The sequence below is a fragment of the Pecten maximus genome, chromosome 15 (genome assembly GCF_902652985.1).
Source record: "Pecten maximus chromosome 15, xPecMax1.1, whole genome shotgun sequence".
NCBI lineage: Eukaryota > Metazoa > Mollusca > Bivalvia > Pectinida > Pectinidae > Pecten > Pecten maximus.
In genome coordinates this window covers 19,776,863-19,920,614 of record NC_047029.1, presented here as the reverse complement: position 1 = coordinate 19,920,614, position 143,752 = coordinate 19,776,863, and the positions used below count along the sequence as shown (strand labels likewise).

The 143,752-nt window shown below is 35.0% G+C and overlaps 6 protein-coding genes and 1 long non-coding RNA gene across 8 annotated transcripts in view; 3 read left to right on the top strand and 4 right to left on the bottom strand.

The window, feature by feature from the left end:
• The window catches only part of LOC117343987, a 10,117-nt gene extending 4,930 nt beyond the window's left edge, over positions 1 to 5,187 (bottom strand). The window contains exon 1 of the long non-coding RNA XR_004536106.1: positions 5,047 to 5,187. This is a non-coding gene — a long non-coding RNA (uncharacterized LOC117343987). The remainder of the gene's footprint in view (positions 1 to 5,046) is intronic.
• Positions 5,188 to 32,807: 27,620 nt separating this feature from the next.
• LOC117344319 (solute carrier family 28 member 3-like) lies at positions 32,808 to 49,171 on the top strand. The gene is given in 12 exon segments (XM_033907041.1): positions 32,808 to 32,913; positions 42,021 to 42,394; positions 42,766 to 42,919; positions 43,575 to 43,766; positions 44,236 to 44,397; positions 45,336 to 45,461; positions 45,650 to 45,780; positions 46,114 to 46,294; positions 46,781 to 46,864; positions 46,866 to 47,072; positions 47,632 to 47,812; positions 49,000 to 49,171. Coding segments are annotated over 11 exon segments (1,611 nt in total). The 5' UTR covers positions 32,808 to 32,913; positions 42,021 to 42,227; the 3' UTR covers positions 49,026 to 49,171.
• Positions 49,172 to 49,886: 715 nt separating this feature from the next.
• LOC117344320 lies at positions 49,887 to 56,394 on the bottom strand. The gene is made up of 5 exons (XM_033907042.1): positions 56,239 to 56,394; positions 55,111 to 55,228; positions 54,581 to 54,644; positions 52,476 to 52,715; positions 49,887 to 50,395 (listed from the first exon to the last, which is right to left on the bottom strand). Exons 1-5 carry the CDS (start codon positions 56,289 to 56,291, stop codon positions 50,160 to 50,162), a joined length of 711 nt encoding a protein of 236 aa, XP_033762933.1. The 5' UTR covers positions 56,292 to 56,394; the 3' UTR covers positions 49,887 to 50,159.
• A 1,054-nt stretch (positions 56,395 to 57,448) lies between these two features.
• Positions 57,449 to 76,316, top strand: LOC117343481 (asparagine synthetase [glutamine-hydrolyzing]-like). Its single transcript, XM_033905851.1, has 9 exons — positions 57,449 to 57,697; positions 67,384 to 67,624; positions 68,457 to 68,627; positions 69,308 to 69,400; positions 72,408 to 72,535; positions 73,662 to 73,788; positions 74,331 to 74,538; positions 75,625 to 75,862; positions 76,033 to 76,316. Exons 1-9 carry the CDS (start codon positions 57,449 to 57,451, stop codon positions 76,201 to 76,203), a joined length of 1,626 nt encoding a protein of 541 aa, XP_033761742.1. The 3' UTR covers positions 76,204 to 76,316.
• Positions 76,317 to 82,720: 6,404 nt separating this feature from the next.
• On the bottom strand, positions 82,721 to 94,985 carry LOC117343305 (asparagine synthetase [glutamine-hydrolyzing]-like). Its single transcript, XM_033905648.1, has 9 exons — positions 94,737 to 94,985; positions 93,421 to 93,658; positions 90,334 to 90,501; positions 89,990 to 90,082; positions 89,325 to 89,452; positions 88,397 to 88,523; positions 87,780 to 87,987; positions 83,621 to 83,858; positions 82,721 to 82,994 (listed from the first exon to the last, which is right to left on the bottom strand). Exons 1-9 carry the CDS (start codon positions 94,983 to 94,985, stop codon positions 82,797 to 82,799), a joined length of 1,647 nt encoding a protein of 548 aa, XP_033761539.1. The 3' UTR covers positions 82,721 to 82,796.
• Positions 94,986 to 108,201: 13,216 nt separating this feature from the next.
• Positions 108,202 to 121,935, bottom strand: LOC117343831 (asparagine synthetase [glutamine-hydrolyzing]-like). The gene is made up of 10 exons (XM_033906353.1): positions 121,678 to 121,935; positions 115,995 to 116,265; positions 115,137 to 115,374; positions 114,392 to 114,562; positions 112,352 to 112,444; positions 111,824 to 111,951; positions 110,877 to 111,003; positions 110,067 to 110,274; positions 109,341 to 109,578; positions 108,202 to 108,797 (listed from the first exon to the last, which is right to left on the bottom strand). The coding sequence occupies exons 2-10, from the start codon at positions 116,241 to 116,243 to the stop codon at positions 108,600 to 108,602; spliced, it is 1,650 nt and encodes a 549-aa protein (XP_033762244.1). The 5' UTR covers positions 116,244 to 116,265; positions 121,678 to 121,935; the 3' UTR covers positions 108,202 to 108,599.
• Positions 121,936 to 122,640: 705 nt separating this feature from the next.
• Positions 122,641 to 143,611, top strand: LOC117343838 (lysosomal acid phosphatase-like). Of its 2 annotated transcripts, none has more exons than XM_033906370.1 (11): positions 122,641 to 122,750; positions 130,967 to 131,062; positions 131,608 to 131,694; positions 134,085 to 134,237; positions 134,878 to 134,973; positions 135,995 to 136,084; positions 136,442 to 136,583; positions 137,114 to 137,196; positions 138,838 to 139,021; positions 139,737 to 139,865; positions 141,609 to 143,611. In XM_033906370.1, the coding sequence occupies exons 2-11, from the start codon at positions 131,045 to 131,047 to the stop codon at positions 141,731 to 141,733; spliced, it is 1,107 nt and encodes a 368-aa protein (XP_033762261.1). In that variant the 5' UTR covers positions 122,641 to 122,750; positions 130,967 to 131,044; the 3' UTR covers positions 141,734 to 143,611. The 2 variants fall into 2 exon arrangements, with proteins under 2 accessions (XP_033762261.1, XP_033762260.1); XM_033906369.1 differs by lacking the exon at positions 122,641 to 122,750 and adding an exon at positions 126,332 to 126,514.
• The last annotated feature ends 141 nt before the right edge of the window (positions 143,612 to 143,752 follow it).

The following is a 143,752-nucleotide window of genomic DNA, read 5'->3' as shown; positions in this document are numbered from 1 at the left end:
CTTATGATGGTCAAGTTAAAAGTACTAAATGGAAAGTATGCATAAAGATTGGCACATACATAGGCTTAATTGATATTTATTTGTTTGTAAAGTTTGTATACCACTGCTGTTAGTTGCAGGACTGACTCTGCTTTAAAAAAAAGGGGACACTAAATAAAGATAAAGAGAAACCGAGATTTTTACAAAATCGTTGTTATTCCAGCCTTAAATAAATAAAACGAATGAAAAGACCATGAAATAGAAATCTAGATATATGTGTTTCGTCCTCACAACGAGAACGGGACAGTGACCAAGGAGCTTCCAGGCTATAGATACATTATCCTGGAAAATCTCTTACTTCACACCACATCATTCAAATGTTCTTCAGCAACCTTTCCCATAGGAAAACCCAGAAATGCCACTCGCATAAATCGTGATATCTGGATCAGAGTAAATGGAAACCGAGGACTCGTCAGTGAGGCTAGAAAATGAAATAATAAAATTGGCCTAAAACAGTGTGTCACAATACAGAAAGGGGTTCAGTGATCAAATTCACCTATACATTGACGAAACAACGTCAGGGATGAAAAATGACAAGTAGCAGATTAATTTCATATCCAAACCTGGATATCATATCGTTTCCAAGTAGCTATGTAACATCTGGCCTTATTCGTCTTGTTCACTTTTCCATGACCCCAATGTTATAACGGTTTAGTTTACTCACTGGTCTTTCATTTTATATGTTACATTACACCTCCAGGATATGGCACCGGGAGGTATGCGGATATCTCCCGGAAAAACCGTGAGACAAGCGTAGAACATATGTAATATAGAAATGCCACCTCGGCAGTATACAGCCACGCATGAGCTGGTGATGTGTATATAATATATACATCTTCCACCATTAGTACACGTGTAACAGTAAGAAACAACAGAGAAAACACAGCCATACGAAACCGTCATTTTAACTCAAAATTGATAAACCGAGATCAGAATATGATAAAGATATGCATGGTGACACTTGAACAAAATTACAAGGATATTAAGACCAGGTATTTCAAAAGATTAAGCGTCTTCTGATTCACCAACGACACACGCCATACACATCTAGGTCACGACACACATCATACAAATCTAGGTAACGACACACGCCATACAAATCTAGGTCACGACAAACGCTATAGAAAAATCTAGGTCACGACACACACCATACAAATCTTGGTCACGACACATGCCATACCAATCTAGGTCACGACACACGCCATACAAATCTAGGTCAAATGTGGGTTAAATCACATTCTCAAAAAGGTAACTAGGACGCTGACACTATAGACGAGTATTTCTGAACAGCTATGCATCTGTCCATGTGTATCATATCACCGTACTTGATGATGTTTAAAAAAATAAAGTCAACCGGAAAAATCACTTATGTGGGACACAAGGTCATCCGATTGGAAAATATTGAGGTCATAAACTATACTGCATGTACTTAACATTTCTTAATTCTTTTACTGTTCCCTTTTATATTTCATGATGCATACTAATGTTCTAAAGAAGGATTTAACTCGTATAACCCGTATAACAGAACATGATTGTATATATCTGAGTTTATTTCCATATCAAATGTCAGTAATAACAACCTCAACTTAATTAGATAAAGTGTTGATTGATAACAAAAGTACACAATGTGGCTTTTGTTTCAAAAATAACGCTTAAATATAAACTTTGCATAGTAGATGCAGAAAGTCTAGAGGATAACATGTTCCGGAATAGAATAAAGACAATTTAAATTTAAGCGAGTTCCTATATATCGATACTAAACTTTGCGGAGAGGTGACAGAACCATAATCAGTTAGTGATGGAAAGGATAATTTGTTGAAAGGTAAATCTACAATACAATTCTTATTACTTCCTCATTAAGGAGATATTCCTTTGTTGATTCCTAAAAAATCGGTAAATAACAAAAAGACACAACCGGATAATTTTTGTGAAAGACAAACATTACGCGTCCTTTAGGTTCTGATTTTGTTTTGACTATTTATGTGTACAGCTACTACACAGGCAGTTTACTTAATACTTCCTTTCATTATCTTACAAATTTACTTGTTCTGAAATTATATCCATTAAATATATATAATTTTTTGATAATTACATCAATATATTTCCAATACAATGTATACACCTGTTTCGATATTGACGGACATGGTAAATCGAAGAAGGAGAAACTCATGATTTCCCGTAACATTTTCTGAAATTTGTATTTCTGTAATTGTCCAATTACCATACCCTGGAATGACGTCACGTTTAGCTTATATACAATTACTATCGGGCTGGTGTAATAGATATCCTATCAGACTTATTTATACAATAAGGTATGTTGATTATATATGTTATATGTATAACGTACTTTACCATGAGTACAGGAGTTCAGACTTAATTGTGTTGTACTTATAGTACATTTGTAGCTGTGATGTCAATTTGTTACCAAGGACGCAGACATAGTACACGCAGGTTATATTAGCTCTATCTACACTGCACAAAAACTTACAGAATATCGCTGTATAAAAAAAACCTTACTTCTAACTCAAGTTAATTAAACCGTTGGTAGATATTGATATCTGAAAAGGAACGTAGTGTAACAAAACGTTTAACACCATCTACTTCAGTCCCTCAGCGAGAGAACTGGCACGGTGACAATGGAACGATCGGGCATATGAGCGAACGTGTCATAATATGTCATAACATGTCGCATCGCATACGAGCACGGAGTATTTTCGCATCAGACTGTGATTCAGACAAATCTATCAAAAGTTTCTCAACCCTGTAAGTTAATATTTTCAACTTTGATATATAAACGATGCAGTTAGAGAAACATTCAGAGGATAAGTACAATTTATAAAAAGTATCGCTCATTAAAATACAATTTAAATCATTATGCAGTTACTACGCTATACAGATTAGACAGTGGCTGATACGGATACCATTCCATTAAAATACAGATGATCTGGCGATGGCCGGGAAAGATTCCACTCTGATTAAAATATTCCACTCTGATTAAAATACAGATCTAGCGATGGCCGGGAAGGATACCATTCTGATTAAAATACAGATCTGGTGGTGGCCGGTAAGGATACCATTCTGATTAAAATACAGATCTGGCGATGGCCGGGAAGGATACCATTCTGATTAAAATACAGATCTGGTGGTGGCCGGTAAGGATACCATTCTGATTAAAATACAGATCTGGCGATGGCCGGGAAGGATACCATTCTGATTAAAATACAGATCTGGCGATGGCCGGTAAGGATACCATTCTGATTAAAATACAGATCTGGCGATGGCCGGTAAGGATACCATTCTGATTAAAATACAGATCTGGTGGTGGCCGGTAAGGATACCATTCTGATTAAAATACAGATCTGGCGATGGCCGGTAAGGATACCATTCTGATTGAAATACAGATCTGGCGATGGCCGGTAAAGATTCCACTCTGATTAAAATATTCCACTCTGATTAAAATCCAGATCTGGCGATGGCCGGGAAGGATACCATTCTGATTAAAATACAGATCTGGTGGTGGCTGGTAAGGATACTATTCTGATTAAGCTACCAGGCTATTGATAATAATCCTCGAACATCTCTTACTTCACATCACATCATTCTAATGTTCTTCAACAACCCTTCCCTCTAGAAAACTCAGAAAAGTCACTCACATAAATCGCAATATTTGGACCAGAGTAAAAGAAAATCGAGGACTCATCAGTGAGGATAGGAAGTGAAAAGTGTGGAAACCTTGCTGTGAAGTCTTGGGGAAAATAATGAAATTGGTCTAAAATAGTGTGTCACAATACAGAAAGGGATTTAGTGATCAAATTCACCTATACAGTGACGAAACAGCGTCTTCTCTAGACAGGGGCAGAGACGAAGAATACCAAAATTCCAAGCATTCTTTGTGATAAGTAGCAGATTAATTTCACCGAACCCTGGATATCATCCATATCAACATCAATTTGCACATAAACTCCACTAACGAATAGTCACAAAATTTGAACAACAGGTTACATCAGAAAATTTAATTTTCCCCGAACATTTATTTCCTCTTTCATCGAATACTAAACAAAAGTGAAAGTCTGTGAAGTGAAATATGCCAGGCCCCGATTTCATTAAAATTCTTTAACTCTTTAACTCAAAATTTATATGGAAAAGCATTACGAGAATAAAGGAACTATTTAGAAATTCTGTATTATTTTCATATGAATTTTTATTAAGCTACGCAAATCCCTGGTAAGAGAATATCGATGAAAGTATGGTTTAATATGAACCATTGTTTGGAATATTCGCATGAAATTTGAATATGTGATATATATATTTTTACGACAATGGATATCTTTATAGATGCAGATGTATACATGTTTGACAGAACACCTCTTCCAATAGTTTGACGAACTCTGTTCATGTAATAACGTTGTAACTTTTATCTAGTTCATATAGACATCGAATCCATCATGATTAAGATACATACATTTAAACGTCACATGTTTTGTTGTTAATGAATATACATGACACAACAATATGAGTAAATGCTATACTTAAACCATAACTTTACAGTGTATTAAAGCCTCCATGTTACAGTATATAAAGTATTTTTAACTTACAACTTTCATTTCGTTTTTCATTAAATCGCGACACCATGTATTTTAAAAAGTATCTAATCAACCACGTATAAGAAACATATATTTGGTACATTAAGTATTTCAAACCAGAGTCGTAAGAATAAACATCAGTGTAAACGGAACACTCCTTTAGCTAAAAAAACCCCAAAATGATGTCCGGCGAAAACCAGGCAGTTACGACAGGCACTTTAACAAGAGCTCTGACAAGAACGACTTTACAACCCATCATTAATAAACTAATAGAGCATATATGTATACTCTTAACTGCTAATGGTCCCGTGTACGCCCAATCAAGATGTGTCGACACTCAGGGAAAGTAATCGACATCATACAGCAATCAGGCGACACGTTATGTGAATAACTCCCTAAGTAATTGACTTAATTAGTGGCTTACCTGCAGCTTGTAATTTCACATCGACGTTTGACAGGAGACCTTTGAGATAATAAGTCAAATTGACCCATACGATATTATCCGCAATATTACATTTATCAGATCTACGTGATGCCCGTGAGGGGGCACCATACAGGGTTCCTGTGCTATCGAGAAATAAAATTGCGCTATATTTATATACGTGTTACGGAGCTGTAGAGTAAAAATAGTCTCCCGGCACCCGTGACACATCAGCTTTATTGAAACCAGATTGCAGAAAATATTCTCAAGGTAAAAGCGAGAAGAAAAAGGCTGCTGCGGAGTGATATGTATTATTATGTGTGAATCTATGAATGCAAGAGCTTGGTGCATTGTCATACACTGGTAAAAAATTGTCAGCTTAGTGACAATAACATAGATAATACCATTGTATGATCTGATCGTTGTAATAATCATTTTTTAGCGCACGATAAATTGATATGATAATCATTGGCATGTATATATTAATAATTGACTGTAATTTTTAGATAAGAGTTTTTTGTGATAAAACTTGGAATATGTATGATGACAAAACTTGGGTTAAGAACACTCTGGGCGGGCAGACATATATGCCGGTGTGTTGTATCATCGCGTGGAAGATCACGTCTCGTTAGCGTTCGCGCTTAGGTCAACGTCACTGTAAATATCACGTGCATACACGCGCACACATTATCGTGCCAACAATATATACAGTTATCGAGACATTTTTATTATATTGACAAAATGTGGTTATTGTCACAAATTTGCGTTGTTTATACGATAAATAACGACTGTATTTATGGATTACGGAATAAAAAAGATGTGTTTAACGGCTCAAAAGTCGTCATAGTTATATATCTATTAAAGATTTAAATTTAATTTTAAATATTGATACAGTTAATGATATAATTAATGAAGTCTAGATTTTCATCCTCGTACCATCCATGGTAATGTGCAACAATATAACATTCCACAAATTCTATGCAGTACACAGTGATCGATTTTTTATGTAACTTAAGGCTAACATTTTATCAAACCCTTGTTTTACCTACCATTATCAAGTTTAAAATTACATTTTAATCATTTTTTTATTCATTTATTTCTTTCTTTCTGTGGCCTGGTTAATTTCGATTCCGGATATGTTCTGCTATATATTTCACTGATATTTATTGGTTAAGTTTGGTTGTGTATTGTTTAACGCCTAACAACTAAGGTCATTTAAGAGTATATTAACTCATTGAATCTGATAATTTCCACAAAGAACATGCGTCTGGGTGATTATGTCATTTTCATCAATGGTCAATTAAAACTTGTACTCATGCAAATGAAACAGGATGACAGCATCAAATGGAAAAACGCATGAAACAACCAATCGAATACGCCGCTTTTCGGTCAATACGATATCGCGGTAAAGTGATGATATCTCCACGGGCTGATTCCCCAATAACGAATAACGAATCCGCTGCTAACTTCAGCCCGCTTGATATTTCATCAGCAATATCTATGTCCTTTTTGGCCGAGATGTAAAAAAGAAATAAAGATAAATTAAATTCCAAATATGAGTCATTCGTATGACAATAATGTTAACTTTTTAACTCTATTTTGCTTTTCCTTCGTGGATAATGATATTCCCTGGACGATCAGTAAGTACAGGCGCGTAGCTTCCTATACGCAAATACGCAGTTCCTTACATATCAGTTTTCAGAATGAAAAGCAGAAAAAAAAGACAAAAAAAAAAAAGACAAAAAAAGACAAAAAAAAAAAAAAAGAAATAAAAAGCTCTGTTATGCATATGAGTATATAGACAAAATATGAATGCTGTCCCTAGGTGATGGTTATAATCAAACCCACTAATTGATATAACTAGTCATTACGTGGCAGGGAACGCAATCGATCGGTCGGTTAAAATACGTTAAAGAAAAATCCGAAGACCTGTTTCTTTGGAAGAAATTGCAGCTCGCCCCGCAAGAACCATCAGCATAAGAAACAAGTCAAAATGATGCAACTGATTGAATTTAGGTCAATGGTGGTTGTCAGAATTTGCAAAATGCTAACGCTAACATTTTAGAACATCCAGGACATAAAAGATCATGCATTTTATATACAAAATTTGCAACATACCTGTAAATATAAAAAGTTAAAACAAATTCAAAATAACACAAAAATCAGCTTTGATATCCAATGGTTTAAAATCAGCTTTGATGCAAAAATGTTAAGTCATAAACATAGGAAAAATTAAAAGAAAAAATGTAATCAATCATTTTGTTGTAAGTTTACTCTACTAAATGATTATTAACTTGGTTTCGGTTTAGCGTCCACCACCTGCAGGCATACCAATGTGAACGCTCACTTATTCAGCTAGTTCGACAGCTGAAATTTTTTTTATCAATATTTCTTAGAAATTCTTCTAAATTGTGGCCACCAAAATCCCTATGTCATCCCTTTGTCTTGATCAATCAGTCTATTGGGTATTGGTTTACCTTCAAAATAAAGCAAATTATTTTCTAAGTTCTCCTAATTTTCTTCTGTTTATCCCTGCTACAATGTACCATTCCCTTTTACAATACAGATTTGCCTTATACAATACAGTTTCTATTTTAAAATATGTCTCAAGTTCACGTATTTGCTTTGTTGCATTTAGACGTACATTTCAGGTAAAAGCAGATTTCAATTGATTTCATGAGGTTAAACTACAATCTATTAAACATTGTCAAAAGTTTGTCCGTGAACAGTCTGAAGCCATGTGGAGGTATTTTACAATGTATTTGCTGTCCATGGTATTTCGTGAGTTTTTTTACATTCGAAAATAACTTTCCTCATAATTTTTATAAATGTATTTTGAACTGCATAATAAATATTAACATGATTTCTCATATGGTAATTTTGAGGTGTAAACCACTACATATGTTTATTTGAAGTTGCTGTTGACTGTAACAAAGACACCACGTGTCGTCAGAATATTTTCCAATCAGTAGACTTCGGTCGCGTTTTCCTTCATGTTTCTAACAAGTTTTTAGAAACCTGCTCTAGGGATGTTGTGTTTAAAATTGTTCATGATTTTTTACTGGTTAACTACCTGATGCATAATTTTTAATTGATTCATCAAAAAAAAAGTTTTGTGATGGTACTGAAACCATTCCACACCTATTTTATGAATGTTTAGTGAACTCCTGGATACACAATATCTCAGATAAACGCTCCCTACTGATTCGAAACTTTGACGTTTCCATGCTCCTGTTAGTCTTACTCTAAAAGTAAAGTCCTTTGTCCTGTATTTGGTGGCAGAATCCCTATCGTCTATTTGGTATACCCGTTGCTCCAGGAACTTATACAAAGAGTCTCTTACTTATTCACTTGTCTGCCACTTTCTTAAGAATGTAACTATTCGTATGCAATCTGATTTTACCCGTTTCCCTTAGATCATTTTTTCCGAGTATTGGTGTACTGCAAGTGTTTTATGCTCTATCCAATAGAATAAACTGGTAACTAAACTTCCTTTGTAATGTCATGTCTAATCTTGTAATATTGTACTTTTTGTAATACATTTCTTACTTAAGCATTTACTACCTTTGATGTTATATTAAGTTAAACAGGTTTTCTGTTTGTGTTTTGATTTTGCTTTGCCTGTGTTATCACATGAACACAGCTCCCTACTATTTAAGCTCCTGAACTCTGACCCCTATCTGAGTATAATGATAAACATTATTATTCCAACTTTTAACTTAAATCTAGAACATATGTCGTGCTATGTTATGACCACCGGTACAGCTGAAAGCATAATTTATATCAAATTCAACTTTACTTTACTGGAACTTTTATAAGTACAACTCTACTTTTATATATAAATAATTTACCTACACATGCCGTCATGAAAGCATCGCCCCTTGTCGCAATGATCATCCCAAAACGTCGTGTTACGGTAACGTGACTTAAATACAAGGTAAATCTCAGGTTTTTGGTTTGATTTCTTTCTTTTACAGCCCTTCCCACAGAAAAGGTATTGCTTTGACAAAAGGACTAGGGTTATGTACGTATGGTTATTGAACACATATTGACCTTAAGTAAACGTGTTCCAAGCCTGCCAAATAAGATAAAGTCAACACAAATTATCATTCTAAATGATTTTCAAGGTCCGGCGTTTAAAACAGGACAACTTAACTACCCAGACATCGTTAAATGACGGACTTAAATTGTCCATACACTTAACTGTTTATCATAATACGGTACTCATCCATCCCTCTGCATACACATACAAACTACCTTGGCTACGCGCATGAAATAAAATCATTTTATTGGTAGAGGTGTACACAACTAAGATCAAAACAGATGAACATGCATTCTGGTAACAAGGGTATCATTTTCAATGACCTCAAGTTCCATTAGTCCATACCACTTGGGAATCTGAATTTGACGCCATACAAAGTTGATCCCAATGGAAACAAAAAAGTATCCATTAACATATGAAAGCATAGACTTTTAATAGGTAGATTTGTCTTACTGTTGTGTTGTGACTATGAACTCATTGTTAGTCTTTGAAGCTGTAATTGTTCTAACCCTGATCAGTGTTTTTTTTTATATCTTGGTGTCTGGATTGAGATCCTTACCTTTGGTATATATATCAATATCATATTTATATTGTTTATCTCCAGTTATAACTATTGTTTGGCCCGCCCCTTACTATTCTTGGAAATTGTTTATTTGAAAACAATGTTTTTTTGTACTTATCTTCAGTTGTTTATTTGAGAACAATGTGCTTATGTACTTATCTTCAGTTGTTTATTTGTTTTATGTACTTATCTTCAGTTGTTTATTTGAGAACAATGTGTTTATGTACTTATCTTCAGTTGTTTATTTGTTTTATGTACTTATCTTCAGTTGTTTATTTGAGAACAATGTGTTTATGTACTTATCTTCAGTTGTTTGTTTGTTTAATGTACTTATCTTCGGTTGTTTATTTGAGAACAATGTGTTTATGTACTTATCTTCAGTTGTTTATTTGTTTTATGTACTTATCTTCAATTGTTTATTTGAGAACAATGTGTTTATGTACTTATCTTCAGTTGTTTATTTGTTTTATGTACTTATCTTCAGTTGTTTATTTGAGAACAATGTGTTTATGTACTTATCTTCAGTTGTTTATTTGTTTTATGTACTTATCTTCAGTTGTTTATTTGTTTTATGTACTGATCTTCAGTTGTTTATTTGTTTTATGTACTTATCTTCAGTTGTTTATTTGTTGTATGTACTGATCTTCCGTTGTTTATTTGTTTTATGTACTTATCTTCAGTTGTTTATTTGAGAACAATGTGTTTATGTACTTATCTTCAGTTGTTTATTTGTTTTATGTACTTATCTTCAGTTGTTTATTTGAGAACAATGTGTTGATGTACTTATCTTCAGTTGTTAATTTGTTTTATGTACTTATCTTCAGTTGTTTATTTGAGAACAATGTGTTTATGTACTTATCTTCAGTTGTTTATTTGTTTTATGTACTGATCTTCAGTTGTTTATTTGTTTTATGTACTTATCTTCAGTTGTTTATTTGTTGTATGTACTGATCTTCAGTTGTTTATTTGTTTTATGTACTTATCTTCAGTTTATTTGTTTTATGTACTTATCTTCAGTTGTTTATTTGTTTTATGTACTTATCTTCAGTTGTTTATTTGAGAACAATGTTTTTATGTACTGATCTTCAGTTGTTTATTTGAGAACAATGTTTTTATGTACTTATCTTCAGTTGTTTATTTGAGAACAATGTTTTTATGTACTTATCTTCAGTTGTTTATTTGAGAACAATATTTGTATGTACTTATCTTTAGTTATACCTATTCCTTTGTACATCCCTTGACTACTCTTATAACTTATATACATGTACATCTTTAGTATAGTACCTGGTGAAATCAATGTTTCTACACTCCTTTCACCAGATATGCCTATTGCTGTCCATCTCCTGACTTACATAAATAATATATGTTGTTGAAATTGATTTTTCTATGTACATACTTACGAGTGGTAAGACTTCAAACCGAATAAACTATTAAACTGTAATACTTTGATACACGTTTTATCTTAAGTTTCGTTTTATATTTCTGATTTTAACAGCCCATTTTGAAATAGACGACTATTCAATCTACATGTAGGTATATTATTTCGTAATTAACATCATCGATTAGCAATTATTGATTAATCATACCTCTATTACGACAGCAAGTCTATTGAACTGTATCACGCTTCGTGATTGCGTCATATGACGTCATTATCGGAAGATACTGATGTAGTGACTTTTCGCTGTATCCTGTTGTTGAGATCAAACTTGGAATTTTTCACTTACTTACTTAAGACGTTTTTACAATGTATATCCGGTTTCTCATTGAGAATGACGACGGTGACTGAGATAAGATGGTACAGTACATACTACAATTTAACATGATTAAGTGATACGGCCTTCGAAGTGGTCGCTGTCATGTGAAGATCATAAGACTTAAGCTTTTCATATGACTTTCTCATGAACATGTGAAAACCAAAACAAACAGAATCAATTTTTATGATACCTGTTTTGTTTCATTCGTTATTTTCCTCTTGTCGAATTTCATTTACAAAGTAATTATTTTTTTCTGACAGGTGCGCAACTTTAAGGTGTGTAGCGAAAATAAAAGTTCTGATATTTCCCAATGAAACGTTTTCTTATAAATTCGTGTGTGTTAAACAGTGAGTTGTTTAGCCTCCATTTCCTATACACTTAGGTACTTGTTGATAACGTAAGAAATTAATCTAACATTCAGCGAAAGTTTTCTGTCTGTTGTCCACTATCAACACTAAGTTAAAACTTCCTAGCTCCTTACTACTATATCAAAGGTTGTTTCCTATCTGTTGACCACTATGATACTGAACTAAGATGTCCTACCTGTTGACCACTATGCTACTGAACTAAGATCTCCTACCTGTTGACCACTATGATACTGAACTAAGATATCCTACCTGTTGACCACTATGCTACTGAACTAAGATGTCCTACCTGTTGACCACTATGATAATGAACTAAGATGTCCTACCTGTTGACCACTATGATAATGAACTAAGATATCCTACCTGTTGACCACTATGATACTCAGCTAAGATGTCCTATCTGTTGACCACTATGATACTGAACTAAGATGTCCTACCTGTTGACCACTATGATACTGAACTAAGATGTCCTACCTGTTGACCACTATGATACTCAGCTAAGATCTCCTCCCTATTGACCACTATGATACTGAACTAAGATCTCCTACCTGTTGACCACTATGATACTCAGCTAAGATGTCCAACCTGTTGACCACTATGATACTGAACTAAGATGTCCTACCTGTTGACCACTATGGTACTGAACTAAGATGTCCTACCTGTTGACCACTATGATACTCAGCTAAGATGTCCTGTCTGTTGACCGCTATGATACTGTATATATATGTCTGTTATTTTGTATATAAGCTCGATTTTGTCTTCTTCGTGGCCACTAAGTTGAAAAGATTAGAGTTTCTGGAATTGTTTTTTAATGTTAATGAGAGAAGTTTTTAGACATCTACATGCTTTGTACATCCGGGGACTCCTCTGCCATACATCTTTTCCAACCACTACATTACTTCCGGACATGTCTAAAACATTAAACTTATTGACATTTTGTTAGGGCTATCTCCGATTTTGTTATTTTTGTGCAACAATCAATTTTCCGCTCAATGATCTTTTTAATAGAAATATCAAGCTAAAGACTAAGTCATACATTTCTAGAAATTGAAGTTAATTATTCTAATAATTCATTATTTACAATTAAATTTCAAAACATGCTGCGTAATTTGTTCTACAGTTGCAAGCCCTTGTAGCACAACAAGGAAAAATAACAAAAAAAAAAATAATAATAAAATAAAATAAATGACATGATAAATAGAAATGTTCGTAATCAGTTTCGTCAGATTCAGTGTATACAAATTGAAATGTGACATATTCTCGATTCCAACTTATACGAACATTTGTTTTTAAAACCAATTAAAAAAGAAATAAAATAATTCACTCATTTAATATTTAGCTAAACAATGTTTATCAATTGATCTATATGTAATTCGACATGGTAATGAACACATATTAGGTGGGTTTATCAAAGAAAATGGCACGGATACAAATATAGACTTGCACTAGTCCTCACATACGACACTGTTAAATGTAGCAACCTGTATGATATCTATAGTAATATCCACTATCTTCTGTAATCCATAAATACCACATAATTATAACGAAAACAAGTGCCGAGCGAGACTACCTGCGTTTGAGGATTAATTACAGTAATGCATACTCTCCTCGGGTTACTCAGTACAAATAAATTTATACATATGATTCGAATTATATGTGATATATGGCATTACTTTGCATTATAAAATATGACCTTCTAAAAATACACACATAAACATACACAATTATTCTTTCACACTAGGGAATGACAAATCTACAGATCTCGGTCAAGTTTAAACTTAATAAAACGGTATTTGCAATTATAAGCCAACATTCCAGACAGATGACTTCACATATAGAGCACGAGACACTCTGGTTAGACTCCAGAATCTTCTTCAGGAATTGAGGTTCTTCTAAATAAAAATCTACTACATGCATAGATAAAGTCTTTACCTCTCTATGACGTCATACACCAACGTCAGACGCCCGGATAACGCTGTCCATCAAGGTCGTTGAAAACTTTTCCAGAACAATTTTTTACGCAATAGATATGTTTTGAGGTTTTAAGACAATATCCCGTGTTGGCCTCAACGACATCGCTAGCTAGTCATAAAGAATAATGTATGTGTATACATGCCCGTCATAATGGATGTATCAGCGATGGGAGGGGGGAGAAGGAGAGCGAGAAAGAATGTGTGAAAAGATATGAAGACGATATGTAGGAGGAGGGACAGGCACGGGTTGTAAGTGAAGACGAAATAATGAGGTAGTGAAAATCAGAACGCGATAGAAAGGACTCGAGGAGTGATTCAAACATATATTTTAGTCAAAACGAAGGGATTGGGCACAAGCTTTTGCAACTTATCAACGCCCTTTCCCAAAACAAATACAAAATTACAATATTTGACAAAATAAAGAGTAAAGGTCACCAATTCAATATTTCTGTAACGTCTGTGTGACATTGTTCTCCAATTTGTCAAAAGGCATGAAGTACAGAACAAACAAGTATCATGCATTTTAGAATCTATTGCTTGCTTTTATAAACTTTTGCATATTTCTGAATATGATTAAATTTTTCAATTTTTTAATCATGTGTGCTTTTCGAGGATGGTGAAAGTAAAGGAACGGGCTATTAAAGAAAGAAATCCAAGCCAAAAACCTGAGATCTACCCTGTATTTTAAGCCGCGTTACCGTAACACGACGTTTTGGGATGTTCATTGTAGATCATTTATTTATATACATGTATTTAGACATCAAAGTACAGTTGCAGTTATAAAAGTTCAAGAAAAGTTGAATTGCATTTAATATATATGATGCTTTCAACTGTACCGGTGGTCATAATATAGCAGGGGATGTTTTCTAGAGTTAAGGTAACAGTTGGCATTATAACGATTATCATTATACATACTCAGATAGGGGTCAGAGTTCAGTAGCTTAAATATAAGGAAGCTTTGTTCCAGTGACAACCCAGGCAAGCCAGGAAAATCACACTTGGTCTCGTTTGGAGACGTTAGTTGACCACCGTTTAGCAGCCTTGATATATAAAGGAAAGGTTTCGTGACAGCGTTGGTGGTGCAAATCTATCGATTTAGAAATACGTTAATTTACTAATTCCATCGAAGATCAGACAGTGGGTACATATGTTATATTAAAATTTGTAGATTTCTGTGTCTATCTGCGTTCAGAAAGCTATGTTTCATTATATTCAATGACAGTCCTTAGCATACGTATAGTAACGTTCACTTTACGTTTGAAAGCAAAACAATTTCCTTGAAAATATTCATTCAATTCGGCATCTTACCAACTGTCTGGTAGTGAGGAAAATTCCAATAGTGAATTTTGTACTCTATGCGCCTATATAACTCTGGACCAGTTGCTTTGGTTAATGTTTTATAATTTATTATAAGATAACAATAAGAAATATGTAAATCAGATTCACCCAGCTGTTCGGTTGTAAGTAGTCCTTTATAGGAATGGCACTAAAGGAAGGATGGTGGGCTAGATCAGACCCCAGGAAAAATTTGAATGTTACTATGCCCAAATTTTACATCATATTCAAATGAGCAATTTACATATGCAAATAAGATATTATCTCTAATTTTCACTATTCGCTCATTCACTACATGTACGTATAACAGTAGATGATATAGGCGATTATTTTTTTCTGCCAGTTAGATGCAATTTGTGTCTCGTAAAATACGCACATACATATGTGGAAAAAAAAGAGTTTTCGTTGTGTATAATTATTATAATGGAATGAGTAGATTTATGATTTTATGTTGAATTGTGTTTTGCCATATTATCATGATAACATATCTTATATAACATAATACATGTTTAAGGGATAGCAGATCTAACAATGCTATATAGTTTAAATTCAGCATGGATCAGAATATAGTAGCTAGATTGTCTGACATGTGTAAAGAGCTTTTCAGATATCCCTTTTCCTCATGCAATCAATTGAAAATCGCTGCAACAAAGCAAATACGTGTACTTGAGACATATTTGATTTGATATGAATCATTTATTTTTCCCGGTTAATATTACACATCAACCCATTGTATACATTTTTGACGTATTGTGTCTTATAAATATGACTTATCCTTCTAGATATCGATACATCACAAATATTTCTGTTTTTGCGTTAAGACTATGTATACATGTATTTTAGACGGCTTCCTCTCTATACAGCTGTAGGTACCGATACAAACATTTGTGTGTCGTGTTTAGGGACTGACACCATCAGGTCTCCACACAGATGTCTACATAAGTGTAGTAACCAGTGCAACTGTTAACAGCTGGTAATTGCCATTGGTATCATAAGTATGCAAATCATGTAGCTGTTCTTCATAGTTTATTACGTCACAGCAGATAGCATTGTCAGAACTCTGTCGATTTCAATATAAATGATTTGCGTTAGTCGCGGAAAGGGATAGCGACTAATTCGATCACTGTCGTTAAATTGAAGGAATAGTGACTTCCTCCCTGGCGTCAGAGTGAAGGAATATTGACGTCCTCTCTGTCGTCAGGGTGAAGGAATAGTGACTTCCTCCCTGGCGTCAGAGTGAAAGGAATATTGACGTCCTCTCTGTCGTCAGGGTGAAGGAATAGTGACTTCCTCCCCTGGCGTCAGAGTGAAGGAATATTGACGTCCTCTCTGTCGTCAGGGTGAAGGAATAGTGACTCCCCCCCTGGCGTCAGAGTGAAGGAATATTGACGTCCTCTCTGTCGTCAGGGTGAAGGAATAGTGACTTCCTCCCTGGCGTCAGAGTGAAGGAATATTGACGTCCTCTCTGTCGTCAGGGTGAAGGAACAGTGACTTCCCCCCTGGCGTCAGAGTGAAGGAATATTGACGTCCTCTCTGTCGTCAGGGTGAAGGAATAGTGACTTCCTCTCTGTCGTCAGAGTGAAGGAATAGTGACGTCCTCTCTGTCGTCAGGGTGAAGGAATAGCGACTTCCTCTCTGTCGTCAGGGTGAAGGAATAGTGACTTCCTCTCTGTCGTCAGGGTGAAGGAATAGCGACTTCCTCTCTGTCGTCAGGGTGAAGGAATAGTGACTTCCTCTCTGTCGGCAAGGTGAAGGTGTATATCAATATCAGTGAAAGCCAGTATGTCGATGTAATTTTTATTTTCAATAATGTTTTGTGCGAGTGTATGGATACGTGTTTAATTTATGTGAGCGTATTAATGCGTATTTAATCTGTGTGACCGTGTGGATACGTGTTTAATTTGTGTGAGTGTATGGATACGCGTTCAATTTGTGTTAGCGTATGGATACGTGTTTAATTTGTGTGAGTGAATGGATACGTGTTCAATTTGTGTGAGTGTATGGATACTTGTTTTATTTGTGTGGGTGTATGGATACGTTTTTAATTTGAGTGAGCGTATGCATACGTGTTTAATTTGTGTGAGTGTATGTATACTTGTTTAATTTGTGTGAGCGTATGGTTACGTGTTTAATTTGTGTGAGTGTATGGATACGTGTTTAATTTGTGTGAGTGTATGTATACTTGTTTAATTTGTGTGAGTGTATGGATACGTGTTTAATTTGTGTTAGCGTATGGATACGTGTTTAATGTGTGTGAGTGTATAGATACTTGTTTAATATGTGTGAGTGTATGGATACGTTTTTAATTTGTGTGAATGTATGGACACGTGTTTAATTTGTGTGAGCGTATTGATACATGTTTAATTTGTGTGGAGTGTATGGACACGTGTTTAATTTGTGTGAGCGTATGGATACGTGTTTAATTTGTGTGAGTGTATGGATACGTATTTAATTTGTGTGAGTGTATGTATACATGTTTAATTTGTGTGAGCGTATGGATACGTGTTTAATTTGTGTGAGTGTATGTATACGTGTTTAATTTGTGTGAGTGTATGGATACGTGTTTAATTTGTGTGAGTGTATGGACACGTGTTTAATTTGTGTGAGTGACTTTAAACATATTTTATTTACACATATTTGCAAATAGGATTTGGCACAAGTTATTACAACTTATGAAGCCATTTCCTTTACAATAGTTACATAGAAAACAGATGATATTACAGACTGATCAACTGCAGTACGAAAGAGATATAGGCCTACATAACATTAGGCACTCGCACAAAATAATATAACAAAGTCAATACAATTTTCAAACATGTTAAATATTGTTAAAATCTTGTTAAAATCTTCCGCTGGATTTTATAAAATTTTGTACTTTGTTAAATACAACACAATTTAAATCCAAAGACATATTTTCATTTCCAAAAAGTTATAATCTTAAAGATATATTTATATCTAAATCACTTAAATGATTTAAAAGCACAACTCGAGCATTTGTGTAAGATTGACATTCAAAGAAGAAGTGATAGGCATTCTCACAATAATAGCCACAATTTACACAATTTGAGTTTTTGACCAGATTTGAACGGTAAAGATCATGATTAAGGGAACTGCATTCATGTCTTAATTTAGTGTGAATAATATTAAGTTTTCTATCACCAATTAAGTAGTAAGGGGGTGCTGAGCATGGTAAGTTAGGGGCTAAAGCTGACTTGAAAGCAGAAAAAGGCATAGATCTAATATCAGAATGTATAGAGTTCCACATCGTCAAAGAGGAAGGTAGAAAAGATTGGTTTGTAATAGACAGTCTGAAATTTGGGATTCTATATTTTTCATTATTTCTTAGACCCTGTCTGTTTTCACCGACTGTAGAGGGAAGTAAATTTGTAACGTAGTTTGGAGTTTGATGTCTATCGATTTTGTAAACTAATTGTAATTTCCGTCTTTTCCTTCTAACTGAAAGTAATTCTAGACCTGTTTCTGAATACAATGACTCGTTTCTAGCAAATAATGGTAACCCTGTTATTATCCTAGCTGCCTCCCGCTGAACCTTCTCTAACTGTTCTGAATCACTTGAAGTGCACCCATCCCAAACTTCACACGCATATTCTAAAACTGGTAAAATATAAGTTTTATAAATTCGTAAAAGAGCATCACGCTTTAATGTATAATTAAGTTTTCGCAATATATTTACTTTTCCCATAGCCGACTTATAAATTTCATTTATATGATCTACCCATTTAGCATATGAATTTAATGTAACTCCAAGATGTCTATGCTTACTACTAAAATTTAAAAAATGGCCATCAAAAATCAGTTCCAGATCTTCATCAACGTTATCCGAATTAGAAATAAAAATAACTTCCGTCTTATTTGGATTAAAAGTAACTAGCCAAGTACTTGCCCATCTGTTTAAAGCATCCAGGTCTCTATTGAAAACTGTTTGTATTTCTAGACATGAAGATGAAGAGACTTTCAAAGAGGTGTCGTCAGCGAAAAGACGTGCAGTAGATTGAAGAATTTCTGAGATATCATTGATAAATATTAAGAAAAATAGAGGCCCAAGAATGGAACCTTGCGGGACGCCAGCATGTATCAAACCAAAATCCGAATAACAATTATTTATAAAAACTTTTTGTCGTCTGTTGGTTAAGTAGTTTTCAATCCACGATAGAAAATGTGTGAGTGTATGGATACGTATTTAATTTGTGTGAGTGTATGTATACGTGTTTAATTTGTGTGAGGGTATGGATAGTTGTTTAATTTGTGTGAGCGTATGGATACGTGTTTAATTTGTGTGAGTGTATCGATACATGTTTAATTTGTGTGAGTGTATGGACACGTGTTTAATTTGTGTGAGTGTATGTATACGTGTTTAATTTGTGTGAGTGTATGGATACGTGTTTAATTTGTGTGAGTGTATGGACACGTGTTTAATTTGTGTGGGTGTATGGATACGTGTTTAATTTGTGTGAGTGTATGGATACTTGTTTAATTTGTTCGAGTGTATGGATACTTGTTTAATTTGTGTGAGTGTATCGATACATGTTTAATTTGTGTGAGCGTATGTATACTTGTTTAACTTGTGTGAGTGTATGGATAGGTGTTTAATTTGTGTGAGTGTATGGATAGGTGTTTAATTTGTGTGAGCGTATGGATATGTGTTCAATATGTGTGAGTGTATGGATATGTGTTCAATTTGTGTGAGTGTATGGATACGTATTTAATTTGTGTGAGTGTATCGATACATGTTTAATTTATATGAGCGTATGTATACATGTTTAATTGATATGAGCGTATTTATACTTGTTTAACTTGTGTGAGGGTATCGATACGTATTAATTTGTTGTGAGCGTATTGATACGTGTTTAATTTGTCATCCTTTTTTACTGTATATGTTTCACCAAACATCACGCTAGACAAAACAAGATATGAGGCTACTTCACTGTGTAAGGCAGTCTACGAAAATATTTACACACACCGACGTACAGGGAAGTTTAAAACAAGATGACTTATAACTGCCGGGTTGACCCGACTTTATAAGATATAGGCATTAGATGTGAGGATGGACTTTGGACATTAATTGGTCTATGTACATGACCGATTTTTCGTGATAGTAAGTGGCTAGTACTATAAAAAGTTTTCTTCCAACATACTAAGATTTTGTTTAAGAAATAATTAACGATGATTCGTGTATTGTTGCAGGATATACAACGAGGACGAGGATATTTTGCAATTAAATTAATAACGAAGGCCGCCGGCCTGATCGAGTTATTAATTAAAATTGCAAAATATCCGAGTCCGAGTTGTAGCTCCGTAGGATTCGAACTCGCGTCGTGATACAAATTATTGAAAGACTAACCCATTAGCCCACTCAGCTATAGTAACCTTTTACAAAACTGGTGAATATAAGATATATAAAATTGTAACAGCCGTGACTCGCGATCGTGTATTATTGGCACGAGCGTGGGTTATTGGAAAATAATACATGGTTTTAAACCAATCAAAACTGGCGTTGCATAGCAAACATGGTAGAATTACTTTTTGTGTATATAAAATTGATGACAGTTATCTTGATAATCAGCGATATTTCCAGTCCGTATCTGACATTCTTGCATTAACTGTCTGTCCAAATGTAAAACGAAATGCTTTGTTTTTTGTTTAACAAGTGCATTATTATAAAAAAACATTTGATTTTAAATATGTGTACTTCGTTGCTATTTTCTATTTTCATGGTATGTTTTGTTGATTTCACTTTATGCTGTATTGATTTCACTGTATTTTGTTTTGATTTCACTGTATTTTGTTTTGATTTCACTGTATGTTGTATTGATTTAACTGTATGTTGTATTGATTTCACTGTATGTTATATTGATTTCACTGTATGATGTATTGATTTCACTGTATGTTGTATCGATTTCACTGTATGTTATATTGATTTCACTGTATGTTATATTGATTTCACTGTATGTTATATTGATTTCACTGTATGTTGTTTTAATTTCACTGTATGTTGTTTTAATTTCACTGTATGATGAATCGATTTCACTGTATGTTGTATTGATTTAACTGTGTGTTGTAAGGATTCCACTGTATTTTATATTGATTACACTGAATGTTGTATTGATTTCATTGTATGTTGTATTGATTTCAATGTATGTTGTATTGATTTCACTGTATGTTATATTGATTTCACTTTATATGTTGTATTGATTTCACTGTATGTTGGTTTAATTTCACTGTATGATGTATCGATTTCACTGTATGTTGTATTGATTTCACTTTATATGTTGTATTGATTTCACTGTATGTTGTATTGATTTAACTGTGTGTTGTAAGGATTCCACTGTATTTTATATTGATTACACTGTATGTTGTATTAATTTCACTGTATGTTGTATTGATTTCATTGTATGTTGTATTAATTTCACTATATAATTATGCTGGAAGAGTGTATTTCATAAGTGATAACATGTGACCGATTTTTTTGTTTCCATTGATGTACTTTAGTGCTCGTTATATATCAGTTATCATTAGACGTAAGTCACATGTACTGCTTAATCTCTCGGGGATTCTATGATAAACTTAACGACCTTAACGGATCGTAAACATGACTCAGTAGTTTGCTTGTTTAGTGTGATTTGTATTGGGCGTTTGACGTGCTCGTGTCATGTGAGGACGGGTGTTAAGGACACATCAACATGAAAAAAAAAAAGAATAAAAAAGTGACCAGAAGAAAAATATACAGGAAAAGAACGGCGTTCTTCCATAGTGCAGTAGATATGTAAACAGAATGAGCTAACGGGTCTCTCTTGATTTGAATGTCCTATAACAAGGATTTTATGGGACTCATCCAATCGTACACAGTGTTTTCTACAGGAGGTGGATCAATTCACGCTGTGTATATAAGCAATATGTGATATGTATGTAGATAACATATTTTGAGGTTTGGTACCAAATAGAGTGCCAGATATTACCATTATAGACCCTCGATGTTTATCCCTGCTGTTTTCTCTGTGCTATTTCACCACTTCCTGTTTAGCCGTTTAGACTCATTCAGTATATTTCTACTGATTTAAATACTACCTTAAACGTTCTGAGTGGTTAAAATTGACTGAGTACTGTATTCTGTTTTGCAAATACCAAGTAAAATTGTTACCTGCAATGTTTAAGGACGTTTTTCTTTCTTTCTCTCTTTTATCTACCTGCGTAGAAGTGTATTAACACTGGGGTTACTACACTATGTATTTTACTTCCTACGCGTTTAAATCAAATGTAAATACACTTCGATGCAGGTACAGAAAATAAATAAAGAGAAATATTTATATTTACACTAGGTAACCAAGGCATTTCATAAAGTATTTAAAAACTTGTACAAAATATTTGAACAGCGATGATTTCAGTAGAACAACCAAAATATACCGGAAACACTAGATGGCGCTGCTGGGTTTGAACAGTAGATTAAATAGCTGTAATAGAGAACAATTCAAGAAATATTTTTTTTTTTATTTATTAAGTTTTGGATAGTAAATCGATGTAAGTTCATCATAACCGCATATTGTACGATAATACCGTGTACTGCATGGCATTGCGCAGTCACATCGTCTATAGTAACGAGTAACAAGTGGTGACGAGACTGGTCGTTGAAGTGTCGGGAAGTCGTATGTCCAGGTCATTGGACTCTTGCACTTTCCGGATTTAATTCAGTGACAATCTCAATATATCCACTATTATGTCCCCGGTCAACCAAGTTGATACAAAAATCTGAAGGAATCGACTGCAGCCAGATTCAGGTCAATATAGGTTGTATCCGTCAAAATCCTACTTCGTGTCTTCTCGATGTTTTCTTTATAAGTGTAATTTTTATTCACATTACTCCAAAATTGTTTATCATTATTTGCTGAAATATTGGTAATAATGGTATATCTTATAATTCAGTTTTCAAGAACTGGTGATTTTTAGACCAGTAGTTCTGTTTCCATTGTGTTTTGTATTCTTACACCGATAGATACATACATTGGATTTGTTTAACTTCATCTAGAGATAATTACAACACGAGTGTGAATTTGTTTCTATGGACATGGGGCCCGTACAGAAGAATAGCACTAGTTCATATCTGATGATCGAATGGTAGATATAAACGATATGTAATCAAAAATTTGAACTAACGAACTTGTTTTGACAACGCAATGTCTAGGTTACGATATCAGTTGTGTATAAGATATTTGGACGGAGGTGACCAACGAAATGATAATCCTCGTGTTACGATTGGTCTTCATCTGTCCTATTAGGTTACAGAACGTCATTTAACAACATTTGGTCAACAGGAAGTATTTAACCTACATACGCAGGCTGATTGATACGTTGTGAGCCTCGTATTGAAGGAGGTACTTAAGGATGTTCTTTTTCAGTCCTACTATTCTCTCACTATATAGGGCCGTGTACCCAAGGACTGGTCTTATTTGGTTAGTTTGGACTGACAAGGTAGTACTCTAACGTAAACATGACAAGCGGCTTTTGCAAAATGGACAAAATCGGTGAAAGAGCAGTGATCTAGTATTTGCATAAAAAAGGTTTAACCAGGTATATCCACAGTGATATGGTAGCAACACTAGGGAAAGATGTCCTTTCATATGATACAGTGAAAAGGTGGGTGTCAGAATTTCAGCGTCAGTCATTTTACCCCAGAGGCCTAACAACAATCGAAACAATGGGGGCACTCTAGTTCCTCCCCGCCAAAGAAGGCAAAAACTGGTCCGTCCTCTAGGAAGCTTATGGCCTCGGTTTTCTGGGATGCAGATGGTATTCTGCTGATAGATTATCTCCAAAAGGGACTAACAATCAATGATGCATTCTATGCTTCACTTCTGAGACAGTTACGGGAAAATATTAAACTTAAGCGCCGCGTAAAGCTCACTAAAGGTTATTCCATCAGGACAATGCTCCTGTTCTTAAGTCTGTCATTACCATGACTATCATTCACGATTGTTGCTTGAAATTGATTTAGCCTTATTCACCTGATCTCGTTCCATCCGTCTTTCATCTTTTCCCAAAACTGGAACTTCAGGCACCCACTTTCAGTCCGATGTCATACATGCAGTGGATGACTTTCTGAACAGTCAAGAAAAGGAGTTCTATAAAAGTGGCATTGAGGCCCTTATCCACAGCTTGCAAAAGTATATATATATACTGAATGGTAATTATGCTGAAAGATAATTCAATATGTCCGGCAAAATTCAAATGAAGCTCACAATATACCAATCAGCCCTCGTATGACCCCATTGCTTTATATGCCCGCTCACGACCTCTGACAAGTACATTCTAAATGACATAAAACTTTATATTTACACATAATGAAATAACAAAAGGCCCAATGGACGTGTTTTGGATACACAGTATTTAATGTTTTGATGATTCTATAACTTAGAATTAATCAAAAGAAGTTGTTTGGAAGTTTTAGTATTGGCTCATGGAAACTCAATGTCATTTTTTAACGGAAAAAAGTGTTTAAATTAACAATTGACCCATGTGAACTTGAATATGGGTAAAGGTAATTTTTTTTCTTTGAATGTCATCCCAAAAACCAACCAGTCAACTATCTTAATTTGATTTGATTTGATTTTTTATCGTTTAAAGGACACGTTTGACGCTGGGCGTACCTCGGACTCCACACCACAGCATAACAGTTCATTCAAGGTCTTCTGAACTCATGGATTGAGTTGCTGGATTTGTTTCTAGGAATTCTCGGCTCATTAAACTTTGATAAACGAATTATTTAGCACAAAATACAGGAATGAAGTTAATAACCCTTCCAAAAACCGACAGTTACAATTGGCAGGCATAAGTAAATTTTATATTTTTTTTAATTGATTGACATTTGTTTACCCTTCCAGTACACCTGATAATAATTCTTGTAACATTTCCATTTTCCTTTTTGTTAATGACTTTTAACACCACAGTTTTATTCAAATCAGGCTACCCTTTTGTTCATGTTGTTTAGTCTTCGTATGACACTCATTTTGTGAAATATATACATATGTTTAAACATATGCGACTTCACAAAACATCTATCATTAACTTAAAAAAGAACACGTAAACTTTGCGGCTTAAAAGACCGAAAAATTAATATAATCAGACTGTGTATAACAGTAATTTTTAAAGATTAGCATCCTGGAACAAAGGCCACTACAGATGCATCCGGTTAAGAATGCAGTTTGCCAAATCCCTTTCTTCACTTCATAGGTCTGACGATATAATCTTTCATTCCTATTTTAAAGAGTTAAAATGAACTAGCCTTTTTTCTACAGCTATTTCTATGATTGGCAATCTAAGTTTGCAAGCACCTTTAATCCTTTCGTGTCAGCTGATAACATGCCGGCAATGATTTAGCAGCATCATATTGAATTGATTTCAGCAATACGCTTACGACATTCTTCGATAACTGACAGGCTTTTAACAGCAAAAATGCTTGAGACAGGCAAAAAATAGTATCTGTAAATGAGCGATGCCAATTTGTGTGTGATTGTTACTTAAGTCCAGTGTTATGGTGGGTCGGCATCTTGCTAAATATAGTTTATGATACCTGTGTGGAGGTTTTTTTGGGATAGTTATTAAAAGTTTTTGGTCCTTCGATAGTAAACTACAACATACGTAAAGCTAGGTCATTGTGACATTTTTTTCAGTTTTTGACATTTTCTTCGGATGTATTCTTAAAATATAATACTTCTCTGATCATCAAAGAATACAAAATACTATTAATTTTACTCAGATACTGATTTTTTTATGAACTTTAACGCTTAAATTTTCACCCATTCACAACGCAATGACCACACAAAAATATATTGCTTTAAAAACATACCATATGCAGCTGACCTTAAATTATTTTTCTGCAGTACAATATGCTTTCAAAATAGGGCAACAGAATCAGCACCTTTGAATTTAATTGTAAATACCACATAATCATGGCCGGTAATGATTATAAACAACTTCATACATATCAAATATGCTTGAAAAAGGTAGAAATTGATGAATAATATGCACCCCTGCCCATTGACATACTGTTGGATGTTAAAGTGAAAATTAAGACTAAGATTGCGAGGTGTGGCTGTAGTAACAAGAAACCTAGAACCGCGAAGTTTTGCTCTACAATTAAAGCAAGAAGCATTTGTTAAAAGATGTAACATCATTGGAAATTTGAAATATTGAGTAAAAAGTTAATGAAGTCAACATTGATTGATCTTTGTGACCAATGCGGATGTTGAAGACTAATAGTGCATACGTGAAAATAACATGAAAAAACTGAATGTAGTTCAAAGTAGAAAGTAGCAAACCATTATTGTACATAAACCCTTCAAGAATAAATATTCATTAGATCAAAATTGCATATGCGTTCACTCACTGCATTGGTTGCCCCACGATTTGCAATTGTGACTTCATACAAGTACATGGCTAATGCAGTCACCTTAAACGTCGTAAATTTTAATCAATCAAGATTTTGTATGAGTTAGATATGCATGCTGTTTTCACAAATGATTACAACATATCTCAGTTATGCGATCTTCAAAATATTACTCTCTTTGTCTTTTCAGAAGAGAAATTGAGAAGAATGCATATTTTGAATAAAAAGTTTACACACTGTCCAATTATTCGTTATAACAGCCCCTTGGATACAGTTCGTAACGACAGTAAACGAACATGACTCATTTCTTAAACAGGCCAAGAACATTTTATTTTTTGAAAAGAAAACTTTTTTTTCTAGAACGCCGTTCTTAAATAACGATATGAGGGCAGCTGAGCGGCTGTGTGTAAATCAAGTTTGATATCGTAGCAACTACTTCAAGTAACATGTGTACAGTGATCGACGTGGAGTTTATCTTTTACTACAGTTCTTTACTCAGTCAACACAACTTATGATATGTCCTCAACTGCTTTGAAATATATATTGAGGAGAAAAGGTAAATTGAAATGAAATGCAGCCTTACAGCTGGTAAGTGGGTATTGGGTAGGGTCGGGACAGGGTTGTGTGTGTGCGTGTGTGTATGTAGGAACCAAAATAATATACCTCACAGTATCAGAGTAAATATCAATGATATACTTTACAGTCTCAGAGTAGATATCAATGATATACCTCACAGTATCAAAGTAAATATCAATAATATACCCCACAGTCTCAGAGTAAATATCAATGATATACCTCACAGTCTCAGAGTAAATATCAATAATATACCCCACAGTCTCAGAGTAAATATCAATGATATACCTCACAGTCTCAGAGTAAATATCAATAATATACCTCACAGTCTCAGAGTAAATATCAATGATATACCTCACAGTCTCAGAGTAAATATCAATGATATACCTCACAGTATCACAGTAAATATCAATGATATACCTCACAGTCTCAGAGTAAATATCAATAATATACCTCACAGTCTCAGAATAAATATCAATAATATACCTCACAGTCTCAGAGTAAATATCAATGATATACCTCACAGTCTCAGAGTAAATATCAATGATATACCTCACAGTATCATGATATACCTCACAGTCTCAGAGTAAATATCAATGATATACCTCACAGTCTCAAAGTAAATATCAATGATATACCTCACAGTCTCAGAGTAAATATCAATGATATACCTCACAGTCTCAGAGTAAATATCAATGATATACCTCACAGTCTCAGAGTAAATATCAATGATATACCTCACAGTCTCAGAGTAAATATCAATAATATACCTCACAGTCTCAGAGTAAATATCAATGATATACCTCACAGTCTCAGAGTAAATATCAATAATATACCTCACAGTCTCAGAGTAAATATCAATAATATACCTCACAGTCTCAGAGTAAATATCAATGATATACCTCACAGTCTCAGAGTAAATATCAATGATATACCTCACAGTCTCAGAGTAAATATCAATGATATACCTCACAGTCTCAGAGTAAATATCAATGATATACCTCACAGTCTCAGAGTAAATATCAATAATATACCTCACAGTCTCAGAGTAAATATCAATAATATACCTCACAGTCTCAGAGTAAATATCAATGATATACCTCACAGTCTCAGAGTAAATATCAATGATATACCTCACAGTCTCAAATATCAATGATATACCTCACAGTCTCAGAGTAAATATCAATAATATACCTCACAGTCTCACAGTAGATATCAATGATATACCTCACAGTCTCAGAGTAAATATCAATGATATACCTCACAGTCTCAAATATCAATGATATACCTCACAGTCTGAAAGTAAATATCAATGATATACCTCACTGTCTCAGAGTAAATATCAATAATATACCTCACAGTCTCAGAGTAAATATCAATAATATACCTCACAGTCTCAGAGTAAATATCAATGATATACCTCACAGTCTCAGAGTAGATATCAATGATATACCTCACAGTCTCAGAGTAAATATCAATGATATACCTCACAGTCTCAGAGTAAATATCAATGATATACCTCACAGTCTCAGAGTAAATATCAATGATATACCTCACAGTCTCAGAGTAAATATCAATGATATACCTCACAGTAACACAGTAAATATCAATGATATACCTCACAGTCTCAGAGTAAATATCAATGATATACCTCACAGTAACACAGTAAATATCAATGATATACCTCACAGTCTCAGAGTAAATATCAATGATATACCTCACAGTCTCAGAGTAGATATCAATGATATACCTCACAGTCTCAGAGTAAATATCAATGATATACCTCACAGTCTCAGAGTAAATATCAATGATATACCTCACAGTCTCAGAGTAAATATCAATGATATACCTCACAGTCTCAGAGTAAATATCAATGATATACCTCACAGTAACACAGTAAATATCAATGATATACCTCACAGTATCACAGTAAATATCAATAAGATACCTCACAGTATCAGAGTAGATATCAATGATATACCTCAAAGTCTCAAAGTAAATATCAATAATATACCTCACAGTCTCAGAGTAAATATCAATGATATACTTCAAAGTAACATAGTAAATATCAATGATATACCTCACAGTCTCAGAGTAGATATCAATGATATACCTCACAGTCTCAGAGGAAATATCAATGATATACCTCACAGTCTCAGAGTAAATATCAATAATATACCTCACTGTCTCAGAGTAAATATCAATGATATACCTCATAGTCTCAGAGTAAATATCAATAATATACCTCACTGTCTCAGAGTAAATATCAATGATATACCTCACAGTCTCAGAGTAAATATCAATAATATACCTCACAGTCTCAGAGTAAATATCAATGATATACCTTACAGTCTCAGAGTAAATATCAATGATATACTTTACAGTCTCTGAGTAAATATCAGTGATATGCTTTACAGTCTCTGAGTAAATATCAATGATATACCCGAGATTGAATAACAGTTCTTAAAATCTGTCTTTTTATTTTAGATATCAAATTTAGCTTGCTATGTTGAAGTCTGTTTGTTTTTGTAAACGATAATGATAATCTACGTAAACTATTATTTACATAAAACAGCGGGAGAGTGTAATCGTTCAACTTAGAATATTTGACCACATAACTGGCATATTCTGCCATTTGATACGGCTATGTTATGAATATCGTCAGACACTTGTCTATTAACACTATTGTGACCTCATAAATTACGTCGTAATAACTGATGAATTAACAAAAATTAATGACGTCGCACGATTGTTATTGAAACACATACCGTCGGAGTCGAAATGTGCCTGCCTTGTATATAAACTGATTTTGAAATATTTCACTGATATTCTCATAAATTTAAGTTGTGAGAAATAGGATCTTTCCCTCTCGACTATGTCATATGGAATTAATTAATCTCGTTCAACGATTGTATTTCCTTCTACCTGAATGCTCGTGGTATATCAAATCACTGAACTCGATCAATAAATTCCATATGGCATAGACATTGATGTAAAGTTATTTTAACTCTATTTTACAAAGGCACACATATAAAAAAGGTGCTGGAAGCCATAAAACTATAATTTGAAACGCACAATTACCTTATATATGGTTCAAACTCAGAGGCAGACTTAGGGGTCCCTTATATCCAAGTCTTTCACATGGTGTGAATAATCATAAAATAGAAGAATTGATGTCAAGTTAATTAAAGGAAAAAGGTAACGATGTAAGTACCTTTTCTAACAATATAAATACCTTTCTTTACAATATAAATACGTTTCCTTACAATATAAATACATTTCCTAACAATGTAAGTACGTTTCCTTACAATAGAAATACATTTCCTAATAATAGAAATACCTTTCCTAACAATATATGTACATTTTCCACCTATATAAATACCTTTCCTAACAATATAAATACCTTTCCTTACAATGTAGATACTTTTCCTAAGAATAGCAATACCTTTCATAACAATATAAGTACATTTTCCTAACAATAGAAATACATTTCATAAATACCTTTCCTAACAATATAGATACCTTTCCTTACAATATAAATACCGTTCCTTACAATATAAATACATTTTCCTACTATATAAATACCTTTTCCTATTTTATGTTTTTTGAGTTTTTTAAGTTAATATTTTTACAATGATATGATTCATTAAAAATAATTGATAGAGATCATATCCCGAAATTACGTCGTTGAAATGCACCGAGGTAACGACTTGGGAAGGGCCAATACATTCTAAGATAAACACCAGGTACAGTTGACGCATGTGCCCTATACGACCAGTGCTGTGCGTTAATAGAGGTTTACCCGGACAAGGTGTGATATGAATATACCACTTGCAGGTAAGTACATTTATAAATTAGTCATAGTTTCAAAGTTTTTAAAATAATCGTACTAAAATAACCTAAACGTGATGTTGCCAAAAATTCATTGCCATAACGTGAGGCAAAAAAATCAAATTTTGTTGCCAGTTGAATTGAAAATCACATTATCTTAGCTATAAAAGAAAAAAAAAGAAAAAAATATATAAAAAAGTTGATGTGTTGCAGATAGAAAGAACCGAATGAATTTATTGCAAAGAGTTTGTGATATTATTGTATAAATTACATTGAAATAAGGTTTTATCTGAACACTTTGGCCAACAATATTGATTATTTTCACCAAGGTATACATAAAACGACGCTTGATTGTCACGTAGTCAAATTATAAATTTGCAATTGGATTTTCTTCTCCTTTATATTTGCACCTCGTTTTGTTTGAATAAAATCGAGTTGAAGCTTTTTTTTTACTTAATACGCTCAAGGCTAAAAGTGACGAGAGAGTCATCATTACAATCATAACTGAAAAATATTGGAAAAAAAATCGAGGTTTTTTAATGAATCATTTTCCTTGTTTTATCCTAGTATTATCAAACGATTTACTTAATGAAGTATGCTAAAATGTATATAACTTTCTACACAAAAAGCTATTTTATTTGCTTTGTATTAAGTGTTTTCATTTGCTAATGAATATGTGCGCTTATTTTGTACAGAGTTCAGTTGTTACGCGCTCTACAATTTATATAGATTATATGTTTCATTTTTATTAAATGTACTGTTATAGTTTATTATTACTAGTGACTATTTCATTTGACATCAACTCTAATTCGCTATCTTATCTACTGTATACTTAACTATTCATGACCCTTGCTTCACGAATATCGCTCCATAAAAAAATAAGGAATTTGCACACGATTGATAATTCTTGCGAACTGCGGCCTTCGGCCTCTGTTAATGTATTAAGTCATCCTAAACATATTAGATTATTACGTATGTAGTTCCGTATGTTGATTTGCATTTATTCCAAAATTTAAACATTTCAAATAGTATTAATATCAACATTAAATTGTTTCCTTTCTAATGAGACATGACGTACTACAGCACCACCTGATCTTGTTGCCGTAGATTGGCAGTATCAAACAATTGATGCTATAGACACAACTGTGTCACATGAATAACCAAGTCACACACATCGTTCATTCTGTAATTGAAAACTCAATATTTTACATAATCTAATTACTTGTTGATGGATAATATTCATAGTCACGACTCCGTCCTGTAGTTTTAGTCTTTGATGTTGGAGTTAATATATATGTTATTGTGACACGCATCTCGGACAATAGAGAAACACTTTTGAAATTTAAAAAAAAAAAAATCTAAACTAGTTAAGGTTCCCTTTCATTGTTTGTTACTTACATGTATTTGAAAATTGTTTATTTCGAATCTAACTTTCATATGGTAAAATAAAATTGATTTTCATAGTAATTTAAATACTCACAAAAATATTATGACATCTTACCCATTTGATATTTTTTAGACCACTGAAAAAATAAAGTAAAACTACCTTAATTGATTATAACAAAGTCTAACCTCACATAGACTACAGTTTTCAGTGGAGACGATAAATAGGATAGTTAAACTCAATGGTTAACATAGAAAGCACGAAAAAACCCACATTTTACTTGGCTATGTTATGTTCAGAACAAACAGGTTTATTAGCCTCAATTCAAGATGGAATAACAAGACTTAATTCATGTACATTGTACATTGTATATACAAAAGCATAGACGCTCTTCAAACTCAAAATTCTACAAATGTGACTGCAGTATATGTTACGAAAAAATCAGCACTTAAAAATATAATGAAATGTACAATTATATTAAAACAAATATTAGTATGCATACTTTAATTGGCTTATTTTACAGGATAATGGAGGTCCAACTCACAAATATCAAAATCAAGGACGGTGACGTCAATGACCACGTGATTGAAAATGGCGGCAATAATAGCGGGTCGAATGGCGCATTCGATAACCAAACATTCGTACCAGATAAGGTTGGTACATTACTTACGTTACTGAAAATTGTATAAATACATTAAATGCATAACAAATACAATGCATAAAGTATTTAAACAAAGTTGTATTGAAAATAAACAAATGGAGCATTAGACGACCCAGTCAAGATAGTATTAAAATAACAAATATGGATCTTAATTAAAGTCATATTGATAAATATATTCCATACTAAAAAAACAGTGAACATAAAAGATAAAATACAAAATGAATATATATTCTTCTTCAGCCCCGTAGCTATTTCATCAAGATATTATTTTACTTTCTTCACACATTTCAAAACCTGACGCTGTGTATTTACCCTTGAACGGAAATTTGTTCCGGCTAGATATTCTCGAGTATTGTTTTCAGGAGGTTCAACGCTCGCCCCTTGAATCAAACGTAAGGTTATGTTTTCCAACGAATGTTTACTGAGGACGTGGTAAAAGTACATTCAACATAGTGTTTGCATTCAAACAGACGCGTTTGCTAAGGGAAAGTCAAGTATAATGTTAACAGCTAGCTATATCAAACATTCGTATTGTTCTGGTAAATCTTGCAAGTCTTAAAATAACCTAAACTGAAAAACCAATGGCAACAACTGAAATGTTTATTCCTGTTGTTTTCTAAATTGACTATTGTGAAGATAACCACGCTAAAATGTGGATCTGTTCTAGATAACCAAGTTAAAAAATGGTTGTAGATAACGAAATAACAAGGGGGATCTGTTGTAACCACGTTAAAAAATTGGATCTGTTGTAAATAACCACGATACAAAGAGGATCTGTTGTAGATAGCCACGGTACAAAGTGGATCTGTTGTAGATAACCAAGTTACAAACTTGATATGTTGTAGATAGCCACGGTACAAAGTGGATATGTTGTAGATAACCAAGTTACAAAGTGAATACGATGCATTTTTAACTATCAATTATAAATGAACAGGTATTTTTAAAAATAATTTTACATTAATGAGGTACAGCAATTGTGATACATTATTACTACTTGTTATTATGATGATTATAATCTCAATTTACCTTGAAATTAGGACACAAAGAACCACAAACGGAAGTAATTGCTTAAATGTATTACCCCTATGAAACTCTGTAACAAAACAATAAGGTACACAATCAAAGATTGTTGGGATAGTAACCTGTAAGATATAAGGGACATATAACCCGACCAATGTGATATCACATTTCTGATAACAGCCTTGTCGATATATACTTTCTATACATGCATGCTATACATCAAAGGGATTGGGCACAAGTTCTCGTAACCTAACAGGCCCCCTCCCAACATTACAACAAGTGATGGCTCAGTTTTGAACAAGCACTAGTATACATTAAAAGTTGATATTTTAAGTGTAAAAGAAAGGAAAGAAGGCGAGGGAAGAGGAGGAAGAAGGGAAATTTATATATCTAGGTTACCAGATTATTTGGGCAGCGACAAGAGACGACAGTCATTAAAAGGCCCAATGTACATGTGATTGTTGAAATAGATAAAAATGCACGATGCTAGTTGATGATAGTTTACGACTACATATACACGACGTCTGTGACAGTTGTCGACTACTGATACACGATGTCTGTGACAGTTTTCGACTACTGATACACGACGTCTGTGACAGTTGTCGACTACTGATACACGATGTCTGTGACAGTTGTACACTACTGATACACGACGTCAGTGACAATTGTCGACTTCTGATACACGATGTCTGTGACAGTTGTCGACTACTGATACACGACGTCTGTGACAGTTGTCGACTACTGATACACGACGTCTGTGACAGTTGTCGACTACTGATACACGACGTCTGTGACAGTTGTCGACTTCTGATACACGACGTCTGTGACAGTTGTACACTACTGATACACGACGTCCGTGACAGTTGTCGACTACCGATACACGATGTCCGTGACAGTTGTCGACTACTGATACACGATGTCTGTGACAGTTGTCGACTACTGATACACGATGTCTGTGACAGTTGTCGACTACTGATACATGACGTCCCTGGCAGTTGTCGACTACTGATACACGACGTCTGTGACAGTTGTCGACTACTGATACACGACGTCTGTGACAGTTGTCGACTACTGATACACGACGTCTGTGACAGTTGTCGACTACTGATACACGATGTTCCTGACAGTTGTCGACTACTGATACACGACGTCTGTGACAGTTGTCGACTACTGATACACGACGGCTGTGACAGTTGGCGGAGAAATTAACAACAAAATGTTTCGAGGGATGAAGATCTAAGAAATTTGTGACAGTGAGGTACTATTTAGGGAGCAATTTACCTTTTTAGTTTGTTTAGTTGGTGATATTTTAAATTCTATACAGTAGAGCACGAGGTAAATTACTAAAGCCTTTGCGAACAATTAAAAATTAAATACTAGTTTGACAATAATTGTGTTTGTGTGTTTTGATAATAAAACAATTGTTTTGATGCCAAAAATTATTCAAAGATGACACCGCGAAGTCGAACGTCACAGCGGAATATTGGACTAATCACTGTCCGATTTGATTATCGGTCCTTTCCTGGATTTCGTAGGTATGCTATCACTGATTACGGTGATGTTAGATATCCATTCTGAGGTTTATTAATGAGCTGAGGAGCTGAGAAATGTGTGTATTTCACGTTTGTCAGTATGTTTACACTAAATATCTTTATCAGTTTACGGACACGAGACAAGCGTTCGAGTTTTATTTTTTGTGTGTTTGGGGTATAAATTCTCAGCAAAGGTAAGTGGAAAGATAAAAAAAAATTTATTTGGTTTTCATATATTTAAAATTGTCTTTTTTGCTGGCGACAGTATTCGGAGCACAGGGCCACGTCACTATCGTATCGTTAAAACTTGATATATCTGTGTACCTTCAGGCTGTTAACCTGTGACGAGGGAAGACACAAGTTGCTGGGGCGGTCGAGTACCGCCAATTTTCAAATGAATGTTTCTCTATTAACTTTAATCAGAATTTGCATCCCAAAATGCCAATATCACCTTTAATTTCGAAGGGTTGTCAAGGAAATCGCCTTTCCTGGAATTTACCTGATTTGTTTAGGTTAAAACTTTGAATTGTAAATACGATAAAGGTGAGAACTGTTTAGTTATATGAAATGATACCTTAATGCATTGCCTTTATTTCGAAACTCATCACTAAAAAATATCTGCGTTTGCGTTGATGCGAAGAACTGAAGGATTAATTTTAATTTTGATTGTGTGCCCAAATGATTAATAATGACAATACGATGTATAGTATATGAAAGCTTGTTGGTTTTAATACTGTTCTACAGTAATACATGACTCGGAATTGTGTTATTTCCGTTAGAAATGAGATCTTGGCCAAGCCACGCTAAATACATCGAGATTATCGAAACTATTTTACCGGATTGCAAGTTAGATTATGGCTGTCAATGTGATCCCATGGTCGAAAGGTATATATCAATTTGAAGAGTAACGCTTTCTGCGCATGTCTATACCTGTATTACATGAATGTATATGGTATATTTTATTTATGAGTTTCGAAATGAAGGCCTTGCTGGCCAAAGGAAGATCTAGTTGTGACTCTATCAGTGTTTACACATGCATCGATACCCTGCCTCTGCACAAAATATTATAGTCGAGAAGCAAAAAAATAATACAGACAAGATCTAAACAAATAAAAGGTCCATAACACATTTTCGTGGCTTTTATCCAATCATTGTTCTTTAGCAGATAGGCACATGGATACAAATATGGAATGTTTTCTCCACGAATATGCGATGATTTTTTTTCCTGGAAAATTTCAACATTGACAAAATTTACATATCCTTGAGTATGCAATATGGAAACTTCATCAAACAAGATTAATAAATTATCTTTTAAACTACAGTTGTAATATTCTCAAACAAAGAGGAATTTAAGTCTAGTCCATCTCTACTTTTACAAATTATTGTCTACATACACCTACATACATACTTTTTCATTCTATGTTTCTGTTGTTATATGTATATTGAGGCAACTTCACAAGTTAAATTGTATAATTAATACATAATGCAGTTTTATAACAAAAGACCATTTATCAATCTAACATTTCTCCAATGACAATAATTAAACAATGTGGTGACATATTTTAAGTTTATACTAAGAAAAATGAGAAATTCTAGTAAATGCGTCTATTTTTTTTTTTTATCTTTCTACATTTTCCGGATATTCATAAACAGAGTTGACCTAAACTTATACATCGTCATACCAACAATCCACGCTATGTAAGATAAATACATTGACCCATGTCACTGATACAGAGTTGTATGAAATGTATGTCAGAATTTTACGTTATCATAACACATCATATACCTATAACATATGTTAAATCATACATCTCCCTGAAGGAATGTACTGTATTTAGCAATGGTGTCGGTTAAACCCGACAACGAGGACCTACTTTATCTAACAGAACAAGATGACAAGAATGATTCCATAGACCGACCGTTATATACAGTTAAAAAGCGGACGTACGGTGGAATAACCCGCCATATCGAAACCTGGACGAATAAATCTGAAAGTGGAACCGACAACAGGAGCTTCACTGAATACGGGGTGACGCACAGGAACGAGGTATAATTTACAACCTTTTATCTGGGTACGTTTTTATTTTTTTGTTATCAAGATATTTTTTTTGTTCTGTTATCAAAATATTATATCATCATGTGTACCTGCAGTACCTAACAACGGGGCGACAGAAGAATTGTTTGTATGAAATGTGGCAGGAAAGTTAAAAAAATACACAAAAAACAACAACATGTTATTGATTGTGAAGATCCAGTTTTACACCAGGTAGATTTGTCGCTATAGTGAAGACCGAAACATATCATGTGATATCGCTGGTGAATACAGCCTGATAACACATGGACAACCTTTACGAACTAGTAGTAAGCTACCGAACGACAGAAAGAGTAGCCGGGTTGTACAGTGGTAACACACTTACCTTTTACCAAGGTAGCCGGGGTTCGAATCCCCAAACAGACATGAAAACGTACACGGGACACGTGCCCGACGATGTGGGGATTCCCCGGGTACCACAGTAAGACCCCTCGCGCGCTTCTATCCAGACCAACAAGAGTGATAATTATTGGTTAATATACAAAATGTAGCTGATTTTGCAATGAATTATGTTATAATAGCCATTACGACTACAAAACTTAGCGCATTTTTTTTTCTTACGAGTTTACACATTTATGGTGATAACAACATGATCCATTATGATGCAGCTTTGACCGACTGTGGGTGATGGTCACTTATAGCTTTATCATGAATACAATACCCCCTAGATTTAGTCACCTAAAGGTTTATGGTACCTGTATATGTATCAAGGTATGACATATACTTTATGATAGGTATGACATTGGATCGTGGCCATACATAATGATGACCTAATTCAGTACTAACACGTATGTGGTATACATGTAGAGTTCATGGTACACATCAAACAGCTGTCCCCGACAGTACCTAATTAAAGCCGTTTGATAAAATATTAAAGAAATAAGAACTACATGTAAAAAAGCAATTCCGGTTAACGTTAAAAAAACAGATGTTATTAATTTCATTACAATCAACAGACATTTGGACTATTACTAATTTGTCGTATAAGTACTTATCAAAATAGGCCAAAAAACGAAAATGAAATCACGAACTAACAACTAATTATATGGTACATCGTGAAGAGGGCAAGTTTCTGTTTATTCTAGGGAGGAACTGGTGTTTCTTATTCAACAGAATGTAATATTTAACAAACAAATTTAAAACAAAATATATTTGCAACCTTAGATTGTACCTATAGTTGCATGGCGTGTGTCGTTGATGACTCAGAAGATGCTTATCCTCCCGAACACCTAGTCTGATTCTTTTTCAAGGGTCTCCATTCGAATGCCTTTTGTTCTAATTTTTTCGATAATGACTTAGAATGATCGTTTAATGTCGGTGCTCTATCTTGTTTACATTACATCTACACGATAACTGGATGTTTTTGTTATTGATATGATCTTCTACATGTTAACTGTACTTCACAATTTCATATTTTGTTATTGCCTTGCAATAGCATCAATATTAGCAATCTAAAAATAGACCAATCTGCTATTACTCTTTTATTCACTCATACAATTCGTGTGTAAAGTCTGATATTTAAATTTGGGTGGCAAAGCCACGATCTAAAATAACTACAGTAGATAAATTTGTAGTCGGGAGCATAACCGACACCCAGATCGTGACATCATGCCATGAGTATGAATATATTTTTTATTTGCGTGCAACACAGTCAGTAAGTGTTTGAATTATCGAAATTTCGTATGAATTTTATATCAAAACACACACAAAATAATAATTAAAAAAGATATTCTCTTAGGTAGATTCTCTATCTATCGCTTTGCAGACAACTCAAGCGAATGGGAAATCTAAGATAGTGACATGCTCCATTGTTTCACACCCGTTATAAACGTTTAGGACAACCTCGATCATCCGGACTGCGTTCCTGGCATATTGTATAAAAATCGACATGTTGTAGTAACTTCTGTAATTTACCATCATATTCTTCAATAAACAAAATAATATATGATATGATTTTATTGATGATAAATAATGAAAAAAACCTAGCATGTTATATTACATGTATATGCATCACTTTTTACTAATCTAAACTACAGGCCGTTCCAGTTATTGAACCCAAATGCTAGAGCTGTCGGCAAGGCGTGGACTTTTAACCATGAATTTTATTTACATATGTCTTAAAAAGAGACTCTGCAAATGTAAATATGGGTGGCGTACTTGGACGTTTGTCAGCATAGCTCTAGCATTCAAATCGATCATAGATACCATATCATGACTGTTTAACCCTTAAGTACAGTATTTTACTATTTTATCTTCTCGACTTCCCTTCTGAATTTCTGTACTTTCTCCTAATATTTTCTGATCAGTTTTAAAAGGTGTATGTTGCAATTCTAATATTCATTTGCTCTCATATCAGTTTGTTCCATTCACTTGTGTGAGGTATGTACAACAAGTCCATTTTTATTCCAACGAAATGGATTGTATATACTCTCTATAAATATCAACACGTGAGACTGATATTCAGTTGTAGGGTTTAGGGTTACGTTCATGACGAAACTTCAAAGTTGTTTTCTAGAATTATATGTAAAACCTTTGTTGGCATATCGAAAACCACCTTTATACAATGATGTGCGTACCGTTCTCAATTTATTCTTAATAATGATATGCCAGAAGTTGCCATTGGTCTGATGAAGGTGACAGTGTAGTCATCGAAACGTCACACTCTTAAATATTATATTGGCTTGTGTTATATAACTTCTATCATATTGTACATCACCAACCTGAAGAACATGTTTTAGAATAATTCTTGATAATTTCTGAATATTTATCATATTCTTTCTTTTAGATTAAACATCAAACAGATTCAGCATAAGAATGAGAGTAGGGATTCCGTTACAAGCAAACAAATTGATTATATGAAGTTAACCATGTTTCATTTAATCAACCCTTGCTTTCAACAATGTCTTTCTCTTTTGTTTATTTGTTTGCGTATCTTTGTATCTCTCTGAATGTCTATTTGATTCCTACTAATCTATATGTATAATTTATAATTCAAAATTTCATATTGTGTTTCAATATATCTGATACTTTCTAAATTCAAACAACTCATTTCTTTCAAAATATTTGATACTATCCAAATCCCAAAAACCCATTTTATTTTAATCATACGAAAATGATATGTATAACATATGAAAGCACGTTTCTGAATGTTATTCTCATATTTAAATGACTATACTGAATAGGGTATTAAACATTTAACTGTTGGTTACTAAAAGGTACCCTTTTTATACCGAATGCTCCAAATGACGTCCAGTTTGGTCAGCGACAAGATCAATTCTACGTCTAAAACTCTTAATTACTTATGCACATGTTTGAGTAGAAATAGCACGGATATCTCTTCGGTTAGCCTGCTTGAGGTCTGGTATACAGTGTTCTCAGGAGTTGGATTGCACACTCTATCCATAAGATAACCCAACAGAAAAAAGTCTAAAGGGTTGAGGTAAGGTGAATGTGGCGGCCACTCTGTATGGGTCTTCAACGAGAAATCTTCCTTCCAAAAAATGACTCCAACCACTCAAGAACATTTCTTGCTGTATGTGGTATTGCACCAATCTGTTGAAACCACACTGATCCTCATGTTATGAGATTTTTTTCGCAAGGCCGGTAAGAATTTTCTTCTAAGAAGCTGGAGGTAACGATCATAATTAACTGTAATGGCGTTGTCATTTGTGTCCTCGTAGAAAAATGGGCCAACAATTCCAGTTCAATTAAGAGCCGCCCAAACGGCTACTTTAACACTATGTAGGGGTTTCTCTGTATAGAACTGTGGTTGTTCAACTGATAATGTAGGTACAAATAAGCCTCATCTAAAAACCAAACAGTATTCTGCGGCTGCTCTATATCATCCACTTCGCAAATGCCAACCTAGAATGAATATCAGTGTCTTTCAGGTGCTGCATAATTGAAATGCGATAGTGAGTCAAGTTCAGATTAAATTTAAGTTTCCTGTAAACACTAGATATACTGGTACTGTCACTGTATGTGTCCTTTAAAACGTCTGGAGGAGTTTCCTTTTACTAAACGAGCACATTTAGGCCTTCAATTGTTTGCGTGCCTTCCATCGGCAACTGATCCACTTTGTTGATACCTCTTTACAATGCGCTTAATCTGTCATAATTGACATTCTAGGCATATGTGGATACTTTTTTACGCATAAATCTGACCACTTCTATAGGTAAATTCAGCCGATACATAACAGTTTATTGCTTCTTCCAGATGTTTATTAGACATCTCAGTCTTAAAGAATATCTGCTTTATGTGTCTTAAATGGAATCATAGAGGCCGTCATATTTCCGAACTTTCTGTTAAACAACACTTTACACCATTACCTATCATACGGTGTATACAGCATCTTAAGGTGACAAGTTTTGAGTGGGAAAAGATAATTTAGAATGTATCCGATATTTTGAAACACCATGTATATGTATCTTTTCACCTTACTCTCCTTCGTATTAGGACGTCGACACATTCCAAGATGAAAAACGTGAAGATCTTAAGGATGATCCCAATGAAAGCGAAGATGAAGAAGCGACAGGATATTCACGTTTCGTGGAGTCCATTCAGAAATCTCTGCATGACTTCAGCACGAGCCATAATACAGGCATACATCGAGTCTTCTACACCATATTGGTGCTGCTCTACCTGGCTTATTTCGCCTACGCGATGTACTTTAGATTTGGTGACGAGGGATCGGTACGGCTGCTGGTCGTCACCATCCTTGTGGTAGCGGGATTATCTGTTAATCGTCTGCTGGGGATCTATGGAAATAAAATCTCCATATTTTGGCATCAGCTCTTCAACACGAAATTAGGGGCAAAGATTTCAAAAAAGTAAGCATTGTTTATTTTATCATATCTTATCATATTTAGAAGATAGCTTTCTAAGAATACCTTCCAGTATGTCTTTTCTATTTGTATAATTGCATGTTTATATTGATATGTTACTATATTGTTTCTAGGTATGATTTTTAAAACAGACACATGTCAGTTAATGTTGTAGAATTAGGAAGTATAAACTCTGACAGAATCAGTTCTTTTTGCATGACGTAAATAAGGAGTAAAATGAGGAGTGATTAAGATGGCTAATAGAGCTAAAGCAAGAAACATGGGTAAGGGAAACACCTACGTCCGTTTGCAGCTCGATTGTTACATCGCGGTTGTGTATTGGGCGGTACTTCATCATTGTTTACACTTTATTTCAGCATCAACGTTGTCCTAGCAATTGGACTTTCCATTTTTGTCCTAGTTTACGTCATTGTCGAGATAGCACTGAAAACCCCCCGTAATTTGATATCTGCTGGGGGTCTTGCGGCTCTCATTCTGCTTTTCTATATCACCTCCGTCAACCCAGCTAAGGTAGGTATCGAAGAGTAAACTCCCTTAGTATCTTAAATATCAAGTTGTTTTTTAATATAAAATTGATTAAATATGGCATGCCATCATTATCAAAAACATTGCTGTCACATAATAAGATTTTTTTTCTGTCAATATCGAACGAAATAAACATGATACACAAAAACATTGGTATTTCGAATTGATTGATATTACCAGAAAATTGATTCCATTTCGCAGGCGAGTTTGTTAAAATCCATTCTCCGTTGTTTCTGTAATGTGTTATAACCACAGACTTAGCCTAGACTGAATCGCATCTGCTTGTGATATATCTTACAGGTTCTTATTTCCCGTCGAGTGTTTCGAAATTTTACGGGATTTGATTAAAAGCAACGTTTGGTCAAATAAGAGAATAACATGGTAAAGTGAATCCCTCTTATATAAGTGAATGGCTTTAACAAAGAATATACATGATGGTTGTACGCTGAGAAATGTCACAATTCTTGCGAACAATTTTGATCAGCTGTGCCTGTTAATGACAACATCTATTTTGATTTAGTTAAAGCTAGTGTCAGCTCAAAGCTTGATTAATATAAATTCATGACCTTAGCTGAGATTTAAACAGTGCGGCGGTGTGTATTTTTGATTTTAATACTGTAGTAGCTGTTTTTTTATTTAGGTAAAATGGCGACCGGTGTTTTGGGGTCTCATGCTTCAGTTCCTCTTTGCCCTTATCATTCTGAGGTCACAGGGTGGATATGATATGTTTGAATGGATAGGAAACAGGTTCCAGGAGTTCATAAAGTACTCTGACAAAGGAGCAGAATTTGTCTTCGGGGCAAATTACACCGATCACTTCTTCGCTTTCGCGGTGAGTTTCATATTCACGAGGAAGGAATAAATTTAAAGTTTAATGTTGAGAACACAATAATTATGTCATATGTCATAGAGTTTTAACTGTTTTGCAAATAATTCATGTGGTGAACGAATAAATATATATTTTGTCCAAATTATTGTGAGTAAGAACAAGACATTTCACATTGCTTTTTCATATTCAATGAGCCATGCATGGGGTGGTTTCAAGTAAAGTTTTACAAACTTGAGGGAAAACTCAAACTGTATCATGGAAGATATACTAAAGACGTCTAATAACGAAACATACAATTATTAGATTATTTTCTTCTCTTATCAGAATTGACAGCGTATATCGATTTTCGGTGTGGTATAAATCTTAAACAAATTGTCATTCCAAATCATTTGATTGGTAAACAGTCTATTCATTCATTGTGGTTATACAATCTGAATAAAAAATTACAATGTAATCCGGATTTTTTCCACAGGTTTTACCAGTCATCGTTTTCTTTAGTACGTCTGTTTATGTTCTGTATTACCTCGGGGTCATGCAATACATCATTCGAAACATAGCACGTTTTCTGGCATATGCACTCGGAACCTCTCCAACTGAATCCTTGAACGCTGCAGGGAACATCTTCCTCGGTCAGGTAATGAAGTGGCTACGTCTTCTGTGAATGTATGTATAAATTTAGAACCCAATACTAGGGACTTCAAGTATAGTAAAAAAGATCTTACTCTCACTTTCGTATCATGTCAACATATCATAGTGAGCCCTTCGTATTCTGTTTGGTTCAAAGGCAGAATTGGCAATGGGGAAATTGAGTTCGTCATTTAACGTACAAGCAATATACAATGTTAAATACAAACATCAAATATCGAATTCTTTATATGCATAACCCCCCTCCACCCCCCCACACAAAAAAAACCACAACAAAAACACAAATAAAAGGGAAATTAATAAACCATTCCAGAGAATGGAATATCTGATTTGATTTTTGAAAAAAAAATATAAAAACAGATTATTTAGAGGTTAATAACTAAGTTTAAAAAAAAAGGATTTTTTGGGAATAAACTATTTGTCCGGATTCAACAAAGTCTGGTGTAAATAGAGTCCGTTTTATCGTTTTCCTTTAATGGGTAATTTTTTAAAGTCGTACCAGCCATATTTTTGGAATTGCACGTGGATATAATAAGTCTGTCTGCGTTGATTGGCTCGCTAGCATTATTTACACACATTAAATACCTGCTGTCACCATTCGTACGTCGTACCATTGGGGAATATATTTGCCAGCAAATTGTGATTGATGAAATCAGAGAGATCCTTATGTTCAAACACGACTGTTGGACAGTGTTGGCTAAGGTTTGAAATCGATAAAATGAAAGAGACATGCGTATTAGAGCTAACAATTTTCACGCTCCTAACACCAAATTATTTCTGTCATAGATAAATTCTCAGCATAACTATGCAAGCATCAACAAGCCCATCTAAATCAAAATGCTATCGCTGCTTACTAGTAAATCATGCTCTTTGTAGCCATTTTTAGTGTTTTGAGAAGCTGATATCTGTAACCGTTTTACTCTTCAGAGTGAGGCGCCATTACTGATTCGACCTTTCCTGTCCAGGTTGACGAAGTCTGAGCTACACGCTGTATGCACGGGAGGATTTGCAACTATTGCAGGAAGTGTCATGGCAGCCTACATTCTTTACGGTGTTAGTGCGCATGTCTGTCTCAATGCATATACAGTTATTTCCGCATCGTTTTTAATTTACTTTAAAACTAAAATTAGAAGCATTATTTTGATTAAAAACTTAACAAAAGGGAATAAAAATCAGATGAATTTACCCTAGTGATTAAATATTGATGAATACTTAAATTTATATTTCAATGGTAATCCTAGATACCAGCCAATCACTTACTGTCTGCCTCCGTCATGTCGGCCCCAGCGGCACTGGCCATGTCCAAGCTCTTCTATCCCGAGACGGAACAGACTAAAATCACACCTAGTGACGTATACAAAATGTCAAAAGGGTAAGACACTAATTTTGTCTTTATGATCGTGCATAAAATATCAGGCACTACAAAATAGTTGAATCATTATTTTCTTGTAGAAATTTAAAAATATAGTATTGAGGACATACAAAATTGATGAAATACAACAAAATATCGTATTTGAAGTTCATAAATGATGGAATGCGTACAGTTCATATTACACTTAATTTACATACGTACATGTAAACATTTTAAAGCGTAAGTATACATGGTATTTTGCTTGTATAAAGTCTGTTTTAAGATTTTATAATGAAATTAATTGAATAAACAGGGCAAAATGCAAATTGTAATGCTTGTTTACCTTTACTGTAGACCGGAGCGGAATATCATTGAAGCTGCCTCCTCGGGGGCATCACAATCCATCAAACTTGTTGCAAACGTCGCTGTGAACCTGATCGCATTTGTCTCACTTTTGGAATTTGTAAATGCTACGCTTAAATGGTTCGGGACTCGAGTGGGGATGGAAAAGCCGGACGACGAGCTTACATTTCAGGTACATGCGAACACAAAATATAAGGCTATATCTGTTGGAGGGTTTTACAGCGATATTTTATATTCATTTTTTTATATGGACTTGTTTCTTCGTCTTAATATTTTGCGTGTAATTTGTTTTCACATCTGTTTTGTTTTTTTGTTTATCTTTGTTTCTGTTTTCCAGAAGAAATGGTTTATATATAAGTTGCTTTTGATAAACAGAGTAAAAAATATGTACTGATATCACAGGATTTGTTTGTGCATTGAATATCATCCTACATTGTATTCAATCGTAGAATAGGAAATCGAATGTGAACACAAAACAAAATTGGGAATTCAACACAGCTGTTTACCGCAATGATATCAAAGTAAATAATTGACATAAAAAAACCTTAAATGTTGTTAGAAAGGAGGATAGCAAGTATGTTATCTTAAAATGATACATAGTTTCCTTTCTATGGATTGACATTTATTTTATTGCCCTCTATGTATTGATTTTATCCAGTTCATATGCTCCTACGTCTTTTGGCCGCTTGCTTTCCTGATGGGTGTGGACACCATCGACTGTCGGAAAGTGGCAGAACTGGTAGGGAATTAAAACGTTTATTAACGAGTTCGTGGCCTACACCGCACTTTCCACATATATCAAGAATGCTCAGAATCTCAGTTGGTACGAGGGCCTGGCTCATAACAGTACAAACGACACTTCCGGTGTGTTTAATGCCACCTGGCGGTACGTTAATGGTGACATCGTTTATGATGATCTAAACATAACACTAATTGGCGGAGTTCTCTCTGTAAGTATATAAACTTTCTTTTATTGGAACTTATTCTTCGTTGTACTATGCTTGTAGAATCTCCATGTAGTATTGCGTAGGACTGTAAAGGGTTATTTCATTTTGAAGCTTTGGTTCATGGGTTTTAACAACTTGAGAACCTACTATGACGTCATTATTTTATATTGTATATAAAAGTTCTTCTGAAGATTTTATGTACTCTGTCACTTATTTCAAAATTAATTACTTATTTATATAGCTAGGAATTGTAAATTAGCTTATTTCAAAATAAATTAAAAGTTAGATACACTAGGGTCAATATCAATTAAACTGCCTCATACCTCTGTTCCGTCTTTTAAGGATTCGTCGGTTATGCTAAGGGTAAAAATTCTAAATAGGTAAAAAAGAAATGTCAAAATATCGATGAGTAGAACAAATTATTCAATATTTTTTACTGTTATTTTCAATATTGGATATCAAAACAGTAACGGCTATGATTAGGAACTTAAAGGCGGTTAGAAAGTTAACTATTTTTCCAAATCACGTGCATGTGGTTGACTCGTTACTTAATAACATACAGGAGAGAACTGTCGTAATATCAACGTACGCTCTGTGTGGTTTCTCCAACATCTCATCCATTGGTATCATGCTGGGCGCTCTTGGCGCCATGGCACCGTCTCGGAAGAGTGACCTGTCATTGGTTGTCGTTAGGGCCATGATCGCCGGCAACGTAGCATGCTTCATGACCGCCTGTATTGCAGGTAAGGCTAACTATGAGGAATTAGAAATAGAACGTCCAAAAACTAAGTTTCATACTGATTTACAATGGTAAATGGTAAAATAGATTTCTTTACATTCAACGTCATCGGTTTTAAATATATTTACAATTAATAAAAGTCCTTAATTTTCATTAACCAATATTAACATTTGGCACTCCAATCACCTTTTGCCTCAGTGTTAAACTGGGTTGCACCAATTAGCGTATAGATGCAGTCAAGATCACATGGCGGGATTGTGACGTCATTTTGATAAACACCATGGAAATGTTTCACTTTGCGCTACAAACGAATCAAACGCAGCGGGGACAATGATTGAGAACAATTGCGTTACCATGATATCATTTTGGCGCTATGTTGATCATCTTCACGACAAGGCTTTGTAAGTGTACATGTGTTAGATTGGTTGCAATTCAATCACAGAAAGTAAATTGATTTAAAAATGATATTCTTTCAAATGAACATAAGAACAATGAAATGGATGAAAATAAAGAACACATTTAAGTAAATCTTAATATAACAATTAAACGCTTGTTAGACTATATTTAATGTCAATATAAATGCAATCTGGGTGACAGATAAATATTCATATTTCCCCAACAGGCGCCATTTTATTTATCTGTCACCCAGATTGCATTTACATTGTCAATTTATACAATCTAACAAGCGTTTAAAGATTAATTACAATGATATAATTAATTTTTCTTTGTTTTCATGGTAAATACTCAAATTTGATTGGTCGAAAAATTCTTTTCATTCTTTTATGGAAGAAATTCCGAGAATGGCGCGAAAAATGTGACGTCACAATACGACAATTGACGTTGCGTATTTATTTGAGAAAAAGAATCCCATTTAAAACCAGAAAAATTGTACATAAAACATGTTTTAAATTAGAAAATCATTTTCAAAAATTAATTAAAAGCGTTGATGTCAATTTTTTTTTAGTTTCATCGGGGTATGAAACAAATTTTGTTTGCAAACTTCTGTAAGAATCCGCTATGCGGATTCATACAGTTTGCAAACAAAATTTGTTTCATACCCCGATGCAACTAAAAAAAAAATGACATCAATGCTTAAATGAAGAATAAGTTTGAAATAAGCTTTTTATATCTTTGCCTTTGTTGATTTTTTGTTCTTATGGCTTTGACATGCGTCCTTACAAACTATTGCAGGTTTACTGTATGAAGGAGAGCTCTGATTGCTTGGATTCGGACATGAACTACGGTAACTTCATTGTGATAACTCGGAACCTCACAGGAATTGTTATATGTTGTACATTCATTGTGATTGTTCGGAACCTCCCGGGAGTGGTTATATGGTACATTCATTGTGATAACTCGGAACCTTCCGGGAGTGGTTATGTGGTACATTCATTGTGATAACTCGGAACCTCCCGGAAATGGTTTTGTACATATATTAACAGGTTGATTGGATTTATCCAGGGCTCGGAACCTGATTATATTATACTGCAAATTTTTTCAGACTCCAGGAATTTTGGGAAGGTATAACCAAATGGCATAGCATTATCCAATCAAAATGGCAGGGTCGATAACCCTGATATAGCGATGTATTTTCGAACGACGCCAAAGAAAACGCAGAACAATTACAGAAGGGAATATAGTCTTAAAGGATGTGATATACATTTACAGCTCAGAACCTCCCGGGAATGGTTGATGTACCTTAAATGATGTAGAATTTATCGGCGAAACTTTCATGTTGACAATTGCAAGGGCATTGGCATTAGAAATGATTGTGTAACACGAAAAGGAACTGTTTAAATTAATCAAAGTCTAGATTGATCTCGGTGTAACTAATATCAGGACGTCTCGACAGTATTATTGGTGTGTAACAGAGAAAATGTGTAGAAGAAAAAAGAGGCTATATTTGTGTGATATTTTTTGTATATCTTATATCATACAGTTTTAATTGCATATATAGGATGATATTACAGAAAATGGCACGTGCTGTATCTTAAATTTTAAGAAATTCAACAGATTTTGTAGATATTCGTACTTGCTAATCATGCTGTATACAGATAATGGTTCACAATATTGATCACAGCAATTTGTTTATTTCATTTGAATTATATACCAATGCATTGTTATATTTATTTACTTATCGACCAAAGTTGTTCATTACCGAAACCAAACGGCATGATTAAAATATCTTAAAGTAAATCCAAACTTGTATATTACTTGTCCTTCATCTCGTTTCAATATTGTGTGGTCTTAATAAATCATCCACTATCATGGCTAGCAGTTAGTTGAACGTGTGTTCGTCCCAACCTTTATTGGCAGTTATATTCCAGCTCGTTCAGTAAATATGTCCAGATTTAATGATAGTTGGTGTAGTTCCGGCCAGTCACGAGAGGATTACCTATCTGGTTGTGGAGTTTATTGAATCTTGACCTGAGTTCCTGATGACGCTCTCGTTCTTCCTGGAGTTGTTTATCAATCGCCTCCTTTTCGTCCACCAGGGAGGACTTCTCCTTAAGGAGCTGGGGAACCTTGAGCTGGAGATTAGACAGACGTGCATCAGTTTCTTTCACCAGGTCCCGGGCCTTTGATACTTGAAAGAGAACATGGCATGTTCATGAGAGTTTTATTCGGTATCTCCTGGAAGCTGGTTCAAATTGTAATCGAAATTATCTAAATAATTTCACAAAAGATGCAAAATTGTTTTGGCACCTTGCAATATAAACTGAGAGTTGGATACAGTGGAGTCAAAATGAAATAAACAGTAGTCTCGTTCAGTCAGGCTCTTGTTGAGAGTTGGATACAGTGGAGTCAAAATGAAATAAACAGTAGTCTCGTTCAGTCAGACTCTTGTTGATTGCGCAAGTTAGCCATATAGAGAATGTGTAATAATCCAATGTCTGCTTAAACGAGAGTATTTAGACAGCACCCTTCAAAACAAATTTTAAGTTAGATACAGTAGAACCAAATTAATTAAACAGCATCATAGAGCTATTTCGCCATTTTAAGTCTCGTCAGTGGTGCGGAGGGTCTAAAGTGTTATAACAGATACTATACTATAATTATAGTATCTATTATGACGGAAATCACAAACCTGTCAACGGAATAACTCATATACGTTGGACCATTTAACTGATATACAATTCAGAATAAAGAAGTGCATGAACGAAAGTAATTATCATATACAAACACATTAGCTCCTAACCATGAATATTTTTGACAACTTTAGATACATATAACAGTGGCGTAGGAAGTCGTGAAAAAGTGGGGGGGCAAAATTTTTTTTAACCTTAAATTTTACGCACTAAACAAATCGTATGCCATCTCCGCAAAATTAGGCAATAATTATCATTTCAACATCCCATGATAATTTTGATAATTTATGTAGTACAAATTAAGTTATTAACGCAAATCAGGATATATTATTTATGGCAAAACATGAATCACCAGGCCCGGCCAGGATTTTCGAAAGGGCGGGTGGACCAGTAATTTAGTAATAATGCGAGCGCCGTCGGCGCGAGCCGATTTTTTTTGCCTTTTTTTTTTTTTTTTTTACGAGGGGTCTGAGGGGCCGCCCAGCGGGTCCAGGGCAGCGCCCTGATAGGGGGTTCAATGGGGTCTTAGCCCTCCGCGAAAAATGAATATAGCACATTCTAATAATTCGGGATCAGGTGCGGATCCAGGAGTTTTCGAAAGGGGGGTCCAGTAATTAAGTGATCATGCGAGCGCCGTAGGCGCGAGCCGATTTTTTTTTTCCTTTTTGCGAGAGGTCTGGGGGCCGCCCAGCGGGTCCCAGGGTGGCGAAGCCCCCCTGTGGATCTGCAATCGAAAGGGGGGCAGTAATTTAGTGATAAAGCGAGCGCCGTAGGCGCGAGCTGAATTTTTTTTTGTATTTCCTCGTACCTGTCGGTAATTAGTATCACTCTATTCACGTTAAAACCGCGCATTCCTATTCATGTTGTGTTTCTGTCTTGTTCTCATTATGAACTCAATTAACTTCACAAATTATCATCAACTTATTGAATCTATGTGATGAAGTTAAGCAAAATTTCGTATTAAGATATAAATATTGACTTACCAGGCTATTGCAGACGACCGACACACAGGTCTGAGGATCAATCGGAACACCTCGCCTCCGTCTGCGAACGTAGGAAAATGACGAGGGGTTCCGATTGGTCTGAGGATTGATATACTAGTATAAAAGTCGGAATGTTCCGGATGTACAAGATACAGTTTTTATCGTTGCCTTCAAGAAAACATTATCGGTTCGAAAATATACAGATATTTATCGAAATGAATATATAAATTCGTGTTTTTTCCCCTTTTTTAGATTTTGGATGTCAAAAAGTGGGGGGGGCAAAAAGATATGTTTGCCCCCCCACTGAAAAAAGTGGGGGGGCAATTGCCCCCCCTGCCCCCCCCGCTTCCTACGCCACTGTATAATACAAAATAGCACGAGTCCTTTCATCTACATATTTTTAGAATGAAGCTACACAACCATTCCTAACTTTTCGAAACGTCTTGTAATGATTGTAATTTCTGATTACACAAATAATTCTGAGGCTCAAATGTGAACATTCTTGAAAATTAACAAGGCAAAATACATAAGGAGAATAGCTCTACATATGATTCGCAGGAGATGCATTAGACACACCCATATAGAACTTCTCTACCTTTTTCCGAGTATCGTCTGCGCATCATTCGGATCTCTCTATTGATAGTTCGAATTTCTTTACTGTGTCGTTTCTTTATAATATCCAACTCCTCCGAGTAGTTTCGCGTATCAGTTTGGCATGCGACCGCAGTTTTCACTTCCGGTTCAACACCACAATCATCTGTCAGCGGAGACTCTTCCTCAATTAGTACTTCCGGTGTTGGTATGGTCGTTAGTTTGTACTTCCGCAGGTACCACACTACAACCAACGGGAAGAGTAAGTGATTTCTTAGAATAGGCCAATATGATAATCACTTTGTTTTAGTTTTTCATGTCACAGCCGAAACAGAAAAAATACTGGTAAGATACTTGTATTTATAAAAACTGTATCAAAATTAAAATATTAACAAAACTGTGAGATTCGATTTATCACATCAAGCATATTATTATTTCTTGAGAAAATAAACGAAAACGTTCAATCCAATATCTTAAAAACTGTTCTGCGTTATCGTGTCATATTATACATGACAAATTCCATACATGACATTATCACACCTCGGATAGAATCGTTGCATTTGATTGGTTAAAATCCGCTCTTGTGGTGACCCATTTGAGACTAAAGAGGGTCATTAAAATTTCTTAAGGGACAATATGGCGACTCGTTTGTCGCTTAAAAATTAAATCAAATCAGGTCTAAAATACACATTCTCAAATATCCCCGGGGCGAGCACCTTCCTATGTATCGTCCTGAAATGGTAAGAAACTTTGACATCTGGTTGATTGGTACTATTTGAAGGCGTCTCGGCGACTCAGCAGGCTGACATTATCAGTAAAGTCGGCCGCGCTATCGTAAGGAGACAATCATGAATATACCTCGTCCTTCCAAAACACACGTATTCACCTCACACACGGATCTCTAACACTGGGGAGGTCGTCCTCCAAAAAAACAAACCATCAAATGACGTCATTAATTTCAGGAATCCGAAAAGCGTTATCATTTGTTCAGTGTCCTTATGAAAACCATCCAGTCTTGTGATACGAGAAATAGTTTTATACATCGAAGGGAATGTTTGTTAATAATTGAAAAGATTCCTAATAAATGCGTTTCTTAAGTACCTTTGTCCCATTTTGGAAAATGTTTTACTATTTGTTGGTAACGAACTTTGTATTTAAACGTGACTGAGTAATATTTGAGTATTTACTAAGCCATAATTTATGATAGAACGTCCCGGTACTGAAATAACTCAAACGGTCGGGAATCGAACGCCGATCGTCTTGCAACTGAAAAGAGACACTATGAAAGTACACTATATATCATAGATTTTCAATAGAAATGCTGTTGTACAGGCAGGATGGGTTTACCATGACAATGATTTCCCTGTTCAGTCGTTGTAGTTGACACTGACCTTGGTCAAGCTCTGACTGACCTCGGTATATAATCTTTTTTTTTTTGTAACTTATATGTTTTTATTCAATACAGTGATACATGTACATGTTAAACAGAGGACTTTGTACACTGTAACATCTTCACACAACATCTATGTACTTACACATATCTACATGTGTACATAGTCTGACTGACCTCGATACAAACTTTAACTGACCTCGGTACAAACTCAGACTGACCTCGGTACAAACTCTGACTGACCTCGGTACAAACTCTGACTGACCTCGGTACAAACTCTAACTGACCTCGGTACAAACTCTGACAGACCTCGGTACAAACTCTGACTGACCTCGGTACAAACTTTAACTGACCTCGGTACAAACTCTGACTGACCTCGGTACAAACTCTGACTGACCTCGGTACAAACTCTGACAGACCTCGGTACAAACTCTAACTGACCTCGGTACAAACTCTAACTGATCTCGGTACAAACTTTAACTGACCTCGGTACAAAGTCTGACTGACCTCGGTACAAACTCTGACATACCTCGGTACAAACCTTGACTGACCTCGGTACAAACTTTGACTGACCTCGGTACAAACTCTGACTGACCTCGGTACAAACTCTGACTGATCTCGGTACAAACCTTGACTGACTTCGGAGCGGACTCTAAATTGAAAAGGATGACTGAGGTCGGGTCATTCGTTGTCTGACCTTGAGACGAACTCTGACTAACCTTGTGAAATCTTGTAAAGTGTGTAGCACAGCGTCACAATGAGTCCGAACTCGACAGCGTATCCCTGTAACATACATTATCATCTTCAACAGGTTAATGAGCAAAAACATGTTAAAACATTTTAAATTTATGTGACGCTACCTGATCCCGCATGTATTTTGCATAATAGACGACGTCAGTTTAATTTAATACTATTAATATCAATATTTTAGCTGTTATGACACAAGACCCCTTTAGGTGTCATTTTGTGCATTTCGCGGATAATAGTCCCTTGAATATCAAGACCGGCGTCTTGATTTTTTTTGCTACAGATCGAAATGGTAAGTAATAACTAACAACATTTATAAATTTTTCGTTTAATTTTTTTCCTACTTTCGTATTAATTAAGTGACTAATCCTTTGTTATCGAGAACGAGAAAATATTTCGATACACAGAGATGAGAACCCTTGTGTTTTGAGTGTAGTTTTAATAGCGTAGCGGAAGAAATATAAACTAAATATTAAACTAGGAAACCGATATGGATACATACCATCACCCGGTAATCCTGTAGATTCCGAGCATCGTCCTCAAACAGCGAACTCTTGAGTGTGGCCAGCAGTAGGACGAGGGGACCGATTACTGTCCATGTCTGGAGGCTGATACCTACACTGTACATATGGTATATTTTGAGAAAAAAAACAAAAACAAAAACAAAAAAACAAACAAAACAAAAAATAATAATAATAATAAAAAAAAAAACCCGAAAAAAACACACACAACCTATTGATACATGAACTTAGACAGATGTAGCGTGCGCCTTTGCGCCTTTGTGAAATAAGTCGCCATTTTATTCCGTAACTGCCACCGCATCCTATTTTTGCTGTATACGGCAGTGACGGAAAACAGTTGTATTTAGGAATCTAAAATAGCACGTGCTTCGATCCGATTAGCCTACTTCCAAGTAATTAAAAGGCGAACATATTTGGATTATTATTGATACCGTTTCACTTCAAAATGATTATTTTTTTTTATGACTGTTGCCAGAGACATATAAACATATGTCTCTGCTGTTGCAGGATAAATAGAGTTTTAAAATATAAGCTGTATTTTTGGCTCGGGACAGAAAGACAAAAGTGGCTCGCCAAGGCTCGTCAAGGCTCCCCACTTTTGTCTTTCTTTACCCTCGCCAAAATACAGCTTATATTTTAAGACACTGACCATGTATTCTCTATATATATCCGTCCCTGATAGACATGTTCGGGATTCGAACACAGACCACAGAAGTCCAGCTAACTGTAACACAACCCGTAATGTTCTACTCTCCGCTAGACTTTGATTCGAAAAACCTGCCATTTTGATACAGGCCAGAGGATAACCTCTTTCAAAATGGCGCCTCGGGAATATAGTACTCTTGGGCGGAGCCTAGTGGAGAAAAATGGTACTGTAAAGTACAGCGATACTTCATGTAATCATTTTTTTTTTCAAAATTAGAATGAAATCTGCGGTGATCTACTAACATGTGAATGATATAATTGAAAAAGAGGAGACATAAAACGTTAGGGATTGAGGAAATCATTCAAAATACCAGAATTAATGATAAGATATATTTTGGAAAGGTCGCGCATCTACACGTGCCCGGGCGCACGAGACATTACCCAGTAGTGAAAGATGTACTTACAATTGTGCCTCTGGTTTTTCCCTTTCAACAAAGAAAGTGTTCGTCGTTCTCATAGTCAGCGTCAATGTCCATAAAAGGGAGTTACTTTTACAAAACTTTCAAATAATTTTTACAGAATGCAACTTACTCAACTTCATATTGTGACGTCTTTTTTCTATTGTGAGTGACGTCACAATATGCCTGTGTTCAATTTGGCGCCATATTGACCAGGATTCTGAAACGAGTTCCGATTCGCCGATTGACCCCCAATGGTCGAGATGTACACGTCTTAAACGTGTAAAATATACATCACCATATTTCGATGTTAACAATTGAAAAAATAAACATAGCTGCCACTACCGGTCCTTCGTGGGGAAGCGCAGCCCAGACTTAGACTAGAAAACAAAGGTGGTAACCAGCTAACCCTATGGAGTAGGAGAGCAGTCATCTCCAGTTCGTGCCCAGCAACGTATTAAATATGGTTTACTTCCTAAGAAACTCATTATGTAGTCACACAATAAAAGAAATGATGCTACAATGTTACACCAAGTTTACACTGAATTTAGTGTAAGATTACACGATAATTTTGGGGTATATGTAGAATGATTTTTTGTTTGCTTTATTTTTTGCTGTTCTATACGTCACTGTACATGTGACGTACATTGTACATGTAGCATAGGGAAATCGCCCCGGAAGCCGTTTTACGTAGCGACATACTTCCAGCCAAGATGACGTATACTGACATTAACAGTACATGTACGTATTCCTTCGCCATAAGGTAAAATAATAATGATATAGAAATCAATATAGAAAAAAATATTAATATAACATGTCTTATCGATCACCACAGTGTAATATATATATATACACTGTACATTCTAATCAAATTCAGCATGCATACTACTTTCACAATAAACAATGTTTTACATAAATTTCACCAACGATCCAATCTGTAAAAGGAATACAAATTAAAGTATATTCAAATACGGTCAAAATTAGTTCTTCATGCTGTATTAAAATCAGATTTAGTAGCTTATAAATAGTATTTCATTAGCATTTGTTCGATAACAAATACGTGATACTATCATTTAAACTTAGTATTCATCGGGTACCTTGTCCAGCTCAGACCAGCACACATTCTACACATGCGTTAGGTAAATTGAGGATCTATTTCTAAAAGTATTGCTTTTCTTCATAAGTGGCATTTTTACAACAATTAACTGCGGACAACATGTGTGGTATATTTGCTGTTTTTGGTAGTATAACCGATTTAGTCACGCTATGCAAATCGGCATACAAAATAGTTCATCGTGGACCCGATGCCTTTCGGTTAGAAACTGTCTACCAGTTCCCGTCGTGCTGTCTGGGGTTCCATCGCCTTGCTATCCTGGACGCTGAACATGGAATGCAGCCGATGAGAGTCATCCAACATCCTAATGTTTGGCTGATTTACAACGGGGAGATATACAATCACATTCAAGTAAGTGTATATTTGAGAGAGAGAGAGAGAGAGAGAGAGAGAGAGAGAGAGAGAGAGAGAGAGAGAGAGAGAGAGAGAGAGAGAGAGAGAGAGAGAGAGCACTCGCAATACCATGCCTATGGGGAATATAGTTAGACATTTGACCAACAAGCACTATTTGAAAAGAATCCGGATACGAAAATGTGTAAGTTGCCGCTAAAAGTTGAAAATGTGCTATTTTTAGAATAACTAGCAAATTCCATTCTCTCACGCTGCCGTAGAAGTGGGCTTGAAGTATTGTGGGTAATATTCCCCACAAGACGACTTTATAGAGAGATAATAGCGACTTCCTCACAAACCTAAGAGCAGTGATAGTTATTCCCCATAAATAGGCATATTAAGAGAGAAACATAAGTCTACATTCATATTCAAGCAAAGAATGAGAATATTTAAATATACCATCCTCCCCAACCATCCCCCCTCACCCCCCCCCCCCCCCCCCCCCCCCCCCCCCCCCCCACCCCACCCCCAACATACACACTCACAGGAATGTGAATATGCCGGGCTGCGAGAGGGAGGGGATCGTTCTCTTCCTTCGAGCAGTGATTTGACCTGAACAGTGGGCTGGGAAACCCCAGATGGGGAATCCCTTCCTGTTTGCACCTCGCGCATTAATTACTATACACATTCTATTTTGTAATAGGAACGTATGTATTTGTTTTCCGAATCTTTAGCTATAACTCTTCATTCTGGTATCAATGAAGTACCTAATTCAAACGTTATTTCCTCAAATAAATACACACAAACACCACCAGATTATAACTTTAAGGAACTTGGTTCACGTGAAACACCACCTCATTGGCCGATAAGTTTATTCTTTTCCCGCCAAAATTTAAGATTATAAAAAAAAATTGAAATTGAAATGTCTTTTGTTCAATTCTCTGACACATACTGACTGGATAATTAGCACACACACAGTACCTCATTTATTGGCAGCTACTTAGGAAATGTGTTGAGTGAAACCGTCCAATCTAGCGCATGGAATTAGTAATGTGTGTGAAGGTATGTGTAATGTGTAAAGGGAGGATGTTTTGATAAGTGTGAACACGTGCGGAGGGTGTGAATTCGTTTGTTTTATTACACATTAGTTACTCACCAGTCGTTACTAAACATTCTCTATAGTATCAGTGATAATTCATTAAAACCTCAATACGATGACCTTTATGACCGTTTCATTGGCGACATTCTAGAATATGCGTCCGACAAATGGCCACAGTGACTTATGATCTGTCTTATTTGCGGTACCCTTTATTTTTTCTATTTCAATGTTTTCTGCATCTTTTCTCTAACTATTCTCAGCTTTCGGCAGGTATATGGCACTTATGAAATTTATACTACATGTAGTTGTTTCTGATCGATTTTTTCATGCACCAAAAACGCTATTATTTGACATATCTACCAATGATGAGATGTTTTGTTGATGAGTGGAGGTGATGAGATGTTTTGTTGATGAGTGGAGATGATGAGATGTTTTGTTGATGAGTGGAGATGATGAGATGTTTTGTTGATGAGTGGAGGTGATGAGATGTTTTGTTGATGAGTGGAGGTGATGAGATGTTTTGTTGATGAGTGGAGGTGATGAGTGTTGATGAGTGGAGGTGATGAGATGTTCTGTTGATGAGTGGAGGTGATGAGTGTTGATGAGTGGAGGTGATGAGTGTTGATGAGTAGAGGTGATGAGATGTTGTGTTCATGAGTGGAGGTGATGGGATGTTTTGTTGATGAGTGGAGGTGATGGGATGTTTTGTTGATGAGTGGAGGTGATGGGATGTTTTGTTGATGAGTGGAGATGATGAGATGTTTTGTTGATGAGTGGAGGTGATGAGATGTTTTGTTGATGAGTGGAGATGATGGGATGTTTTGTTGATGAGTGGAGATGATGGGATGTTTTGTTGATGAGTGGAGATGATGAGATGTTTTGTTGATGAGTGGGGATGATGAGATGTTGTGTTGATGAGTGGGATGATGAGTGTTTTGTTGACTGGTGGAGGTGATGAGATGTTTTGTTGATGACTGGGTGATGGGATGTTTTGTTGATGAAGTGGACGGTGATGAGATTTTTTGTTGATGAGTGGAGGTGATGAGATGTTTTTGTTGATGAGTGGAGATGATGAGATGTTTTGTTGATGAGTGGAGATGATGGGATGTTTTGTTGATGAGTGGAGATGATGAGATGTTTTGTTGATGAGTGGGGATGATGAGATGTTGTGTTGATGAGTGGAGATGATGAGATGTTTTGATGATGAGTGGAGGTGATGAGATGTTTTGTTGATGACTGGAGATGATGGGATGTTTTGTTGATGAGTGGAGGTGATGAGATGTTTTGTTGATGAGTGGAGGTGATGGGATGTTTTGTTGATGAGTGTAGGTGATGAGATGTTTCGTTGATGACTGGAGGTGATGGGATGTTTTGTTGATGAGTGTAGGTGATGAGATGTTTCGTTGATGACTGGAGGTGATGAGATGTTTTGTTGATGAGTTGTAGATTTTTATTTTGATATTTTTTACTGCGTTTACAAAACTGTAAAAAGGGGTCTGTGACTTTTTGTATACCATTTTTGTTATATTTCAAAATCAAAATTTTAATTGATTTAATTTAAGTTGATACAAAGTGTGAAAAGTCCAGCCTCTATCACATAAGCACGTTATTGAAAATGTTAATATGAGGTAGATCGTAAGGGGTAATTTGAAATAGATCGTAAGGGTGATATATGCTAATTAGGCCAAGATGTAGTAACATCTATAGTCACGTGACATAACTGACCAAGGGTCAGCAGTAAGCATCCAGTCAGCCATCTTTGTGATGCGAGGATAAGCCAGGCTTTAGAGATAGTTCAACCGCGCGCTAGATCGTCAACAAGTCTCGACACTTGGATTCCTGCCACGATCTTTTTCCATTACTTCTGTTCGGGATACTTTCATTCATCTTTATATATCGTGTGTGCTCGGAACTATTGCGATATCGGAACTTTTACGGTAAACTGTTTTTAGCTTTGAGACCCTACGGCTATATCCTGTCTCAAACAAAGGCTCACGATGAGACCGTCACGAAGTAACTCGAGATATGCGCCGTACGACCTTTCTATGCCCGATAATTGGACAGCAAAGAAACAACGGGATGAGTTAACTTCACTTGGTGTGGTTGTTCCTTCCAATTACCGTGACTCACGTTTATTGACTATGTACAAAGAGAAAACCCAACTCTCCAACGGTGTTCATTCAACCATGACATCTGACCCGACCCCTGTTTAGACACTTGGGCGGATGGAGTTTACGGATTCCCAGAATGCATCGCGCAATACACACCATGAAGGCGCAGTCACGGAGGTGCTTTCACAACTGACAGATACGCTACCGTCCACGCGACAAAATATGTCATCCATTAGACAGAGGATGTCGTTTCTGGAAGAACGGCAGGTTCCGGCAGCAGTAGCAGGCAGTGTGTCTCAAACGGCATCAGATTCTGGCGTACTCGTTCAGGGACCTTCGGGTGGCGAGTCTTTCAACCTGCAGTCGGCTATGACAGATTTTCAAACGTCTTCCGCCACAACTAGTACGTCGGGGATGACCCTAATTGGATTTCCATCGGAATTTTTACCATCCGTGGAGACTATCTCACCTGCCATTTGGAAATATATAGTGGAAGGGAAGGATATCAGCCTGGCGTGTTTGTTGATCCCTTATTTCAACGGCCAAGCATCCGGTCATAACCCAGACGAACCAAACCCGAGATTAATGAGGAACTTGTCCATTGGGGAATTTGTTCAAGCGTTTAGCATTTACAAGCATGTGATGTGTCAGGCCTTCCCTAATAGACGGTACGTGTAAGATATGTACAAGAGAGACGTGGTCGACATGGCGTCGCGTTACGGTGGCCAGGGTTTCTATGAGTACCATAAACATTTCAGTTGTAAGGCGGCAGCTTATTTACGCTTTCAAAACGTAATGGTTGACTGGTCCATAAGGAACAATATTATGTTTTGCAACATATTCACAAATCTCCCCCGGTGGCATGTTCAAAGTGTGATAGTACCAGTCACACTGCTGGTTTTTGCCACTCTAATGACCCTTAACACCTTGGATAAGAAACTACCTACAAATACCCAAAACAAATAATCTCCTAATGCAGACAACTATGGAAGACTCAAAGTGTTGTACAAAGGCAGTGAGATCTGTAATAACTTCAATGACAGAGGATGTCATCGCGCAAGATGTAATAATCTTCATGTGTGTTTGGCATGTAAGACGGACCATTCAAAACGTGTGTGTCCCCTACACTCTTCAACAAAAAACGACTCGACCCCCTACCACAAACCGCACCAGGGAAAGAAGTAGGGAGTGTGCCGGTTGCTTATACACCTATTAACATTCTAGAGCTGGAACAAGATCTATCGTTACATCCAGGCCGAGACTTTGTATCTTACCTATTTACTGGTTTAAGGTCGGGTTTCCATACCAGAATTACTTCTCTCCCTAAAACTCCATGAGTGCGCCAATTTTCTTTCTTCAAGGACTCAGCCTGAGGTTGTGAAGAGACTCATAGGGCCAGAGCTTGACAAAGGTTTTCTCATAGGACCTTACCACGAGTGTCCTTTCGACACTTACAGGATTAATCCTATTGGTAAAGCAGAGAATAAATATTCAAGGAAAAAACGTTTAATCGTTGATTTGTCTTCTCCACACAACAATGATGATAATCCTAGTTTAAAAGACGATTTTTCACTACAATATGTGACGGTCGATGATGCTATCAATATCATCAAGGGATTTGGTAAAGGCAGCTGGTTATGTAAGACAGATATCTCCGACGCCTTTAAGCTTATACCCATTCACCCATCTTTGTGGCCTTTCCGTGGTATCAAATGGGATGGAATGTATTATTTCTACACTCGACTTGTGTTTGGTATTAGATCGAGTCCCAACAGTTTTGACTGTTTATCACAAGCTGTGTGTTGGAAAGCAGTTCACCGGTATAACATGCCAAATATCCTGCCCCTGCTAGATTATTTATTAACTGTTGATGCACCAAACTTCCACCAAGCCTCCAGTACGATGGAGAAATTTATGTACTTATTCAAATCTTTAGGTATTCTCATTGCTCAACATAAGACGGTGTTTAGAATACTTGGGAGTTACTCTGGCTTGAGCTCTCACGCAGGCAAGACTGCCCAGAGAAAAAAAATCCAGAATTTGTGAGATATTAACTGAATTTGAAAACAAAAAAAATGTTGTACTAAACGTGAATTCCTCAGCTTACTTGGACATTTCAATTTTGCACACGGTCGTTCATTTGTGTCATATCTCATCAGCTTATCTACCAAAGTCAGAGAACTACATCATCATGTCATGCTATGGAGAGGACATTGTACACTTGAAATTAATCTCGAATCAAACTTTAACGCAGTATCATAGATGAATTATTTTATATCATGCATTCTGGTAAAAATAGTAGACCACATTAAAAAATATTTAGTACCTCTACTATATAATGATAATGTAGTATATTTCGTTAATCTATTGTATTTAGTTAGAAATATGAGCGTTAGTTGTTTTAGTAGTTATTTATAGTGTCTCTGTCTACCTTACCTATGGTCATCATATACTTATCCTTAATTACCATCTAACTGTTTACGTGTATGTGTATCCACATATCTACTGCTCAGACAGTTTGCCCAACTGCTCCGACTGGATTTGGTCAAGTTATGTCATAAGGTCAGTTCAGGACACGTTTGCTCGATAGGGCAAAACGTTGCCCGACAGACGTTAGTATATAAGGAAGAGTGAGAAAGAGCTCGAGGAGTTCGAATTCGAGGTGCCTAGGTGTTACTATGTTGGATTGTGATGGATCTGTTAGAGAGGGATTTACCTCAAACTGTGTAACTGTGATCCTGAATACAAGAGTCTAAAACCGGGAGACGGTGTTGTTTTATAAAGTTGTCAATGGCCCATGTATACTAAACTATTCAAAACTCGCACATTGTAGCGAGTGCCCGACCCTACCACAGAGGGCATTACCGGGTGACAGCAACTGTAACACGGTTCTCGTGTTCGTCGGGGTTTTTTCGGGCTACAATTGGTGGCAGCGGTGGGATTTAAGTTGAGACTTACTATGGAACAACACAAAGAAGCTCTCCATCAACAATCTTTGATTGATTCTGGACTTGATGTATCGCCGATAAATCAAAGATTTACTAGCACAACTAGAAGACGAAAGTCCATGGCGGCTAGAATTCCCCTTGAAAGGAGCCGCCTGGATGACGTTTAGCGCACACACGTCCGGTCGAGATGGATCGACACAGGAGGGACGCAGTTCGCTATTTGTGTGCGTGTTCTCCATAGTAACTTTAAAATTAGGACTAACAGCTCTACTGGTGTATTGGAGTTATGAGTACATGTACGTCTCCAGTGACATCTTTGTCGATGCCAGTGTCCTGCAGCGATATTCTAAACGGGGAGGATTTATTGGACTGCTATGTATGATGGTGTGCATAGCGGTCCTAAATGTAATCAAGTTAATATGGATTATAAGGAAATTGCTGGATAATTGTCCTTATAGATGCGAGGAAAAATTATGCCATCGATGCAGAAACTTTCCGTTCCAGAGAGACTGGCATCCTGAATACCAAATACGGCGATTTTTTTAGTGGAAAACGTACAGATATATGGCTAGAATTCCTTGATTGTTTTGAAAATCTGGTCCCACTGAATATGAAATGAGGAACGGAAAAGGCGTGTGTTATTGAACACGTTACGTGGCAAGGCTGCATCTTATGTATACGATCTTCAACCGTCATGCAAACGTAGCTATGATCGTTTGTTGAAAAAAATGGACAAAAGATATAGATTTATAGCCATGAAAGAAAATTATGTGGCTGAAGCCAAATTACGACACAGGAACAAAGGAGATTTTGGTTAAGCCTTCGAGGATTTGTACCGGCTTGCCTATCAAGACAAACCTGGCTTAGAAGACGAATATACCCTGCATTCATTTCTAGATAAATGTGACGAGTCTGCAGAATTTCGCTTCGCAGTTAAGAGAACGTAACCGAGAAATATATTTGAAGCAGTTTAAAACACAATGTGCGAGGAATGATAACGTATAGGAGAGAGACTATGGAGAGAAAATAAGTCATATGTACGAACTGGTACTTGTGTCTATTCCGAAACGGAGCTGTAGGAACAAAACTCGCGTTTTCCTAGAAATAAGTGGAATACAAGAAATAGGCGGAGGATAAACCATGTGCATAATGGCGGTGCACGTCGAGACACATCTGATCGTAGTTTAGACAATCAACCGATCGGTTATGTGGATTTAGGCCCGTTCGGGCAAATTCGAAGACCTTTACAAGATGATTGTCGCGCTAAACTGACAGAGTGTTAATGGGGTAATCAGGCAAAAACCAACAGTACCAGAAATTAATTCCGTTTCCCTCAGCGGGAAACGGGAAATATTATCAGGTGACACAGGGCCGCCAAAACATTCCATGACCTGCCAAATCATGAAAAGCCTTTAACCAATGACAGATCCACTGCTGTCGATGAACGGATCCAGTGCCAAAAATCACATGAGGTTCAGAAAGCCACCGGAAATGGGAAACCAAATGTGTCTACTACAACTTCTTGTGAACCGAAATTGTGAAGGGATTATAAGGGATACATCAAATCGTATCTCATCACAGAAGGTTTCAGTTACGATCAAAGGATCAACTATATCGGAAGATGATTTTTATGCAACCGCGCCAAATCATGCTGCAGGGAGTAGCTTTATATCTGAAGAGTCTAAAACAGATCCCGAAAGTGGATATGAGTCACCGGGAGATGTTAGACTGAGGAGGAGGAGGAAACTCAATAGACAACAAATCGCTCGTATTAAGTTAACTTCAAGATCTGTACTCAAATTAATGCGTGAAAGACTAATAGGGGATTAATTAACAAATTGTAATGTTCCAGTGACATTTATTTAAAAATGTTTAAGTGACATTAGTATTAAACTGTTCCAATGATTTTTGGGGCCGCGGTGGCCGAGTGGTTAAGGTGTACTGACACTTTAACACTAACCTTCCACCTCCGGGTTGCGAGTTCGAAACCTACGTGGTGCAGTTGCCAGGTACTGACCGTAGGCCGGTGGTTTTTCTCCGGGTACTCCGGCTTTCCTCCACCTCCAAAACCTTGCACGTCCTTAAATGACCCTGGCTGTTAATAGGACGTTAAACAAAAGCAAACAAAACCAGTGATTTTCCATCTGGATAACATACATCGTGCTTGTGATATTACATTGGATTTATTTGAATAACATTCCTGCTACAGCTGTGACATTCATTGGGGTAGATTAACAAGCTGTGAGACAGTTTGGATTATAATTATAAAACAGAAATCCTTGGATTATATTAATGTGGAAACGCTGCACCTATATGATGTGAATATAAAATGTGACTTTTGGAATATCGTTCTGTTGTGACTGTAACTTTATTACCAACGGTAGTGTGTGAAAAACTATCTAGGATGAATCATTATCATAATATAAGGCCAGTCCATGGACTACCGTGATTCGTGTTTTCACAAAATGTATTTAAAACATTGAACTCTTATGCAAACGCGCAATACTCCATTTTGGTGATTACTATCGCCATGCATGATAATGATGATATGTACGCCACTGAAGAGCATCAAACCTTACCAACCAATGTGACCGAGCTCCAGAATTATTATATCACAATGTCGCGTATTTTTTCGGTTTTGTTCATTCATTTTGTCGCTATTCGCTCTGCGGGGGCTAAAATCAGTCACCGGTATCGCATAACCTCTGTTATATAATAATATCAAAAAGCGGTATGACATAACTAAAGTTATACAATAACAACACGTGCCGTATGACATAACCTACGTTATACAATAACAATACGTGCAGTATGACATAACCTACGTTATACAATAACAACACGTGCAGTATGACATTACCTCTGTTATATAATAATAGCACACATGGTAGGACATAACCTACGTTATACAATAACAACAGTTTGACATATCTTCGGTTATATAATTACAACACGTGCATTATGAAATAACTTCTGTTATATAATTACAACACGTGCACTTTGACATAACTTCTGTCATATAATTATAACACGTGCAGTTTGACATATCTTCGGTTATAACATTACAACACATGCACTATGACATAACTTCTGTTATAAAATTACAACACGTGCAGTGTTGCATAACTTCTGTTATATAATTACAACAAGTGCAGTATGGCATAACTTCTGTTATATAATAGCAATACATATACATTTTTACGTAATATAACAACAATGCTTGCAGTATGATATAACAAAGATTATGTAAGTAATAGTAACATGTTCAATTATGTACTGTTTTAAATTATTTAAAAAGAGAAAGACAAGTGAGTATAAACACTATGAAAACGATTTATAGTAAGGACATCTCCTTGAGATTGAACTTTGGTTGGCCGAGTTGCCTCATGTTAATGACGTCATTATCAAGTTTATTGAATATGCATTTGATAATCTATTTCATTTGTTATCGACTTATTGAACATGTTTGGCAGCATTAGCATAAATAGGCAATATATTTTCACTTTAACACACAGAATATGCATGTTTAAACTATTGTATTTTGCACAGTTAAAGGAGCAGTTTGACTTTCACTACGCCACTCATTGTGACGGAGAGTCCATTATTCACCTGTATGCCAGAGGAGGGATTGAGTTCACAGCCAGACATTTGGACGGGGTGTTTGCATTCTGTCTCCTAGATACGACCAAACGGAAGGTCCACCTTGGCAGAGATACATTCGGAGTCAAGCCGCTGTTTCGTATTTTTAATGAAGATGATGGGCTTTTATCGGCATGCTCTGAGGTCAAAGGTAATACATGTAGACGTATAAAAGAGGAATTGCAAATTAATATTCCATTCCATGAAGCAAGAAATGTTTGATTCCGTCCTCAGAAAACAGCCGCATAGCCTCATATTACAAGGATCTTATCTCATTTTCTGATTTTTAGGGAGAGGGGAGGTCTTCATAGAAATTCTGTACGAATAACATGCCTTGGTATTCATTATACTGTTTACAGAAGGGAGGCAAGCCGTCCTCCACGAAAAATAGCCCTAGCCTCCACCTATGTTTTCCGATAAAAAAAAAAAAGTCTAGTAGTTGTTCGTTAATGCTTCGAGCAAAAAAATATAAGCGTTAAAAACATCGATAATTTATCTTTAAACAAAGTTCTTATATACACGAAAATACATTCTCATTACGTCGGAAATCACGTCGTGTCATCAACAAATACATGTTATTTCCGCGATTTGGAAAATATGCATGACGTTCATCTGCAATGCCATTAGGTTGGCTATTTTGAGGGCCTTCTCTTATACATCTTGATATTTACAATCGACGTCATAAACAGGACAGGTGCACATCAAATGAAGGGTAAATTCGTGAATCTACATTGTTTATAGATTCATATATTCAGAAGTAAATATCATCGAGAAGAAATCTTGACGTGTTACATCAATGTAAGTACTATAGGAAGGGTTGTAGATGTACACCAACGTGATAAAAAGTATGATAATTCTACTGCAAAAAAAAATCAAGCAGCCAATCACTATATGTATATTTATTATCGAATGTATTATTATTCTAATTATATGTGTTTGGTGACACTTTGTTATATAGGTATACATACTTTATACCATTTCAGGTCTAATGGACATTGCTGGCCACCAATCTAATGCGAAGATTCAAGAAGTGATGCCTGGCCATGTGGAAACCTATCGTCTCGATATGAGGGGTCGAGCTTCACTAGAAAGCATAACGCAGTTCCATGATGTCGGCAAAGCTCCGTCATATTCTCCTGCCGCCAAACTGTTAAGTAGGTCATTGCAATCGTTTCCCCTGATAACCTGTGTATTTGTCCCATACCTGAATGAATTCAGTTTGAGACGTCTACAAGCATTCATTACAAATATTGTCTCGGGGCGAAAAAGCGCCAGTCACATAATTCAAATGTTTTTTTTCACTTTGTTTAGCTCTGAAAAATGCGGTTCCGGAAAAGAAATAGGACAGCGAAGAAGCAAATGATTTAATTCTAATCAGTCACAATGATTTGTAAATACGTGCTTTTCCTTAAGGCAAATATTTGTCACCAAATATAATTGTTTAAATGCTATGCTAGGATTTAAATTATATTAACGGCTTCAATAATGATTTCTATATATATATATTTACTTATCAACACATCTGTAAACGTGGGGCATTATGTAAATTTCTTTTTGTGTAAGACAATTTGTATAACACGTATCAATTGAGATAAAAATCTAAAAATTTAGTTTCAATATGCTTAATGTGTTGATAATTGGGTTTTGATAAGAGTTTCATATTCCGAAAGGAACTCTGCATAATCAGACAGCTGTAGATTTATTATGATGATATATTCAAATAAATAACAGATTGGCGATAATGCACGTTCACCATATCCCAAATATGCATATACAATTATAATGAATGAAGAACAGAATTTATCGTCTACAATAACATGTTCCTGACTTATAGGCAATGACATCCAGGCCAGCATCCGAACCCTATTAGAGAGTGCCGTAAGCAAAAGAATGATGGCCGAACGCCGTATCGGATGTCTGCTTTCTGGTTCGTATTATTATCTCTTTTTGCCTTCAAAAATGAAGATCACAAAATATTGTAAAGCATATATACAAAGCATTCAGTAGAATTACATACTATACATTACATATCTACACTTCATGGGTTTGCTAAATCAATAGAACATTTTTTAAAGTATACTTAGGTATACTGTAATATACACTAAATTATAATATATTTATACGTGACACATACTGCTAATACATGTACTTGACAATGTATTAACAGTTGATGTATCGATGAATTTGTAGATAACTCCAGTATAGGTGTCTATATTTAATTATTACATAATGCGTGTGATTTTTCTTAACTATTCGCATAAGCTATATTTTGTATATTGCACGGCTAAAATGACTTGCACGGTCACGTTCGAGTATTGAACACCTGTGACATTTCTGAATTTGGTCACATGCGAACTACTGAACACCTGTGATGTTTCAGAATTTAGTCCTACCCTTTCAAGCGTCTAAGTCACTCAGATTTCAACACTGCCAGACGACAGTCATGGTGATTTCTAGGCCTACAGGAAAGTCGAGATTTCATTGATTCTATGAGTGTTTTAGTGATTATGTAATACAACTTAGGCTCTGTGCAATAGAACATCGGTCGATTACCAGTACCTCGTGTCAAATATTCTGGACTATTGCACAGACACCCATGATATATGTATACATATATTGCAATATACAGACCATAACTGCAGAGGATACATTTGTGGGTCTGGGTCACACAAGGTTGGGGGAGATTTCCACGTGCGATGTGCCACCTGCCCACACCCGTATACTCCTATACATTGAATCTCTAGTATAGTTGATATTAGTATTATCATGTAATATCGGTATAGTTTGCTAGGTGAACATAGTTTATACACAATTATACATTATATAATTATATAAGTATCAACATTATTGTATACATACGGCAAAGTATAGTTTACACATCTTGTACACATACATGACTGTTTTTGTTCTCATTCATCTCGTCTTCATTTATTTCGAAGGTAATATTTCCTCCAATCAATATATGTTACATTTCAGAATCTTGAAGCGAGTGTATATATACACTGAACAGTATATCATTGACGTTAAGTATTCATTGCATTATTCCATTGTAGACAAGCAACGCATGGTAACCAATATTTTCACTATATATTGTACATATTCTCTATACTGCGGAAATCGTAATGCCAACTTCTATAAAACATTAGGATTGACATAATAATGTATTTCTCGAAACCTTGTAAAGACAATATCAATTTTCATACGTTCATTTAGATTGTGTTCTTCATATATTTCATCACAGAATTATGTATACTATTTTTCAAGTCATTTTCTTTCTCAAAAAGATTCCGGTTTCAACAAAATTAATTAGAATACTTTTTTTTTTTTTTTTTTTAAATATCTTAACTCATAGCTCTCTAATAACTCTCGGGTTATCCACATACATTTCTTGAACAAATAGTGATTTGTCTTTGTACAGAATACCTAAACCAACTCTAGTAACTGAGTAGATCAATTTCATATACTGGCTGTGCTATGCATGAATACGCCCCACTTTTAAAGTTTAAAAAAATGACATAATATTGTAACGAACGCCGTCCCCACACAGCTATTCGTCAATATTTTAAGTTCGTCTTCTTAGTGTAGTCACAGACTACTCTCCAACAACCGATGAGGCCTTCTGTCAGCTCATTCAATCATAGGTCAAAAGATTTCTATTTTATCTTACCAATCACTTTTTCAATTGAAGAAATAACTCAAAGGCAGTAAAAGTTCAATACATATAATTCTGGAATTCTTCTGATACCATTTACAACATATTTAATCTCTCACAGAATCATTCAAGTCTCCACTCTATCAGTATTTGACTAGATTTTCAATAGCATGTTATTCCTTTCTTTTCCCTTTTACTATAATTTTATTTCATTTAATAAAGAAACTCGAACAATATCAATTCTATTCTGTGATTTATAATTTAAAATAATCAACAATGATTGTCAGGAATGACTAGATATATAGTCATTCTATCTCTGACAATACTGTCACCAGAATTGCACTAATAGGTAATGATTGAAATAATATAATGTCTTTGATAATGTGAGAACAATAATCCCAGAGTTTTCTGTTTTCTTGTTTTCTAATTAACGTTTAATCTTTCCATTACCTTTCTCATAGTTTTCCCACTGAATCTCAAGTATGACAAATAATATCTAGAAACGAACACATAGAGGCAGATATTTGACTTATCCCACCCAGGGGAATGGGAGCAAAAGTTTCGAAGGATTCCTATAGAGAGCCACTCTTCCACAATATAGAGTTAATGTTTGTTCAGATACTTCAAACATCCATAAAGTTAAGAGAAGCAAGAATGGAGAGGAAAAGTGGTTGATCCATAAAAATAAGTTTTAAAAATTGTGTCTAATCCCATTTGTTTTGATTGCAAATAGAAAATCTTTAAATCAAATCTCTATGAATGAAGGCAGTCAACTAACATAAAAGGTAGCATAAACATATAAAGCTATAAAGATATAAAGCTACAGATAGAGGTAGCTATTCGATTCAATGACAAATGACAGTTTGGTTTGGTTTGGTTTGTTTTATGTAACGTCCTATTAACAGCCAGGATAATTTAAGGACGTGCCAGGTTTTGGAGGTAGAGGAAAGCCGGAGTACCCGGAGAAAAACCACCGGCCTACGGTCAGTACTTGGCAACTGCCCCACGTAGGTTTCGAACTCGCAACCCAGAGGTGGAATGCTAGTGGTAAAGTGTCGGGACACCTTAACCACGCGGCTACCGCGGCCCCTGCACATAAATAACAGACAAGCGGATTGACATAAACAACATGGATACATGCATGCAAAATGAACATTTATATATACCTTCATACATACAATGTACGAACATTAATGAGAAAGAATATAATGGTAATTAGTTCATTCATTTTTTAAAATGTTAAATACAATATTAATATAAAACATGTTTTAATTTTTCGCAGGTGGTTTGGACTCAAGCTTGGTTACCGCTTTGTTGGTAAAGTTGGCGGGAGAACAAGGTCAAATCTACCCGATACAGACTTTCTCTATCGGAATGGAGGGCAGTCCCGACTTAAAAGCAGCCAGGAAGGTTTGTATTACGTAAATACTGATTTCATGGACAGCGAAGTAAGGATATATATCGCATACCGTCCCGATAATGAGACCGTTGTTATAACTCCAAATCGATACAAGATGTCCATGGGCTCTAATATATTCCAGTCAATTTAACCCATTTTAGCCCCGTCAACCATCGGTGGGTCAGTCAGGACCAAAGTATGATCAAACTGCCATCCAATACTGAGAATTCAAGATTATTTCTAACGCTTATTCACTAAATAATCGAAAATGTGACATGACCAGCTGATCGGGAGGGCAATAGTCTCTTCCAACTAATTCAACTTCAAAACCCTCCTTATGTCACAGCACACTAGTCGAGCCGAGTTATATATCGAACCGCGCAATACTATTAGTTCACAGGTTGACATTTTTCTTCTGTTTATAACTTGTTTTCTACATTTATACATAACATATGCGGTACACCGGCTACACGTAAACATTGTTCCAGTGCTCCTCTAGGTACATGGTCATTATATTGAGACAGAATGTATTTAACCTCTTAGTTGAGAATATGACTTAACCCTGACCTAGATTTGTATGTCAGGTGTCGCCGATGAAACAGAAGACGCATTCTTTTGTTTTTGTTTACATTATTCTCTCGATAAATCGATTTTGAGTTTGAGTGATAATTTCGTTATTATGTCGGTATTCTTTGTTGTTTTTCAACAACATTTCAAAATAAGTCCACTAAACCACCGAAGAAAAAAATGAATGAATTAGTAGTTTTATAAAGGACGAAACAGCCGTATGATGTAGTTTCATATTACTTTTTCAATACATATTGAATCTATTGTTAAAAGAAAATAAAGTTGCTATTCTTTTAGGTATGTTTTGTTTAATCCGCCGATAACGTTAGTAAACTACATATACAAGTATTATATGGAAGCATATTAATATGGTTTAGAAATGGAATTTTGGTTTAGATGACATTTGTAATAGATGTATTGGATGAATACTTATCAAAGCTAGACATACCCAATCTAATTATTCCAATCTCTTTTTATTCCTGCTCTCTGTACCAATTGTGTGATTGGCAGTTTACTAGAACAAGAAGCATGGTCATAAAGAATATGTTTTTTGTATTTATCAATACACAGGTCGCCGATTACTTGAGTACGGAGCACCACGAGATAATATTAAAACCTGAGGAAGTGATCACCGCCGTCAAAAACGTCATATACCACCTGGAGAGTTATGATGCACTAACGATTCGTGGAGCATTTGGTAAGTCAGGAAACCACGTCATATTGAAATCATCAAACTATTTCAGTAAACCGCAGATTTCTTTATTTACATGCATTTTGTTTTGTTCATACAAACTGCAAATAACATATATATATTTGTGTGCATAATTTAAAAATGTTCAAGAGGTAATCATACTAATATGATATTTTAACAATAAGTATTAAAAATGTCTATGTCAAAGAAATTGAAAAAAAAACTTTAATAAGTCAAGATAAGAGCTTACAAAAAGTACACAAACAAACTACACTGTACTTAAACATGAGTTGTTCCTTGAAAGGCGATGTCCCGGAAATACAGTAAACGTTTTCTGTTAACGAAATTAAGTGTCGTCAGATGTATTCTTGAAATAAAGAGTTATGATTTAGTGCGGTATAATATTCCATATTCAACGCACAATTTTGATATCAAATCATAATGTAAAGATTGAAATTATTAAGGAAATATAGACTATATAAACAAAGAAATTTATTTGTACACGAAAACAAAAGTTGAACTTAAATTTCTACTTACTTCTTACAAAGGAATGTACATGTTGTGTCAATACGTGAAGGAGAACACGAATACGACAGTTTTATTAGTTGGGGAGGGAGCCGACGAGATCACACAAGGGTACAAGCACTTCCACAACGCGCCCTCCGCTGAGGACGGAGACAGGGAAAGCAGACGACTTTGCAAAGACATCAGTTTCTTTGACGTGCGCAGGGTGGAGAGAAACTCCGCAGCTTTTGGGTATTGAAAAGAATATTTAGTATTTCAATTGCGTACCTTTAACTGCTAAATACGTGAAAATGTATGCAGAAAAGCAGCATCTAAAGTTAATATTTATGTCAACGAGACCAAAAGGTCAAATAACAGTATTGATAACTATAATAAACAAAGTACAATACCATATCACAGATCCATTTGTAGCTACATACAACTCACTGTATTTTTCTATCTGATCTATCCGGATTAAATTTGAAGGAATTTGATGTTTGATCAGGAAGATATGGTTACTGTACAAAAACGACAAGAAATTAAAGATCTGAAAAGGAAAACGTAATTGTAAATAAGATTTGATATAGCGATAACATTTTGATAAAATACTGATGTACGTGCAAACTATGGGAACAATCAGAGGAGAACGAAATTGTCGGGAAAGTAATGTGAGGTGGATCAAGCCTTAAGTGTTATATTTGTGGTTCATCCGAATGAAACTTATAACTAAATATAACGAGGGCATCTAATAATATAAATTTTTGGTGTATTCTTTGGTTCTGAATTCGTTATTTATTTTCAACACAATTTATTGCAAAATTGCCTTCTTCTTATGAATTAAGTATGATACAATCATAGACGTGTTGAAATAAATATATACTTACAATATATTTAGTGCCTCCATGTCCACACGTAATCAGATATACAAAACCCATGTGTCGATTAAAATGCATACATTTCTTCATCAGATTCATAACATCCATGAAGTAATGTGTTTATATTAAAGTGGTCAAGGCTAGTGTTTTGGTTAATCTGCTGATTTCGGAGTATTGATAATGAACGACTTAATAGTGGACAGATAAGGAATAATGATAGGTGTTTCTGAAACAATTGTACAATTTGATTTTTATATACAGAAAGTATTTTTCACTGGCTAAATAAGTAGTAATAAACACAATTTATACTTCATTTCGTCAAAACACATGTATGTGTTTACATTTAGTCAGATATAGAGACAATGTATAACACACGACTACAGAAATACGTATAGAACTTCAAAAGATGAAATCCTTTAATCTGTGTTAAATAAGCAGTGGTATGCTTTAAAACTTGTTTCAGACTTGAGGTACGTGTGCCGTTCCTTGACCATCAGTTCAGCAGTTTTTACCTGTCATTAGACCCTGAGCTGAAGTCACCCAAGAACGGTATAGAGAAGCATTTACTCAGGTCTTCCTTTGATAAGACGGGGTTACTTCCGACAGAAATCCTCTGGCGGCCAAAGGAAGCCTTCGCTGACGGCCTTGCCTCTCCAATTAAGTCATGGATCGAGTTTATACAAGACTTTGTCGCAAAACATGTGAGTCTAAAATATCATTAAGTAATCAACGACGATTATATCCCCTAAATAAACATCTTATTGAAAACATACTACCTATCCTTTGCAGTCACCTATTATCGTAGCAATTATCTACAAACGATGAATGTATTAAGTATATATTTCTAACATATTTGTATATAATATTTCAGATAACCGACTCAGAAATGGAAAACAATAGCCATCAGTACACTCACAACCCTCCGGTCAGTAAGGAGTCCCTGTACTACCGACGGATATTTGAGAGTTTCTATCCCGGACAGGGTCATCTGATACCCTATTTCTGGAAGCCTAAGTGGTCATCGTCTTCGGACCCAAAATAATAGATAACTAGCGAATATTGAAGAATGAAATTCGTGCGCTTGTATAAACAGAATAATTATGCAATTTTTGTTTCTAATTGCAACTTAAAATGTTGTTTTCTCAGCATGCCCTGTACCACGGCATGACATTAATAAGCATACTCTAAAAATCACGCGTTGAAATGATAAATGATGCGTCACATTCAGAATACTTATACATTTATCTTATTCGTAATGAAGTCATTTAACTATTTCGTTATTGCACGTCAAATATTTGTTTATATTTATATCTTCCATCACCGCAATGATAAGATAGGCTTCAGCTATACTCTTAGATCGTATGACGTCATTTTTACATCATTTTGATCAATGTAACGGAAATGTTTCGCACTGTGCTATGAAACGTAGAGAGGATTCCGGTTTAAAACAATCGCGATACTCTGACGTAATTTTGGCGCTATGCTAATCTTCGTCACGACACGGCTTTGTACTGAGTGTCAGATGGGTTGCGAATCAATGGCAAAATGGAACATGTTTTTAAAGGTTTCTTTCAAATGAACGGAAATGGCTAGAAATACGGCACGTACTTATTAAGAAAGTTTAACCCATGTAAATGTTAGTATAACAATCAAATGCCCTAACGGGCGCCATTATATTTTTACACGTTAATATAAATATTGATAGGTACCATCTTACAAGCGTTTAATTGAATGATATTAATTTGCTTTCCTTATTAATCCTCTATTTTGACCCCTAGCGTCAATATTAATGAAGAAAAAGGCCTCTTTAATGCAGTTCCAATTCATTTTTTATTATATATATTTGTCATGTCAATCACGGATTCTTTACTTTTTGTTTTCATGGATAGTTATAGAGATAATTATGTACCTCAATAGCATGATACGGTCAACATACAATGAATCATAAGATTTATTCTTGGGCTTTCCAATGTTCTCAATTAACAGACTACACCACAGAACACTCAAATCATGCAAGGGACCAACACAATTAGTCATCCTTATCAACATGCAGTGTTATGCTGCACGCGCATATTCCCCGATAATCTAGTGCTAACACATGCACTACACAGTATAGCCTGTTGAATAAAATTTCCGGAATTAATTATTGTGGACCTATGGTAATGGATTCGCTTGTCTAAGATAATGGTGTATTAGTTAAAATCATAATGTTGCCATAACCAGTAATGGTCTAGTGTACTGGTTTATGGAAGTTAATATGCAGTATTAAATGAACAAGTTGCTATGACCGGACTCAAATAAAAATTATCCCTTCTTGATTTGGTCCAATTACAGATTTTCGCATATTATATGAGCCCTGTATTTAATTGACCGTTCTTCTCAGATCTTAAGGTAACAATACCGTATCAATCTAAGGTTGTGTTCAGTTTATTCTCCCCAAAGTTGGGGAGATGATATAGCTCTCCGTTTGTACGTGTTGGGCCCGTTTGTACGTGTTTGGCCCGTTTGTACGTGTTGGGCCCGTTTGTACGTGTTGGGGCTGTTTGTACGTGTTGGGCCCGTTTGTACGTGTTGGGCTGGTTTGTACGTGTTGGGCCTGTTTGTGCGTGTTGGGCCTGTTTGTACGTGTTGGGCCCGTTTGTGCGTGTTGGGCCCGTTTGTACGTGTTGGGCATGTTTGTGCGTGTTGGGCCCGTTTGTACGTGTTGAGCCCGTTTGTGCGTGTTGGGCCCGTTTGTACGTGTTGTGCCCGTTTGTACGTGATGGGCCTGTCTGTACGTGTTGGGCCCGTTTGTGCGTGTTGGGCCCGTTTGTACGTGTTGAGCCTGTTTGTACGTGTTGGGCCCGTTTGTACGTGTTGGGCCTGTTTGTGCGTGTTGGGCCTGTTTGTACGTGTTGGGCCCGTTTGTGCGTGTTGGGCCCGTTTGTACGTGTTGAGCCTGTTTGTACGTGTTGGGCCAGTTTGTACGTGTTGGGCCTGTTTGTGCGTGTTGGGCCTGTTTGTACGTGTTGGGCCTGTTTGTACGTGTTGGGCCCGTTTGTGCGTGTTGGGCCTGTTTGTACGTGTTGGGCCTGTTTGTGCGTGTTGGGCCTGTTTGTACGTGTTGGGCCTGTTTGTGCGTGTTGGGCCTGTTTGTACGTGTTGGTCTGGTTTGTACGTGTTGAGCCCGTTTGTGCGTGTTGGGCCTGTTTGTACGTGTTGTGCCCGTTTGTACGTGTTGGGCCCGAATTTTTTATTCACTCCAGATTATGACGCGTTTAAATTTGCCGCTTACCCTATGTCTGACGTCATCTAGTTCAAATACTGGAACAGCCGAAATTTCCAGAAGGAATAATATAGTCCCTCGTGTCGTTATTAATAGCAAACACGCACTATAGTTTTGCACAAATGTGACTTTATTTTCCATTTCGTATACGTTTGTAGATATCGTCAAATTATTCACAATTGCATAATTGCTGATTGTTTAAAATCCAAGCCGTTTTTCGGCGCAATGCCATACGGTTAGCATTTAGAAGTGATGCGGCTTTTAACAGGTATTGCACAGGATATACTCGATTCCTCGGAAACACCTAAGTTTCTATCGACTGGATTTACGTTAATTTCAGAAGAATCCCAGTTCTTAAATTCTAAATGAAAGTCGTCTTGTCAGTAGGTGAAAACGATTCCAAGGGCAACGTTCGAAACGGATTCAAGTCTAACCAGTCACATCTAAGCAGACGATTTTCAACTTCACAGTGGCTGGATTTTGTAAGGTAGGCCTTTGACATCAGTGAATAACCACAAAACTAAAATTCAATATACATACACAACCGGAAACCATGTCGATACTCCCGATTTTTCACAAGATTCTTTTTTTATATAAATATTGGTCTTTTAATGTTGTCGTGTCTTGCATTTCTGAAAATTCGGAAACGAGCCCCTGTGAGCGTGACAACACTGACTCGACAATTTGATAATTCCTAGTTCAAGAACGGCGCTTATATTTATTTTGTGTTGACTACATTTTGTTTTAATTATTAAATATTACTCTCATAACTTGTGAAGTTGCTTTATGTTTTTGTTGTGAATTATAAATGCTAGCATTTGAAAGCTCTCCAGGCCGAAAGTAACTGGCGGCCATTGTTTTGACCTGCAACATCTGGGGCTGTATTCCTACTCTGACCGAATCACTATATATTGTAGTATACAGTCTCATGAATACAATTTGGTTTACTAACGACATATAGGCAAATGCAACACAGAATGTAAATATATCGCAATAACTCTGAGCTTGGCAGTGAGAGATCAGACAATATATACCAAATATATAACATCCCTCCGACAAAACAAAAAATTGGTCTCTAATTTAAAAAATAAACCATCCAGGTGTGTGTATTGAGATAACAATAAAACAAAGTAATATATAACTAGCGGCTCACTTGAACTTGTAAATGTTTCTTTAGTTAAACCTCTTAAACGTTTTTTTTCAAACGACACTTGGCTCTCCTCATGTCCGCCACCTAAACACCACGTGGACGACACATGGGCGGCAACACGATACAGACAACTGTCTGTTATGCGTCAGGGTTAATGTTGCGTCCCATTTTGTTGCTCATTATTGTATTCATGTAAAATATACATTGTTGTACATTGTTGCAACTTGTACATTCCGATGACGTCACATTGTTTACAGATCCTGCGTTGTGTCTGCACTTACAAGAAGGCTTCATTATGTGTTTTTAATGTTTTTGTTAGTTTTCTTATATTTTTGATTGATCAGGTAATCGATATGAGGTGTGAATGCAGTTTTAAGAAAAAAAACGGCCTAATGCGCATAACACTGCAACTTTCACTTTCTAAGTGCATTCGTGATCGCAGCTTAAATCGGCTGTCATGGCAACGACGAGGACGGTGGTTTTCCCAGTGTTGAATCTACAAACTTGTAGGCTATGTACAACCGAAAACTTCTAACTATAACTTGTGTCTTAATAAATCTTCTGTAAATAATTAATTGAATTAATCACGATCCATTGCATTCGTCTTCCAACGTTTGTTCGTTTCTTTATGTCGAATTCGATACTTAAAACATTGAAGAGTTTAAATATTGAAGCATGAACATTAACACTTGCTCTATAAATCGTCCTAGAGTACCCGACTACCCAAAATTAATACTTATGAAACAGATAAGAGCGTGAAGGTAATTGTTCGAGAACAACGAAAAGTGCCGTATATTCGTACGAAAATGACAAACATCGTCAAAATCATTAAAAAGTAGTCAATTAATCGGCACTTCGTCAATTAATACCAGTTTATAATGCTATTATGTAACTGTACGTGAATAAATAGAAAAATGTACAGCACTTTCCCTCGGTTTCTAAGTACGATAAACAAGTGTATCACGTTTGTTTGTACGGCAAAATATGTTAGTCGGGTGCTCTGGCCATATTTACCGACCAAGTGTTAATGTAGTCCTTCGTGCCGGTCACGTGAACACGCAAGAATACGAGGACCGACGAAAACATTCCGATAAGGACGTTGACACCTAACATTAAAATCCGGTCAAGAAAACAAACAGACTGACGGGGAAATTAGAAATTATTGAATAATGAATTTATTTTAAAAAAACATGACGATTTTTGTTCTGTTTAATTAAAAATGCAACATTAACCAACATGCGTATCACATATTTACAAACAAATGAGTCACTCCAAAATGTTTAGAGGTTCCCCAACGAGTGTTCAAATTCTCCCAACGTAGCAACTAAATTCCGTGAACCAAATCACTACGCGACAAAATATAGGTCGTAATGAACGAAAGCTTATCATCTATTTTAGATGCACGACTCATATCTTCTGTACTATATTTATAGATTATATAAGTTTACAAAACGAAATATTAGTTTGACAATCATGTATGTGTAATTTATTAATAGGTAACTTGTTTAAATGACTCCGCTCAAATACTCAAATACATTCTAAGACGACACCGTCATCGCGAAGTAAAACGTCACCGCTGAATATTAGACTAATCATTGTCAGATTCAATTATCGGTCATTTCCTGGATTTCGTAGGTATGCTCTTACTGGTTATTGTGATGTTAAATATTCATTCTGAGATTTATTCATTCAAGACACCGTGCATTAAAAAAATATTTCGGAAACCGAGTGCTGAGCAATATGTAGGCCTATTTCACGTTTGTCAGTGTGTTTACACGAAATCTCATCAGTAAACTGACATGAGACAAATGTTCCAAAATGTTTTTTTTTACATTTTTGTGTTTTGGATAAATATATTCGTAATAAAGGTAAGTGGAAGAAGAAAGTGTCTATTCGTTGATCTTATTTCTGTTGGTACAAATCCGTACCGAATGACACCGAACTAAAAGGAAAGCTCTACTGTTATGGCGCGGGAAGGATGTCATAATTAAATACTTTTGCCTAGGCAAAATTAAAATATTGCTTAGGCAAAATTATTTCTGCCTAGGCAAAAAACGAATATTGTTTAGGCAAAAATATTTCTGCCTAGGCAATATTCGATTTTTGCCTAGGCAAAATTATTTTTTTTGAGGCAGAAATATTTTTGCCTAGGCAAAATGATCTTTGCTTAGGCAATATTTTATTTTTGTTTAGGCAAAATTCGATTTCTGCCTAGGCAAAAATATTTAATTATGACATCCTTCCCGCGCCATATAATGTAGGCCTACATTAGATGCCGCGACCGTTTCATTCAAAAGAATGTAGATTAGAGACAGCGATGTAACCATTTTGTATTACATTTGTTTTTGTTTTGATAATTCATTCATGGCTATCGGGGTCCACTGCATATCGAGAATCAAGGGGGAGGTGGGGTGTCAGTTTTGGTTCGCTAGGCATAATTGATGCAATATCTCGCTTCCTTGCGTCGTCTATTTTACCATTATAAAATTATATTTCGTACGACTCAAACCCCAGATTAATCGACATTTCCATGAGGACACCCCTCTCACCCAGTTATGCTAATGTTGACCACCGACAAATCCACAAAACGTGCCCATGTTGATCTTTTGAAGACAGACGACAAAAAAGACCATGTTGATCTTTGACAAAAAAAGAATAAGTGAAAGTAGTAAAAATAGTCCGTGGTCAAAGGCCAGAGGTTAGCCAATCAGATTTGTTGGGGGTCACAAATGACCAATCGGAGGCTTAGAAAGTGTTTATACACTGTGGTGTGTAAACAAAAACAATAACACACTGCTACGAATTTTATCACGTGCCATAACAGTTGTGAAACAAGCGTAGTTATGGGATAAATACGAGTTCGTGTTTAGATTCTCCACCATGTAATAGGTTACGGCATGACGGTTGGGGAATACATCGCAATAACACTGAGCAGTGAGAGATAAGACAACAACAATTTTCTTTTCGTGTGCAAACTTTTCCTAACTTATTTACAAAAGAGTTCCACAAAGGGAGACATGTACACATGTGTATGGTTATAAATGATGTATATATATATACCATATATATAACTATAAATCATACACCAACAAAACCTATCTACTCACTACTATTATTATAAAGAACTCTTCGGGATTCGAAGACTTGATACTTCTACTCACCGATGCAAAATAACAACTTTGATACTAATATTTCACGTTTGATTGAATTAAGTGCATGGTCACTGTTTGTAATTATCTAGTGTCCTGGCTGAAGGGTCAGAAGACGATGACCATTTTGGCATCCAGAAATAGGGTATCACATGACCCTGTCCAGGATAGAAACTCTCAAATATCCGTCGGTAGTGCAGGGACTCCTTACTGATGGGTGGGTTGTGTGGATACTGTTGAATGCATTGATCCAAATCTAAGTTCTTTAACTGTGAAAAGTAAAAACATACGGTATAGATATTTGAGAAAGAAAGGCAAGTGGTACAGAAATCTATCATAATACCATATTCGCTTCACCTTATTCGTTAACAGCAACGAATTTTCATTATATATGCAAGTAAATTGTCGTTATTTCTCATATGTAAATTAATGAAATGGTCAATTTAAGTTAAGACAGCCACGGTCCTTTTTATGATCTTCCACACATTAAAAATAGTGTAAATACCTCTGAAAAGAAGCGTTACAATATCGTTATTGTAGTCTATATCAGGTATTATAATTATGTTACATACATTTTCATCCGCTATGATACCTTTAGGAAATAATTTTTAAAGCCTTATCATATCTGTATACTGCAACTTGTATGTGACTGAGTTTGTTGCTTGAATGGGAGTTAAGTGTTGATCCTCTGTAGCGCAAATATTGGAAAATTACTATCTAATCCGAAATTAAGTACCAAAATATAAATGATAAATCGATAAAACTAAATATCATTTCGATAATACGAAACAATAAAACGGAATAATATTTCGATAAAGTCCATTATAAAGGATGGCCGAAAACGGGGTCCGTCAGACCCGTATTCAGGTCAGATGAAAACAATTCACAAACATACCTTTTCGTCAGCAAAATCTTGTAAGATTTCATACAAAGATTTATTTTTCGAGGACAAGCCGTCACTGAGGATTTCCTTGGGTCTCCATAATATTTCTCTTGGTAACAAATCCGTCTCATCGAAGGCTGATCGCAGTAAATATTTCTCTACGCCATTAACAGGTACCTTTATTGAGGGGTCTAGAGACAGGTAATAACTGCTGAATGTGTGATCTAGGAAAGGCACACGTACCTCAAGTCTGATAAAAAACAATAGAAAGGGGAAATGCGCCACGGAGTTAGTGTAAGTAGAGTATAGAACAGAATGTCAAAGGTAACACAATATATATCATATTATCATTTCCCCAAACAAGTTGTATGTTTATATTAGATTTCAATTTCAACACATTTTATTGTCATTTAATTCGACAAATGGATCTGACATCAGGCATAGCCTATTTAAGTCATCTCCATATAAACATATATACAGGTAACAATTTTTTAATCTCGAATATAACAGAAGTAGTATACATAATTTTATATATATTAACATGAACATATATATGAATATATATATTAATTTACGTAGTTGATACATACAATTGCCAAATCACAAATTAACAGTAGATTAGAGTATAATTTAAATAATGAAGTATATATCACTCCAGGTAGATTTTTTTTTGGTGTGTATAAATTGAGTCAAATTATATGAATTTAGGTATTGTCTGTACACCATATTTGTTGATAGAATTTTCATACATTACTTCCTTGGGCTGCAGGTCCTATAAAGTCCCCGTGTTAAAACACATTGACCAGTCACCCTAAAAGATGTATGAGAATTCATCAACAACTATGTTATACACATTTTTGCTAATACATATTACATATAAAAAAAAGAAGAAAAGAACTGGAGTAGTCAAAAGTGTTATCAATCTACCCTTAATTATTTTAGGAAATTTGTTACTTTATATAACTTAATAATACTATGACAACTTCCATCCAGTCCAATCTTGCCCATTTGCATAATGTTATATTGCTTGCAGGGTACTGTATGTGCTACATATATATATAATTGAGATTTACCCAGAATCAATATAGAATTGTCATATATAACATATGCATAACTAAATTACTATGAATTTTACTAATTGATAAAAATATATGTGTTTGTGTGTGGGAGTGTGTGGCATGGGTGGGATATATATTGCATGTTAGATTATATGTTAAATCTTCCAGTTTCTTGTATATATTGTGTTACAAATTTTAGAATATTTATGTTGACATTAGTGTTACATAAACTACATCCTTTTAGAAGAGTACTAGCATTATAATGGTTGTGATCATCTAAATGGTTTATTTGTGCTAAGTTCTGAATTAGAAGTTGTCTAGCATCAATAAATAGGGGACATTCAAACATAAAGTGGTGTATATTTTCATCTTCATAGTTACATGCACATGCTGCAGACTCAGCTAGATGATCTTTGTGAAGATCAGAGTTTAGGTTTGAGGCTTTATTTCTTAGTTGACAGAGTAGTATGTTATATTTTCTTAGTCCGTAATACTTGAAAGTATCAGTTATCTCTAATGTGTTATTATTATTATTATTATTATTACCTGTAGATTTAATAAGTGTTTTGAATTTGTTCAATGAACTAGCATTTAATACTTCTCTATCTAGCTGGTTAAATTCATTCAGTGTTGATGGGAAAAAGCTATTTGAGTAATTTTCCGTCCTACAAAATGGAGGATTGAATAGTCGATTATTCCTGAGTGGATATCTAACATGTGTACATGTGTTATCATTAATGTGTTGTTCAACAATGTCTGCAAGGTATTTTGGTGTTTCTTTGTTCAGTATTTTGTACATTAATATAAGTTTATGGTTCTTTTTTCTACATTCAAGAGTTTCAATGCCAGTTTCAGTATATAATTTATCATGAGATGTCCCCCTTCTTAATCCTGTTATTATTCTCAGCGCTTCTACTTGGATTGATTCTAAGTAGTTTTTATTTTGGTTTGTACAGTTATCCCAGATTACATCACCGTATTCTAAAATTGGTCTTATATACGAGATATAGATAGTCAAAAGGCTTTTTCTATCAACTTTATGTTTTAGTAATCTTAATATGTTCATTCTTTTGTATGCTTTATCGTGGATATTTGTTATATGATGGTTCCATTTACCGTCGCTACTAAAAGTTAGTCCTAAGTGTTTGTGATCCAAAACACAGTTGATTGTATCATTAGCAAATAGGATATCAGGGTTGATTATCTCCCTTTTTCTGGAAAAAAGTACTGATTCTGTTTTAAACGGATTGAAGTTTATATCCCAATTTTTTGCCCATGTATCTATATTATCTAAATCATTAGTTAGTTTTCCAGCTATTTCAATACGGTTATTGTTAATTATTTCATACAGTGAAGTATCATCAGCGAAGAGTTTAATTTTACTTTGAACACAGTCGGTTATGTCGTTGATGTATATTAAGAATAAAAAGGGACCAAGTACAGAGCCTTGAGGGACACCTGCGTTTATATTTTTGAATGTTGAGTAAAATCCTTCTGTTGAGACTCTTTGCTTCCTGTCAGAGAGATAATTCTTAAACCACTGTAGTACTTTCCCCTTAATACCATAAGTTTCTAGTTTATAAAGTAGGCCTTCATGCCATACTCTATCAAAGGCTTTGCTGATATCACAGAAGATAAATCTAATTTCATTATTTTTATCCAAGTTACTTACAATAGTATCATATACTTCTAATAATTGGTTAATAGTGGAGTCTTTTGGTAAAAAACCTGACTGGTGCTTTGTAATTATATCACAGTCTTTCATATAGTTAAACAAATATTTAAAAATAACTTTTTCAATTATTTTACTAAAACATGGTGTGATAGATATAGGTCTATAGTTGGAAACATCACTATTTGATCCCTTCCCTTTGTAAATTGCATTTATGTTAGCTGTTTTCCAAGAATATGGTATAATACCTGATTCAAGAGTTTTATTGCAGAGTAATGTTAGAGGATGTATTAGAGATGGGGTTAATTGTTTGATTATTTTTGGTATAATGTTATCAGGACCAGGAGGTTTTTTATCATTAAGTGTTAATAGTTGATCTTTAATATCTTGTTCAGTGATAGTGATATTTTCTATTCTAAATAGAAAGTTATTATCAGGTGGATCAGGGGGTTCAAGGTTAGGAGTGGATGTAGATATTGAGCAAAAATAATTGTTTAAGCATTCAGCTTTATCAAATGGATGATGGATAACAGTGTTATTATCACATAGCGGAGGTAAACTATTAGATATATTATTACAGTTCATTACTGACTTAGCTATTTTCCACCACTTGTTAGCAGGAATAGATTTATCATGTAAAGATTTTTGCAAGTTATCATAGTAATTTCTTTTGGCATCCCTTATTAGATCTACAATTTCATTCCTTAAATGTTTATATTAGATGTGACAAGACATCGGTTTACCAGCTCAACCTACTAGGTTTTCCGCGTGTACTTGGCTTTCACAACAAGACAGGATATATTACGTCATGCATGTACGGCGTAAGAATTATACCTACTGCCTCAATGTATGGTTCGTAAGAGGTGACTAAGATTTCGGTAATATTTATCTCCCCTAATAATATATTTCTTCTTAGTTTTTACTCCAATTCTGCCTTACATTTGGTCTTTAGATGAGGGGTCGGTCCTGAGAAAAAATGTATGGGTCCCGTCCCCCTAAGCCGAGATAAGCCACAGTCCATAAAAATGACAGCTGCTGTTCTCTGATTCATTTATATATTTAAAGATGACAATAAGAGTGACTGCTTAAGGGTTAATGGTGGCGTGTTCGGGGTGGTGTTATGGTTCATTTAGCGTTCCTCGGTGGACTAACAATTAGAAATGATTATTTTTCCGTGAAATATATCGACCTCGTGGTAATGTCTTGAAATGCACTCCTTGAAATCAATACGCCCTTATACTATAAATCCAACCACATGCTACCTCAATTACTAGAGAATACAATTCTAAGTATGGCGGATTTTCTTCATTTAAATGAAGAAGTTGAATAAAAATACTGAGTCGTCGTCTGTGGTTCATCGTATTTAAGTTTGGTACTGATGAATGAATAGTAAACATAATACAATAGGGAATTGTTTGTATAAAGAATAATTTTCACTCACCCAAAAGCAGCCGACATTCTGTCCACTCTTCGAACGTCGAACATACTTAAGTCCTTACAGAGGCGTCTGTTCTCCATGTCAGCTTCCATAATAGAGGGCGCTTTATGGAAGTATATATACCCCTGTGCAACCTCGTCAGCTCCTTCTCCAGACAGAATGACGGTCGTATCTGTCTTTTCCTTGATATATTTGCATAGTAAGTACATACCTGTGTATCCAATAGTAAAACAAGGTATACATTTTAAGCTGTTTCAGTATTAAACATATACTATACATCCGTTCAAATTAAACTCAAGGAGCCTTACACTTTTTTTTTTTTTTATATTTGCTACCGTCTTCATTTCATCTACATTTCTCTATTTTTTTTCTTCGCCAATCACATTGCTTCTTAATTGTCACGCTGCAAACCTTTCATATCGGCAAATGCTTTATAATGCCACCACGAAACGTATATTTGACATTACTTCAATTTATAACAGGTATTGATGTTCTAAACAACTTTCGTTTTCGACTTAATAATTTATCCTTGATTTCTGTGAGCTATGACCGGGAAACACCTAAGCTCCACATCTTAGTTTTCATAACACCATGTATCCATGACTGGCTATATGACTTACCAGCCGATCCACGGACGGACACGATGTCATAACTCTCCAGGTAATAGATGACGTTTTCAATGGCGGCGACTGCCTCTTCTGGTGTGAACAAAATTTCATGATGTTCTGTTCCTAAGTGTTCTGCCACCTTGACATCAAAGCTCAGTAATCAGTGGTATAATTCAGTATTTAATATATCTATGTCCAATTTCAGTTTACCATATGAAATTATTGATATATCTCAATATGCCCAACCGATATAATCATAAATCCTGGTAAACATATTTATGTCTTTTGACGTCATTAGAGCAGCTCAAAAATTATCATCGTGTGGTACATGTTAAAAATGGGAGGAGTTTTGAAATATTTTAAAAGTTGGGTATAAAAATCATATGGAAATAGTAATGTCACAAGTATGTATGTAACATAATATCGAACAGTTATGTTAAACAATAGAAGAATACAAGATAATATGTCAATAGTTAACTCAGAAATAGAATCGATATAAGGAAGGAATGGAAATGGCATAAATTCATTTTGGACAAAAATACAGTTATGTAAATAGGAGAAGACATTCATGATATGTTATACCATTAAGGTCTTTGTGGCGGTTTTTATGTCAACCCCACTAAGGCTAGCATAGCTTCTTATAATTTTTTATCTACATTTTGATATTGATTGAAGTTGGTATTATTGTATGGGTGCCAGTACTTTGCAATCATAAGCATTATTTCATGTTAGAAGCCACTAGGTGGCTTTCTAAGTAGTACATTTAATTGTCACCCTGGTGGGTGGTCATTTCAATTTCATAAATTTGTTGAGCTATTCTTGATGTATGTGGAGGGGCATAAATATCCTTTCAACTGTAAAGCTAACATATATATATTTGTCACCAACATAAGTATTTATGAATATCATAGAAATTCATTTCAAGTGACCATTTATTAACCTTTCTTGCAGCCATTATATCTGTGCCTCCCTGCATGCCGATAGTAAAGGTCTGTATGGGATAGGACAATTTTCTTTCCTTTGCCAATTCAACCAGTAATGCGGTCACCAAGCTCGAGTCTAAACCACCTGCAAGACGGTATATTGGATAGGTTTACACCATTTCTTTTTTGTAATGTTTCATTCCATTTCTGTTTCTCGTGAAACTGTTAAGAAATTGATATTTGTCCTGTATTGTTAACAAATCAGTGAGGTGATAAATAAATTACCGATACATGTAAAGTCATTTCGCAGCAAAGAAATAAGATGATAAGACTTTTTTCTCAAAAATAATTATCCTAAGAATTCGCCTTCTTGTACATATTGAAGGCAGACTTATTTCAAACGATGACCAGGCACTCGCCTAAACATAATAATGAATATCATTCAGAATAAATCGATACAATTTTTTGATTATTAAGACTGAATTATTTCAGCTTCTTTCATTCAATAAAAATATCATAAAGGCAGTCAATCATGCATATTGTGCTTATGGCAAGCAAAATAAATAAATAAGCCGAAGATACACGGAAAACCATTTTAAAGCCAACAAAGTCGCGAACAGTGAGTCAATATGCTTTAATGTAAGTTATTAGTGTACACATATAACATGTAGAATTACCACACCAGAGAGTAGACATCCTATACGTCGCTCCGCCATCATTCTCTTGCTTACAGCGCTCCTTAGAAGAGTCCGAATACTTGCCTTCACGTCCTTCTCTGCGAAATACAATTGCTACAAATACCTCTCTGTGATACCAACAGGACCCAATTCCACCAAAACAATCCACCGTTTAACACATACAGGTCAAAATGAATACATTTGATTATTTTATCCATTGTTGTCACATATGCTGTTATCAACTAAGTGATGATTTTATTTTGTAGCAGTAAAGTTTCTTTGTGCAAATAGTTCAAAGCCAAGTGCAATCATACGTATCACTATACTGAAAACAATCAACTAAATATACCTATTGCTGAATCTGCATTATAAAACGGTTTGCTGCCTATTTCATTGAACTGTTTGATGTTGTCTAGCGACACTCGGCATTTGCTGTCTAGCCTGTAAGTCTCCACATGGCCTGGCAGCACATGTTGAATCTTGTCTTTTGACTGGTGTTTCACAATGTCCATTAGTCCTGAAACGCAAAATTGTATCGTAAAACTTAATGTCATAGGATTCTATATTCTCTGGAAAAAAATCAATATTTCTTTATTTCAGTTGATAAACATTTAAGACTTGATTAAAAACTGTATAGGTTAATAATCTATATTTGACAACTTGTTGATCGTCCAGGCCCATGGACCCCGGCTACAAGAACCGAAATATGTCACAATTTCAGAATAATAAGTAAACCGGAAGTTTGATTTTTTATCATATATGGAAGCATTGAATCCTGTAGACTAGCTTACATTACCTCCACCTCAGGGAAAATTATCTCCATAAGATCACAACCAATACGTAACATACCGCTCACCTCGTATTAGAGTAAGGTTCCTTTTGAAACATCGTTGGCAGATATCCATTAAGGTCATACCGGTACTTTTAAGAATATGAATTTGAATAATTTTTTTAGAGCCATTTGTTTGTTTTTAATTTCAATCGTGTTACATAATCTACCCATGTTGCGATTGGTTGACTCCGTGTGAATTGTATTCCTACGCGTTGGTACGACCTTCTATTTTTTTAAATACAAAAATAAACACTTGGACCAAGAGATGAATGGACATTCTTCTGAATCAGATAATAGGAATCATCGTTAATTGTAGAGTGTCAACAATTACAACCAACTAAATGACGCACAAAAAATGCTAGCAAATTTGACTCTACTCTCATCTGTCACTGTAGTTTCGTGGAAACATCAGTCAACTCTCCTATGATTTAACTCAAAGAATGACACTTGTTAATAGACAGCGGTAAAACAAATCCCGCCCAATCGCCCTGTATGACAGCGACAATATTTGTTGAGGAATGTGTTTTCGCGCTATGTGTCAACCTGAGACGTTACAATATATACTGTCGCTTGTCTGGTAACTTGTATCAAGAAAGACTTGATTTTTATTTTCTGTATGAAGTTGGAAATAAAATTACCAGTTGTAATACACGCCATGGTCAAACAGAATTCTAAGTACATGCGAACAATAAGCATTGGACTGTCTGTCACTAAGTTGATAAATTGGCTACATGATATTCATCACGTTCTTCAAATATACATATCTATGATATTCAGAAACATTCCGATAAGGTTCAGTGCAGAATGAAACGATAACATAATATTTAGGTTATTTACATATCCTAAAAGCAGACATTTCAGGTATAAAAATGGAATGATAGAATATAGTCTGGACCATTTATAAACCCTAGTCTGACTATGATTTATAAAGTGATACTGTTACATATACTTTATATAGTGTCGTCATGACAATATATTGCACGAGGATTTGTACCGCAACCTTTGTATACCGAAAAGTTAGGGTAGCTGAACATATGCAATCAATAGTCAAGTTTCGTTAAGTCGGTTGCTAAAAAGCACATACAAAATTGTACGCGTTAGTTCTGATAAGAAACTGCGTCTCCTGTACTATATGCTATTAACGCCAAAGATATTGTAACGAAATGAGTCACTAATGTATCCAAACGAGTCTGTTGGGTAAGTGCGGACACACTAGGGAACCAAGGTATATGTAATATACAAGTATGGGATGATATGCCAAATACTTGAAAATTAAAAGTTGACACAAATGACTGTGGTCATTCCAAACATCTTGTCTTATTATGTCTCCTGTTTTGTTATATGTATGTCTAAATCCATTTTCATGCTAGGCTAGCGTTATTCATTTGGACATCAAATTATGCTTTACAACGTTCCAATATTACGTCTTAGTAGCATAGCACCGTTTCGTATGAGCTTCATAAATACTATTGTACAACAGTTACTGTACAACAAATACTTAACTTATAGTCGTGCCTAACTGTAAAAATAGCCCTGCAGGTAGGGCGTAAGAATTGTACCTGCCGAGACATACCAGAGTCATTAAAATGGTAGTTGCTACTCCTGCTTAGCGCTCAGCATATTAGGAGTGGGACGACTGGTTCGCCCGTTGTCAGTATTATGTGACCGGGTGGGGTGTCCTGCTGGATGTCTTCGACAGTATGCTTCAGTGAGGTAGCACTATAAATCGGCAAAAAATCCGGCTTATCACAAGGAGACTTAACACGAACATACCGCAGCCTCCCAAAACACACATACGCACTCACCACACGCATGCATGTCGTACGCACGGGAGACCATCCTTAAATGACCTTAGCTGTTAATAGGACGTTAATAAACAAAATAAACCAAACCAAACCAAACCAATGTTTCATAAACGTATCTACGTGAATCACACGGATATCTGATTAGAAAACATCAGAGACTGTAATAGCACTGTTATTATTTAAATTCATTCAACTTTTGAAGTGATGCAAGCCATTATCAAAACATGTTTTCAATGAAGATAATATGACTGCATTTGCTGATATCTTCAAACCACTGCAATAGTGTATTTGCACATATACCGGATATTAGATCATTCTTAATTGACCAGCTGCAAAATAATGCGGACCCGTTTCAGAGGAAATATCTAAATAACTAAAAGACGGAAATGTGTTTTATTTTCCCACCAATCTACTAATTGCGAAATTTTCCCAAGCAAACAACGGTATCTAAACAGAACAAAATTAGGAGTGCCTTTATACTAAGTGAGGAATTAGATTAAGTTTTGACCTTCAATTTTCCAATTTAACCAGATGTCTCCAAAGTTAATGAGAGGTGTACCCGTATAAGAGTGTATATATAATGTATCTGCGTATACAGAAATAAGAACTACACCTTTACTTACAAATAGAAGATATTTTGGAATTTGCAAGAAGAATTGGTATGCATAAGATACGCACTAAAATCGGACAGACAGGATAAGGACTGGAGTTTAAACTTATCGTCGCATAACAGTGCAGTGATATAGAATCAGGACTGACATAGTACATGCATATAATAGCACAAAGTCAAGTATCTAACCTTTGAGCTCAGAACATGCTGATAAAATGCCACCCTCCTTTAAGATACGAAAAAGCGGCTTGACCCCAAAGCTATCCCTGCCTAGGTAGACTTTCCTGCTTGCTGTATCAAGGAGGCAGAAGGCAAACACGCCGTCCAAATGTCTGGCTGCGAACTCTATCCCGCCTCGGGCATACAGATGGATAATGGATTCACCATCACAATGAGTGGCGTACTTGAAGTCAAACTGCTGTCGAAGCTGAAGACATATTTTAGAAATTTGTTAAGACAGGTTTTAAACCAATAAAGCATTACCACACATTTAACTTGAGTGTTCAAGATAAATACTGAGATTTTATTGAAATATGGTTTTCTATGATGCAAGTTTTAAATTTATCGTATTTTCCTTGTTTTTTTTTCTTTTTAAATAAATTCCGAAGATCATAAAAAGGAATTGATATACTATATTTATTTGACAAGAAGTTTTATCAACTTGTTCACACATGTTGTATAGAAACGCGTAGAAGGTCAAACTTTGGGAGGAAAACGGAGTACCAAGGTAAAATCTATACATTGGTTAGATGTTTATACTTAACTCCTGCCGTTTGAAAATTTTCCTACCCATGAGCCGCCCTACCACCCATATAGGATTTTATATGGAAACAAGTGGTTTCACAACAAATTACATAGTAAGTGAAACAGGAAATACAAAGACTGGAAGCATACAACCAATAATATTCACGGCAACTCCTAACATAACAACTTCAAACACACGTGCAAAAAAAATAATCGATTTCTACTTGCTTCATATGTGACTTGCTACCTGATGGGTAGGCCAACGTTTTAAAAGAAAGACCACACTTATATCAACATTTTCACAATTTCGAGCATGTGATTTGTATGTCAGTATAATGTGACCGGGTGGGGTGTCCTGCTGGGTGTCTTCGGCAGTATGCTTCAGTGAGGTAGCACTATAAATCGGTATAAGATCCGGCCTATCACAAGGAGATTTACCACAAACATACCGAAGCCTCCCAAAACACATACGCACTCACCACACGCATGAACGGGAGGCCATCCTTAACTGACCTTAGCTGTTGATTGGACGTTAAGTAAATAAAACCAAACCAAGTATTCATTTCCATTATCCGTTCTTCAGATCATTCAACCATATACTTTTTTATCCCCAACAATTGAATGGGACTATCGTAGTTTGTCCGGTCCGGTGTGACCTTTTCATAAAGAACCATTGTCTGATAGGCCATCAGTGCTCACAACAAAGAACTCAAAATAACTTGTTTTAGTGATAAAACAAATTAATACTAATTAATACTTACTTGAATGTGATTATATATTTCTCCGTTGTAGATTAGCCAAACATTAGGATGTCGGAAGACTCTCATCGGCTGCATCCCATGGTCAGCGTCCAGGATAGCAAGGCGATGGAATCCCAGACAGCATGACGGGAACTGGTAGACAGATTCTAACCGAAAGGCATCGGGTCCACGATGAGCAATTTTGGAGGCTGCATTGCATAGCGTGACTAAATCGCTTGTACTGCCAAATATTGCCCATATACCACACATTCTGGACGGTAAAGGCGATGGCACACCAATGACTTGCTTACTGGTCTGCCCTTAGGTGACATTAGGTCAGTAAGTATATTGCGCATGAGCAAGCTCCAGGCATCTTACAACCTATAATATAAAAAATGTTTTCTTCACACCGTTCTATCTTTTTTTTTTTTTTTTTATCTCTGACAGACGATCCGTTAACCTATTATTAGATTTTTTTTATGAATTCTACGACATTTTAACAATCTGCGCATTAAACACTGCGTAATGAAGAACAAAAGAGGTAGAGTATTCACTAGGTAATGATATATTTGCTAAAGGTAGTGCAATTCATAAACATAAATAGGATTTTTATAGCATCTGGACAGATCATTAACGTAATATATGCAGTAAATACTGAATGACGAAACAAAATATAGGAGGGAGATGGTGACAATGATATAGGACGAAACAAAATATAGGAGGGAGATGGTGACAGTCATATAGGCCTTGAAAAAAATAAGAGGGATATTTCGACATTGATATAGGCCTTAACAGAATATAGGAGGAAAAGGTGACACTGATATAGACCTTAACAAGATATAGGAGGGAAATGGTGACAATTAACGATATAGGTCTTAACAAAATATTGGAGGAATGTTGTGACAATAATATAGGCCTAAACAAAATGTAGGAGGGAGGTTGTGACAATAATATAGGCCTAAACAAAATATAAGAGGATGGTGGTAACAATGGTATAGGCCGAAACAAAATATAGGAGGGAGATGGTGACAATGGTATAGGCCGAAACAAAATATAGGAGGGAGATGGTGACAATGATATAGGCCGAAACAAAATATAGGAGGGAGATGGTGACAATGATATAGGACGAAACAAAATATAGGAGGGAGATGGTGACAATGGTATAGGCCGAAACAAAATATAGGAGGGAGATGGTGACAATGATATAGGCCGAAACAAAATATAGGAGGGAGATGGTGACAATGGTATAGGCCGAAACAAAATATAGGAGGGAGATGGTGACAATGATATAGGCCGAAACAAAATATAGGAGGGAGATGGTGACAATGATATAGGCCGAAACAAAATATAGGAAAGTGATGACAATGGTATAGGCCGAAACAAAATAAAGGAGGGAGATGGTGACAAATATAACGGCCTAAACAAGATATAGGAAGGAGGAGTTGGCAATGATATAGGTCTAAACAAATATAGGAAGGGTCATGTCAATCATACGTGCTTCAACAATCCGTTGATAATCGGTTATGTCTTGCCGTCACAGCAATATTGAAGCAATTTTTTTGTTAAGCATTTGAGCGTAAACAGGGCACATCTAATGACTCAAATAGCAGACATTTTGCTGAAAATAAGAAAGAACGATGAAGTTTCAATAAAATATATCGGTTCATTGTAGATTAAGAAGTTATTAAATCATACACTAAAGTAACAGCAGTACAATTTTTCTAACCCATATTGATAGTTCAATGTATCTCATATTTCGACATGTTGGATAGAATTGGCCCATGTTAGCTATCTATATAACAGTATGTAACGGTACAGTCGACTGGCTTACCCTGCAGGTTTGTCATTTGTCACCAAAACATGCAAACACACGCAAGCACCGGGCAATAAAAGAACGTTGACTTAAAGACATAAATAAACTCTTTTTAACAAAATATCTAACACACAAAAAAACCCGAAGAAATGGTTCAAGTATCGTCAGCACAGGAGCCTGAAATTTTGTTTACTCTATGTGTATTTGGGCTCCTAAGGTGCGCATGAAGTCCCATATCAGACATTTTTGGCTGTTTGACAAACATTCGGTAATAATGACATCCCACGATATTGATATGAACAAGTATTTGTTTTAATTGTATTTTAATTACTTTAAGATTTTATCGTTATTTAAATTATTTGTGTAGAGCAGCCAGGAAAACAAACAGTCACCCTTCCAATGATCTCGCTATAGACGGGCCTACCTTCGTCAATCAGTCAAAGAAACCGGTTATCACGTATTATCCTATGTCACAGAAAAGATCGAATTCTCGTATCGAATTACTGTTCGCTTGTTCATACATAAAATTGCCAAAATTAACGTAAATAGTACACACTAAACATCATGGCGATCGATATCGACATTAGCCTTGAATGGAATTCAATGACAGTTGTGACGTCATGCAGTGAAGTAGTATTTCATATAAAAAGTGACTTGAACAATAAAGTGTATAGTATATTCTGTAAAATGATCAAATAATGAAAGTGCAAATCAAATTGTATGCAAAATTGAAAAACGTATTTCCTCTTTTCTGGGATGTTGGCAATTTGATCACGGACACTTTAAAAGTCGGCCAAGGTACGGCAATTTTCATCGGCAAATTATACATTCATTCATCATTGAACCATAAAAGACATGAAATTTGTGTGCGAACTTACAGTTTGTCAGAAATGGGTTTCATCTTAAGGAATATCATTAGTATTTCGGATTTAAACTCTCAAATAGAGAAAATAAACAAAATAAAGAATATAAATGGAGGAGAAACATTTTATCAGAAATTTAGAGGTGATATGAGAGAAAAACTGTTTTATTGTGTGTGTGTGTGTATAGGATAGTGATATAACATCCCGAGGATCACAAAATTTGGTAAAACCCTCGGGATGTCTTGGGTTTCACCACATTTTGTGACCCTCAGGTGGAATATCCCCGATACCACATTTGGGTGGGTGCGGGAGGAGGGGGATGCATATTTGTATATAGACGTTTGACAATGTACAAGTAGAATATAGACCAGGCTTCCGAAAAGGTAAGTATCTGTGTCTTCTGCTTCATCGATGACACCCGCTATACAGATAAAGGTAAAATCCCAGTAAAGTCACATTCAGAATAATAATTAGGACAACTGAACAACTAGGCGAATCAACAAACTGAATAATTTTCGGTTAAGAAAATTTCCAAATGCAATCATAATGTCGATGTAACAGCTTCTCCTTGGTCTTTTATCAGCCTATATCTCACGTTGAGAATTAGAAATTAATAGCTGAATGGATTGTTAATGTATATAGCATAATATAGTATCACGGACACCATTCTGAGGTGATCAAATGAATGGTCACATTCCTTCAAAAATCAACTGTGGGTTGGTGGGACCTCTTAATCAATTACGTTGCATATAAAGTTGATACATTTTCGTGTATTACGCCGACAGTGTAAACTATATGAAATCACGAATCCACCCAGCAGAAATGATTCCAGCATTAATGCAAACTAAGAGGAGGAATCGTGTATGCATATATATAAGGATATCGTGATAATATATCCATAATATGTTGCTTAGTGGTGTGGTTTCTAATGATCCTGCTAAACTTCCATCTTCAAATCTCCTGATATTGGATTTCAAATGCAGTATTTTTCCCATTTATGTAAGATAAGAAATGTTTTAAGCTGATGATGCATAAAAAATGCAAAGCATTAAGCGGTATGGCTATTGCCTGTTCAAAGTTTGGGATCAATTGTAATCTTTAGTCCAATAATTATATTTTAATAGTAAATATTGTATGCCTGCTGTTACCATGTAACGTCTGTTTATCTGTGTAAATTATGGTATATGATTAAATAATATAATTATGATGTACATGTATGATTAAATAATATAATATCACAGCAGATGAATCATAAAATTTACGATAGTATCACCATGAAACTTGATATTTTTCATAAATAATTTATCTCATCAATACCAAATCAACAGAAGCACAGATATTTAAACCATTTAAAACCTCTTTATCTTATCACATATTTTGCTGCTAAATGTCTATCAAGCAAATTCGAAATTATTCATATTTTGTATGTTTTCAATTAAACTACCATACGGACAAGGTAATTTTCAATTCCAAATAGGCTTTTTTAAAATTTGGCTGAATTTTATTTTGCCTTTAAATTCCTTATTGTATTCTACTTAAAATGAGAAAATGTATCTGCGTTTTTTATTTCTCACTTTTTTTCTCTGTCCGTCACGTACATGTATGAAATGTACCCTTGACTTGTTTTGCTGTGTAACGTGTTCTATCATTTAAAAAAAATTATCGTTGTGTATTAATAATGCCGGAAATGTGTTTCAAATATAATACTCTGTGAACATACATATGAAATTTATGCTTTGTCATAATCTGTTTAAGTTTGTAACACCACTGTATCTGAGATCGTTCTACACCAATCAAATAGCATTATATAACATGTACAAACACTCTTTACAATACAGTTATTAGACAGAATACTATGAATGGTATTACAGATACTTCTCCATATTTCCGAAATATTCCTGAAGGAAACTGGCAACTTTTTAAACAGAAGAAACCTGAGTCGCCATTATGCAAGTAACTGAGGGTATTTCATGCTAGTGTCGCAACACTATAAAATTTTTAGATAATAATGATGAATAACCCGGTGCTTAGGACAGTGGGTTTAATAAGAATCTTTTTGATTTACTAATGTCAGAAAGGGATAATTCTTAATTTGACAGATGTTAAAATCTCCATACGTTTGGCTACTTAGAATATTGTATTTAGATCCTTTTCCCATTGAATGTTTCATTGACGTCATGCTGTTGTTGTGAATGGGTAATCAAATCCTCATTTTAATACGAGAGATTTCTACACAAATTAGATCGATGCTTACAACAACAAACAAAACAAAAAAGTCTCCTTTCATATTACCGTGCTGTATTTTGAGGGAAAAAGTGCTCTTGGTTTGCCGTAGTCAAACCTGTAATATTAAAATATCCTGGGGCAGTGTCTATGGATTTATGTCGTTTTATCTTAAGATTACCAACTATAACAATAATTATTATAAGTGTGAGATAATGTTCTAAATTATTATTTTTGTTAAGGTTTTCCGACTTATTCCTCGAATTCAACCATTCGCATGGCATCATTGATGAGTCCTAGAATGGACTTAACATTACGGTAGATGTTAATTATCATTGATGAGTCCTAGAATGGACTTAAAATTACGGTAGATGTTAATTATCATTGATGAGTCCTAGAATGGACTTAATATTACGGTAGATGTTAATTATCATTGATGAGTCCTAGAATGGACTTAACATTACGGTAGATGTTGATTATCATTGATGAGTCCTAGAATGGACTTAACATTACGGTAGATGTTACTTATCATTGATCAGTCCTGGATGAGATAAGCTGTAAATTTAATCCTTATTGCGGAGTTCTAGAAGATATAATAATCTTTGATTACCTCCATAGTTTTTTTTATTATTATCATCTTTTATCTTTTCAGCTTAACAACTACATCAGAAAGGTATGATACAATGCACGAAAAACTTTTAACGAGATACATTATACATTCCATTTGGACCTTCAATTTGTTTTTTTTATGGTTTCTTTGTTTAGTTATTGTTTTGTTGACAGAAAAATCTATTTCATTTTTGATACATGTTAATCTAATCAAGGTGTTATTTCAAAGCAAGCAAATCGCAAAATCTGTGTTTATCACATGGAATTACTTTAAGGGAACAACCAACCAATTGAAAAATAGATTTTTGAAACATCCTCTGTGTATAGAAAGTGGAGACAAGGATAAAATGTCTGGCAGCCACTAATTGGCCAGTATGGTATGAAGTAAGAACATAGATATGTAGCCTGAAAGGTAACTATTCATAAGAAATGTTGATATAAATTTCGTAAGTTCGATTGAATTTTTTCCCAAAAGTTCAGGTCATAATAATCAACAGGTAAATATTTCAGATTTTAAAGAAATTTTACTGCGAAATTCACCCTTTTTTAAAATAGCTACACTGAAAAAATAATTTGAGCGGAAGGACACATTTTTTTTATCACGTGTTATATGAGACCCTAAGCTTTTGTTATAAACCATAATTGCCATATTGAATTCAAGAATTATAATGATATACTCCAAAACGGTTATACTTAAGTCTCTGGAAAAAAAATTGGTTGGTTGGTCCCTTTATGCAGGTGGATATTTAAAATTTGGTTCATAAATAACAAAGATATTTCGATATTCCTAAACAATTTTGTTTTTTTGTTTCAGTGCCGAGCGCAGATGGTAAGTATATATTAAATATCAAACTATCAAATCATATGTGTTTTTTTGTACACTGAACTTAACCCTTGTGCAACGTTATATATAACAATAAAAAGATCTAAATCATATTCCTGATAGATAAACCTGGGTTGCGGGCAATATATTCTACTGATTAACGAAGAAACTCAAACTTTGATAATATTTTACACAGCTATCATTACCAGTCTGAAGAATATGTTTCACAGCATCAGATAAAGAAGTTTACTCTGTCAGTTGAGTGACAGAGATCATTGCCATTTTACACTACCCTCTGACTTAGAGTTTCCCATATCTCAATCAATAATCTCACCCTCTCATCACGTAATAATGGTAACAATGTAGAGAATGGCTGTAGAATTTACTTAACTCCGATACCGACATATCTTTGTCAAACAACATGCTTACTGGAGTTTTGTAAAATTTTCAAAATGGACAACTAAGAATACTCATTATTGCAAAAAGCAGAACAACAATCAATGACACATATAAAAGTTTTTTCTGATAACATAATTAGTTCATATTTTAAAGCAGTAACACCTCTATATGCTTGTCATTGTTGTGATTATTATACAAAATACATATACATGTACATGTATTTGTATTCAACCATTTTCGTTGCAGAATTCTCCGGATTATTGTCGAAAGGTATGTTATTACATTATCTGTGGGAGTTTGTTACTTACATTATTTATGTATTATTTAACCATTGGACAACAGATCAATAACAACATCTGATCGGATTACTTTTGGAATTTGTTAAACTCAATATAAAAATATACAAATTCTATATATTGTTTGCATATAATCTTAGAAGTAATGGCATCTTGGTTGATACCATAATCATTGTGCTTGTGTAATGTAAGGAACCCGCCCTCTCTTAAAGATCAAATCACTTGGACATAATATCAACATATGTAGGGATCACTGGGAGACACTATATTAACTATATTTAAATATTATAAAGTTATATTTCAAGCTATGAACTATCAAATTGGTCAGTGTTTTAGAGAGAAATAAAAAAAGAAGAAAACAATTAGAAATGATAATGTAAAACTGAAATAACAAACTTAACATAGTTTCAGTGTATGATAAAAGATGGAAACATAAAATTTCAATACGGCAAATTTACTGTTTTCTGAGGCGATTATCAAAGACTGAAAAAGATGATTAAACTTTTTCAAAATCCACATTTCAGTTATTTCAAGACAACACATAATCCAAATGCTTTTATACTTATACTACCTAGAAGTTTTAATTAAGGTTCAATTGAAGAATTGGTCGAGCTATTACAGACACTACTGATAAGGTTTTCCTTGAGTTTATGGACTTAACATTAATCGGAAGTAATCCTTGTCCTAATCTGGGATTTGGAATACTGTATTGATAAGTATTTCTCTTTGAAAAAGAATGATGTCATAATCCTATCCTTATTCTTACAGATCAGTGCCTATTAAACAATGAAATCTTAATTTGTATTCCTTTCACTTCTAATTTTTTAAATAGTTTACGTTAACTGGATTTTATTATTATCATTTCAGATAATGAAGAGTAACATGAAGGTATGTTTTAATTAAAAAATAACAATGTTATCCCCAAATGGCTACCTTTGATAAATCTAAGCTTAAAATAAAAGGAAACATTAGCAGCATGTTTCGTTATTTGTATCAAATGAAAACTGAAACTATTTGCAGCATCGTTGCAGGAATTTGGCATGCTATGTTGAATATGTCACTTTATTAGTCTGAAATATATTGATTGATGTCTATAAATGTATATAAACGCAACATGTAATTTCATCATATTAAAGATCTATCATAACTTTTCATTATCTTTATGTGATTTTATCCAAAACGACAAGTTCTTAAATGTACATACTTTTTTTCAGTGCATCTCGAAAAGGATAAGCAACCATGAAACCTGTTCTGCCGAAAACAATAGATTCAAAGATTCAAAGGTTTCAAATAATTCTTCAGCAGTGGTCCGCCGTCGTTCAATAAGCAATCCTTGTAATGATTACTTGTGCTACAAAAGAACAGGTTGTGGGTGTACTACTTCCAAAAAAAAAAAAAACTGAAATGATCGTTATTGAGATTGCATAACTCAATAAATATACAACATCTAGCGCTTTAGTTGATTTCAATATCTACATCTACCTTTACTTATGACTATACAAACAGATTTGAAAAATGAATAATTTAGGCTTTTGTGATGGATTATTAAACACGACACAGTACTGTTTTTCTTCATTTTTTCTAAAAATAGACCTTCCCCGCATTTTGACGTTTAGATGACAAATACTGGTTCCTGGCCTTGGGTTGTCTGTAAGGTTGCTACAAAAAGCACAAGAGTTTGGTAAAATTTGTTTGCAGACAAAATTCAATTGTTCTTGTAAGAGTTCCTTTCAATATTAGAATCCAACATGGGTATGTTCCGTGGACAGGGATACCCTCAACCCGAGTGTAAGAGTTTGGCCAGTCAGCACGAGGCTTGCCAAACTCTTGCACGAGGATTGAAATATCCCTGCGTCAAAGTTGATGAAAAAAAGTGCGTACATATACGTTGATTCAGTACAAACCTCATATAGATAATATCAATGATGGTCACCAGTTTCTTTTGGTAAAGAAATGCATATGTTTTTTGTTGGGAAATAGTGGTTTGCAGACCCGACATATAAATTGATACAGATCGTTCTCCTGTGAGCGATAGTTTGCTGGTGTATGTTATGCGATTTATCTGTATATGTGATATTCATAAATTTACTAACAGGAAACATTGTCCCTTACCTTTGTCTCATGCAATGAAATATATTGGTTAAAGAATACTATCAAACTAATGAAATACCTATCGACAAATTATTAGTATTTGGGGGATTTTTTTATCTGTTATCTAAATATCATTTCATTGTCGATTTATTGTCGATAACGGCTATTGAAAAACTGTTTTCCTAGACCTTTGGATAATTAACAGGAGTCAAGTATGTGTAGCTATCGGAGGAAATCTTTAAGCTGCAAGTTTTAGCTCTTTATCCTGACTGCTGGTAGTCACAAATTGTAAACAATAAATATATCACATGAAAGAACAATATAAACGATTTACTCCATTTACTACGATAGCTTACTTCAGCAACACTTCGAAACAGTTTATTTTATCAGGCCGGCCATATATCTATATCACTCGACACATAGCATGTATTTGCGATACATGCATTTCACAACATCAACTCTTACAGAAAAAAGATAAATTATTATGACTGCGTTTAGAACCAATATAATCGTACGTGTATGGAATATATTTCGTTGCAGAAACACAGACAAGAGACCCGTGAGAAGGTATGTTTTATGTATGATTATAATAATAAATGCAATACAATATTTTACAAATATCACCAACTGCATATAATGCTTATTCATGTTCAAATTTTAAATTGTCGTTGGGTGATTTATGTTTCTAGTTTTGGCATGCTAATAACTCAAATGTTTCAAATGTTTAAAGTTATGATCGATAGTTACAACATAACTGTATGCTTTATATCATACTGATATTTGGCTAACTGAGCACGTCCAAATTCTGAAATATTGTCTACTTTTATGAGAAAGATTCCGTAAGTAACTTCTAATTAACAGATAAGTTAGGGAAATTTCCGTGCTGCCTTGCGTTGACCATTGCCATTATTTTGTTGTGCTTGCACTCTTTGATGATGTGATTGGCCAAGGGATTGGACTCAGAAGAAATTAAGGAAGTTTACAATTATGATTTTAATCTGAGCCGGCACCAGTAGCCATAAGAGTTTCGGTTATAACAAATTTCAGCACTTTCATCATTACAATCCATCTTCCTTAATGGATTGTGCAAAATGTCATTGAAAACGAAATTATGAAATGTTTTTATTATATCCTTACGATTTGTAATTTTGATATCGCAATATTTTATCTAAAAGTTCAACGTTCAAAACGATAACCACAGTGTAATTCATTATTTGACTCGGGTTGCTTAAGGTTTGTCTTGACAATCTTTCAGACTAATACTTTATAGCTATTTTCATATATGTTGGTCAAACTAGATTCTGCATTGATCAACAAAAAGTTTATCAAACACAAAACTGAATTATTTCAACAATCAAACACCTGAATAGTTTTTCTAGGGCTTAGTTACTCGTACCGAAATATTCGATAAATCATCTCAATTTATTGTAATGTTACCAAGGATGTCTGCCAAATGTGATGGAGCCAAGCCTAGAAGCCGTTGGTAGAAACCAGACAGAAGACAATTGGAATCCAACAATTGGAAACAACATTTTAAAATTATCTCTAATTATATACAGTCTGTATTTCTATTATAAAAGTTATATTTCTTTCACAATTTATAAACCAACGTATGTTCATTTGATATATTCATGGATAACAGATGGTGATGTAGATGAAATGACTGATCCCATGCACGGGCGAATACAGCAATGAGGGCTAATGAATACAAGTTAACACTATGACAAATATAATAATGTACGAACGTAGAATAGAGGTACAATCCAATTATAAATCAATTTCACGAACATCTAAGTAAATGTGCATTACCAGAAAATCCGTATTACAGACTAACCGGTGATAACGAAACATGGACAGCCGCTACTTTGGAAATAGAATAGAATATTTTAGCAGAAATGTTGCGTCGGTTATCTTTGAAGGTAAGCTGTATAAGTCCAACGACTCAAATTGCAGGTACAATGTATATTATTCAAAATAAGAACAATTGTATTCCCAGTTAAAGTAAAATTCGTAATCATTTAATATGATTTTCAAGTGGCCATTCAGTCATGCACTACTTTAACAGCACGTGTTTACGTGGAGGTAAATTTTGATATATTGACGATTCTAATAATTGATATACCATACGAGAGATGATTGATACGTTGTGAGCCTCGTATTGAAGGGCGTTCTCAAGGATGTTCTTTTTTAAGTCATACTATTCTCTGACTAAATAGGGCCGTGTCGCATTTGGTTAGTTTATATCGACGAGGTAGCGCTCTAAAGTAAACAAGATAAGAGGCTTTGGCAAAATGGACAAAATGGGTAAAAGGGCAGTGATCCAAAATCTGCATAAAAAAGGATTAACACCTAAGAATATTCATAATAATATGGTAGCATATGCTAGATTGAAAAGGTGGGTGGTGGAATTTAAGCGCGGCTGATAGAGCCTTGAGGATAACCCCCGTCCAGGAAGTCCTGTCAATGTTGCAACCCTATAAATGGACAATAAAGTTCATAATATTGTTATGACTGAGAGACGAGTCACAGAAAAATATATGGTCAGTAGAGTTGGTATTTTACAGGAAAGAGGACATTACATTCTGAAAAAGGATCTTGCAATGAGAAAGCTTTTGGCCCGAAGGCAACGACTGTTCCATCAGCTAAGGTTATGACCTCGGTTTTCTGGGATGCAGATAGTATTCTAAAATAATGATATATATATAGCTAAAATAATTCTAAGTATATTAAAATCAATCGCCGAGGAAAGGTTCACTAAAGGTGTGTTATTCCATCACGACAATGATCCTCGTTCACAAGTCTGTCATTGCCATGACTGCCTTTCAGGATTGTTACTTTACATTGATTGAGCATCCGCCTTATTCACATGATCTCGCTCCATCAGACTTTCATTTATTTCCAAAACTGAAAACAGCTATTTCCGGCACTCACAATCCGATGATGACGTCATATATGCAGTGGATGACTCTTGTACAGCCAAGGCATTGCGGTCCTTAAACAGGTCTGGCAAATGTGTATAGATAATGAAAAATAATACAATATGTCCGGCGAAATTGATTTTTTTTTCAAATTGATGCTCACAACATATCAATCAGTCTTCGTAGGCTTTCCATCCTGGCATCAATGATACATTTTGAAATTATTTTTGAACTATAAGCCAACATAATATTCCGTTCGGTTTAACGGGTAACGGTTATGACATCTGTCTTGGGATTAAAACACTAACAGAAACCTTTCTGCTCCCACAAACATATATACACTCAATAGCTTTCATAAAGTTTTTTTAATGTTGTGAATTGTCCCTTGTACATGGTGATGATTTCACAACAACTGTGAAACAAGTTTGACAACTTATACCAATCATGTTCGTCGAACGGAAGCGCGCGGATTGAGCAGGCAACCTTTCAAATAGCTACATGAAGGCAATTATCCATTAGGTCGACAGGCAGGCATCTTGACTTTCGACAGTGCGATGTGTTATCGTATTCTCGTTTTTATAAGTACTCGAAAGATACATATTAACTTAATATGTAGGTTCCCTTGTGTGATCGTTTGATTTTACTCTTATTAGACGGATATTTCTGAAATTTGATTCTGTGTGAGGAAATTGACGGTAGGTGGCTACCCTGGATTTTAACAGTTGAAGATTGCTGTCCTTGTATTTATGGGACTGATTTGAAAAATAAACTGGCCGACAGGTGGCTTTATTGGAATTTATAGTACTAGTTTACTAATAGTTTACTAGTAGTTATTATTTCTTGATGATGTTAGTTTCCATTTCTCAGGATATTCTTGGTTTTTTTCTCTCAGATGCCATACACTTGTATCGAAAGCGAGAAGGAGAAAGTAGAGAAAAGATAAAATATATATTGGTTTGCAGTCAATAGAGTGGGCAAGTATGATTTGAAGAAAACATCATGTAAGAACTTTTGCTCAAAAAAGATTTACATGGAAAGATTTCTTAGTTGTTTTATCCATTCCACAAGTAAAGCAGTCTGCATATGAATAATTAAACTTCAGCATTTTGGCAATGTTGAATGTCTGAAACGTATGTCCCTTCGAACTGCTTTAAATGACAAAATATGGGTAAGAAGATCTACAACATTTTATAAGACACTGTCATTAATGCATTGCTTTACTCCACACTGAGAATCAATAGATAGAATGTGCCATACCTCCATCACTTACAGCTTCAAATATTTTCGATGGATAAGAAAAGGCTTGATTGTAGACACAACGAACATCGAGCCATTTGAGTTGTAATACTATTCCAGTGTTAAGATTGGACTTTAACCTTTCAATTCTGTAATCATTGATAAAACGTGAAATGTGAATATTTCGTGTATCATATATATAAAACTCGAATAGATTTCACTTATTTCATATTTTATTGTCCTGATGAGGTACGATCGGATGGGAATACAATTAAAAATCGGTGAGTGGTATAACAATGAAAATATTTTGGTCAAAAACAATTTAGTATAACACAATATTTAATCATATATTCCATAAAATACAGATGTATAGATACACATTAAATAATAACGCAAAATAAGTATAATACTGCTGAGGAAAAGCGTCCAGTCTGAGATTCATATTCAAAATATCACCTCCCTTCTTTTCCATTTAATAGAATCCGGTTAAATATTGTAACAAATATTTCAAAAAAATGTGCACATAAAATTGACATAATTTACATATTGACCGCGTATATTCTTTATTCTATATTCTGTACAGAACAGTTATCTCGATAACTAACTAGACATTTTATTGTTTGTAGTGTTTGAGTGTCCTGGCAGAAGGATCCGAAGACGTTGACCACTTTGGCATCCAGTAATAGGGGATCAAATGACCCTGACCCGAATAAAACTTCTCAAATATCTGTCGGTAGTATAAGGCTTCTTTACTGCTGGGAGGGTTGTGGGGGTAACATTGACTACACTCTTCTAATTCTGTGTCGTTGATCTGTGCAAAATAAGAGATAATTGATGTTTAATTGTTTATGATAACAACAATTATAGAAGTCAAGACATCATTTCACATCAATACAATGATAGTTAATTTTGATCAATTTTTATTTTTTACTGTTAATTTTGATCAATTTTCATTTCATTTTCAAGTGAAAATGAGATAGTATATCGTCAGAACTCCCAAAAGACGAAATCCTAACTTAGTATTCAATTAAAGATACCAAAGTGGTTTTGTTTGGTGTACATCATACTGGAGACGATGTGGTCAAGATTAAGCACTAATTATGTCACTCGCTTTGAAATTTAAATTTATCTATCTATCACATCAAATCATAATTTGTTCAACTTGATTTCAGAAAAAGAAAATATTTCATCATTAATTCAAATGAAAAATAGGAAAAGTTATTTTATCATAAGTGAAATATAAATGTAATTGTTATTGATGAAAATACCTGACATATCGTTCTATATTTTATCGTACATTTGTAATTATAAGTAAGAAAGTCTGTCGTATCTTTGCACAAACAACAAAATATACCTGTTCGTCAACAAAATCTTGCAGGACTTCGTACCAAGACCTGGTCTGACTGGACACGCCATCACTGAAGGCCTCTTTCGGTCGCCACAAGATTTCTGCTGGGAGCAAACCAGTGCTATCGAAGGCAGATCGCAACAAATGTTTCTCTCTGCCATTTTTGGGCGACTTCAATTTAGGGTCTAGTGAGAGATAAAAACTGCTGAACCGGTGGTCTAAGAAAGGCACACGTATCTCCAGTCTGAAACGAAACAGTTTACAGTGTTACTTATTGTTAAACCTGGTACGCAACTTTTTTTTTCAAATACACTTTAAAATGTACATTTGTGTGATCAGGTAAGACAACTAGCATTGTGAAACTAGTCATTTCCATATAAATGTCGGTGTATATATAGCTCCCAAAATGATGATAAGTTCGAGGGAGGATAATTTAGCTAAGGTTACACAAATGATTTGAATACTATATGTATATAATTAACGAAAACGGTATACGATTACAATAAACTTCATATGCTTCAGAGGTTTCACTATAATACTGTACATCGCATAACAAACAGTTAAATATACAAAATTATGCAATCTAACGCAAAATTATGACGTAATATTATGTTTTATAATAATTGAATAAGGGGAACAATTTCTGTTATCATTTCGGAATATCACCTTTGTTAAATGTTACAATTATCGTCATATGAACGGTAAGTATTTGTTTAATGATAAAACCCGTACCCCCATGCCGACGTTGTCCTGTCGCCCCTGAGAACGTCATACATATACAAGTCTTTACATAGACGTTTGCTTTCCTCATCCCCGTCCTGAGAAGAGGGCGCTTTGTGAAAGTATATGTACCCCTGGGCAATCTCATCTGCTCCCTCTCCAGACAGAATCACTGTCGTATCGGTCTTTTGTTTGACGTACTTACTAACAAGGTACATCCCTGTGTAACAACAAAAGAAACGTGGATATATTTTTCCGTTTCAAAATTTAGCATTGTTTACGGAATTGAGCAACAGACTCAAAGGATTATTACAACATGTCTACTTAAAAATTCGGGAAATAATGCGATTCCTCATTAATGTATGTACTATTCAATTGTGTAATACATAAGGGTCCAATGATGTAAACAATTCGAACTTCGTTCATAACAACATATTCTCCTACCGGCCCTCAAAATCCAAATACCAAATCCCTCAAGGAAGTGCTGGCAAGGATTATCTAAAACGGCGAACTTGACACAAAATCCCTGAAACTCGAACTTGCCAAGGGATATCAGGATCCTATAGCATTGCGAGAATTAAGATCAAAATTCTTCAGGTAATGAAGCCGGTAGAGCTCCGATTAACTGGGCGAGCTGGGACTACGTATGTATAGACGGAGTGGAAATCCGGTAGGGACCAATAAACCCATTTTAACCCACATTTATTTTGGAGACGTCCAGTCGCTTACCCCACCATCAAAACCATGGTTTATCTCGACCAAAAGTATCACATTTATTTAAAAAGAACTTTCATTGATATTGTATGTATCAGACACACTTACCGACAGACGCCCTAACGGAAGTGATGTCATAGCTCTCTAGGTGGTAAATGACGTCTTCAATGGCGGCGATTCCTTCCTCTGGCGTAAATACTATCTCATGGTGTTCTGTATCAAGATGCTTAGCAACCTGATTAGAAACAAGAAACGATAAATGATAACTAAGCGTAGATATAACATACTGATTCAAGAATAAACGCTGTGGTGTTCATTAAAGCGTCTATAATTGTGAAATATCACGTGGGATGGGGTGGTATTATCAGGTGTAATATTCAGAACATTTACACCACAAAACGAAGGCAAAAACGAGGTAAACAGTGTTTAAAAACTTGTCAACTTAATGTATTTCTTTCTGTAAAAGTACCGCTATATCTTAAACCCATTCATAATTTAAATGAAGACATAACCGTTTAATGAGTAGGAAATCTATAGTTCTAGCCGTTTGTAAGTGTTACTACAATATTTTGTTTAAAATGGTCATAACTAATGCTTGTGACCAATAGTTTCATGTAGGAAAACATTGGTCAATCACTGACACAATGTATCCATTTATGACCATTTCTCAAGGCGGTCTTCTGTAAGCTTGTAAATACAATGTTATTTCATATTTGAAACGTCTGTGTGCCCTTTTTCTTCGTTATAATTTATTTACGACACTGTGTGAAATATACAGTAGTAACACATGTGTACTTAATTTGATCTTTTTTTCTTTGTTCCCTGCAAACTCAGGAATATTTTGTTTACAAATCCAATACTTTATAATATTAAAATTACTAATATATTTTTTTCGAATAGTCAAAACATATTTTTTTATCACAAACAGCAACAATGAACATCTCGAGTAGTAACGTTTTTCATCATACATATGAATAGTTGAAGATTAATACGTCACATGATTTAGAAATACTTATAATAGTAGGCATTTTAAAAACGTTATTTTCGCGTAGTACCTTTCTAGCAGCTCGTAGATCGGGACTCCCCTCCATGCCGATAGAGAATGTTTGGACAGGATATGGTATATCTCGCTCTTTCGCTAATTTTACTAAAGTTGCTGCCACCAAACTAGAATCTAGGCCTCCTGCAATATTAACAAGATGCTATGAAACATAAAGTAAATTGATACTTTATTTGTGCAATTTAACCATAAGTTATTTTCGCGGGATTGGTATTTTCGTTGTTTTGCGGGTCATTGATGGGGTCACAGAAATTTAATCCAGGAAATAAATAACACAGGTAAATATTTAAAACAATGGACTACGGGTAAGACTTAAAATTATATATATAATGTCTTCACGTGACCTTTATCATGATATTTGCACCTACATAAATGTAAGTTGTGACAACAAATAAATCGCTATCATCATGATCATTCTTAAATATTATAATCATCTTGGTTAAGTTTTATAATATATTCAATCAGAAGAATACAAACGTAATCATATAGAATGGATTTATTGTGACTATTATTTCTTACGAACCTGAGAGAAGACATCCTATACGACGGTCAGCCATCATCCTCTTACTTACTGCTCCCTCAAACAGGCTTCTTATACTGGCCTTGATATCGTTATCTGTACAATACAATCAAATATCACACATACATATCTAGATTTAAAGGATATACTTTATTTTACATTACTGATGATGATATTGAAGACGACTTTGTCGATGGGAACGATAACAATATTCTGACATCATAACCTATGGCAAGCCGTTTTAACCCCATTTCCTCTTAAGGGGATATTTTTTTCACTTAGGTGAAAAAAAACATAATGCAAATAATTTATTCACCATAAGGTGAAAAGAAACTTAAGTGAAATTCTTTTTCACATAAGTGAAATAAAACATAATGCAAATAAATGTTAACCTCCCTTAAGACAAAAAGAATTTCACTTAAGTGAAAAAAATATGTGCAGACATAATGCAAAATACTTGCCACTTAAGTGAAATTCTTTTCATCTAAAGGTAAACAAAACTGACCATATGTTCATAAAGTCACTCTGTCCTCCTATCCACCCCATGGTAAAATGGAATAAACCCTCCCCTTGGACCTGCCTCCAAACCGGTTTTATACCACATTTGTATATCCACAACCATAACGTGAAGATACTGTTCTATCATCATGAAAGTAAAGTGAAGGATATTTCAATATATGTTATATTGTATTGTCATTATGTTTAATTTTCTCCAAGGTAAAAAAAAAAGATTTCCATTATGTTTTATGTCACTTATGATTTATATATTCAGTGTAAACCTTTCGCTTATACCAGAGAGGCCTCTGCTTATACATACGCATATCTATGAACAGATTTTCCCCCTAAAATAATGAAATATTGGAATTAATTAGAAATCATGTTTAAGAAAAGCCTTAACTTTTAATTTTCAAGAGTAAATAAAATAAAATAACCGATTTTGACAAAGAAGATATTGTTAAAACCATTATACACTGTAATCCAATGCTACGTCAACTAAGAAACAGCGCGAGTAAACTTTAACTTTGACACGTTCTTATGACTGATCATAATGGAAATAAAACATAAGTGAAAGTAAATCATATGGGAAATAATATTGATTTTACTAACAACAAATGAAGAAGAGAAAAAAAGGTATCGAATTGGCCAGAAATTAAACACTCAATGCTTGGTCAATAGATGGACTAGTCCATATCTGATTTATGAGAGTGGGTGTCCTATTTACTCAACAGCAGCATTTGCACTATGTTTTATTTCACTTAAGTGAAAAAGATTTTCCCTTAAGATGAATAAAAGTTATTTCACTTAAGTGAAATTCTTTTTCACTTAAGTGAAATGAAACATAATCCCCCCCCCAAGAAAAAAAAAGAAAAAAAAGAAAGGCGTTTAACCTTCAGGTAAAAAGTATTTCACTTAAGTGAAATAAATTTGAAGCATATTTTACCTTAAGAGGAAATGGGATTAAATGTTAAAACAGCTTGCCATAATAACCAAAGCAACAAGTCCTCTCAATTCAAAACAAGCATGCCTTTCATTTATCATTTTCTAATAATTATCTCATTATTTATATATAATCACTATGACGTCGTCACCATCACCCATTTGACGTGTATGTTGTAATTTATCAATTTTCGTAATTATAACAAAATTGTCCAAAAATAGTATGCAAACTAACGATTATTCTGCTTTTAACTTCAGTCAGTCGGTTTACTAGTTCAGTATCTGAAGTCACAATCCTAATTCTCCTTTTGAAAAAAAAAAGAAACCTGAAATCTGGGTTTTTAAATAGGTGTACGCGACACGTTCTTATCACCCAGCATGACTAGTAAACCCTAGATCACGCATCATGGTCATTAATAGGGGCGGCGCTGTCGATGAAGCAGAAGACGCTTGTGCTTCCGGATCACCTGTTCTTATTATTCCTGTACTTTTCGAAGGTCCTTGATGCATATCTGTATTTTTGTTAACATTTTGTACTTGTCATACCGTCTTTAATTTCAAATTTTGGTTTCCCTTATATGTCAGTATTCTCTGGGTTTTTTTTACCTATAGGGTTAGCCAACGTTTTATATTCTGGGGCATCTCCAATCTTATGAAACCTCGTCCGCTCTATAAACGTTGCTCGCCCTGTTGAGTCCAGACCGTATGTCTCCACGTGTCCCGGTGGGAATGGTTCGAGAGTAGCTTTTGACTTATCACCTTTCATTGACATCAAACCTGAGATGAAAATAAGATTAGTAGAGATTATCTCTCCTGGGTTTTCATACAAGATAAAGATATGTTCATCCCTGCAATTAACCAGAATTTACCAGACTATCGGGCCGGTGGATGAGTTGAACATCGTGAGGTAACATCCCTGTCAGATGTGAGTTTATTCTAAGGCTTCCTTATAGTTGTCAGATTGTTTAAATGAATTTCATAAGTAACTAGGAAGTAAAGTTTAGTGCAAAATAATTCACAGAATACACTTTTGTATTGTCAGCATAACAGTAACATGCTGATCCCAAAGGGACTTGAGACTTTACATGTACTTGGACCCCCCCCCCCCCTCCTCCTATTGTGTACAGCACATTTTCAGAATTGCTTTTATTATTTATGTATGTATTTTGTTGGGGGGGGGGGGGGGGGGGGGGGGGGCGGTTTAAATTTGGTAAAAATGACATTCCTTCACCGGTGGTGTCGGTGGTAAAAAACGTCTCAAAATGTGCTATACATACTAGGGGATGTCCAAATAGACTGTAACAATTTCTCAAGTCCGTACGGCTTTTCAGTGTAAACTCAATGTTTGTACCTTTCACCTCCGAGCATACGGCGAGAAAACCACTCTCGGTAGTTAGTCGGAAAGATGGCCTGACCCCGAATGTGTCTCTACCCAGATAGACCTTCCTGTTGGCTGCATCTAGGAGACAGAAGGCAAACACTCCGTCCAAATGACTGGCCGCGAACTCTATCCCGCCCTGGGCGTATAGGTGGATAATGGACTCTCCGTCACATTGAGTGGCGTAATGGAAGTCAAACTGCTCTTGTATCTGTTGAAATAAATTTGCAATATATCAACGGGCTATTATCACACAAAATGATCAAGCGAATAGAAGTATAAATCAAATGTTTAATTTGGATTAAAAAGAAATGTAGACATAAATACAATACTACCAAACAACTGGTATGACAGGGAGATTTAAAATACAAAAAAACCCTCTTTGCTTCGTTGGATATTGAAAAAACGCCATCAAAACTGTTGGCGTTATTTAATGTAGTTGTATTTTCCAGAACAAGAACAAAAATAGAATAGATATATAAATAAATAAAAATAAAAAAACAAATAAATAAAAAACCCCAACAAAAACAACAACAAAAAAACAAACAAACCAAACAACCCCCCCCCCCCCCAAAAAAAACAACAACACAAACACAAACAAAAACAGAACAAAAGGTTTTTTTCTCTCTCTCAAAACAAACACCAAAAATAAACAAGCCAAACAAAAACAAAACTAAAGGGTTTCTTTCTCTCAAAACAAAAACAAAAACAAACAAACAAAAAAAGTCCCTCTTTCTATGCTTGTATCTACAATGACACGTATACATGAGAAAGTATTGTGCAGAAGACATATATATATATATATATATAGGAAGTAGACGTATAAGTTACCAGTTTATGGTTGTAGATTTCTCCGTTGTATATCAGCCATATATGCGGATACTTGAACACTCGCATAGGTTGCATTCCTTGTAAATCATCTACAATTGCGAGTCTGTGAAATCCGAGACAACACGAAGGGAAATGGTTGATACTTTCTATCCGGAATGCATCTGGACCTCTGTGACCAATTTTGTGTGCGGCATTGCATTGATCTGCTATGTCGTCATCACTACCGAATACTGCCCATATACCACACATCCTGAAAACTGGATTTCTGTAACTAGAAAAAAAAAGTATAATTTATCATGCTACTGGGTCCAAGTTATTTCATTCTCAGTCTGAAGACAGCTGTAAGGTTCCATTTGCGCACTTTTCTTGGGGTACTATGCGGGCTTCAACATATTAACACAACAGTTTGGGTAAGTCTATATAAACAACACTTTAGACATTGACGAGGATCCTACGCAAATGATAATAAAGAAAGAGAGAAAGCTGAAAACCGCAGATGTGAATTGCGACAACTAAACAAAGATGTATGTGTATATGAACATGCAGGTATGTGTATAAATGCATACAGGTATGTGTATAAATACATACAGGTATGTGTATACAGGTATGTGTATAAATAGTACAGGTATGTGTATAAGTAGTACAGGTATACACGTCTGTGTATAATACATACAAGTCTGTGTATAATACATACAAGTCTGTGTATAATACATACAAGTCTGTGTATAATACATACAAGTCTGTGTATATTACATAAAAGTCTGTGTATAATACATAGAGGTATGTATATAATACATAGAGGTATGTGTATAATACATACAAGTCTGTGTATAATACATACAAGTCTGTGTATAATACATACACGTCTGTGTATAATACATAGAGGTATGTATATAATACATAGAGGTATGTGTATAATACATAGAGGTATGTGTATAATACATACAAGTCTGTGTATAATACATAGAGGTATGTGTATAAATACATACAGGTGTGTGTATAAATACATACAGGTGTGTGTATTAATACATACAGGTATGTGAATAAATACATACAGGTACGTGTATAAATACATACAGGTATGTGTATAAATACATACAGGTGTGTGTATAAATACATACAGGTGTGTGTATTAATACATACAGGTATGTGAATAAATACATACAGGTACGTGTATAAATACATACAGGTATGTGTATAAATAGTACAGGTATGTGTATAAATAGTACAGGTATGCGTAAAATAGTACAGGTATGTGTATAAATACATACAGGTATGTGTATACATAGTACAGGTATGTGTATAAATACATACAGGTATGTGTATAAATAGTACAGGTATGTGTATAAATAGTACAGGTATGTGTATAAATAGTACAGGTATGCGTATAAATAGTACAGGTATGTGTATAAATACATACAGGTATGTGTATACATAGTACAGGTATGTATATAAATAGTACAGGTATGTGTATAAATAGTACAAGGTATGTGTATAAATAGCACAGGTATGTGTATAAATACATACAGGTACGTGTGTCAATAAATAATTAACAGGTACTGCTGTACTAACTTACAGTACAGGTACGTGTATAAATAACATACAGGTATGCTGTATAACATAGTACAGGTATGTGTATAAAATAGTACAAGGTATGCTGTATGAATAGTACCGGTTATGTGTATAAATAGTACAGGTATGTGGTATTACATACAGTTACAGGTATGTGTATACATAGTACAGGTAGGTTATAATATACTACGGTATGTGTATAAATAGTACAGGTATGTGTATAAATAGTACAGGTATGTGTATAAATAGTACAGGTATGTGTATAAATACATACAGGTATGTGTATAGATACATACAGGTATGTGTATAAATACATACAGGTATGTGTATAAATAGCACAGGTATGTGTATAAATACATACAGGTATGTGTATAGATACATACATGTATGTGTATGAATACATACAGGTATGCTCGTACAGGTACACGTGTGTGTATAAATACATACAGGTATGTGTATAAATACATACAGGTATGTGTATAAATAGTACATGTATGTGTATAAATACATACAGGTATGTGTATAGATACATACAGGTATGTGTATAAATACATACAGGTATGCTCGTACAGGTACACGTGTGTGTATAAATACACACTGGTACACATGTATTTGCATATAAATAAGTTTTCATACAAGCGACAAAATGACGTTCATAATTTAATTACGAACGTGAAGTAAAATACATTAGGAGATTTGACGTATTATAATACTTTTTTTCCCTTTCTGTAAATGTCATGGACGAACAACGACGGGCTATAAATAAAGTATGGGTCAATGACCGCCCTACTGCAATATGACTGACGTGGAGCTGACCCCCGCCTCCCTATAGCTATTTAGGCCATCTCGTCATTGTATTCATATCACGAGCACAGTTTATCCTTCTTTGGAATATTTATGGCGTGTATCGGTCACATTTCAGTTCCTTTTGGATGACTGCTATACATTACAATAAATTTAGCCTTAATGTATTCAAGGAGCAATGTTGATCTTGTTGTATTTTATCAATTTATATACATGTAGGATGACTTGTTTATCATACAATAAATTTACCTCCTTAATAAGATAGCTTACATGATAAAAATTTAAAAAAAATCTGCCGATGCTAAAATGAACACAGGATTTTGACACATGATACATGTATATGGACCGTTTGTTGGTAGTTCATGTCTAGTTTCTGTGTACATTGGCTCCATGAATTTAATGCATCTGTGGACTGGTTGATTGGAAATCTGAGTCAGGTCCCTGTGCATATACGCAGTAAATTGCACTTTATCAATGGATACGTTGCAGATTATCAATAGGAAATAAAATTGTACATTTGAATATACTGAAGTAGTAGCTAGCCCATAGGAATAAAATTTACATCAGTATATAGCAGCGTTTCCTATAGTCCCGAATAAAAGTGGACATTAGTATATATAACAGTTTACCCATAGTCCCGAATAAAAGTGGACATTAGTATATATAACAGTTTACCCATAGTCCAGAATAAAAGTGTACACTAGTATATATAACAGTTTACCCATAGTCCAGAATAAAAGTGGACATTAGTATATATAACAGTTTACCCATAGTCCAGAATAAAAGTGGACATTAGTATATATAACAGTTTACCCATAGTCCAGAATAAAGTGTACACTAGTATATATAACAGTTTACCCATAGTCCAGAATAAAAGTGGACATTAGTATATATAACAGTTTACCCATAGTCCAGAATAAAAGTGGACATTAGTATATATAACAGTTTACCCATAGTCCCGAATAAAAGTGGACATTAGTATATATAACAGTTTACCCATAGTCCCGAATAAAAGTGGACATTAGTATATATAACAGTTTACCCATAGTCCCGAATAAAAGTGGACATTAGTATATATAACAGTTTACCCATAGTCCAGAATAAAAGTGGACATTAGTATATATTAACAGTTTACCCATAGTCCAGAATAAAAGTGTACACTAGTATATATAACAGTTTACCCATAGTCCAGAATAAAAGTGGACATTAGTATATATAACAGTTTACCCATAGTCCCGAATAAAAGTGGACATTAGTATATATAACAGTTTACCCATAGTCCAGAATAAAAGTGGACATTAGTATATATAACAGTTTACCCATAGTCCAGAATAAAAGTGTACACTAGTATATATAACAGTTTACCCATAGTCCAGAATAAAAGTGGACATTAGTATATATAACAGTTTACCCATAGTCCAGAATAAAAGTGGACATTAGTATATATAACAGTTTACCCATAGTCCAGAATAAAAGTGGACATTAGTATATATAACAGTTTATCCATAGTCCAGAATAAAAGTGGACATTAGTATATATAACAGTTTACCAATAGTCCAGAATAAAAGTGGACATTAGTATATATAACAGTTTACCCATAGTCCAGAATAAAAGTGGACATTAGTATATATAACAGTTTACCCATAGTCCAGAATAAAAGTGTACACTAGTATATATAACAGTTTACCCATAGTCCAGAATAAAAGTGGACATTAGTATATATAACAGTTTACCCATAGTCCAGAATAAAAGTGGACACCATCAAGTACATAATGCACATGTAGATAGGTTGTGGAGTTACTTGACTGCAAAATGGTCTGTCCAATGCAATATTACAAACTGTATTCAAATTATTCGTAAATTAACATACAAGCGACTTGGGGCAGCCAACAGCGAACAGTGGTCACACACTGATCAGTGTGTGCATATTATTCAATAACATTGGGTAGTTGAGCTTTTCAAACGTATCGATATATTTTGATTATTAAAATTTGTAAAACCGAATGTTCTCAGTCGTTAGGGGTATCTCGTTGAACGTTGCCTGATATGTCCGAATAGTTTAGTCGAATATTCCAATCGCCGTAAGTATGATATTAATAGAATATATAAATGAGAAAAAAAAACCAAATTAAACAAAAAATCATATTCACTGATACATGTAAAAAAAAACACGCAAACAAAAAATATCTTATGAGTGGGAAAATACCCTACAGGATTCGAACCCGTCACGTGTACTTCAGTAACTTCATTGTGAACGGGCATGTACATGTGTATTTCCCTACATGAATAAAATCAATACAATATACTAATCAAAGTTCAACACGACAGGTCATTCTAGTAGGACTATATATAGCAGCTAAATCATAGGAAATACAATGTAAAGTGTGGTCGATACCTTGGACTTTTTCAAACAGTTATGTATTTAGCGAGTATAGCCTGACGGGTTATGTTACATCATTCTTTAACGGATATTGATCGACGACATGTATTCCCGTATACACCTAACGTATGGGAGATTGTGGGAGTAGGGATTGGCCTTGTGTAACGCTACGTGTTTTGTTAAATCATGCCGAGTGAAACCCGATCTACCCCTTTCTTAAGTAGGCATGGCGTTGTGTCGATGGAAACATACCTCCGTTATCGACAGGATTTCAGTACGCAATTTAGAAAATATTTTTCGATGCAAACATTGTAGGATTTGCTACATCGAAGAGCAACGACAGATGAACACTAGGAAAGCTGATTAAGTTTCATTTCATTATAATATGATATTTTCATGTATAAACGTCATCGATCAATGTGGGCACGAATTGAATATATAATAAACATGGGCGTACTCCAGGCTAGGGGTTCTATAGATTTATATTATTTTTAGGCTAATTTTAGCTACATACCTTATGTTCAATTAATTTTGATATTAAAAAAATCGTCAAAATAAATGTAAGTAATGCACTCATGAAATTATAATTTTCAATTCAATACTGTATCATCATCCGACAATTAGTTTCTGTATAAAACATTATCCTGGTATATATTTATGCATGCACCCTCTGCAACCTTTATTGCAATCTATAATAATAAATTGTAATCATATATTAAATTTAAATTACAAGTTCTTCAAGCATACAAACCCAAATACGTTTCTCAACAAGACATTAATATTGAAATGCATTAACGTTATAAATTGGTAAACATCCATATTTCTTCATGTTGACCATAACATATATGCATATAACATTATATTTGAGGTTTGACTATAATAAGAAACTGCTAAATGTTAATATGTAAGTAAATATTTGTGACTTACCTCGAACTCCACAGAAAACGTGAACACTGTACACTGATTTTCGCGGGTCTCCTCGATCAGCTGTTTACCGTCTAACTGATGATGAAACTTCTCTACAGATGTTTTATACTAAGCCCCAGTGATGATGCAACCCGATGTCGAACTGATGCAATACAAAAAACAAGCTATATAGATACCATTTATGTCATATATCATACTTGTTGACAGTTTTCTATACAATAGGTCTACATTTAGATATCGAAAATGAGTTGTACTGCTGGTACGGGTTGTCAAATACAAAAGATTGTTTAATATCTCAACCTAACTATACATGTATAGTCTTACTGCCTTGTGAGCCAGCCATTCATAAGTAAGCTGTAGGAAAGCTATGACCACGGCTGGGGCACGTGATAGGGGACTATACATACGCTCTGTATCTTTCACTTCATTGAACTTCATAAAACAAAAATGTTGTTTACATTAATTTACTTAGTTGATACATATAACTATTGTACATGTTAACGCTGATTGCATATAAGCAGAATTCCTATAAAAGATGTGTATTTGGGGCATGGGTATTTACGTACGGTCGCACCAATGACATTTCGGTGTCCTTTTAAAAATTAACATAAAGCCTTAAACATTAAGTACAAACGTACTTTTAACTGTAGTCCGGGGACATACGATTTTTTTTGATTTAAACATATTTTTATTTGTAAATGAACTTTACAAAGGGATTGGGCACAAGTTATACAACTTATATAAAGCCATACGATTATCGTATACGAATAATCTGGTACTGGTAATTCAGCTATTAACATAGCAGATATATGTCATAATTAAGGATGTGTGTGTGTATAATATTTATAAAGGTTTTAAAATCTGGGGAAGTACCTATCATTATTCTCAGAAAATTAGTTGTATGCTATAAATAGTATTAAATATGGCCCCTGACAATATATAGATATGAACCCCCAAAGGAAAGAGGGACAGGCCACAACTGGGGACGAAGGCATATTGGACAGAGATGCGTGAAGAAGCCAAGTAAACATAGAGGGTCATTATCTCTCTAATTCATTTATTGCAAAATTCAGGTAAATACAGGTAGATAGGTGATAGAACTACAAAAATGTCAATTTAATGTTATACTTTGAGATGTGAAATTATATATTAAATTTTATTGACATAATAATATATATGTGAATATATATTTCAAACATATTCTACACTTTAAAAATTAAAAATAATACATATACATGTATATTTACTTTTTACTGATGATATATGATACTGGTCGGTACAATGGATAACTAGTATGCACTATTATCTTCAAAATACAATATAATAAGCACCACATATACATTCATACATACATTACAAATGATTTATATCATAAATAAACCAATAGTTTACTTTCTCTGTATAATATTTGTACTGCATATAACAAAAGATGAATTTATATTAAGGATGATACATTGTTAACAGATCAATATGCAACTACATATATGTAGTATGTTTTGTAATAAATATGTTGCTCGGTCGCCATAGTTGACGTAGTCGATGTCACCGTTGCGTAGAAGGGTTTTCAGTTGGGTCAAACGGTTGTTGAGTTGTCGGTATCTGCGTCACTAGGGCATTGGCAGTCCTCCGACAGCAAGCTGAAGTCGGGTGATGTCGTTTGTAGCCTGGATTTCTTTGAGTACACGGATGAAGATGTAAATGTTTGGGTGTACGTGTGTGGGATCCTCTTGGCTACTAGTAGTGGCAAAGGCTAGCATGCGTTCGTTGTCTGTTGTCATCAAAGAGGAGGAATTGGTCACCGTTATTGGTTCGAGTTCATTCATCTTCCAAAATGATGTCTGCCAAGGATATCGGTAGCTTTGGTAGCAGTTTGCTTCTAGAGTGGTAAAGGGATGTCTTACAGGTTGCGTAGGTGGGAATCTGCTCAAGTAGTGGTCTGTTAGCTGCCCAGTCCTGTGTCCTGTGTCTGTAGTTCGGATACTTCGTCGTAGATGGCGGGTATGGGTTTGAGTTCCTTCCTACACCTCTTCTTGATGCTGTTCATTATTTTCTGAACTCCCCCTTGGAAATGGTTTGGTGGGTGGCATGAAGCTTGGGCGCTCAATTTTCTTCATTAGCTTTAATTAGTTACAATATCTCTTCTGAGGTTGAACAAATAGCTTAATTGGTACAGACAACATCTCTCCTGAAGATGAACATAGCCTAATTAGTGACACCTCTCCTGAAGTTGATAATTTGTAATATGGCGGATACATATAAAAAATAAGTCGATTATATCAAAAATATAAAGCATAAATAACTTCAAATAATTTATCATCTTATTAAATTGCACGTTTTATTTTCATATTCGAACATCTGTGATATTATGTATAAATCTATTATTTTTATTTATTTGTCAACTGATACATTCAGTAATAGACGCCTTAATTTACCTGTACAGGTAACCGGAACGTTGATTTACCTGCACAGGTAGCAGTTAACTTAACTATTACACTACCTGTAAAACAACACTCCTCCTACATTGTTTACAAAAGTTTTTGGGAGAACCAGGATATATATTTTTCAGTTTTGGGAGAAACAGGATGACATCCTCCCACCTAAAATTGTATGAATTTATCGTGAAATACACTAGAATGCAGGATTTTGCATTTACATGCTAAAATTTGTATTAACTAAAAATCCCGTATCCGACCTTCATAATCATAAGTGCATATAAGTAATATTAAGTGAGTGCATGAGTGAGTGCAGAGCAAGGCAGGTGATACATATATCTTAATGTGTCTTCTGTTTGGGTGTAGTAACAAAGTTTAATTTGCTACATGAGTTTCCTAGTAGTTATGGATTAAGTTTTTGTTTTTTTTTGGTTTTTTTTTTCGAATGTGGTCAAAGCGGGTTCAAACTACCCAGCCCTCACTCGGTCTCGAACTAGCGCGCCTATGAGCCATAAGGCTCTCGGCAGAATAAATAATCTGAATCTGACCTCTCGGCAAACATTCTACCACAAGGCTAAAATAAGTTGTTTTTTTCACTACTCCCTCAGCAAGCCTAATCACTCCAGAAGAAAACCATGACTCAGGCTTTGTAACTCCAATCAAATATCTCAATCTTCTTTAGGTTTAACTTGAAGTAGTCAACGTCATCAAATTTGAAATCAAAGAAAATCGATGGGTCTCGAACTAGCGACCTCTCGCTCCCAAGGCAAACTTCCTACTGTAGAGGAACTGGGCTGAGCGGCGGTGGTCAGGTAGCACAAATAGTTAGAGTCATTTTACTTTCAAATGGTTTGTAAAGTATATATTTATATATTTACCTAAGTTATTAAGACACATAAAAAGCATTTTACCGCGTCAAATTATATCATTATGTCGGTGTTAGAGTCCCAGTTTGGTCGTTGCATTTCCCTCTCCCGATACGCGACGACTAGACTGAAGGGTGACATTCCGCTAAACTGAACTGTAAGGTGTCCTATACTCTCCACTTTTACATGAAAAGTTTGCCAACACACCTAATCTTTTTCTTTGTTGGTTGTTTTGACTTGTTCATCTTAATTATCCAGTATATAATTGTGCTTTAAACTTTGATAGGACCCCTGATAATTAGGGTTGATTTTCGTGCCTTTCTGTCGCCTGCTTTGTCATTCTTCTCACTTGGTTCCGTTCACGGCAGTATTCTTGGTAGGTTTCCTCAGTCCATACTTTTAGAAATCATGTGAAATTGTGTTACCCTTGTATTTATTGATTACGGGTTTTCTTTCGACTTGCAACACTTGCCGCTGTTTCTGAAGATAATTGCTCTATTTTTCAATTGGGATACATGTATCAATAAAGCCTTAAGTTTCATCCTCGGCTTGTTGATCTGGTTTTCTGCTGTATCAACGATATTTAAGATCAACAGTGTTGATAACTTGACATTTTCTCAAACGTTCGCATTTCTATATGTTACTCATATCATACATGTAAAACATGTTTGTTTGACTCAATGCATCACTGAACGCTTTCACTTCATCCGTCATGATTCTTGAAGTCTGCATCTCTGATGATATCTGTACATCAAACTTCTAAATATATCTTAGCTGTAATTTTTATTGCTACATCGTGTTTAGAATATCTGTTGATCAATAAAAGTTATGTTTTAGAGAAAACTTACATTTGAAACGAATGACATTTTATCTGGGGAATCGCCAAGACAATAGAATTCCATGACACATGTATGTTTTATACTCTTGGTGGATATATTTGTTTTACAGAAACGTCATCCATATGTGAATGAGTTTACGACCTGTATATTTTTTCATGTGCATTGTTTTAATTTCATTCTTCATTTTGTATTTTTTTTCTCTTTTTTTTATAAGTCATAATATCAGAGACATATAGAGAGTATATGTCTCTGATAATATAGACTAGTAACGTTACAAATTGTAAAATATGTCGGTACCGTGACTGAATTATTATCACTATGATTATTACTTCTGAAAAGACAATTATGTATTTTAATGTTTCAATGGAAGAGTTGACAGTTGTTACTTTTAATAAACCGCATAAAAAATATAATTTCCATGAATTACTATGTTACCATCCAATAATAACTGTTATCGTGATCGAATGCACCGCGATCTAGATCTGACGATAGTCGAACGCTCCAGTAGGGAATGTGTCACATGACTATTGGTGACCGGTAAATTTAGACCCCTCCAGTTTCGGTGGAAAACGAGAGGGATCTCGTATAGGCCTTTATCATTATGTTAGAAGAATGGCGAATACTTAGATGTATTTTTGTGGTTGTCATCGTCCAGCAGTGTCGGGGCGATACCACATCTAATCTAAGGCTTGTTAATTTGGTACGTAATCACTATTTTTGTATCAATCTATCATCATCATGCACTTGTAATCAAACTGTTAAAACCTTATATAACGTTGAGAGTACCGCTGTGTAAAATTACATCGATAGATTTCAACAAGAATGTAATAATAGATGGCATAAGACGTATCTCATCTGAAACACAGGAGAGGGTCCCAAACAGGAGATGCGTAATCGAGGGATGGACTACATACTCCTACTCACTGTATTATGTATGAGGTCTTGATACCCTTATCCCACCTGATTACATAATCGGTTGTAATCGGATGATCTCGGTAACCGATTGTACGATTATAATCGGTTGCTATTGATTAGTCTGTTTGAAATTTAAAATGCAAACAAAATTGAGCCAGAGAAGGCAACTGGCACTTACTTATTCATTTGCTATTTATATAGATCTATGGGACAAGGAATGTCTAATGCCATTAAAACATCCTATTGAAATTAAAAATTATCAAACGAGTGTTTATAAAACTTGACAAGTTTACTATGACTAGAAAATACACATATGATTGCAGCTTTTAAGTTAACACTTATTATCATTTAATGTTTTGTTTTGTTTAGATGCAACATACTGCGTGTATACATAAATACATTGTATGTTTCAGTAATATCATGGTTCGCCAAGCCAGAGACTTGTATATCACACTAGACAACTACATTGCCTCAATGATTTTTCAATACTGAAGGGCTTAAAGATTAGAGCCAAAGATGTCAAACTCATGTGAATAAAGAATATTGAATTAGTTAACAATTAGAATAAAAATTCTGATGGCATTATATGTATATAAACATAGGGACCCGATTAATCGATTATACAAAACATGATCGATGATCGTAATCCGTTGACAATAATCAACCGTTAATCGATCATTCCCGATTATCGACACATCACTATTACATAGGTGGATATTACGACAATTACATGACAGTCTGTCAAAAGTTTTCTGTCGTGTTAACCTTTAGATATTATTGGAGCAGGGATGGACCGACGAACCTTTTTTATTTCTTCTCAGGAAGCAGGGTCTTGTTTACTTCCCCAGTGATATTATCAATGTGAGATTTCCATTTAAGATCCTTTTGTAGTGCGACTGTTTGTTTGTTTAATATAAAAATAGACTTGGTCCAAGGATTGACCCCTTGCTATTCCTCACCCACAAAATATAAAGTTGTCTTGATTTTCTTGTTTCAAATCTTAATTGTTTTGCCCCTGCACATATTAACAAAATCATATTGATGGAATGTGAAAAAACCAACAGTTAAAAGAATTTAATACAGTGAAAAGTAGGGTATGAACCATGATATTCTACATTAGATCAGGGCCTTCTGGACATCAAAATAAATGTAAGTAGACAGGAAGTACTTATATACTCTGCTGTAGCCATTCTTAATGTGGAAAGGTCGAATCTGGAACCCACAGGGAGCAGTCCTTGGATCAATTCTATTCCTCTGTCACATAAATCACTTGCCTGTCTGTAACTGTCATCTACAGTATACTAGCTCTTTCGCTGATAACTGTCTTCTCTGCCGACTGTACCAAGTTCTGAATGGTTGTTTGTTGATTGTTGTAAATATTGTATCATGTCTTCTGTAGTTGATATTTAAACTTAACTCTGCAAATAACAGCAAATGTAACTTTTTTCGAAATTGGCCTTAGATATATAGCTATGAAAAAGGTATATGGGGTACCCGCTTGATAATACATGTACAATTTTCTCTAGGGTTGAAAATAATGTTTACATTTGAAAATAAAGTTTATGATTAACCATCACAAGATTTATCCCGCTAAATCTTATGGATCCCTTTATGATTTAATATTGGTTAAAATGATAAATGCTTGACCTAATTTGACATTGGGGGAATGAGGCTTATTCTGGGGGATTTATGTGTATGCCCTTTGGACCTCTTGTTTGTCCTCTGGTAAATATACAGACATGATTGTTTTACGTCTTGAAGTGGAATTCCGCTTTTTAGCCCACCATCATCAGATGGTGGGCTATTCAAATCGCCCTGCGTCCGTGGTCCGTGGTCCGTCCCTCCGTCCCTCCGTCCGTCCCTCCGTCCCTCCGTCCCTCCGTCCCTCCGTCCCTCCGTCCGTAAACAATTCTTGTTATCACTATTTCTCAGAAAGTACTGAAGGGATCTTTCTCAAATTTCATATGTAGGTTCCCCTTGGTCCCTAGTTATGCATATTGCGTTTTGAGACCAATCTGAAAACAACATGGCCGACAGGCAGCCATCTTGGATTTTGACAATTGAAGTTTGTTATCGCTATTTCTGAGAAAGTACTGAAGGGATCTTTCTCAAATTTCATATGTAGGTTCCCCTTGGTGCCTAGTTATGCATATTGCGATTTGAGACTAATCGGAAAACAACATGGCCGACAGGCAGCCATCTTGGATTTTGACAGTTTAAGATTGTTATTGCTATTTCTGAGAAAGTACTTAAGGGATCTTTCTCAAATTTCATATGAAGGTTCCCCTTGGTGCCTAGTTATGCATATTGCATTTTGAGACCAATCGGAAAACAACATGGCCGACAGGCAGCCATCTTGGATTTTGAAAATTGAAGTTTGTTATCGCTATTTCTGAGAAAGTACTGAAGGGATCTTTCTCAAATTTCATATGAAGGTTCCCCTTGGTGCCTAGTTATGCATATTGCATTTTGAGACCAATCTGAAAACAACATGGCCGACAGGCAGCCATCTTGGATTTTGACAATTGAAGTTTGTTATCGCTATTTCTGAGAAAATACTGAAGGGATCTTTCTCAAATTTCATATGTAGGTTCCCCTTGGTGCCTAGTTATGCATATTACGATTTGAGACTAATCGGAAAACAACATGGCCGACAGGCAGCCATCTTGGATTTTGACAGTTGAAGTTTGTTATCGCTATTTCTGAGAAAGTACTGAAGGGATCTTTCTCAAATTTCATATGAAGGTTCCCCTTGGTGCCTTGTTATGCATATTGCGTTTTGAGACCAATCTGAAAACAACATGGCCGACAGGCAGCCATCTTGGATTTTCTCAATTGAAGTTTGTTATCACTATTTCTGAGAAAGTACTGAATGGATCTTTCTCAAATTTCATATGTAAGTTTCCCTTGGTGCCTAGTTATGCATATTGCATTTTGAGACCAATCTGAAAACAACATGGCCGACAGGCAGCCATCTTGGATTTTGACAGTTGAAGTTTGTTATCGCTATTTCTGAGAAAGTACTGAAGGGATCTTTCTCAAATTTCATATGAAGGTTCCCCTTGGTGCCTTGTTATGCATATTGCATTTTGAGACCTATCGGATAACAACATGGCCGAAAGGCAGCCATCTTGCAATTTGACAATTGAAGTTTGTTATCGCTATTTCTGAGAAAGTACTGAAGGGATCTTTCTCAAATTTCATATGAAGGTTCCCCTTGGTGCCTAGTTATGCATATTGCATTTTGAGGCCAATCTGAAAACAACATGGCCGACAGGCAGCCATCTTGGATTTTGACAATTGAAGTTTGTTATCGCTATTTCTGAGAAAGTACTGAAGGGATCTTTCTCAAATTTCATATGTAGGCTCCCTTTGGTGCTTTGTTATGCATATTGCGTTTTGAGACCAATCTGAAAACAACATGGCCGACAGGCAGCCATCTTGGATTTTGACAATTGAAGTTTGTTATCACTATTTCTGAGAAAGTACTGAATGGATCTTTCTCAAATTTCATATGTAAGTTTCCCTTGGTGCCTAGTTATGCATATTGCGTTTTGAGACCAATCTGAAAACAACATGGCCGACAGGCAGCCATCTTGGATTTTGACAGTTGAAGTTTGTTATCGCTATTTCTGAGAAAGTACTGAAGGGATCTTTCTCAAATTTCATAAGTAGGTTCCCCTTGGTCCCTTGTATTGCATTTTTGGACCAGTCTGTCCTGAAAACAACCTGACAAACAAACAGCCATTATCGTTAAATCTCAAATTTCTTATATAGCTAGGATTCCATTGTTTGAAAAGTACTGGAGGGATGTCTCAATTTGCACAGATTAGTAAAATGAAGGGAAAAGTAGAGAAAAGATCAATCTGACATGGAACCTATGAAGATCATTCAATGGTGGGCGCCAAGATCCCTCTGGGATCTCTTGTTTGTATAATGTTGATGTTCACTTCTGCCCCTTGTAATCCCGCCGGGGGGAGGTCCTCCAGACCCCCTGTCTCCGGGACCTCCCCCGGCGGGATTACAAGGGGCAGATTTAAGTTAACATCAAAATTTTACAAAAAGGCGGAATTCCACTTCAAAAGGTAAAATCAGCTTTTTTTTTCTGTTCTATGCAATCATGTCTATAAATACTTTTAACACTGAAGAGAAAGTTAATTTATGATAATTAAGAGACACATTTCTTGTGCTCTTGACCGAGTCTTAAAATTTTGATTCATTGTACTTTATTTTTCAGGTATATCGCCATGGTGACCGGTCTCCAATTGATGTGTACAAAGGAGATCCCAATGGAAAAGATCAATGGCCCAACGGAATGGGATGGCTTTCCAAGGTCAGTACACGAAGTCACAAGTAAACATCTTGTATCCGAGGATAGACTTTGCTGGAATAAGAACTACAATTTGATATTATATTGAAATGTTATATTAAATATATAATGTAGTCATTTTAAGGCCAGTCCTTCTTGAATCAGTTGGTAGACAACATACGAAGGCTTATCACTTGATATCCAGAGCAATCGAGGTAAAGTGCATTGTCTATAAGGACACAACAGCTCATTAGAAGAGATGTGTTCTGAGATTCCTGAAAAACACTAACCACACTGGGAAGCCAATGCATATTGATATATAGACTGACCCAGATTGTAATCTAAAAATTGAATCATAATGCTATATCATACATTAGAAAATTAAGTCTGAACCAAATTCTTAATAACCTCTGGTGTGTAGTTCTGATGCTATACAATTGAACAATGTATTATTACATGCTATAATCAATGTATATACTTTACAGATTGGTATGAACCAGTATAATAAACTTGGTCAGTGGCCAATTGGCCATGGGTGACAGATGTTTTCACTGAGCTTTACTTTACAGATTGGTATGAATCAGCATTATGAACTTGGTCAGTGGTTAAGGAACAGATACAATGGTTTCCTGAGCAGTGATTATATCCACACAGAGGTAGGTACTGGTAGGTCTTCAGGAAAACATCATTTAATACTGATACAGTCATACACAATGTAGGGCTATTCCGTTAAAATATCTATCTCACCCCAGGACTCCAAAATAAATCTCTTCTTTCCATGATTGAATTGCCTTTCTATTACTTTTATGTACTTAATTAAATAAATTCCATGGGTTGTACCCCTTAAACAAACCTAGAGTCCTGGGGTTGGGTAGACATTTTACTGGAAAAGCCCTTACCAGTGATAAGTACCCACTCTCAAGGATATAGGAACCAAACAATTACCAGTGATTTCTGATAGAGTGGTAATTATAACCACTCTGATGGATTAGTTACCAAACACAGATTACCAGTGATTTCTGATCGAGTGGTAACCGCTCTGATGGATAGGTAAACTAAATATAGCTTACCAGTGTTTTCTGATCGAGTGGTAACCTATCTGATGGATAGGTAAACTAAATATAGCTTACCAGTGATTTCTGATCGAGTGGTAACCGCTCTGATGGATAGGTAAACTAAATATGGCTTACCAGTGATTTCTGATCGAGTGGTAACCTGTCTGATGGATAATTATAAGTAGCTAAACACAGATTACCAGTGGTTTCTAGTAGAGTGGTAACCTATCTGATGGATAAGTAACTAAACACAGATTACCAGTGATTTCTGATAGAGTGGTAACCTGTCTGATGGATAGGTAAACTATAAACACAGCTTTACCAGTGATTTTTAATTGAGTGGTAACCTGTCTGATGGATAAGTAAACTAAACACAGATTACCAGTGATTTCTGATAGAGTGGTAACCTGTCTGATGGAGATATATGTTAAAGTTACTCTGTTAGGATATGTTACCTACAATTGTAATCTACATGTGATTTCTTTTTAAGTATGTAACCTTATACATTTATTTCCTTGCAAAATATCTGTGATTTCATTTAGTTTTCTTGAAGGATATGATACCCTACCCAATTTAACTGTGGTTTCTGTTTAAGTAATCTGGTGTCTTCTGAATGTAACAATACACATTTTACCTGCTATTTATGTTAGAGTTGCCTCCCTTGTCACTCTTAACCTCACACCATTTATCATGCTATCTGTTCAAGCCTGCTACTGGATATGATACTTACCAACACTATTTACCTTTGACCTCTTCTGTTAAGATTACCATGAACATCATACTTGTGATTTGCATGAGTTATCGCCCAAATGACAAGCATTGAATGAAATAGATATATATTCAATGGTATAAAAGTATGTAGAATGTTTATAGGTGCCGTGGTAAAAGCTGCAGGTACTACTGGCTAGTCGAAAGGTGCCGCAGATTATATTTGTTTGAAGCCTGATGTCAGGGCACAAGTCATAAAATTGTTCCTTCATCCTTTGTGTTAAAGGGACATCACGGTAAACCAATTTTTATTTTGTATTTTTTCATATTATTCGGTATATCTTTAAAAAAAATATCCTTATGAACAATAACCATTCGAATTTGATGATATATGTATATAAAAAAACATCAATTATTAATTATAAAAAGGTTATCACAATTCGTTGATCAATAGTCTGAATATGCAAATTTTGTGACATATACGATAACACGTATGCGCACAACACACTAAAACACCTGAAAACAAAAATGGCTTCCAATGTGGATCGACTGCGGTTGAAAACGATAATAGCTTCCGCAATGAAGAAAATAATTGGAAAATGGGTCAAACACAATCCTAGAATTAAACTTGGGAAGCAGTACAATACAGTTCAAACATGAAAACAGCAGTAATACGGACGCTGCTCGTATTCTACTTGATTGCTGGATAGTAGGTCATGACAATCTCTGTAATATTTACACAAACTCGGTAATATTTATACAGTCTGTACAAGTACATCGCTACTGTCACTATACTATATGTACGATGTTTTACACTTTTTTACACATAAATATATGTGCCGGAATATATACAGAACGTGTTATTTAACATTTAAACCACTGTATAATATAGTTGTCCAACTAATCCAATTCGCCTTGTAAACTATCGTGTGTTTGTGTTGCCTCGATTTCAAAACAGTTACGTGATGATTTAAAAATAATTTCCGCGCTAAATTTAGAGGGGATTCCCAACTAAATCAAGTGGTCAAGCTGGACATGAGGATCGACTGTGAACATTGGGACAGCACAGAAACATAACTGGAAAGGAACAAAACACGTACATTCATTGAAAATTACAACGTTTTTACCGTGATGTCCCTTTAATTACCACATGTATTTTATAATAAATATAATATATATACATGTATGTATGTACATGTGATTGTCTTAAACTCTTTTGAATGTACTTATTCAAAATGTTTGAAGCATTTAACACTATGTTCTCTGCTTCCTTATATGGACAGATATTGGTGACAAGTTCTGATGAGGACCGCTGTCTAATGAGTGCAGAGTGCAACCTGGCTGGCTTGTATCCTCCTGCTAGTGATCAGATGTGGAATAACAACATCACCTGGCAACCGATCCCCATCCACACAAAACCGAAATATGAGGATAATGTGAGTACACAACATTTAGTAGTTGTTACATCCACACAAAACCTAAATATGAGGGTAATATGAGTACACAACATTCAGTAGTCGTCACATCTACACAAAACCTAAATTATATGAGGGTAATAAGTATTGGATTTTTATGCAAGATATTTTAATGACTATTCTCCTGTCACCTTCATTAGACAAATGGACAGTGAAGTGTAGTTACACTGAGTTGTAAGTTTAAGACAATACTTTTTGGCTTCAATATAATGTTTAATTATGTATACTGAGGTGGTTGACAGTTGATGTAATCCACTCTGTGTTGTCAATTTGGGTATATGTTAGTCTGTTAATGTAAGGAACAATATTTAGTCCAATCACACCAACACAAAACATTACATAATTAGTACTGTATAAGTTTGTTAATTAATAAAGACACAAAATTAAATAATGGCCACTTTAGTTAGTTAAACCAGAAAATGCAACAGCATCTCATAAACAGGTTATAAATTAATGAAGTAGTACAGGAAGTAAATAGGAATGTTTAATTGTAACGGATTTGTATGCTATTGTGCATGTGGTGTTAAACATGTTCAAAACAATAGACAGTTTTTTTTGAAGTGATATAACCTAACCTTTAGATATTTGATTTTCTTTGAAGCGTATAAATATGGGAGAGGATTGCCCATCTTACACGGAGCAGTACGACGCAGACATGAGGTCACCTCCTATTGCTGCCATTGACAAGGCAAACCAGGCATGTATCACAGCTTTATGACTATATATATATATATACATAGATAATGTATTTACGGTCGCATAATTATGTAACTGATATTGTACATGTTTTCACCTCTTTTAGTAAGAAACAAAAACCTGGAGAACACTCATGGATGTCTTGTTTGGTCTGATTGATCACCTAGACCAGTAAATTGGCCAAGTAATGTCAGTGGTTAATTCCATTTTTCATTGAAATCTTTGTGTTCATGCAATTTATGAAGGGCATGAAAGAATGCAGCTTAGTTAATAATTATTCAGATTATACACAAAATTTGAGGTGTATATTAAAAGAAACAGGAGACCCAGAGACATGATGTAGGGCCTTTAGCATACTGGGGTGAAGAGCTATCAAGGTTGTTGAAATGAATGACCTTGACCTTCGTTCAAGGTCACATAGGCTAAATATGCGAAAATCTTTAAATGACATCCTTTCGATTAAGTCAGAGATCCAGAGACCTGACTTGAACAACATTGACCTCAAACTCAAGGTCATGGGAATAAAACCTGCCAAAATATAAAAACTAAGGTGACAGTTAAGGCCTTATTCCACATATTGTGGTGGGTTTGAGACTCTTCGATCTCCAACAATCGATTATGTATAATCAAAAAATTAAGTCTGAGCTGATGAGACGGAATAGCAGGTAACAGATTGTGTCAAAGTAAACATAGTTGCCACAGGGGTTTCAATAAAATATTGGACGTTTCCTTAATTGAAACATAATCAAAGGTCTACAGTTATGATATTTTTTCTGTTTGCAAACATCTGCAGTCTTTTGAGTTGGACTTGAGAGCTTATATTTTATTAGAGTATCCAATTAATATAACTACTGCCATGGAATACTATTAGCACCTCCATGATATTGTTTAGGATGCCTCATTTAAATATTGCTCAGGTTTGATACTGTAGATCCCCACTATTTTTTCAGATATCCCAATCTCCACTTGTGAAACTGTTTTCATTTAAATGTTATTTATAATTTGTGTATTTATGATTTCAGGATTTTTACAAGTTCCTGTACAATAAGACAGGATGGGGACCTCAGAATGTCACCACCCTGTGGAAGATAGCGGACCTTTTTCTCTGTGAGGTAGATAATTGTCACTTTTGTGTGGGAAGCTTTTTTCAATACATTTAACCGGTAACTTGCAATTGTTTAGTACAGTTAATGTTGGTAACCAAATCAGCTGATAATGTGTTGGTTTTTGTATTCATCATTCAGGCTACAAATAAAAAATGAAGAAAAGGATAATAGTCAAAAGTTTGAATAAAGCATTCTTGTCAAGGGATTTCCATATTCAGTTTATAATCAAACATCTGAAACTTGATAAACTTTATGTTAATCAACGTTTGGTTTTCTTTCAGAAGTAATATCATTTCTTTGAATTTATTGATTTTTGAAAGCATTGTCCATTTTCTTCCAATTTAATATTTTCATTTACTCCAGAAAGCCCATGGACTGAATTTGACAACATGGGCATCAGAAGTATGGAAGAATGAGAATATTACAGTGTACGAAAAGCTGCATTATCTTGACGACATTGCCTTCAGATTACTGTTTAGTGGGCCGAAGAGTAGATTAAAGGGAGGTAAGTCACCTCATTTTTCTTGATAATTATATACAAATTGATTTACCAGACATGTGACATGTATATAGGGATTATAATGAACAGATACAGACATGTATATATAGGGATTATAAAAAACAGATAAATGGTTAAACAGACATGTATATAATATATATAGGGATTATAAAAAACAGATAAATGGTTTAACATACATGTATATAGGGATTATAATGAACAGATAAATGGTTTAACAGACATGTATATAATATATATAGGGATTAAAAAAAACCAGATAAATGGTTTAACATACATGTATGTAGGGATTATAATGAACAGATAAATAGTTTACAGTTTGTGAATTTTACTGGTACTACTGATTATTTCATCATTTTATTGCCTTAATATTTTATTTTACTCTAGTTCACAATCTGTAAACATTTATTGTATATTGCTTATATGTGTATGCCTGCTTTGGTTTAAATGTGGTGAACCAGTTTATCAAGGAACTTCTCTGTTTTAAAATCTAATTCTTGTTTGTTGCTATGTATTAGGTCCTCTGCTTAAAGAAATCATTGAAAATATGAATCGTCGTTTGAAGGGCGAGGCACTTCCCAAACTGTATATGCACTCCGGGGTAAGTTATAAGAAATTTAGGACTGGAAATCATGACTAGAAAACACAAAAACAAGAGAATTTTCAAGTTGATATTAATATATATTTCATATTTAATATCAATAAGATAAAGCAAAAACTGAAATTAAATGAAGTTAGATTACCAGGTGTTTCCGAAGAATATTAAGCGTCTTACTCCATAATTACGCCTGGCTTGTAAATCAAGTTCAAATCAGAGAAATGTCACATCCTTAAAAGAAATACTGGATGGTACCAAATGTGGAAGGAAGGACAATATTTTTCCTCATACACCATTAAATTTTCATCGTTCAACCTGAATATCTCGATATCTTGTGATGGGATGTTTATAACATTCCTCATCAGTGATCTGTCATCTATCCTTATTCTTCTAATCACTATTTCTAAAAAGGTACCTATTAAAGGATATGTGTCAAATTTATTATGCAAATTGACCCTGTTCACTAGTTGTGGATATTCATTTTTGTTTTAACTCAAATTTTGACTGAATGACCAGTAATGCTGAATTTTTTCCTACCTTGGACACTTGTATTTTGAGATTGACAGATTCTTTGTGTTATTTCTCAAAAAATGTTTGAAGGATCTCTCTCAAACTTAACATGTTGAAATTCCCCCATGTTTGTATATTTCAAGTGCAACTTTACATTGAAGTTTTAAATTTGATATATTAATGAAAAAAAACATGGCTAATGGATAGTTGCCTTGTATGTGGAGAATTCTTAGTTATCATCACCATTCTACACAGTGGAGAGGTTTTGCTTGGTACATGTATCTGTTTTAGCCATTGCTATTCCAGTTGATAGGTCAATTGTTGGCCTCGCTTTCAAATTACAGTGTGAAACATTGCATTTACTTTTTACTTGACTTAATTGTATTGCAAATTATAATTAAGAGGAAGGGAAAGTGCAGAAAAAATATCCAATATCCAGTATCTAACAAAGAATTATGTGTAATTAATGTAATTTGAAAGACATAAGATATTAGTACCTATCGGAACAAATTGAAAGTTATATGTAACTACTCAGTAGAACCAAAATGAAATAAACTGCTTTCTACCACAATACCCTGTGTTATTCCACTCTCAAGCCATTGTATAAATGGCCCGACTGTTGGATTAATATATGTTATATTACTAGTGAAATATTACCTTCCGGTCTTTTGATTGATCAAGAATTTGAACTTTGACCCGAGCTGCAATTGTAATTGAATCAATAATCGAATGATGTCCCATCACCGGGTCCCAGCCGTCACCTGTACACCTTATCTATATAAGCGAAATAAGACTTGACAACGTTTCCCTTTGATTCAAACCAATATTATTGTGGTAGAAACAGGTCACAAGACTCGTGATTTTTGGATATGGAATTTATTTAACATAAGTAAGTTACTTTTTAAAAGTTACAAAAGACACTCGCTAAAGCTTGTGTCTTTTGTTACTTTCAAAAATTAACTTACTAGTGTAACATCTATTCATACAGTTACATTGTATATTATCTTTCTGTATATCGGGACACATCAGTGATATGCTAAGGGTCTAAATTGACCATACAACTCGAAAAAGAGGAAATGAATGTCACAAGCAGTGTGGACTAAATATAACCCAGTCTTGATTTATTTTCTCCAGCATGATACTACTGTAGCGGCCCTGTTAACAGCTCTCGGACTGTTTGATCATGGCAGGAGTCCTCCTTATGCTGCAATGGTAGCCGTGGAACTGAGGGAAATCATCACCTCTCGCCCTCATAAATACTTTGTGAATGTCTTTTACAAAAATAACACAGAAACAGCCTACAAACTAGCCATTCCAGGTAAGCTTCAGAAAAATTCGCAGCTCTAGACTGTTGCTTGATATACCCATTTATTACCTGACCATTGATTTATAAACATAATTAGTTTTTATGTAAGAAGACATGACATCACTTAAGCAATGAACAGTGGTTTTAATGTTGTTATAGTCGATATGGCAACAAGATGTATGGTGGGCAAATGAAACATTGAAACCCGCCATATCGACTATAACAACATCAAAACCACTGTTCAATACTTATATTTACATTGTCTTACAATTTTCGTCAACTTATGAAAAAAACTAAACCAACACAAAAAAATCCCACCTTTCTTAATGTCACATGACCTACTGGGTGTTATAGGCGTATGGTGGCAACTGCCTCTTAGCATTATGTCAATGGGGAAATGTGGAGTAAATGTGAATATTGGAAGATAACAGTTCTGTTTTTTAAAAGGACTTATTATATTTTAAATGTATTATTCCACACAGGGACCTGTCTTATGTTTTTAGTGTCTTATTCTACATGGAGATTGGTCTGTCATGCTTTTAGTGACTTATTCTACACAAGGAATTGTCTAATGTTTTTAGTGTCTTATTCAACACTGGGACTTGTCGTCAGTATGCATGTTTTCCTTGTTTTATGCTACACAGAAACTTTTTCATAATGTTTTTGACCTTGTAAGTTTTTTCAAAATAAATAATGTATCAAGTGTTATATTACAAATCTGTTTCAGGTTGTAAGATAGACTGTCCATATGACACATTTCTCAATTTAACAAAGAATAAGATTCCGACCGATTGGGAGAAGGAATGTGGGTTGACAGATAACTCTGGAGACAAGAAGAAAGGCATCTTTACCATTTGTAAGTCCTGTATTGTAAAAATACCCAGTAATGTAAACATGGCTATTTCCACAAGGGTTTAATCTCAGACTTGAATTCAATAAGTAAACAATATTTGAAGGTGTTATTTCTGCAATTGATGTAGATCTACTTTTTATCATTTGTACATATGATATTCCATAAATACCTCATACGTCACAAAGCAATAGGTGTGGTGGAAATTTTTGCTGCAAAATGGCTGACATTTCTTTAGCGTAAGTTTCCCTATCATGTACGTTTCCACGTTTACAGAACTGACGTTGTAACCCCTTTGTAACTCCCATGCTTCACTTTATAGAAAAGGTTCCTTGGCCCGGTCATATCACCCTCGTCACTAAGAGACATCATAAAACTTACAGTACACAGACCGAGGTATATCAATGTTAGGGCCTAAACTAAAGTTTAGATTCCATTGTATTGACTGTGCAACGCTTATGTAAACCTCTATGTCAAATCAGTCCAGGTTTTTTTAGGTCACCCGAGACGAAGCTCAATTTACCAATTCTAATCGCCTTTTGTCCGTTGTCGTCATTGTGCGTTAATTGTGAGTCCATAAACAATTTACATTTTCGACTTCTTCTCCAAAACCGGAGTAGAAACTTTACTATAGTTGATGGCAGAAAGCTTCTTTACCTAAAGGTCGACCAAAATTGTGAATTATATGGTCCCCACCCCCAGGCCCAGTGGCCTGAGGGGCAGGGCCAAAAAGGGTCAAACTGACTAAAAATTCAAAAATCTTCTTCTCTACACTCAGATATGGTACAATCAAACACTTGTCATAGATGGAAGGGTCTTTAGATGTTTTACCAAATTTGTGAATTTCAATACCCTGGGGTCTCACGTTTGCCTCTGGGGAGGGGGTAAAGTTTACTATAGTTTATATAGGGAAATAAAATATTTGACTATGACTTATTGGATTTGTATTGGAATTCATTGTAATTTGGTTAACATTATGAGCATTGAATGACTGTTTGATAGTGTACACATGTTGGCCCTGACTGTCCCCAGGGACTGATAGGTGGTGCTAAAAATGGCCAGATTGACTGAAATTTCAAAAATCTTCTTCTCAAGACTTATATAAGGTAGATTCAAATACTTTTCATTGATGGAAGGGTCTTATGGGGCTTTACTTAAATTGTGAATTTCATGACCCTGGGGTCACACATTTGCCCCTGGGGAGGGGAAAAAATTTACTATAGTTTATATAGGGAACTCACATTTTTGACTATCATTTGTTTGATTTCTATTGGAAATCATTCTTGCTTTGTTAACATTATCAGCATGGGATGACAGCTTAATGATATGCACATGTTGGCCCTTACAGACCCCTTGGACTTATGAGTGAGGCCAAAAAAAGGGTCAATTAAATTAATTGAAATATTTGAAACCTCTCTTCTTTCTGACATGCAAATTAAAAGAAATTAGAATAAATAGAATATCAAACTATAAAATTTTACCTCGCTGTTTAAATGTTAAGACTACCATCATCATCAGTCACTGTTTAATACCAACTGCTCTCTTAGGTCAGTTTAAAGTAAACTAAACCATATAGACATTTGATCATGAGTTAGATTTGAACTTAAACATTGTCCCATACACTGGATACAGTGGATCAATTTGATTTCAGTGTAATCTTGACCACTGCCCTTTATGTTTTATAGCAACTGTAATGTCCATCGTCCTTGATTTCAGTGTAATCTTGACCACTGTCCTTTATGTTTACAGCAACTATAATGTCCATCGTCCTTGGCGGCCTTCTCCTGGTCACTCTCATAGTTTTGGTGGTCACATGTCTACGGGCGCGGAGAGGGAATGACGGATTCAGAAAATTTTTAGCAAACAACGTGTGATTCTGTGTATTACATAATGTATCATTGTTTTTTCTTGAAACATCAAAGAAATGTTGTATTTTACCATGATCTTGCTCAAATATTTTTACCTGTATGGGTTTCATGCAGAACAGATTTTTTGAAAAATGTTTTTGCTGTCATTTTTCATTATAAGTCATGTATTAGTGTGATTTATGATCAAGAATTGTAAAATGCATGTACCATTCTGAAAAAAAAAACTTTCTGAAGAAAATGTTGGCTCGCAACAGACTTGGGCATTTTTCGTTTCTGGCAGCAGTATATTGTCAGTGTAAAAACTTTGTTAAAGTCAAAATTATCACAAGTGCCTAAGTTTACATAATTGGACCTTGAGTATACTTATATCTTTCACATTTGAATTTCAACAAAAATTGTTTGCTTATTGCACGTTGTTGATAGATTAGGCCATATTAAAGCTTCTGTTAGGTCTATTTGATGCAAGTTGACTTATTCTAAATAATGTCGAAGCAGAGACCCACAATATATATATATAATAACGTATAACTCTTGTTTAAGGTTAACACACTTGAGTAATTGCCAATAAATAAATGTGAAATTTACAAAAAACAAAAGAAAAATGATAAACTGAGCTATTTTTTCAGTGGATTGCTATCTACTTACTGTGATAAAGCCATTGAATGAATGTATGAATGCAAATCTTCCTTATGCTTTCAAGAATGCTGATTGTCAAAACTCCATCCCATGGTGCTCTTTTTGTATGCTATCATAAGCTCAAATTTAAACATTCCATTAATCTATTTCCAGTTTGGTTATTCTGTTTTGTTTATGTCTGTTTTGTAATCATATTCCTGTATTGATATATATCTAAGACGCGGGTAAGAATGGAGTGCAGATTTACATCATTGATTCAATATACAGTTTTAAGATATATATTGTTGAAAAATTCTTTTTGTATTGCCCTAGTCTCTTTTGAAAATCAGGATTTATGTTTACAGTTGAAAATGATTTTTTTATCGCTGTCTATGTCACTTTTGAAAATCGAGGATTTGTAAACTAATCTGTAATGGAACAAGGAAAAATATAACTTAAATTTCCACTGTACAGGTACCTCCTTAAACTGCCCTTCATCAATGTACATGTAACATACACACTGTAAATTGTTCATACATTGTAGAATACACCCTGAAACTGTTCATACATTGTAGCATACACCCTAAAACTGTTCATACATTGCAGCATACACACTGAAATTGTTCATACATGGTAATATGCTCCCTTAAACTGTTCATTCATTGTAGCATACACCCTAAAACTGTTCATTCATTGTAGCATACACCCTAAAACTGTTCATAGATTGGAGAATACACCCTGAAACTGTTCATACATTGTAGCATACACCCTAAAACTGTTCATACATTGTAGCATACACCCTGAACTGTTCATACATTGTAGAATACACCCGAAACTGTTCATAAATTGTAATATTCACCCCGAAACTGTTCATTCATTGTAGAATACACCCTGAAACTGTTCATACATTGTAGCATACACCCTGAAACTGATCATACATTGTAGAATAAACCCTGGAACTGTTCATACATTGTAACATTCACCCTGAAACAGTTAATTCATTGTAGAATACACCCTGAAACTGTACATACATTGTAGAATACACCCTAAAACTGTACATACATTGTAGAATACACCGTGAAACTGTACATACATTGTAGAATACACCGTGAATCTGTTCATACATTGTAGAATTAACCCTGGAACTGTTCTTACATTGTAACATTCACCCTGAAACTGTTAATTCATTGTAGAATACACCCTAAAACTGTACATACATTTTAGAATACACCCTAAAACTGTACATACATTGCAACATACACCATGGAACTGTTCATACATTGTAGAATACACCCTGAATCTGTTCATACATTGTAGAATACACCGTGAATCTATTCATACAGTGTAGAATACACCCAAAACTGTTCATACATTGTAGAATACACCCGAAGCTGTTCATACATTGTAATA

Excerpts from the sequence above, each read along its gene's own strand:
- LOC117344320 (XM_033907042.1), bottom strand. The coding sequence starts at position 56,291 with ATGAGAACGACGAACACTTTCTTTGTTGAAAGGGAAAAACCAGAGGCA. Across the intron at positions 54,645-55,110 it reads TACAGGATTACCGGGTGATG|GGATACGCTGTCGAGTTCGG; the intron begins GTATGTATCCAT and ends TGTATGTTACAG. Across the intron at positions 50,396-52,475 it reads CAGACGATACTCGGAAAAAG|TATCAAAGGCCCGGGACCTG; the intron begins GTAGAGAAGTTC and ends TTCTCTTTCAAG.
- LOC117343481 (XM_033905851.1), top strand. The coding sequence starts at position 57,449 with ATGTGTGGTATATTTGCTGTTTTTGGTAGTATAACCGATTTAGTCACG. Across the intron at positions 67,625-68,456 it reads GGCATGCTCTGAGGTCAAAG|GTCTAATGGACATTGCTGGC; the intron begins GTAATACATGTA and ends ATACCATTTCAG. Across the intron at positions 68,628-69,307 it reads TCCTGCCGCCAAACTGTTAA|GCAATGACATCCAGGCCAGC; the intron begins GTAGGTCATTGC and ends CCTGACTTATAG.
- LOC117343305 (XM_033905648.1), bottom strand. The coding sequence starts at position 94,985 with ATGTGTGGTATATGGGCAATATTTGGCAGTACAAGCGATTTAGTCACG. Across the intron at positions 90,083-90,333 it reads TAATGCAGATTCAGCAATAG|AGAAGGACGTGAAGGCAAGT; the intron begins GTATATTTAGTT and ends TGTATTTCGCAG. Across the intron at positions 83,859-87,779 it reads AGAATGTCGGCTGCTTTTGG|ACTTGAGGTACGTGTGCCTT; the intron begins GTGAGTGAAAAT and ends GTTTTTTATCAG.
- LOC117343831 (XM_033906353.1), bottom strand. The coding sequence starts at position 116,243 with ATGTGTGGTATATGGGCAGTATTCGGTAGTGATGACGACATAGCAGAT. Across the intron at positions 112,445-114,391 it reads AACGTTGGCTAACCCTATAG|ATAACGATATCAAGGCCAGT; the intron begins GTAAAAAAAACC and ends TGTATTGTACAG. Across the intron at positions 111,004-111,823 it reads ATCTACGAGCTGCTAGAAAG|GTTGCTAAGCATCTTGATAC; the intron begins GTACTACGCGAA and ends GTTTCTAATCAG.
- LOC117343838 (XM_033906369.1), top strand. The coding sequence starts at position 126,416 with ATGTTAGAAGAATGGCGAATACTTAGATGTATTTTTGTGGTTGTCATC. Across the intron at positions 131,695-134,084 it reads GTGATTATATCCACACAGAG|ATATTGGTGACAAGTTCTGA; the intron begins GTAGGTACTGGT and ends TTATATGGACAG. Across the intron at positions 136,584-137,113 it reads GAAGAGTAGATTAAAGGGAG|GTCCTCTGCTTAAAGAAATC; the intron begins GTAAGTCACCTC and ends GCTATGTATTAG.